The 144,179-nt window shown below is 40.1% G+C and overlaps 5 protein-coding genes and 1 long non-coding RNA gene across 14 annotated transcripts; 2 read left to right on the top strand and 4 right to left on the bottom strand.

Moving 5' to 3' along the window:
• Window positions 1-7,120: 7,120 nt before the first annotated feature.
• anxa14 (annexin A14) lies at window positions 7,121-23,556 on the bottom strand. 6 transcript variants are annotated; one of them, XR_007487769.2, is made up of 15 exons: window positions 23,267-23,556; window positions 22,956-23,194; window positions 22,699-22,795; window positions 22,550-22,638; window positions 22,216-22,329; window positions 22,062-22,152; window positions 21,894-21,973; window positions 21,661-21,699; window positions 21,503-21,593; window positions 21,346-21,441; window positions 21,225-21,280; window positions 21,016-21,123; window positions 13,305-13,429; window positions 12,695-12,806; window positions 7,121-9,330 (listed from the first exon to the last, which is right to left on the bottom strand). XR_007487769.2 is itself a non-coding variant. In XM_049750631.2 (14 exons), exons 3-14 carry the CDS (start codon window positions 22,980-22,982, stop codon window positions 20,688-20,690), a joined length of 948 nt encoding a protein of 315 aa, XP_049606588.1. In that variant the 5' UTR covers window positions 22,983-22,999; window positions 23,042-23,194; window positions 23,267-23,556; the 3' UTR covers window positions 20,670-20,687. The 6 variants fall into 6 exon arrangements, 3 of the variants coding, with proteins under 3 accessions (XP_049606588.1, XP_049606591.1, XP_049606589.1); XR_011085784.1 differs by having other exon boundaries at window positions 12,695-13,429; XR_007487770.2 differs by lacking the exon at window positions 12,695-12,806.
• On the top strand, window positions 14,499-16,942 carry LOC137839701 (uncharacterized). The gene is made up of 3 exons (XR_011085785.1): window positions 14,499-14,682; window positions 15,316-16,205; window positions 16,299-16,942. It is a non-coding gene; the product is annotated as an uncharacterized lncRNA (long non-coding RNA).
• LOC137839700 (uncharacterized) lies at window positions 17,689-19,175 on the top strand. Its single transcript, XM_068648902.1, has 2 exons — window positions 17,689-17,857; window positions 18,301-19,175. The coding sequence occupies exons 1-2, from the start codon at window positions 17,810-17,812 to the stop codon at window positions 19,000-19,002; spliced, it is 750 nt and encodes a 249-aa protein (XP_068505003.1). The 5' UTR covers window positions 17,689-17,809; the 3' UTR covers window positions 19,003-19,175.
• Window positions 23,557-23,706: 150 nt separating the features above from the next.
• Window positions 23,707-41,178, bottom strand: crybg2 (crystallin beta-gamma domain containing 2). The gene is made up of 25 exons (XM_049750630.2): window positions 40,863-41,178; window positions 38,194-38,296; window positions 36,768-36,926; window positions 34,774-36,695; window positions 32,093-32,532; window positions 31,575-31,978; window positions 30,733-31,443; window positions 28,589-28,636; window positions 28,291-28,409; window positions 27,694-27,925; window positions 27,477-27,616; window positions 27,286-27,412; window positions 27,177-27,212; window positions 26,963-27,102; window positions 26,763-26,889; window positions 26,528-26,688; window positions 26,326-26,452; window positions 26,221-26,253; window positions 25,952-26,064; window positions 25,740-25,869; window positions 25,524-25,663; window positions 24,948-25,071; window positions 24,659-24,817; window positions 24,422-24,581; window positions 23,707-24,356 (listed from the first exon to the last, which is right to left on the bottom strand). The coding sequence occupies exons 1-25, from the start codon at window positions 41,045-41,047 to the stop codon at window positions 24,265-24,267; spliced, it is 6,132 nt and encodes a 2,043-aa protein (XP_049606587.1). The 5' UTR covers window positions 41,048-41,178; the 3' UTR covers window positions 23,707-24,264.
• A 2,761-nt stretch (window positions 41,179-43,939) lies between these two features.
• Window positions 43,940-51,758, bottom strand: prdm1b (PR domain containing 1b, with ZNF domain). 2 transcript variants are annotated; one of them, XM_049750340.2, is made up of 7 exons: window positions 51,604-51,758; window positions 50,902-51,184; window positions 48,338-48,457; window positions 47,460-47,700; window positions 45,831-46,720; window positions 45,631-45,759; window positions 43,940-45,363 (listed from the first exon to the last, which is right to left on the bottom strand). In XM_049750340.2, exons 2-7 carry the CDS (start codon window positions 51,067-51,069, stop codon window positions 44,797-44,799), a joined length of 2,115 nt encoding a protein of 704 aa, XP_049606297.1. In that variant the 5' UTR covers window positions 51,070-51,184; window positions 51,604-51,758; the 3' UTR covers window positions 43,940-44,796. The 2 variants fall into 2 exon arrangements, with proteins under 2 accessions (XP_049606297.1, XP_049606298.1); XM_049750341.2 differs by lacking the exons at window positions 48,338-48,457; window positions 50,902-51,184; window positions 51,604-51,758 and adding an exon at window positions 47,802-48,042.
• A 10,283-nt stretch (window positions 51,759-62,041) lies between these two features.
• On the bottom strand, window positions 62,042-140,687 carry LOC125986604 (ephrin type-A receptor 7). Of its 3 annotated transcripts, none has more exons than XM_049750337.1 (19): window positions 140,478-140,687; window positions 121,306-121,370; window positions 119,976-120,648; window positions 91,236-91,391; window positions 87,878-88,207; window positions 81,418-81,542; window positions 79,943-80,225; window positions 79,156-79,264; window positions 76,873-77,001; window positions 74,605-74,660; window positions 71,850-71,975; window positions 71,538-71,723; window positions 68,541-68,602; window positions 67,877-67,993; window positions 67,370-67,456; window positions 66,967-67,119; window positions 65,209-65,399; window positions 64,974-65,138; window positions 62,042-64,195 (listed from the first exon to the last, which is right to left on the bottom strand). In XM_049750337.1, exons 1-19 carry the CDS (start codon window positions 140,554-140,556, stop codon window positions 64,081-64,083), a joined length of 3,207 nt encoding a protein of 1,068 aa, XP_049606294.1. In that variant the 5' UTR covers window positions 140,557-140,687; the 3' UTR covers window positions 62,042-64,080. The 3 variants fall into 3 exon arrangements, with proteins under 3 accessions (XP_049606294.1, XP_049606295.1, XP_049606296.1); XM_049750338.1 differs by having other exon boundaries at window positions 76,873-76,998; XM_049750339.1 differs by lacking the exon at window positions 76,873-77,001.
• Between the last annotated feature and the right edge of the window lie 3,492 nt (window positions 140,688-144,179).

Here is a 144,179-nt window from a genome sequence, read left to right as displayed (position 1 = left end):
GTTTATTGTCTGTTTTCCGTAGTTTGTTTTGTTACCCGTAGTTTATTTTCAGTTTTCCGTAGTTTGTTTTGTGCCTCCCGTAGTTTGTTTTGTCTCCCTGTAGTTTATTTTCTGTTTTCCGTAGTTTGTTTTGTTACCCGTAGTTTATTTTCAGTTTTCCGTAGTTTGTTTTGTGCCTCCCGTAGTTTGTTTTGTCTCCCTGTAGTTTATTTTCTGTTTTCCGTAGTTTGTTTTGTTACCCGTAGTTTATTTTCTGTTTTCCGTAGTTTGTTTTGTGCCTCCCGTAGTTTGTTTTGTCTCCCTGTAGTTTATTTTCAGTTTTCCGTAGTTTGTTTTGTTACCCGTAGTTTATTTTCAGTTTTCCGTAGTTTGTTTTGTGCCTCCCGTAGTTTGTTTTGTTTCCCTGTAGTTTATTTTCTGTTTTCCGTAGTTTGTTTTGTGCTTTCCGTAGTTTATTTTCTGTTTTCCGTAGTTTGTTCTCAAACTACAACTACGGAAAACAGACAATAAACTACAGGGAGTCAAAACAAACTACGGGAGGCACAAAACAAACTACGGAAAACTGAAAATAAACTACAGGGGGACAAAACAAACTACGGGAGGCACAAAACAAACTACGGAAACCAGAAAATAAACTACGGGTAACAAAACAAACTACGGAAAACAGACAATAAACTACAGGGAGACAAAACAAACTACGGGAGGCACAAAACAAACTACGGAAAACTGAAAATAAACTACGGGTAACAAAACAAACTACGGAAAACAGACAATAAACTACAGGGAGACAAAACAAACTACGGGAAGCAAAACAAACTAGCTCTAACCCTAGCTCTAACCCTAGCTCTAACCCTAGCTCTAACCCTAACCCTAACCCTAGCTCTAACCCTAGCTCTAACCCTAACTCTAACCCTAACCCTAGATCTAGCACTAGCTCTAACCCTAACCCTAGCTCTAACCCTAGCTCTAACCCTAACCCTAGCTCTAGCTCTAACCCTAACCCTAACCCTAGCTCTAGCACTAGCTCTAACCCTAACCCTAGCCCTAACCCTAGCTCTAGCTCTAACCCTAGCTCTAGCTCTAACCCTAGCTCTAACCCTAACCCTAGCCCTAGCTCTAACCCTAGCTCTAGCAACAGCTCTAACCCTAACCCTAGCTCTAGCTCTAACCCTAACCCTAGCTCTAACCCTAGCTCTAACCCTAGCTCTAACCCTAGCTCTAACCCTAACCCTAACCCTAGCTCTAACCCTAGCTCTAACCCTAACTCTAACCCTAACCCTAGCTCTAGCACTAGCTCTAACCCTAACCCTAGCTCTAACCCTAGCTCTAACCCTAGCTCTAACCCTAACCCTAGCTCTAGCTCTAGCTCTAACCCTAACCCTAACCCTAGCTCTAGCACTAGCTCTAACCCTAACCCTAGCCCTAACCCTAGCTCTAGCTCTAACCCTAGCTCTAGCTCTAACCCTAGCTCTAACCCTAACCCTAGCCCTAGCTCTAACCCTAGCTCTAGCAACAGCTCTAACCCTAACCCTAGCTCTAGCTCTAACCCTAACCCTAGCTCTAACCCTAGCTCTAGCTCTAACCCTAACCCTACCTCTAACACTAACCCTAGCTCTAGCTCTAACCCTAACCCTAGCTCTAGCTCTAGCTCTAACCCTAACCCTAACAATAGCTCTAGCTCTAGCACTAGCCCTAACCCTAACCCTAGCTCTAACCCTAACCCTAGCTCTAACCCTAGCTCTAGCTCTAACCCTAACCCTAGCCCTAACCCTAACCCTAGCTCTAACCCTAGCTCTAGCTCTAACCCTAGCTCTAGCTCTAGCTCTAACCCTAACCCTAGCTCTAGCACTAGCACTAACCCTAACCCTAGCTCTAACCCTAACCCTAGCTCTAGCTCTAGCTCTAACCCTAACCCTAGCTCTAGCACTACCTCTAACCCTAACCCTAACCCTGGCTCTAGCTCTAACCCTAGCTCTAGCACTACCTCTAACCCTAACCCTGGCTCTAGGTCTAACCCTAGCTCTAACCCTAGCTCTAACCCTAACCCTAGCTCTAACCCTAACCCTAGCTCTAGCTCTAACCCTAACCCTAACCCTAGCTCTAGCTCTAGCACTAGCTCTAACCCTAACCCTAACCCTAGCTCTAACCCTAACCCTACATCTAACCCTAACCCTAGCCCTAGCTCTGACACTAACCCCAACCCTAGGTCTAGCTCTAGCTCTAACCCTAACCCTAACCCTAACCCTAGCCCTAGCTCTAGCTCTAGCTCTAGCTCTAACCCTAACCCTAACCCTAACCCTAACTCTAACCCTAACCCTAGCTCTAGCTCTAGCACTAGCTCTAACCCTAACCCTAGCCCTAGCTCTAGCTCTAACACTAGCTCTAACCCTAGCTCTAGCTCTAACCCTAACCCTAGGTCTAACCCTAACCCTAGCTCTAACCCTAGCTCTAGCTCTAACCCTAACCCTAGCTCTAACCCTAGCTCTAGCTCTAACCCTAACCCTAGCTCTAACACTAACCCTATTTCTAGCTCTAGCTCTAACCCTAACCATAACCCTAGCTCTAGCTCTAGCTCTAACCCTAGCTCTAGCTCTAACCCTAACCCTAGCCCTAACCCTAGCTCTAGCTCTAACCCTAACCCTACCTCTAATCCTAACTCTAGCCCTAGCTCTAACCCTAACCCTAACCCTAGCTCTAGCTCTAACCCTAACCCTAGCTCTAGCTCTAGCACTAGCTCTAACCCTAACCCTAGCTCTAACCCTAACCCTAGCTCTAAACCTAGCTCTAACCCTAACCCTAGCCCTAACCCTAGCCCTAACCCTGGCTCTAGCTCTAACCCTAGCTCTAACCCTAGCTCTAACCCTAACCCTAGCCCTACCTCTAACCCTAGCTCTAGCAACAGCTCTAACCCTAACCCTAACCCTAGCTCTAACCCTAGCTCTAGCTCTAACCCTAACCCTACCTCTGACACTAACCCTAGCTCTAGCTCTAACCCTAACCCTAACCCTAGCTCTAGCTCTAGCTCTAACCCTAACCCTAACACTAGCTCTAGCTCTAGCACTAGCTCTAACCCTAACCCTAGCTCTAACCCTAACCCTAGCTCTAACCCTAGCTCTAGCTCTAACCCTAACCCTAGCCCTAGCTCTAACCCTAACCCTAGCTCTAACCCTAGCTCTAGCTCTAACCCTAGCTCTAGCTCTAACCCTAGCTCTAGTACTAGCACTAACCCTAACCCTAGCTCTAACCCTAACCCTAGCTCTAGCTCTAGCTCTAACCCTAACCCTAGCTCTAGCACTACCTCTAACCCTAGCCCTGGCTCTAGCTCTAACCCTAGCTCTAGCACTACCTCTAACCCTAACCCTGGCTCTAGCTCTAACCCTAGCTCTAACCCTAGCTCTAACCCTAACCCTAGCTCTAACCCTAACCCTAACCCTTGCTCTAGCTCTAACCCTAACCCTAGCTCTAGCACTAGCTCTAACCCTAACCCTAGCCCTAGCTCTGACACTAACCCTAACCCTAGCTCTAACCCTAACCCTACATCTAACCCTAACCCTAGCCCTAGCTCTGACACTAACCCTAACCCTAGGTCTAGCTCTAGCTCTAACCCTAACCCTAACCCTAGCCCTAGCTCTAGCTCTAACCCTAACCCTAACCCTAACTCTAACCCTAACCCTAGCTCTAGCTCTAGCACTAGCTCTAACCCTAACCCTAGCCCTAGCTCGAGCTCTAACACTAGCTCTAACCCTAGCTCTAGCTCTAACCCTAACCCTAGCTCTAACCCTAACCCAAGCTCTAACCCTAGCTCTAGCTCTAACCCTAAACCTAGCTCTAACCCTAGCTCTAGCTCTAACCCTAACCCTGGCTCTAGCTCTAACCCTAGCTCTAACCCTAGCTCTAACCCTAACCCTAACCCTAGCTCTAACCCTAACCCTAACCCTAGCTCTAGCTCTAACCCTAGCTCTAGCTCTAACCCTAGTTCTAACCCTAACCCTAACCCTAGCTGTAACCCTAACCCTACATCTAACCCTAACCCTAGCTCTGACACTAACCCTAACCCTAGCTCTAACCCTAACCCTACATCTAACCCTAACCCTAGCCCTAGCTCTGACACTAACCCTAACCCTAGGTCTAGCTCTAGCTCTAACCCTAACCCTAACCCTAGCCCTAGCTCTAGCTCTAACCCTAACCCTAACCCTAACCCTAACCCTAACTCTAACCCTAACCCTAGCTCTAGCTCTAGCACTAGCTCTAACCCTAACCCTAGCCCTAGCTCTAGCTCTAACACTAGCTCTAACCCTAGCTCTAGCTCTAACCCTAACCCTAGCTCTAACCCTAACCCTAGCTCTAACCCTAGCTCTAGCTCTAACCCTAACCCTAGCTCTAACCCTAGCTCTAGCTCTAACCCTAACCCTAGCTCTAACACTAACCCTAACTCTAGCTCTAGCTCTAACCCTAACCATAACCCTAGCTCTAGCTCTAACCCTAACCCTAACCCTAGCTCTAGCTCTAACCCTAACCCTAACCCTAGCCCTAGCTCTAGCTCTAACCCTAACCCTAACCCTAGCTCTAGCTCTAGCTCTAACCCTAACCCTAGCTCTAGCTCTAGCTCTAGCTCTAGCTCTAACCCTAACCCTAGCTCTAACCCTAACCCTAGCTCTAACCCTAGCACTAACCCTAGCTCTAACAACCCTAACGCTAGCTCTAGCCCTAGCTCTAACCCTAACCCTAGCTCTAACCCTAACCTTAGCTCTAACCCTAACCCCAGTTCTAACCCTAGCTCTAACCCTAACCCTAGCTGTAACAACCCTAGGTCTAGCTCTAGCTCTAACCCTAACCCTAGCCCTAGCTCTAGCTCTAAGCCTAACCCTAACTCTAACCCTAACCCTAACCCTAGCTCTAGCACAAGCTCTAACCCTAAGCCTAGCCCTAGCTTTAGCTCTAGCTCTAACACTAGCTCTAACCCTAGCTCTAGCTCTAACCCTAACCCTAGCTCTAACCCTAGCTCTAACCCTAGCTTTAGCTCTAACCCTAACCCTAGCTCTAACCCTAGCTCTAGCTTTAACCCTAACCCTAGCTCTAACACTAACCCTAGCTCTAGCTCTAACCCTAACCATAACCCTAGCTCTAGCTCTAGCTCTAACCCTAACCCTAGCTCTAGCTCTAGCTCTAGCACTAGCTCTAACACCAACCCTAACCCTAGCTCTAACCCTAGCTCTAGCTCTAACCCTAACCCTAGCCCTAACCCTAGCTCTATCTCTAACCCTAGCTCTAGCACTAGCTCTAACCCTAACCCTAGCTCTAACCCTAGCTCTAGCTCTAACCCTAACCCTAGCTCTAACCCTAGCTCTAACCCTAGCACTAACCCTAGCTCTAACAACCCTAACGCTAGCCCTAGCCCTAGCTCTAACCCTAACCCTAGCTCTAACCCTAACCTTAGCTCTAACCCTAACCCCAGTTCTAACCCTAGCTCTAACCCTAGCTGTAACAACCCTAGCTCTAGCTCTAACCCTAGCACCAACCCTAGCTCTAACAACCCTAACCCTAGCTCTAGCCCTAGCTCTAACCCTAACCCTAGCTCTAACCCTAACCTTAGCTCTAGTCAAGTTTATTTGTATAGCCCTAAATCACAAACAGTCTCAAAGGGCTTCACATAGCCAAAATTGACAATTATTCTCAACGCATCCCCTGATCATAAACTCTAACCCTAACCCTAGCTCTAACCATAACCCTAGCCCTAACCCTAACGCTAGCTCTAACAACCCTAACCCTAGTCTAACCCTAACCTTAGCTCTAACCCTAACAACCTTGCTCTAACTCTAATCCTACTTCTAACCTAACCGTAGCTCTAAACCTACCTAAGGAGGTGTATGGTAACCTTTAGCTCCGTGTTGCAAATTTTCTATGATAAAATTTTTGGGTCCCACTGAGATTCGAACCCGGGTCACTGGGGTGAGAGCCCAGCGCACTAACCGCTACACTATGGAAGCCTCGCCTGTGTTTCATAGAAAATATATGGTCTTGTGGAGTAGCTGACAAGCGAATAGATCCCCCAAAGTTTTTTTGCGCCACGTTTTTTTTAGTTTTTCCTTGCTCTCTTGGGAGCTTAAGATCAGGGGATGCTTTGAGAATAATTGTCAATTATATATATATATATATATATATGCATGTCGATTTAGGATTTACCAAGGAAAGAAAGGAGCAGTCACTGAAACACCACTTCTTTTATCCGCATTTTCTCCAAGCTAACGACTAACTTTAGTGCATGAAGGGATGCGTCATTATGCAAACGGAGATTATGCTTCTCTTTGGGTAATCTTGATGTTATAAATTAAAGTCCCGATGATCGTGAGCAGCAGGGGGGGCCCCATTTCAACCCCTTACACTGAGTGCCAAGCAGGGAAGAAATGGGTACCATTGTTATGATGGTCACTGGTATGACCCGGCTGGGGGTTTGAACCCCCAACCTCCCAAACTCAGGGCGGACACTCTCCTCTTAGGCCACTGAGCTGGTAAACACTTGTATCGTAGTATAACACTTGTAGTCGTTTTTAAATAACGTGTATGCATATATACGCCTAAATATTGTTATCCAATATATCTACTGCAATTTCACATTAGATTGCTGGTTTGAAATGTACTTATATTATTATTATTATTTTAATAAACCTTAAAACCTGTTGAAACTTGTCTGGTGTTTTATTCTCTTGGGCATGAAAACAAAAATCTGACATTTGGTTAACTGCTTTATATGACAATATGTATATGTGTTTTACGTTGTGTAACGTGTTGGTGTCCCCCAAAATAAAGAGCAAGTCGTCAAATACACATTCTTGACACGTACAAAAAATGCATAAAGTTATTAGGTACACTAGGAATAAAATGGTGGTGTACCTAATGGAGTGTCTGAGTGACGTCACAGATCAAACAGCCAATCAGAAAGTGGAGGTGAGGGCGGGTGTGGCTCTTTTCACTTGTGCAATTAACCCTTTATTTATTTATTTATTCATTTTTTTTACCTCGTGGAGTATACCTACACATTTTGTCATATAAAGCAGTTAACCAACTGTCTAATTTTTATGTTTTAATTGGCGAATATAAAAACAAGGAATACAACACCAGACACATTTTAACATAAATGTTTATTAAAAATAATAATATTAAAAGTAAATTTCAAACCAGCAATCCAGTGTGAAATTGCAGTAGATATATTTGATAACAATATTTAGGCATATATATGCATACACGTTATTTAAAAACTACTATAAGGGTTATAAAATCAAGATTACCCAAAGAGAAGCATAACCTCCCCGTTGTTGCATAACGGCGCATGCAATAAAGTTAGCCGTTAGCTTGGAGAAAACGTGCATCAAAGAAGTGGTGTTTCAGTGAGTGCTTCTTTCTTTCCTTAGCAAATCGTAAATCGACATTCTGGCTTACATAGTCCACGCCAGGAGGGAGACGCAACACGTTCAGTGACTGATCCGTTGATGCACGGGAAGAAAGGCAGTTCACCCATTGACTCGTTCGGGAACGGGAAAGTCAGGATTCGATCCGTTCTTGCGATGAACTGGAAATGCAAATCACTGACTCGTTCACTCACAGATTCGTTCAATTGTGAATGGGAAATGCAATTCATGACTCGTTCGTGAACGGGAAGTTGTCATTTTCTTCTTCGTTTTGTTTTACGGCGGGGTGGCACCAGCTTCAATGCGCATTACTGACACCTACTGGTTGAAGTCATATGACCTGAAAAAAGAATGAATCACCTTAGGAAGTGATTCGTTCACTCTCGTTCCATGAAAAGATTTGTTGTTTTGAAGGAATCATTCACTCACGAGCCAACACTAGTTAGCAATTTATCATCATTCATTAAACTTGACCTTTGCTGTCACTGACTTTTTCCTCTCTTTTCATTTTATTTTCACACAATTAAACTGCAGGAGTGAGCTAAAAATTGTAAAAGGGAATATTTTGTTGTTTTGGTGATGAATAACAGCCAATCTGTGTCTCCGCTGGGTAAACATGTCTGACATTCTGCTTTTGACCTTCTCCCACCTTCTCTCTTAGCTGGCTTGTGCTTATGTGACAGAAGAGCACTTATTAGTGTTTAACAGTCCTTGTTAGGTCAAAACAAACTACAATTTGCATGTCTCACGGCCAATTTTGTACTTGAGGTGAAATTGTGATGAACAGGAGTGGCTGTACATTTTTTCTATTCAAACAATATTGTCAGGAAAGAACCCCACTCATTGGTCCAGCTCGCTTGTGACCTTTAACCCGTATAGAAAATTGATGGATCCAATTGATCCTCATTTGCTGGAATTAAAAAAAACACACGATCCTCCTTTCCTACCTCAGCTTTGATTCCAGAGGTGGGAATTAAGCGACATGCATCGCCATGGCGATCCCGTGCATAAATGCATTCTGATGATGAGCAAACATTGGCCTCCTTTGGCCCTCATTATGCAAATGAGGAATTGTCTTTTCAGGAGGGCTGGGGTGATTTGTTTCAAGGGGAATCCGCCGCAGCCTGGCAGTCATATGCTGTTGATTAACACGCTAATGGACAGCCAGCCGAGTGGGGTGAAGTCATTTCATACCAATCACTATTCATTACCTAATGAGAAATGATGACTCGGGGGCGCTCTCCACCACAAAAGGCAAAGTTGATCAATCGTACTATCATTACTTACCTCTTTAAATTCCAAACCTGTAATTAGGAGACGCAGCCAAAAAGGGGTTGTAGCTCTTTATTCGCAGACTGGCCGTCATCTATCAAAAGCTAAGCAGATTTTTATTACGCGGCGATGTGGAATCAAACAAAAAACTTGAAATAAGATATTTTTGTGCACAGGTTGACTTCCAGGTCACACACGTTTGATAAAAAGCTGTTTTACATGCATCAAGAATTTAATAATAAATAAATAGTATCCCCAAAAGAGTCGATTTGACCTCATTTTCCACAGCTGTTAAGCACTGCATTAATTTGAGTAAAAATTAAGAATAAAATTAAATTTAAAAGATCATTCCAAGTTTACTACATCATATGCAATTGATTGTAAACGACTTGAAGCAATTGAAGTAAATGGAGCTGGTTGCAGTAATAAATACATCTTCAAAATGATCATCAAAATTTACATGTAATACTTTGCATGCCATATTATGATTATGAAGTAGATGTTTTTAGCAGACCCCCCCCTCAACAAGCCCCCAATATATCCCACATACGGTCCAGTAACGCCGCTCGAAGGCATCCATCGTGTAAACATCCCGTTTGACATGATCTTGCTTTCCCGTCACGCTGTTGACTCATCACTTACTGAACAGGTGCTGTTTGAATAGAAGGCACACACAAACACACACACACATAGAATTTAGTGGAGGATGCATCCAATGATTAGTAAAACATGCAGGCAAGCTTGCTAAAAAATCTCACGCTGTTTACAGATGACTACAATTAGAGTCCGTGCTGCATTATTAACGCTTCTCATGTCCTTTAAAAAAAAAAAATACTTGGGAAAACAGTCATCCAGTTACTCCATTAATATTCACACCTCCCAGTGTGAAGGTATTTGAAGTATCAGACGCGGAATGCATTTCTACGCCGCCTTCCCGATGAAAAATGCATCAGCTTCGATCGCCCTCGCCGTTGCAAATCTCGCGTAAGGTTAGCCCCGGCGAACAAAACGTTGTCTTTTTATTCCCCTCGCTCTCCTGGCTTTGTCTTACCTGCGTGCCATTAAAAAGCCCAACGCATCAAACACGCCGGCGCCGCTCGGGAGGCTTTTCCTTTCAATTAAAACTGACCCTGACCGTTTCTGTCGGGCCTCCTGCTCTCATCAAGTACAACTGGAAGCTCCAAGTTATTACTTGCTCTCCAATGAGCTTCTAACTCTCGCTTGGCACAACTTTAAGAAGAAAGTGAAATGATAACGAAGGAGTATGACGAACTGGGCCTCCCACAAATAGATTGCAAGGTTGATTCAAAGATTTCATCCCATCAAATCTTTTGTCTTAACTATCTGCAAGAGACAATTCACATCTGCAAGCTATTAAATGGGTCAGTAAGTTAGTAAATTAGCCCCTATGACTTTTTATTAATAGACTTCCCATCGAGAGCGGTGTAGGGGGTTGATATAACTGAAAAGGATGAATAGCCGTCTTCTCGATTCAATTTTGAACTTTAATCAAATTGCCAATTAACTGTATTAACATGGGAGGCTTCATGTTTCGAATTGATGGATCCCAGTTGCTCCTCGCCGCGTCTTAATGAAACCGAACGGGGAGGGAGGAGGAGCCTAGCGAGAACGACCTTCGGCTCTTGATGCGCTAATTAACTCGCTGTTATGCTTTGAGGATCAATTATTCAGCGCAGGTGAGTATTGCGTCATTATTACAACGAAACGTCAGTGCATCCATGCAGCTAGTCGGAATTGAGTGCCGTACCCCCCCCCCCCCCCCCCTTTCCCCGAAAAGCACACCATATGCACTTGTGACTGAGTGGATAATCCCAAATTATACGGGGATCAAGGTTAATCTGTGGTTAAAAAATGAAATGGATTCAGAAGCTATCAAGAATCAAATCTCTCGTCTGGCATGTTTTGCAAGTCCCATTTTAACAATCAGCACCACGGCTAGTTCACCTTTTCTCATGTCGCCTCTCTTTGGTATGATAGAAAGCAGACCTTTGTAAGGATCAACTATCATTACATGGGATGAGCATTTCTTTGCATGCTGGGATCTTTGAGGATTACAGGAGGATTACTTCTTTCATATTTTCAAACCCTCTGTGGGCCAGATCCACTTTATCTTTTACCATCCAGCAGTTATTGCTAAGATAGTGGTTAACCTTCCCCAGACAGTTTGTCCCTCAGAGGATCAGTGCATCCTTTTGTGACGTTATTCTTGCTACTTCTGTATTTTTTTTTATGTGTTTTTTATGTAAATATAAATAATCAAAATATTTTTTTTTAATTTTTAAACTTGGTGTTTTTTATGTAAATATAAATAATCATTTTTTTTTTTAAACTTGTAATGTTTTTATGTAAATATAAATAATCAAAAAATATATATTTTTATTTTAAACTTGTAGTGTTATTAATGTAAATATAAATAATCAAAATATATTTTTAAAAATTTTATACTTGTAGTGTTTTTATGTAAATATAAATAATCAAAATATTTTTTTTAAACTTGTAGTGATTTTTTTGCATTCGGCTTTCTCACTATAATAGTCAAAAGTATCAGAAGAAAAAAACTTTTTAATATTGACTATGCCTTTGAGTCTCAACTTTTATTACATTAAAGTCCAAATCCAAAAGTACCTTAATCATTATTATTTCATATTATTGTTTCTGGCCAGATTAAAGAATTTCTTCCATTTTTGTGAAAGTGCTTTTGAACTAATCCTTTCTCCATGCTTATTACACACAATTATATCCATTTTCTCATCTCACTCTGAGACAGGAAGCAATTAAGTGCATTACCCAAGGCGTTTTACTTTTTTCCACCCCTTTTTTCTTGAACCTGCCTTTGTTCAACATGGCATTTACCATCCATCTCCCTGTCCAGGGCGCTGCCTCTTAGTAAGGCTCCCTCTCGTCTTCTTGACAGGACGTCACCCCCCCTCGCCCCCCCAACAAATGTATCTGCTTTCAGCATCCACTGACCTCTGCAGCCACACGTACGCACAACCTCGGCTGAGAAATGATACGCATGTGACTGCTCAAGTGTGCTCGCCAACAATGCTAACAAAATTGGCAGCTATCGTCCAAATCATTTTTTTTTCCTCGCTTTTATCCAGCGCCAGGGGAAAGAGGGGGGAAAAAAGGCTTGTTCACCTTGAGGGGGGAAAAAGGTGAACGAAAAAGTTCTGAGTGCTCTATTTAAGCAGTTGCAATGATGAATGGATTTGAGGTTTTAGCCTTGTCAATCTTCCCCCACCCAAAAATGTCTTTACAGCAGAGGGAGAATATTTTATGGCCTGCATGGAGTCTCATCACATGAATGCTAAAAGTCGCTCGTCTTCTCATTATTACAAATATGCAAAACGTGCAAGTCTGCTCTCAGAAAGAAATGACACTAGAATGGATTGCTTTTGAATTCCAGATTCTGGGGGTCAACGATGTGATCTTTAAAAAAAAGGCTTTTGTTTACTTTTATTCAATCGCATTATAGTGCAACATCTAACCATAGTTCATCCAAATTTCGCATCACAGCATCATCGGAAATGAAGCCAATTAACATGAGTGTAGCTAATCATTTAAAAGCTAATGTCTGTATAGAGCTGTTAGCAACTTCAAGCTCTGATGCTTTCATGCAGTTGTAATCACTGACTTCCTTTATTAATGACGCACAGCCAAAATACCGCTAAGGGACTTTTTCGTTTCTTTATGACAGCATGAGCGACGCTTTAATCGACAAATGCATTTGATGCCAAGATTTTTTTTCTCCCCCCCCTGTTAGCTCTCACAAACGTGCTGTAAACAAGAACACAGCTCTTATTGGCTTCTTGATGCAAAGTGAAGGTGACCAAGCAATTTCTGCTAACTTGCAACAAATCAAATGCATTACTCCCGTGTAAGTGGCTACTCCCTCATCAGTTTTCCCACAATGGAAGAGGTGTCTTTCTGCTGCGGGGGAAAAAAATGAGCTCTATTGATCCTATGAGGGGGTAAAGGGACTCCAGGCTTACTTGGCTCATGCCTTCCAAATGCAGTGATAGATGGATGAGAGCGAGCGCCCCACAATCAGATTGGCTATGGATTGTTGTGGACTGAATGGATCGCTCTTGGCTTCTCCCCAACCTGGAAGTCATAAATTGGTGCAGTTGAAACGGGGCGCCAACGGGGGGATTGTTGCTCTGATTGGTTTACTGCGCATGTCAAGTCATTGTTGTCCCGCAAGAGAGCTTCTTAATCCAATTGACGGGAGTTAAAGGATGTGACGAATCTAGCCTCCCTGGGCAAAATGGAAACAAGCATGTACTGCACCTGCTGATGTGCAATGTCACATTGTACCACAAGGTGGCCATGTGTGAATCCATCTCACCTGTCACTTTTAATGGCACACAAGGTGAGAACGTGCAAACAGCTGACCTCTTTCAATGTGACAAAAGTGCCAAGTATACTTAACTATAGTTATCTCACTAGATATCTGATATCACACATATCACACACGTCGATCTGTGTGTGATCGCCATGTGATATCACACTGGACCTGTTTCTCAATGACAGTGTTAGCCCAAAATATATTTGACTAATATTTAACAAAATGAGGTGCAATGAGGAGTAAATGTCACCCACTTCTCAGGTTGCCTTGGAGAATAAACCACAAAGCAAAAGTGTTGCAGCATGCGGCTCTGCTCTGGTCCTGGTGAGCATCTTCACCGGTTGCTCTATGTTGCAGGAAACAGGTCCTTTGGCCCCATCTAGTGGACAAAAGCAGGAAGAAATACACATGTTGAAATTTTTTTTTCCAAATATTTGTACGTGTACGCTGTCGCCGTCTTCTGGTCAGTTAGTGAAATGCGTCGGTGACAACTTCTGGGAACCCCAAACAAATACTGAGCCATTTTTTTTCCATTTGTATATTCTATTTTTCTTATGGGAATAAGAATTGAAAATCAAACTTTTGTTACACTTTTCTTAACTTGTTACAGATAAGAAAAATCAAGCTTTATTTCAAGTTTGCCGTATCAATTTTCAGTTTGTCTTTTTCCCCTCTTTGCATTAATAAATAACATGAGCCTGCTCATATTTTGCATGATACCAAAGGTTGATCTTACTGCCACGCTTCAGCAGGTTCTAGGAAGTAAACTCTATTTTTCTATGGGAAAATCCAGCCCTTTGTTGACCTTAAAAATATAATGAGCCTTACAGTTATTTATAGAATAATTTTAATCTGCAACATGTATGTGATTATTTTAGTTTTTTAACTTGATGCACTCTAATTTTGCTGTTTTTTTTGGTGCAAAGTGTGTAAAGTATGCTCCTCACCACTCCCCATAAGAAAGGAAACAAGCAAGCTGTTATGATCACTATTTTATTTTTTTTTTGGTTTTACATTCCTACACACTTGACGATAAAACTCAAACAGCAAAATACTTTTGCGTTGCTGAACCTATGCCAAAAATTCATTGGATTTTTTTTCAGTTGATCTGGTTAATCATATCAGTTTCGCTCTGTCACCGTTTTGTTGAAAGAGTCTGGGGAGAAGTAAACACTTTCAAAACTGTGAGGAATTTGAATCTTATCACTATTCAAATATACAGTACCAGCATGTGATATTTGGCAGCAGTCAAAATATGTTTTTCAACTCTTTTCATGAAAATAAAAACAATTCTAGAATCATAAAAAAAACACTAATTTATATCATCAATTCAACAATTCCATTTATAATATGCAGTGGTCACATAAAAAAACAAAACGACAAATGTTTGATATCTTCTCTATCCATGATGAAAATGTTGGAGAATGCAGAGCAAGATATTTCTCTTGTGGCCTACCCCCTGACAGATATCTCTTATCAGCATCGGCGTACCACAGGGTGGTATAAAAAGACCAGCACAACGTTTGGAAGGGCAGAATTTACAGTACATGAAATATACAGTAAGAGACCACGATGGAGAAAAAAACGATGTTTGTCCTCTGGCTATGCTTCATCTTCATAAGCTCCAGTGAGGTAAGAGCATTTTGCACATTTTTATAGCCAAGCAATTATTCATTATTATTTATTATTATTATTATTATTATTTTTATTAATAATATTTAACATTATATTTGTCATTCCATAAGTATCTGTGTCTGAAAAGCAAAGCGTGTAGAGTCTCTGTCATTTTAATGCAGAGATTTGATCTATCACAAAATGATCCTCAATTTTATTAAGTCAAAAATCATTCAATTCCCTAACAGTATTGAGGATTATATTCCACCTCCAAATTTATGATTTAAACTAGCATATTCCATGTAAAAAAAAAAAATCTGAAAGAATAACGTAACACACAGAGTCTATATCCGTGTGTGTTTTTATCCGCCAAGCAATATGCAAAGTGTGGTTCATGTGTTCATGCCTTTAGCAGCCAGAAGGAAGAGCAGGTGCTTGACCTTTGCATGATATGACCATGAATGATTTGCCTCTGGAACACAGAAACTCATTATTATTCCGCCACCTTTTATCTCATGCCTTCACGCAGACACGAATTGAGTGACACGGAAAGAACAATAACGGGAAATGTCAATCGCTGGCGGGGTATCAGCTGACAATTAGATTTTCTTTTTTTTTTAATGAAAATTTTACCAATGTGTATTTTGGTAGGGGCAAAGCGTGACCGCATGTTCATCATGTACAAGTGAAACAAGCCCGACTGACGGTTCTTCTCAGTCGACGGCGACCATGCCGAGCCGTTCCTCCGCTGGTGACCTCGCGCTTGGTGCATCAACTGCAGCATCGCAACCTCATTTGTTCATCACACCAGAGCAGCCTACAGCCTCCTCCGAAACAACCTCCAGCAGCCAAGTGCCAGCTTCCACCGCAAAACCGTTACAATCTCAGAGTCCGACCACCTCAGCCAGAAAATCGACCACAACAATAAAAGCAGGGACAAATTCTTTGTTTGAATTATCCAGTCCAATGCTATTGTGCATAATGGCCATTTTAATTTGCAATGCATAAAATGCAAGACCACCAGACTCTTGTAGCGGTCTCATATTGCAAAAAATATTTATTGTAATGGAATTTGATATTTTTGGGCGGATTTCTACTCAGCAGGATTAAAATATTGGAGTGGGATATTTTACTTTCTTGAAACAAATAAACATGCCTGTATTAAAACTGGTATTATTATTATGTATAATATTTTGTTTGCATCCAAGCTTCCTGCAAGGGTTGGTGGGAATGAAGTTTTGCATTTGTGGTCCATAACCCGGATGGGAACCAAGAACCGCCTTCCGAAAAGCGGTATCGAGTTCACAATCTTAAAGACTTCAGAAAGGAGAACAAGTGGAATTTCGGGGGGCAGTATTTTTGTCAATATTGCCAAGATGGAGAAAGAAATGGCTGACCTGCCAAAAGGAAGACTTCAAGTGAAGATGTTGAGGATCAGAAAAGATTTTCACAGTCCCTCCAAGAGGAAATCATTTTGCAATATGAAGTATATCGTCCCGGGTTTCTTTTCGCTGGCTCTGCTGGAATTTTTCTTTGTGCAGGTAAAAGTTAATATCTTAAAAGCTTACATTATTTCAATACATTTAAACTAAGATTTTTTTTGTTTCCATTTATGATTTTTTTTTATTACACAGAGCATTCTACAAGCTACAACGCCATTCATGAATGAAACATCTCTTACAACCGGGCCTTTGAATCAAACCATCAACACCACCACCATCTTGGTTTCTAATAGCATGACCGCAACAATCCAACCTGTGACCACCAAGGGTGTCTCCATGACAACCAACGCACAACGTCACCTGTCCGCCTCCTCCGGTTTGCTCATTGGATTGTTTGCCTTCCGGGGATTTTGCCTTTGAGCTTCTTGTTAGTTCAAGGTGTTATTCTGCTGTCTTTATCTTGAATAACTAACCAAAATATCCATCTAACAAATTTAAAAAAAAAGTATTCGCTAGCATATTTGTTTTTTTATTTTGAAAAACTTTTGGCAACTAGAGTGCTACAACGAAGTGACAGTTTTAAAGCCCCTGTTGAGTTCAAATATTAACTTTTTTTTTTTTAAAAATATGTATCCGTCACGACTAGGTAAGCCAATGAGGAAATCTGAAGATAGATATGTCTCAAATCATTATAGATCAATTTCTTCCTGCTCATGCTCCGATGTGTCACCTGATATGAATTCCCAAGATTGTAAAACACAACAGTAATGTTCCTTCAAGGAAGAGGAAAAGAATTGTGTGGAAAAAAAACAACAACAATAAAATGGTTGAATCACGCCATGTTGTTATATCAAATGGTGCCATTTCGACCTGCCATATGTATATTGATCAGGTAATATTTAAACATTTGACACCGCTTCTGTTTTTTCCCCCAAATACAACAAACAAAAGAGGGGATGTTCACGACTAGTTCGTATTTCTTCAGACACAAGCAGAAGCGGTGGAGCAATGTGTGTGTGTGTGGTTTGCACAGTGCCCAGGGGCTACTTCCAACAAAGGGAGGAACAATGCAAGTGTAAAAAACATTCATATGTTGCTTAGTATGAGCCTGTTGATTACAAGAAGAGGAAACTTTTTTGGGAGGAAACAGTAAGATGATTTTCTGTTTGGTACACTTTTTTTTTTTTTTTTTTTCCAAAACCACCAAACCTTAGTACTTTCTGAAAACTGAGCTTGAGGCTATCACTAACTTATATTACGGTGCAGGACAAGGACATTAAAACCAGTCTGTCAATTATACACCATAAGTGGATAAAGTATTTGTAAAAGGAACAACCACCACCCCAAAAAAAAAAAAAAAAAAAAAATCATGCATCACAATTACATTTATCTAGAATGTTTATTGTAATCGTTCTCACGGGTATCAAAAGCGAAAATATGACGGAATTTTTTGTATGGAATGTTCCATCAAATATATTCAAAGGCAATATTTGATCAGCAAAATTCTCTCTCACCCCACACAACTTCCTGGAACCAAGGTCAGAGCATAAAAAGTGAGCCATAAATTGACTCCTACCCAAATAGATGACGCTCTTCTATAAAAGCAAGACCAGACAAGGTCCAGTCAGTGAGCACTGAAGAAGAATTGGACCTTCCTGTGAAGTGATTATTTTGGGGACATCTCTAAACCTCGTCTTGACATCATGAAGAATTTGATTGTGGGATTTTGCATTGTGGCACTCCTGGCAAGGGTACGATTTTTTTTTTTCTATTTATCTACTTCAACGTAACTCTATTGTTTACTGAAGTTTTATTATGACAAAAAAAACGAGAAAAAAATCTAGAAAGTTAGATTTATTGAATAATTTGAATATAGCTACTATATTTAAAATAAAAATACAAGCTAAAAAAAATATAATAATAATTGCTTTCATTGGTACTTACAGAACCCATAAGCCAACTTGAACACATTTAATTTATTATGTCCCACGTTGCTTATAAATTTAAACAATAATTTATTTAAAAAAACATGTTACAGTATTTTGGTGAGAAATTATTATTATTATTATTATTTCTCTTTTTTTTGTTTTTAAACTCTATAAGCTCTGTTTACCATATAGTGTTGGCTTAAGAAACATCCGCAATAACAGGTCATCAAAAACATTTTCTTTCTTTATCTAACATTGTTGAACAGGTTCAAGTCACAATGACTCAGACCACACCCAACGCTAACACGAATACCCCAACGCAAACCCAATCCAGTCCAGCTACAATGTCATCGGCTGTGACAAGCTCCATGACAACCTCCAAGACAAACACTGGATCTTCTGTCACGACCTCCATGGCATACACCGGATCTTCTGTCGCGACCTCCACGGCAACCACCCGACCTCCTGTTGCGACCTCCATGGCAACCACCCGACCTCCTGTCGCGACCTCCACGGCAACCACCCGACCTCCTGTCGCGACCTCCATGGCAACCACCCGACCTCCTGTCGCGACCTCCATGGCAACCACCCGACCTCCTGTCGCGACCTCCATGGCAACCACCCGACCTCCTGTCGCGACCTCCATGGCAACCACCCGACCTCCTGTCGCGACCTCCATGGCAACCACCCGACCTCCTGTCATGACCTCCATGGCAACCACTGGACCTCCTGTCATGACCTCCATGGCAACCACCGGACCTCCTGACATGACCTCCATGGCAACCACCGAATCGACTCCTGACATGACCTCTATGGCAACAACAATGTCTTCTACTGTCACCACCACAACAACGACGACTTCAGCCACAACACCAACCAAAACAACCACGCACAATCGGGGAAGTGGAGTAGTACGTTCGCTGCAGTTGCTCGGGGTCTCACTCTTTCTTAGTGTCGTTTGCACATGAACAATCAAAAAGCAAAATTTGCCAAAATGACTTAATCACATGATTTATTGTTTGGATATAATAGCTGATTTTATTTTTAAACATGTCACACTCGGCCATATTGATTTTTTTGTGTGTCTGCTCTATTTCATTGCACTTGTGGTACAAAGATGATTAAACAATTTAGATTCTGATTACATTTATGTGAGTTTTGATATGATATTAGAAATTATATAAATGCTCTTGTTTATAAATATGTAACATTTGCGCAGTGTTTTCTTTTTGTTTTGGTATAGTTGTGAATTGCAATAACCCCAAACTATTACATACAACATTTAACAAAGTTTTACACTCGATAAAATGCAGTGGTCACATAAACAAACAAAACAACAAATGTTTGATATCTTCTCTATCCATGTTGAAAATGTTGGAGAATGCAGAGCAAGATATTTCTCTTGCGGCCTACCCCCTGATGAATATCTCTTATCAGCATCGGCGTACCACAGGGTGGTATAGAAAGACCAGCGCAACGTTGGAAGGGCAAAATTTACAGTACATGAAATATACAGTAAGAGACCACATTGGAGAAAACAACAATGTCTGTCCTCTGGCTATGCTTCATCTTCATAAGCTCCAGTGAGGTAAGAGCATTTTGCACATTTTTATAGCCAAGCAATTATTCATTATTATTTTTTATTATTATTTTTTATTATTAATAATATTTAACATTATATTTGTCATTCCATAAGTATCTGTGTCTGAAAAGCAAAGCGTGGAGAGTCTGTCATTTTGATCCAGATATTTGATCCATCACAAAATGATCCTCAATTTTATTAAGTCAAAAATCATTCAATTCCCAAACACCACCCGACCTCCTGTCGCGACCTCCATGACAACCACCCGACCTCCTGTCGCGACCTCCATGACAACCACCCGACCTCCTGTCGCGACCTCCATGGCAACCACCCGACCTCCTGTCGTGACCTCCATGGCAACCACCCGACCTCCTGTCATGACCTCCATGGCAACCACCGAATCTCCTCCTGACATGACCTCTATGGCAACCACTGAATCTCCTCCCGAAATGACCTCCACGGCAACAACAATGTCTTCTACTGTCACCACCACAACAACGACGACCTCAACCACAACGCCAACCAAAACAACCACGCACAATCGAAGAAGTGGAGTAGTACGTTCGCTGCAGTTGCTCGGGGTCTCGCTCTTTCTTAGTGTCGTTTGTATTTTTTTGTGTCTCTGCTCTATTTTATTAGACTTGTGGTACAAAGATGATTAAACAATTTAGATTCTGATTACATTTATGTGAGTTTTGATATGATATTAGAAATTATATAAATGCTCCTGTTTATAAATATATAACATTTGCGCAGTGTTTTCTTTTTGTTTTGTTATAGTTGTGAATTGCAAAATCCACAAACTATTACATACAACATTTAACAGTTTTACACACTCGATAAAATGGAATCAAAGCATCACTTGTCTTACCATAGCGGATAAACAATAGAATGGATCAGAAATATGTGGTCAGAAACTTACTTCCTTTACTGGAATTGAAATTAAAACAGAGACACTGCTCCATTGTGTATTTTTTTTTTTAATTGACATCTGCTCTACATAGATTGAATGTTGTTTTAGACTGAAACAAAAATGGAAACAATCACAATCACTTAAGAATCACCAAATATTTAATCTTCAGATCGACAGATGGCCAACAGAGCTTCTAAATGATATCCTTTGAAATGTTTCTGTTGAGACGGAAAATAGAATGCTTGTCAAATATCCATCAAAAATATAAACATGGATTTAATTTAATACATGCCAAACAAAAGTGATTTCAACAAATAATTTGGAAGAGAATTTCATATTCAATTCTGGTCATTTTAGACCCCGCCTCTCTTTTGTGTCAGCCAATCACCTCTCATTCTGCTTCAAGATTATTATAGACTAAGCCTGAGCCTTACCGTAGTGTTTATTGTTACCTAAGTGAGTTTTTGGTGCATACTGGTGACCAACCTGCAGGGTCGTGTAGAGAGAAGTTCCCGTCATTTTAAGAAACGCCACTCTGATACTTAGTAGATCTTCCTCACTGTGGGACACCATTATGCCTTGCACTACTGGTGCCTAGAAGAAAACAGAAATCCTCTTTACATAACACTCAACAATAAACCGAGTCAAATAAGGAAGTGGAAAGTAATTTAATTGAAAACAATAAAAAGCCTTACCTTCATGCCGGTTAATCTTTTGGCAAGGTACATGTCAGGGTTTTGAATGCACTCCACTGTTATGACACAAATAACTCGTCAACATTATATACTGCCGAAACATATCCATGACAACTAATACCTAGAACAGTCAAACCCAGACGAATATCCCCGGAGAATTTTTTCTCCAGAACTGGAATCACCATGTGTCCACTTTCCAGTTCCAGTCCCATCAGAACTGTCAGTAACGCAATGGTAAGTTATCACAAAACAACAAAAAAAATGTTTACATTGCTCACCTTTGTTAAGATGAGTTAAATCTCTCGATGTGAGAATATCAATCCAAGGAGCCGCATCAGCTTTTTTCTCGTTCAGTGATGCCAAAAGAGACTGCCAGAAATTAGTATCGCAAAATCATCTAGATTTATGTAGCTAGGTAACATTTAAATTTTTTTACCTCAATGTCTTTTTGAACAAAACCTGTGGCATCTTCTTTCTAATGGAGTAGGATGAAAAAAAAAATTCTAAATACATAAGTTCCATTTTTTAAGTCTAGTCCAGCTGTGCAACAGTAATACAGTAAATTTCGGACTATAAGCTGCTACTTTTTTCTCAAATTTTGAACCCTGATTCACAAATTTTAGCTGGTGCGGCTTATAGTCTGAAAATTACGGTAAGTAATCGACTTACATTGATCAGAGCTACTATGAGCTTAGCAAAGTCTCCACTGGTTTCTCCTTTTGCTTCCTTCTCCAGGTCCTTTTTATACACTGAAAAATAAATGAAGCAGTAACATAATTTTCATTTTAAAAATATACATTTGATTTAGTGGATATAAAGCAAGACTCGTGTGCTTACTTTCTTTATACGCAGCACTGATGTCCCGAAGCTCTTTGCTTGATCTTGTACACAGAATTTCCAGAAGTGTTTCCTCGTCTGTGCCTAAACCCTGAACATACAATTTATTGTCCTAAGTGTACATATTTGGAAGAGTGGAATAACAAAAACACACCGCCATGGCCTGTTGTAGGCGATAAGCCTCATGCTGCAGGGGAGGCATCATCAATTCCAACATGAGAGCTTCCAGATCTCCAGACAGAACTTTTTTCATGCCAGTTAACAAGTTCTGTATCAAAGAAAGCAAAAAGTAAAAGTCATTATGAGATCTAAACATTAATTAAATAAAATGGGACTTAAACTCGCGCCTTGCGGTACACCACTGGTAATACTGAAACTGAACTGAAACTCCCTCACTAAACAAAGGTGTGTTTGATCAGCAAATATTTACAAATGAGAGATCATCATTTGTATCATTGGAACTAAAACATTTCTAGATGATTCTTTACCTGTTGTGTTGTGTCTTTGTATATTTTGGCAATATGCTGCCTTTGAGCATTATTGCGATTTGTTAGGATTCGGACAAGAGGGGCAGCATCTGCGGAAACAACACATTGGTTGGAATTTTAAAAAAATAGAATACAACGCAACAGCATACCTTTCTTCTCCATTGCTTTTTGGATTTGAATGACATCTCTTTGTGGTTGGAAACCGGAGAAAGGTCGCACAGTTCCAAGGGTACCCCAGGACATTTTCTACATGACAAACAAATTCTGTTTTTTGTTATGAATGTTATATATCCAAAGTTTTAAATAGAAAAGAAAGTCATTCATTGCAATTTAGTGTTTCACATATAATATTCAAACCAAACCAGGAACAACAATAAGCACTAAAGAAAAAAACATGTGTACTTACATGAGACTTGTAGTACTCTCGATCCATCACGTTGTTTCAAATACCTAAAAAGGAAGTAAATAAATAGGATTTATTTTGTTTTTTACCTGTGATAGAATCCTGTGGCCCCGTTTGTTACAGCGCTGTGCAGTAGTGAACTACTTTTTTTTTTTTTTCTTTTCTTCTAACAACCTTAAGTTATCAGCCTCGTCCCACCCTGCCACACCTCCGGCACTCACCTGGGACGATCTACACATTTTCTATGACATTAAATGCATAGTACAGATTAATTTAGCTTAGAACCTGCTCATATCTACAATCAATTTACCTACCTTAGTTATTTTCTTAAAAAAAAAAAAATGTCAGCACAACCTAAAGAAAAAAAAAAGACTGAAAGCATTCTTAAGGAAATTTGATCTTTCTGAACCAGACTCCCTTGTACACCAGCACAAGCAGAAACCTGACACCTTTGTGGATATTAAAAACAAAAGCTGAGTAGCTCCGGAATATTTCCCAAATGCGTCGCAAGTCAATGTATAAAAGAGATTTTTTCAACTTGGTTTTTATTTGTCGTTGTTAGATTCAATAGGTTTGAAAAAATTCAGCATGAGGCACAAAAATGTACTGGATGAAAAGATAAAGCGCAAGGTGGGAAGGATAGCCAAAGTCAATATTTAAACAAGAAAAGCAATAGAGCAGAAGTTTGAGTTTCACATTAACATTTTCTTTACAATGCATTATGAAAGTGTTTTGCAATCCAGTGACAACAACATTTCTTTTTTTTTTTTTGGACAATGTTTATAGTTTATTAGCATTTTAAAACCACACCCTCCTTTATATATTATGACTTTAGCATTAAAGAACAACATGCAGGTACCATATAGGTATTAATTATATCTCATTCTATATTTCTCTCTTTATATATTGCATAGAGATGAGGAATACCATAAAATTTTTGATACAATATAAAAATAGCTTTAAAACATTTTGCAGACCATACATTCTTTGGCTTCATTCATCATCTGTTCATTTTAAGCACTAGTTGACTTTTTATATATATAACAAAAACTTGAGCGGAGTGTACCATTGTAAACTGCAGGCATAAAAAAAAAAAAAAAAAAAAAAAAGTAATATGGTAAAGTCTGATTGGTCAAACTCTTCCCCCACAAGATATGCATGAATACTCCTTCCCGTACTCAATATACTACATAACACAAATATAGTATATTCCTTGGGGAGAAAAAATGATAAATACAACGGATTTGGATTAAATTAATAAGGCAGTATTTCGGGGTAATATTCTGACAATAACCAACATATCTGTGATAGCTTATTTGAGCAGCACAAGTTCCCACTGTTGGCTTAACCTCTCGTCATTCTCTGGCATAATCACCACATGCTCCTTGTCATAGTTTTGACCACCTGAAGAAAAAAAAAAAAAAATTAATACACCTGTTAATATTTACTATAGTATTATCGGTTCATACCTTTGACATCAATGACCATTCCGGGGAACGTAATGCTGCTGAGTCGTCCTCTCATCTGGGCCGTCCATGTCTGAGAAGGTTGCCGGGTCTCGTTCCATAAAATTAATTTGGCTCCGGCCTCAACATTGCCCATCACTTGAAGGCTCATGACTGGGGAAAGCTGCAAAAAATTATTGGTCGATGAAGATTCAGCCAGTAACATAACTGCATCATGTTATTTTTTTTTTAATCATGTACTTTATTCTTGATGAGTCCATCCTGATAGAACCAGATGTCACTCATGGGCTCCACTTCCGGTGCAACCACCACTCGTCCGGACTTCATCTCCTCCACTCCACCCTGGATGGACATGAGGTGATGACTCTCTGCATTTCTGATCTGGAAATAGTGGCGCTTCTGCAAAAATCACACAATTGTACAATAAATACACCAAGAAGACATTTTGTCAATTTAAATATAATTCTGTCAACAACACATGCTCAAATGGAACACCCAAGATGTTATGTGGAACTAGATGTTGAGAGACCTGCTTGACTGGATACATGGAGCCAACAGTCTGCACAGAGCTGAACTTGGGCCAGTTAGTGATTTCGATAGGCTCCAAAAGGAACTGGCGCCCTCTATAGTTGCTAAACTCACATAGCACCCAGCTGGAAAGAAGAAAGACAGCATTGTTAGATTTGGTATTTCCCCATTCCAGGTTCCTTGGTTAAAAAAATTTAAAAGGTATCAGACAATATTTAAATTAGAAAAAAACCTTTTTGCTGTGACAGTAAAACATAACCGAGATGTTTCCCCCCCCATAATTATATTTAACTTCTGCTGATAAAAAAATGCAAATAAATCAGCTATATTTCTTTTTTTCCATCTCCAGTCAATTCAGGTGTGCCGCAGGGCTCTATCCTGAGGCCCATTCACATCATCATCTACCTCAATCTTCTCGGCGCTACTTTCACTAAAGATATTATTCTCTTTCATCGCTTCACGGACGACACCCAACTCCACCTCTCCTGCAACCCCAACATCTCACTTCCACCCGCTTCCCTCATTACCTGATAATCACACCCACCTCAACCTTGATGCAAATCCCACAGGAACTTACCAGCCACTGTTGACTCTGACTGACAGAACATGGTCATTGAAGCCCTCCGCTACCATGTTGACAAGCTCAGAGTCTGTTGCGATCTCCCTTCCCTCTAGACCTTCCAATCCAAACAATGAGATGGATGGAACTGAGAAATTCTGCACAAAAAAAGATGAAGCTTGAAAGCCACGGTAGAAAAATAAATAAAAATAAATGTTTCTAAATTCTTCTAACCATTGGCACAGCCTTGACAGACCGGATGAAGGTGCTTGGTGTGCAGCCCATGCTTATCAACGTGCTGTAGCCTCCTTCTGATAAGACATACATGATCCCCGAAAAGTCTTTATTCTCATAGAGAACCCAGCTAGAAAAAAAAGGATGATTTTAATTTGAGACATGACACATTCCACCAACACATTCTTTGTGATGGATTAAAAATATCTGACCTTCCTCCAACAACTCTGCAGGACTTGATCTGGAATTCTTCAGTTGCAGCTTCCTGTTTATAGTTGAAGATAAGGCACTTGCCTCTGTATTCCGGCTCTGAGTATAATAATATCTGAGAAAGGCAAATTGAGATGCAGGAAACATGATTAAAAGATAAGTGCAATATCAGATATGATGACATTTGCATGCACAAAGTCAGATAATAAGAAAGAGGCAAAGATAAAACCAAATGTAGAAATAATAAAATAAATATGGATAAAATGCTCACCTCGTTTCTGGTCCTGTTACCGTCACTTGGAGCCTAAAAAGCCAAGCATTAAAATTTAAGATCTATCACATACTATATAATAATTTGCAGCTTCTATGGCCTCACCAAACGAATTGGCTGCACGGAGCAGATGCGAGTGTCACGAGAACCCCAGTCGGCACAATTACTGTAGAACCCTTTCTCCAGGATGTATTGATTACCAGAGAAGTCCACGTGGGAGTACGCGACCCACCTGGTAGGAGACAAGTCCACAGTTTACATTTTTACTCGACATCATTAACAAAGTCCGTTTAGTTTTTCGACTTACAGGCCGCTGAATACTTGGAGGGAACGAGTGTTAATTTTGTAGCCAAACAATTCAACATCCGGAATGGCCTCTGTCACTTCGAAGGTGTTCTCCTCTTGCGCAACAACACCCTCCTCCTCTTCCGGCTGCTCGAACAGCACCATTAAGGGGTCGCTCAAATCCTACAGAATGAAGCATTGATTAAACATTTGAACTTATATTTAATATTTTGGGGATTTTAATTTGATATACTTACAGCTTGTAGGAGCCGAACGGAACGCAGCTCCGAGTTGGTGGCTCCCCACACCCTCCAGTCGTGGTATTCACCTTCCTCCAGCAGATACTGGTTGCCTCGATACCCCTCCTTCTCATAGCCCACCCACCTTTATTAACACAGAGCTAGTTAAAATAAACATCTTGATGATGACATCACAAACATTCAAAAGCAGCACTCACATTCCCCCGTGCACTTTCAGGGATCCCACCGAGTACATGAAGGCACCCTGCTGCCTGTCCACTCGTGTCATAAAATCTCTCGTATTACCGGTGAGCATCCTTGATTTGCCGGTGAAATAGGACCTTTCGAAAACCTCAAGCTGCGGACAAATAAAGTCACATTAAATTATATAAAATATAACATAAAATGTATTAAAATGATTTTTTTTTTTACCTTTGGTTCACCAATGTTTTCCACTCTTGGCTCCCCCTATGGGTGGAAAAAAAACCCAGAACCTAAACATCAACATTCAAAGCAATTATTACTTGTGTGTGTCACTTACTATTTTGAGTGGATGCAACGAGCCCACATACGGTTGTTCCACAGCCCAGGAAGCGGGATTAGAATATCCCCCGACCTCCAACACGCGTGGTGAGCCCTCGAAAAAGGGTTTGGAAAATACCAGCCACCTGTGTGACATCATGAATCAAATTAAAACCATCACACACGATTGTCCAAAATAAAATTACTCACAGTCCGGCATTAATGATGATGGAATTAGCCCTGATGGGGAATCCAAAAATTCTTGCATCCTCTGATGTATCTCTGAAGATAACCTTCTTGCCCTCAGCGTTCTCCTCTGGGAATAAACTGATTTCAGGGACGCTGTAGTCCTAGAGGTTGAAGAAATTCATCTTACCACTAGATGTCACCAGTATGACATATATTTTGACGGAAAGTGACTTCTTACCCTCACTACTCTTCGAATAGATCCAATGATGAACCTCTTGGCTTTTGTCTCTCCCTCACTTGGTTCCCCGTTCTGTTCCTCCTCCTTCTTCTTCTCTTCAGTGACTTTTTGGCTATTGGGCTCCTGCTCCCCCTCCTCCTCCGATTGCGGAAAAGGACATGTGATCTCGATATCGCCCTCATCCAGGGCGATCTTCTCTCCTTTGAAGTTGCGTTTTTCATATAGCACCCATCTAGAGAGGAATGAGGACTTGTTAGTTGGTTAGTCATGTGCTAGTTGTGGACCATATAGGTTACTGCGGTTTCTTAAGTGCTAGCAAAACGTCCACATTGTCAGTTTGCGGCTTTGGTTTTCAACGTGGGTGTGTTAACTATCCAAGATATGTGATGAGCTAGTTTGACGAAACGTGAGCACACCTGGAAGAAAAAATAACAACTGAAAATTCTAGAGAAACAAGGTGTGGAGTTCTTTTTAACAATGCAATTTGCATTTATGAAATCTAGAATAGATGACGTGCTAGCTTTTTTAAGAAATGTTTTTCTGTATAATTTTGCATCTGGAAGAATTGTCATTCAAATTGTCTAATTGGTCTCATACCCTCCTCTGACCACCCTGATGGAAATGGTCTCCTGCAGCTCCCAAGACGTGGCGTCGACAACATCACTAATCAACTCGATCCTCTGGCCGCACATCCCGGGCCGGTCAAAAATGTACATCTGTTGAAAAAAGTGCATCGAGGTTAGAATCAAAAGTTTTGGGGTATATTCAGATGGGGCAATAAAAAAGTCACAATGAATTGAACCAAATTTGTAAACAAGGGAACAATTATCTTGTAAATCAAATAAATTGAGCCATCAAAGTATGAAGTCATTCATATGGGACGAGGAAGACTCACTTTCCCAGGACGGGGGTTGAGCTTTCCATGTTCCTTTTCTTTGGTGAGCTATGGACAAAAAACAAATGTTAGCATTGTTTTTATGTACACAAAATGAACACACTATTGAACAAGCTCAAAGGAGTTCTTTTTTCTTTCCTCGACCACATCTCTTTGACAGACGAGTATTCATTAATGTGTACCTGTTGAACCTGATACCTAGCGGCGCTATGTGCAAACTGATAATGAGAGTACAAGTTCACTAAAACAACGATAAGTACACTGTTGACACACTATTACTATTAATAATTATATGAAACGATGAGGAAATCAATGAGTTCGCACAATTAATTTAAAATGGTAGTAAAGATAATGATTCAAATGTGACATTATTTCAAAAAATCTCAGCAAATGATCACATTTTCAAACAACATACCTAGGAAATCCCAATGTCCTATATAGTTTTAGAATATCCCACTCGTGGTTAATAATAATAATAATAATAATTGGCTATGTATTAAAGAATCGAAGGAGACATTTCCTTCCTGTTATAAAATCTCTCGTGTGAATGGAATTTGCCATATCAGCAAAAATTAACGTCAGCATTCGCCTCGTGAACAAACCAAATGAAAAATCGTCAGCCTAAACAGGTGATCGTTTTTGTCAGATGTCAAGTCTACTTCATCATAAATGAACGAGAGCAAGACAAACACAAAAGCTGAGGTGTGGCTTAGTGTCAAAAACATTGACAGATAGCTGAAATGGGTGTGGAGCGTGGAGAAAACATAGCCGAGAAAAAGAAGCCAGAAGTCATGTGGCCTCAAGCTAGCAGTGTCACTTTATATGCATCAAGACGCTGGCAGAATTTAATCGTCTTCATAATTTTGACAGGATGCGATATCAGTCATGAAACAACAAGTAGATTGCGGTTTCCCGGCATCCACCATTTTTCCTTCGCACACAAGGAGGAGGATGAAGCAATAAATCTCATCCTTGTTCACTCCGATTATATTGCAAGAGGAATTGCACAAGGGAGGGCAGCGCTGTAGTGGGAGTGGTCATGGCCGACTTCGATCGCAGCTAATTAACGTGGCTCCTTAAATGCGTTAGTAACACGCTAGAGTTTCGACTCTTTTTGCTATATTAGAAAAAAAATAGCAAAAATGACAACACAGGTCCTAAAGTTAGCATAATTATTATTTCCTGCGCGGTAGAGGGAAGTGGGCCAGGAGGATTTGGCCTACACACAATTTTTACAATTTCATACACTGCATGCAATAATAATAATCATAATTTACGAAATAATTGTAAAGATATAATCTTAACGACCACTTTTTTACAATTTGGATTTCCTAAATATAGCAATAAAACAGAGTCTGGCATCAATCCCTATTTTGTTCCCCAAATTATATTTTGTACGACAGCCACAAAGCATTAGTGTCATGCCTTTTACACAATGTCGCCCTTTCTGAAAAGCAATCAAACACATTTGTGTGTAGACGGTTACCTGTAATCATTCTTCAAGTTAATGGAGGCCATTAAAGTACTTTACCATGTTCGTCTTTGCAACACTGCATTCCTTACACACCTTTGTCCTTCAGTACCTAAAAGTTTCTAATAATTTATTTGATTTAGTAAAGTTCTGCACGTGGAATCAAGCTTATTAGTCTTTTTTTTTTTTTTTTTGTGATGATTCCTCTAGTTTTTTATTTGAGCATAGCAAATTTGTCCTGACTTATCTCCAACTAATCTTCAGGTCTTGGATGCAGATGTTGTTGATTCAACTTGGGCAAACACAGTAAGAAAAACTTACCAGTGGTATCTTATGACACCAAGAAGCTGACACTCCTTTTGTGCAAATTCTGATCAGAGAATCTGGTTTCGCCACTTTGCAACATTAACACTTGCCCATGCATTGGCTTGGGGGGGTTTCTCGCAATTACAATATCACCTGCCTCGCCCATTTTAAAAGTCAAATTTTTTTTTTCCCCTTTGGGACTGCAAAAGCAACACGGTGCACAATAATGATAAGTATGCAGAACACACCTGCTCAAAAGAATAACAAATAAGATTGCCTGCACGTCCCTTTAAGCCTTTGTCCAAATGTTTTTACAAATATCAAGCTAGCGTGAATCAGGTCATGGGGTCAGTGTGTGGATACTCACATAGGCATCAGGAAAGGCTCGGTATTTGACATTCCTCTCTGGTTCAACTTTGGGGACTTGAGCTCCTCTGAGAAGGTTGTTGTTGATCAGTGGATTCTGTTGGCTGCCCACTGACATGGAATCATGAGAGAAGCTCCTTTGCAGAGAAGGTGTATTGAGCGCACTTGAGCCGATTCCCTGGCCCACCGTCTGGCCGAACTTGGAGTAAGAGGATGATTCTGTGGTGGGGAAGAGTCGGTGATTCTCCAAAGAACCGGTGGGACTGAGAAGACGAGCGGTGCTGCTGCTCGAGGTCAACGATGAGATGCTTTGGTGCGAGGGGAGACTTTTGCGAGCGTCATCGGATACGCTGGAGAAGCTGGATGGAGGAGAACTCGTGAGAAGAGATAAGCGTTCAAAGCGAGACGATGAGTCTGTGCTGGTGTTGATTTCGCTGCGCTCCTTCAGAAGATTAGAAGGACCCATATCTGGCAACGAGCCAGTGCGGAGCATCGAGCGATGGAACTTGGTATTCTCCTGCGTTTGATCCACCGAGGTGGGTTTGTAACTTCCAAAGATGTAGCTGTTGTCCAGACGAGAGTTTGAGGATGATTGCTGAGATGAGTTTCCGTTGAGTGATTTGTACTCATCGGAAGTGTCGGAGGATTGCCTCATGAGAATACTTTTGGTGGCGGATGCTCGGACGGGCATGTCTCTCGTTGCAGGAGGTTCCTGTTGGTCAAAACAGAAGAGCATTATTGCTTGTAGTTTTATAAACATTGCTCAGATTGATTTTGCAAGCACATCTAAAACGGGTTCGGCTGTCAGTAATAATGTTTACACCCAATTGAAAAATGTAATACCTTCTTCATTAACTCCAAGGGTGAGCGCGTGTCTCTGGAGGCACTTCTCTTTAGGCCCAGATCAGCAGGTATTTTATAAATCCCATTGAGGGCCTCAGAAGCAGAAGACGGAGACCTCTTTGTAGGACTGGAGATGTCAGAGGTCACGGGGCTGGGGGCGTCTTCCACGATGGGCGGCAAGGCCGAGATGGGGCCGGCGGTCGGCCCGCGTAGACTCGCGCTTCTCTGTCTCAATGAGGGCCCCATGTTCTTCAGGGTATCCACCAGGTTGTCCATTTCAAACTGGCTGGCGTCAGGCGAGGCCGGGGGTGTGGAGGAGGAACCTGCTCGGTCGTCAAGCTCCACCAACGTGGCCGTGAACACGCCGGTAAAACAGGATGCGTCCGTGTCGTCTGTGGAGAAGGCTGAAACAGAAGGTGATCGTGAGTTCTGGGCATGACTTGATTCACTCTGCCTCTCCCTCAGGTGCAGCAGACACCTCCCTCCCTCCAAAAAAAAAAACACTCCTCCCTACTAACCTGGCTGCCTGCCAAGCTCGCTTTGGCTGGTGTAGCTGTATGACGTTGCCTCGGGGAAAACAGCTGAGGAGTAGGTGCTGCTGGAGGAAGTATCAGACAGTCTGTAACTTGGACTACTTGAAAACAATGGCTCCTCTTTTGACGTAAATCTCGAGACACCCTCAAATGTTGTTTTCCAGCCATGTTCTGCACTCAGACTTGTTCCGTTGGACTCCATCCTGCCGTAATCCAACACCTCCTGTTTGGGTTCATTGTCATGCAGCATGGATACTTGACGGAATTGGTATCTGGATTCATCCAGTTTATCTGGAGGAGATTTTTTCGTGGAGAAGTTGCTGCTCAGGCTGCTGTAGCCCGAATTCATTTCGACATCTGGTTCTTGGTCTGCGAGGGTCTTGGGGGTGTCAGCATAAAAGCCTTCAGAAGATGGGGTGGGGGATCTGGAAGAAACGAGTAAACATATTTTGTTTTACGATCGTTTTTTTCTTAACAGTCAATTTTCTTCTTGGTCACAATATTAGGTACACCTACACAATGTAATGCAATCCAAGAGCTTCATCAAAAATTTACAAGCGTGGTAAAATAATGGAACGAGCTCAGAACGCAGCCAGCAGACTGAACATATTTTTTTTTTTTCTAATCTTCGAAATTGATTGCTTTTAATTGTTTTTTCTGAGTGAGAGAAGAAAAATGATACTGGTTGAGCGGGCTCTTTATCATATTCAAGATCAACTTGCAAATTCAAACTCGTTTGCAGGACCAACCAAAACAAGTTGGAAGATTCGCCATGATGGCTGTTGCCAATTAAAGGTGTGGCTTGACACATAACTCGGAATTTGCTGAGAAGTTGGCATTCCATTCGTGTCTAAAGTAGGCTGGTACACAACGTCTCGTTGGGATTAAGTAAAGCGGCAAATACCAATGAGGACCAAAGTAAAAAAAAAAAAAAAAAAAATCAATTTGTGACAGATGACAGAATTCCATCCTTTTTTTTTCTCGGGGTAACAAAAAGTCAGGAGCCAAAATTTAATTCCTCATTTTAACCTTGTGACTTTGCTACAGGTGAAACCTGTATGCTGTCTTGGCTGGGGCAGGGCACTTTTTGTCTTTCTATGACGACTAAATTTAAAGCCCAGATTTCCTAACATTTTTAAAATTCATATTTTTAAACATGCGTTCTCAAACTATCCAATAATGTATATTTTATTGTTAGCTTATGACAAAGCATAACCCTCAGGAATTGCTGATTTAATCTTTGAACGCATTGAAAGTGCAAAGGCAAGTATTTGCTGACATCATGTGGCGTTAAAAAAAATACAATTGCATCGCAACACGAGATTTTGATGGATTATCCGATTGGAATTTTATTTACTTATTTGTCAGAGAAAAAACGAGACTGCTGTGTCATGAAGGAATGTGACCTAAATAGCTTTAGCAATGATTAAAAGAGAGATAAGGCAAATATCTCCTATCCCGTGGCCTAGTTTAAAAAATTGCTTAATATTTAATATAACATTTTCAGATTTTATTTAGTTTTTAAAGCTATTAATATCTTAAAAACCTAATGTGTTGTCTTAAATTTGGATTATGATTGTCAATGTTTTCTTCTTAGTATGAGTTCTTTGCAAGTAAACAAGAGATAAAAACTTTTCCATTATACCCAGTTATCAAAACAAATATTGCATATATCTGAGCACTGTAGATCCCACAACTACTTTAAATGTCAAAACAATGTGTCAGCAATCCCAGAAGAAAAATCTACAAGAAAACGTCATAGTCCATCTTCAACTATTGACACTGCACACATCCAACTGTAAACACAACAGTCTCAAAGATGAACCATGAGCTCAATACTCCAATCATGAAATATCAAGGAAGCATTCACTACATTTCAGAAAGCTCACAATAAGATAATAATATAAAATCATTAAACCTCACATGCTGATTTTAATGTGTTATTATTTGCTGCAAAATTAATAAATTAATAAATTAACTATGCTCTTAAAATCTCAACAGCCGATAAAAAGCAAAAGATTAGCAAACGATTTTACTGTTGAGACATCGATACATAATTTACGTACCTTAATGGTTGCTACACGCCCACTCGAGTCAGAAATAATTGCTCAACTTATAGCTAGCAGACATTACAGCTAGAAATATGTTTTTGGGCATAATGTTGGCTTTAAAAAAAAAAAAAAAAAGTAAATACTGCTCATATTTTTAGAGTTGGCGTTAAAAAAAAAATACTACACATACTTATAAACAAAAAAAAAAAAAATCACGTCAATGGGAATAATTAGACATGACTTAGCATAAATAAAAACATGTGTTTCCGAATTACTGGTGCCTGAGCAATTATAGTGGACCGATGGAGCATCAACAATGTGTCCAAACTCCACATATTTTCTTTTATGAGATGAAAGGTTGAAACATTTATGAGGCTTATCAAGTAGCTTCATTGTCAGCTGAGAAAGTAGGCCACACATGATTCGCCTTGGCGTCTTGGCACTACATGTACAGCGGATCTCTTTACATGCTTTTCGAGTGGAAGACTTTCTCTTGTGCTACACGGAAAACCATCTTAACGTTTACAAAATGGTGGCTATTCACAAAAGTCTGCGAATCACGACCCAAAATTGTTCAAAGTTATCTTGATACAATAAAGTTTTTTAAACACTTACCGCTGTTTAAGGTCAGCTTCTATCAGATGCTCCCGTGTTCCAAAAGGTTCCTCTGTGGTTCCCCTCTGAAGATGTTGTGTGTCTACCTGCAGGTCTGACAGCTCAACTGCCACCTGGTTTCGCTGCACGCCGTTTCCTGCGCTCTCTGAAATTGTATCCACCCACTCACTCTCCTGCGTGACTCTTTTGTGTTCCACCGGAGTGGCGTCTGATTGCAACTCAGCGCTGAGCGTGCTCGAGACGATACAAGAGTTTTCTGTGAATGTATTTTCCTGGCTCTTGTCTTGAATTATATCTGAAGTAGGTATAAGTTGCACCGCCGTGTCTTTAAATTCATAGAAGTCTTCCTGTCTTGTGATATTCGGAAGCAATTGTGGACTTTGCACATTTATGGGCTGGTTTTCTTCATGAAGGCGGTCTACTGTTCGGGTGACATTGATCCAGGGTTCATCGCCCCCCTCCCCCTCCCTGCTACTGTAGGGTGCAGCAACCTCGCATACCATTGGTGTTTTCACTTGCAGAACCGGTGCGGCCGGTAATTCTTCTTCTTCTATCTGCGGCAGTACCTGAGTGACAAACTCCACAATATTTCCATCTTCAACTTGAGGAAACTCAGTCGGCGCCTTCTCAAAGTCGCTGATCTCCGACGGACCTAGAAAACTTTCCTCTTCTTCAATTTGCTCCATAATAAGCGTCGGCTCATCTAAACTTTCCATATTGTCTTCTTCCGCGCTGAAATATAAATCCATGGTGCTCCCGTCATCTGATCCCACACTTAGATAAACCGGACTGCATGGCATCGAATAAGTCTCGATCTGTCCAGGAGGAGGAGATGAAACTAAATCGTTATCTGCATCCATTTTTATCTTAAAATCAATCACTTCATTTAGTTTGGAAGAGGAAAATCCAGAATCAGTACTCGTCTCGTCGGTGATTAGTTCTTTTACCAGGATCGCCCTTCGTTTGGAGTCGGTAACTTGAGTGTCCGTCTCTTGGGATGTCACATATTGAAAGACAGGAGGGGCCGAGTTAAAATCGAGTCTTTCTTCATATCGACTGTTTAATTTGATCGAGTCGAGTTGTTCGGAATAGTAGGTAGTGGAAGGGAGATAGCTGCGGGGGGATTCGGGATTTATTAAATCCTGAGGGGTATCGAAAGAATAAAATGTCTGCTGGGAGGGAGTCTCATAAATATTTGTTTCCTTCTGAAAATATGAAAGAGGTTCTGATTTGGATTCGTGGGAGATATCAACAGGACTTGTTGGTAGCGACGAAAGGATTTCCGAGGTGAAACTGCGGGGGAACAACGATTCGTACAAAGCGCTATAAACGACGTCTTGGTCGGCGGGCGGGCTGATTGTTTTGGTGGAGGTATCAGGAAGGGTTTGCTCGATGTGAGGGAACAAGACGGCTTGTTGGACCGGAGCAGATTCTGAAGAAGGAACAGGCTCGGTGGTATTAGCTTCACCATCTATCATTTCGCGAATGGATGGCTGTTCGATCGAGATGTCGATGTCTGCGTTCGATTGTGTCGGCTCCTCGGCTAGATTTCCGGCGATGACATCATCAGGAGGTTGATATGAAGAAGATTTGCTCGGCTGAGAATCTGATGTATGATTGCTTTCAAATCGATTGTCATCTACTGGAATGTTTTCTTTCTCTTCTGTTTGAACCGGAATGATTTTAGCTTTATCGTGCAAAGAAAGGGGTGAGACGTTTGTTAGATGTTCCTCAAGTCCTGCTTTGGTGGTCTGAGGTGTTTTGTGTGAGAGAGCATAGTATGATTTGATGAGTTTTGAATGGATGGAGGGAGGGGATGGGATGTCAAAGCTATCTTTGGTGTCGAGGGCCGGCTGAGAAAGGCTGAGCATGGCTTTTCTCTTGCCCTGACTATCCACCATTTGACGAAGGTCTGCATTTCTCTGAAAAAACAAAAATGATCACACGATCATCTAATGAATAATCTGCATTTAACTTGGATAAACTTAATTTACCTCGGCGTGCTCATCGATGTCAGGGCTATTGAGACCAGAAGTGCTTTGAGATACATTCCCCTCTTTTTTCTTCTTCCTCTTTTTCAGCAGCCCAAAAGAAAATGTGGAGAATTTGTTGGGCTTATGAAGATCTGTCTCAGAGTAGCTCAATTCTTGGGCCTGGAGAGGAGAAACAAAGAAGCAGACTACAATAATAGGAAACGCCCATAATGTTTCTAAAAAGTTATTTGCAATCTGACAAAACTTTTTTTTTATTAAAGGAATGCCTTAATATAGCAACAAAAGTTAACGCCGAGTTCTTTTAATAGACTTAAGACAGGAAACGAATCTAAAACCCGGTTTTCATTCCAAGCATTACAACTGCTCCACCCTAAAAAACAATTAAAAAATATGATCTGCTCAAACCAAAAGCAATTTCCTAAATATTTTTATCAGGGCTCCAGACCGCCCCTGGCATTCATAACGAGACCTATAAAATAAATGTTTTTTTTTTTTTAATTATCAGTTGAATTGTTTTGGGGAGATTCCGAAACCAAATGACATCATGATTATTAAAATAGTTAATTGTTACTCTAAACCAATCTCCATTATATGCGTGGAACATAATGACCAATCGACATGGATCCAAACTTGGATAAGAGCTACGTAAGACTTATTGACAATTAGTTCAAATTTTGTTGTGGCGCTTAATCCGCTAGAATGTAAACGAGGTGTGCCAACTCAAATTCTTCCTTCTATGACAAATGGAAGAAAATTGATGATCACCGATAAGTCACGATAGCTTGATGAAATTGATTTTTTTTATTAAAAGAACAAGGCTTATTTTATTTGCATGACTGATATGCTCAATTGCATTTCTGACGTCATGTTTGTTCAGGAACTTAAGTAAATAAAAAAAATAGTAACCGGATGAAATAAGAGTCCTGGATCATGATGACTAACTAAAACTGGTTCACAAATTGTCATGGAATAAAACAAACACACCACGTTCCTATTAATACATTATTATGCACCTCAATTGATGTATTAAGACAAAATTAGTCTGAGTTTTTGCCTTTAAGCATGATAGCTTGTAGCGCACTTGCGCCCTCTTTTGGAGAGAACAGTGTAGTGAAGATGTTATTTCATCTATGCTTAACTAGAAGTTCTGGATTCTTGACAGGATTAGTCGTCAGGTTCTATCAAGTTATGCGTATGCAGTGATGTGCAGCTTAATTTGATAGTGCTGAAACACTCCCATCTTTTTTTTTTTTTGACTGATGAAGCCACAAATTTGCGCGGAAATTAATTGGCCAAATAAAAGCGAGCCAGGAAGAACCCGGCTGTGAAAAAGTCAGAATGTCAATCAACCTGTGGTTTGATCCGCAACCAAAAGGTTCCCAGGCCAAGATGCATGAAAGAGTAAATGATGAGGATTGTCACTGACCTTTGACCTGGGTCCAGTGGCATATATAGATGAGCTTGTCTTGTCCAAGACGTTGCCACCCCAGCTGGATCCGTTCACTGGACCAGTAAGGGGTTCAGTAGGACTGAGGATCACACAATTAACAGCAAATTTTGATTATCGCCTGACTTTTTTTTTTTTTTTTAAACACAGCAATGAATCATTGTTTGAAGAATGTTGATCAGAACCGGCTAAACAGAGATTGACGTTGTGTTTCTCGGAACAACATTCCGTATTCTGCAAGTGTAACTTTTTGCAGCAAGTATCAATGTTCCATTAGAGTAATGTTCACAAATAAAAGAAAATCATCAATCGATTGTGTCATCAGAGATAACATGATGCAATCTGCCATCTTTAACTTTTTTTTTTTTTTTTTTATCCAAAGCGGGACTTTAATGAGTCCTCACTCGATACACACATGGGCTCATCTCCTTCGCACAACTGGAAGGTCCAGCCTCATAGCAAAGTGACATCTCAAGTCAAATTTATGGACTTGTGGTTCCAAGTCGTAACAACCTTCAGTTCCTGCAGTTAAGCTTTGAAGATGTGTTTTAGGCACTTTGAAGAGCACAGCGCTGCTTCAGTTTGTTTTTTCAGCCTCGTTGCACTTGCGCAATCCCTCAATATGTTCACAGTATGGCCCCTCCAAACATCAGCACACACATACTTACAGAGCTACCATTGTTTTGCTTCTGACAATCCATCAACATTCATTATTTTCTTTAAATCCTCGTCCATCATTCAGAAGCACGTGGGAAACACACCTGATGTACATGTTTCCTATTTATAATTGTGCAGATTAAATGCAAAACGCTTATTGACAAGACAGACAAAAAAATTGTCTTTTAAGGATGCAATTAAAATCATGAAAAATGTACATTTAAAAAAATAAAATAAAATGTATGTAAAATTAAAAAAAAATCATATGCCAAAAGTGATCACTGATTAAAATACTACATTCTCATACATATTTATTTTATTATTTTGGAATTTTTTGGGTGTTCAACCTTTACCCCAGTCACCAAGCATGCAACTCTTGGCCAAACTTTTATTGCTCTTTCCACTACGCAAACACAAAGTGCCAGTAAGTGTCGTCTGTAAGCACACAATGAACGACACTATGGCATTGTTTTTGTATTTCCACCCTTTTAAAAAATCCATCTGTATCACGCGCACACAAAACAAAACAAAACATTGCATCTTCCCTTAATTGAAATGTACAATAGATAAACAATGTCAGTGTTATTCTTAATATCTAATTAGAACAATTATTACAAAACATTTTTAATAATATAATGATCTTGTTTTCTGCCTAGCACATTAACGCCTAGCAAAAAACAGAACCAGTCAAAACCTGCAAAACATCAGCTGTATATCATGCAAATATTTATATTTTGTATAATTTATTTAAATATCTGTGATGATGTACACAAATATCTTTCCCCCTTCCTCCAGTAAAAACACATCCAACAAAATTGGAGCCACCAGGGAGGATTATGAAATGTTCCACAAAGTCTGCACTGGGAGGAATGTTGACTGGATGTTACTTAAGATATTTATCATTATGGTTGTAATTTGCATTGAAGTGTGGTGACTGGTGACCTTTAACCTGCACAACTCAACTGAAAAAAAGAGAGGAGGAATAAAAATAACTGCCATCATGTGGTTGCACACGTGTGCAAGCTCATCTGAGCACAACGAAGAGGGTGTGCACACTTGTGCAACCAAATTACCTCATTTGTGTCTCTAAAATATTAATTTTTTTCAATTGGGTTGTGCATGTTATGAGTCGCAATAATGGTGGAACAAGTTTTTAAAATTATTCATCTTGGTCTCCATTTTAATATCACAAAAACATCACAGTTGAACAGGGGTGTGCAGACTTTTTATAATCACTGTATGTATTTCACTTCTGACATGATCCAATATAGATATTTTTTTCACTTTTACATAAGTTACTGCTATCCCTGAACAACGTAAAACTACATTTTGAGAGAGAAAGTAAAAGAAAGGAAGAACCTGTAATTGGTTTGCTAGAAAAATGCATGGATGGACAAAGCACAAGGTTTTGGTTTTGTATTTAATATTTTATTTTATATCCATCTACTTGTTCTCACTGACGTCACAGCAGCTGGTTCCTACTTCAGCCTTCAATTAACCAAACACGCATGTTTTTGGAATGCATGGTGAAACATCATGCAAACACGAGAAGCTCATGCAAACATCACCCGAATGAATTTGAGGCCTACCACTACTTCATTCCATGATATATTTTAGACACAGATTGGACCACCACTCAAAATATTAGCTTCATAAGAACCAAATTATTTCTTGGGAAACAAACTTTCTCAAATAGAGAGTCCAAATTAAAAATTAAATAATGGATGGCCCTTGACAGGTGTCCATGTGCTAAGCATGCAAAGTGCATGCACATATGGATAGCTTGAAGACCACAACTTCTCAAATTTGGTGACGGAAGGTCCCACCTTCACACAACTGTTGCGCAATTACGCACAATCAATATTTCCATTGTATGGTGTACTAACGCGACTTTTAGTAAATTAGCCAGGGTTGATTGTGCAGGTAGGAATTCCTAACATGGGTAAAATAGCCGTCTGCAAACAAAATGACGTCACCTGTGCAAACTTTACCTGGATATCTGCTGCTTCTGTGAAGAAGTGCTTCCTTTCGACTTCAGCTTCAATTTAGGCAATTTGAATTTCTTTTTCTCGTCCGTTTTGTTCACCGCGTTGTCCACCGACGACTCCTCCAAATGGGGTTCACTCCTGGAGAAGAAATTTTTGAAGGATTTTTTACTGAGCGTCTTCTTTGCCATCTCCACGTTGAGAATGGAGCGAGCGAGCAGCTCCGTGGATGAGAAACGCGCAGTAACTCCGACTACATAAATTATGCGAGCTCCGGAGACGCCTCAAAGATGATACTTTGTTGTCAGATACTCTCAGCTGACAGTTTGCCTTAATGCAGCCTCTAGTGGAGAACTAAAGGTGGTGTGAAGTGGTTACACTCCCACGAGAAGACACGCCCACATTGGGAAACGCAGAATTAAACAGTTTATATTTTTTTGTGCATTTAAAAAAAAATCCTAACGCTCTTAGGATGGCTCTTATTTATTATGGGGCACTTACTTCTGTCTTGGGCTTGAAGAGAAATAAAATATTAATTTTATTATATCTTGGTGTCAATTACATGAAGATACTACAAACTGTACCTTCACTTTGAGAGTAACTAGAGATCCCGTGGGAAGTAAAATGACTCCTCAAAGTAGGACTTAGAAAATTGTTAATGTACTGTAAATACATTTTTGCAGGTACTTCCATATTTATTTAGCCTACATTCCAAACTGAAACTGCGCTCTTTGTCAAAGAAGGCTCATTGCTGATGTAAATGTAAACATGTCTTGAAAAAAAAAAAAAAAAAATGACAAAGTCAACAATGACTGAGATCTTAATAATCTTATATGGACAAAAAGAGGGAGCAAAATATTGACTGTTATTTTTTTCTTCTTCAAAATCGCCTACTTAAGCAAAAACAACATTTGACTGGCTATATTTTGCAGTTTGCGCCTCTTTGTTATATTCCACCAAGTGCCGAATACCATCGCTCGATGGCGACATCATTCCAAAACAGCTCAAAATAATTATTGGCATGCGAGTGTCCTGTTTTTCCGCTAGATGGCGGTATTATAACGTTATCAAACGGCGCTGGGGTTTAAGCCAACATGTCAGCTACAGTAGTACAACAGAAGACAAGTACAAAACATTTAAATAAATGTGTATTATTGTCCCCAAAAGCACATGATCCACAAGATTGACAATTCAAAATGTGTCAAATTAAAAACAGCAATCTTAATATAATTTTCTAATTGGGAGACTTACTGAGATTTAATGATAAGAAAATCATAAACCATTTAAAAATATATTCTTGGTTGGAGACTTAATTGATTCAACCCAATGTCACAAAACATTACATTCTATTCCTTGTATGTAATTCATAGTCGGTCCTATTTTCCACTTTCATTTTCCTTAGCCCAATCTAGGGTTATTGACCCAATACTGATAAATTCGTGCGAACATTTATACACTTTATCTTAACACTTGTACCTTTAGACCAGGTTGCTCTTGCCAACTCAATGTATTCTAATTAAACAGCCACACCCATGGCTGTACTTTGCATGGCCTTTCACTTCTGACGAACACACAACAGCAAGTGAAAGTGAAGTGTGTATGACTCACACAACACGGACTCTGTACTTACTGGGAAATTAATTTGCCACATGGCACAGGGTATTTTCGTAAATCTCTACAAGATAAAACGATAGCCATCACTGTCACGGCTCATCTGCTTATATATATATATATATATACATTTATATATATTTTTTTTAACTTTACATCCCCTTTAATTATTTTGATTTATTTTTTTGCTCTAATACAAGAAACAATTAATTTATGTATTTATCTAAGCAGGAATAAAATAAAAAATATAGATTTTTTTGTATTGTGAAAACTGACCAACCCTGCTTTCGCTTTTGATGAATGATGATTTTAATTCGCCCAAAAACACAACGTTGCGCCATACAATGGGCTCGAATTGAAAATAAATATATTGCGCTTCAACTTTCGGGTGGAACTGAACACTTGTCTGCTTCTCCAAGGTGTACGTGAACTTCACCAAAATTCATCTGGGACAGTAAAGCTGTGCACGTAATTGAGGAAATGATTGTGAAATTATTAGTACTCAACTATCTTTGCCCTTCTTTCATTTTTGTTCCCCTCCCCAATGTATACTGAATCACCCAAGCCTTGTCATCATTTCTAAGAAGAGATTACTTCCGACAAAGCCAGCACACACACGTGATGTGTTCAAACAGGTCTCGTAAAACTCCTGTCATGTCCATGACTCTCTGAAATGTCCAAAATTGGCCAATTAGCTTTTGTCAAAACTGGTTTCATTCTTAGTGACACTGATGTCATCAGGCATCATAGACAGTGCCCGTAAATGCAAATTTCAAGATGGATTATTACTTGTTAAAATTCATAAAAGCTCTTTTAAAACCATGAGATTTTTGTCTACTCATATGTATTGTTCCTTTTTTTTTTTCTTGTTTATGTTCTTCTGTTGGTGAGGTATTTTTTTATGTACACAGGAAACTTCCTCAAACCATACAGGCCCAAAAAAAAAAAAAAAATAATAATTTAGTGTGATACAGTCCAACACTTGGCATAATATTTTTTTTTTGCACCATTAGAAATAATTCATTCCACAGTATTTCCAAAACATTGGTCATATTAATTTATCCTATTTTAAGTTATATCCACATTTATGGATTGTTTTATCAGTCTCTGACTTTTTTTTTTCCAGCTGTTCATTATTTGTTTAACCACATAATTCACATGACGTATATCACGTCCACATAACTAGTATTTAGGTTTTGACAACTCAGCAAAAAAAAAAGAATGTTGCTGTATGGCAGCACAAATAAGAATTCTTGAGAAAATTTTACTTGGCCTCGTACGTAGGCGTTACTGATGTGGTTTCTCCCACACAGAGGAAATAAGTTTTTTTTTTTTTTTGGTCTAAGACAGGACACCACATGCAAACTGAAACAAAAAACTATAGCAGAGGATTACTGGAAAGAGCAAATTCGTGATTTGTTGATGAAACCTTTGACTCACGGGAAAAAATCTGTTCACACGCTCAATGTACGTAGTGTTGAAACAATCTTTATTACACTACGTCTTATAAAAGTATCATGAAAATAGTCTCTCACGTAAAATTCTTACAATCTCAAACCTGTTAAAAAAATAAACTACAGGGTCAAACCTTGTACAAAAAAAAAAAAAAGAGTATTCTATTTGGATTGAACACCTGTAGTGCAAAACTACAGCGACCGAGTCTTCAATAAGAATTGAAAGTATGGAAATAAAATTAACTTTCACATCTATAATCAAGCAAAAGCAATTTTTGGCTGTATGTATTTCGTTCCGTATGGTGATTAGCTACCGTCTAATATTTTGCATCTTGCAAAACGATTCTAAACAACAATATTTTGGCAAATGCTCATTTAAATGTAAATCAAACATACCAGATTTGACCCTTATTTTTTTATTATAAATAAATAAATTAACAAATTGTAAAATAATTTATGCACACAAAACACAAAATAAAGCAAACAAAAATCAACTAAGAAGACAATTGTTAATATTCCTGAGTCGTTCCAATGTCTACCATCAAATAAACAACAATAAATCTAAATAAATAAGCATCTCTAATTAAAACAGGGTAAAACATAATAAGTTAACACACCAAAATAAAACTACCTGAGTAAAAACAATTGACTTCACAGTTTGTATTATTCATTGGGAGGAAGCACAGTTTGTCTAATCAAACATCACGTCCAGTCTTTGGAATGCTCTTATTTTGGTGCTGCTCACATTTAAAAAAAGAAAAAAAAAAAAAGCTATATTTCATCTCTTCAGTCAAAACAGAGGCTACTTTTGGCGACATTTAATTTTCTATTTAGTCCATCTTGAAATCTCCTTTGCTCCTTTGTTTGGTTGTATCTCACTGACCCTCCACCTTGACCGTCGAACTTTTGTGAAGATGGACGACGCTAGCTCTTTCCTGATAGGCCGCCAGAGAACTGTGCTGGGAAACCGGGGCTGCTGATTGGCCGACAGGTGCGTTAACAGCCAGAGTTAGAGCTTTCAGAAGAAAGGTGGCTTCTTTCTGGTCCTCCTTACCCTCACCTTCCAAGGTACGAGCTAACCATCTCTCCACAGCCTCCTCCACCTGTGACGCCGACGCCGTTTCCGTGAGGGAGTCGGATTCTTGGCTAGCGTCAAAGCGTTCGAGCATTTCTTTCATGTGGACGTTGACGGGTGAACCCGAGTTGGCCGGGCAGCAGCTGCGTTGGTGGATGCGAAGGGAGAAATGGTGGAAGAAGGCCTGGGAACACATCTGGCAGTGGTAAGGTCGATCACGACTGCTGTGGAGACGACGATGGAGCTTGAGGTGGATGTATTGAGTGAATTTGGTGTTGCACAGTTTGCATTGGTAAGGTTTTTCCCCAGAATGAAGTCGAAGGTGAGTTTTCAAGTTGCTGGTGCTACTGAAACGCTTTTGACACACCTGGAAAATATGAAACAAGATTTCTCAAAAGGGATCCGGTGACGCAAACGGTTGCGACAGATTGATGTTGGGATTATTTTGGGCACTGTGGAATTACGTAATGTTGACGTGTTGTTATTCCTGTTCTTTACCGCAGGAATTCTATAACCAGTTTCAACTTTCTAACATATGCCAGGAAAAGTAATTATCGTAAAAGATAACTTCCGGATGACACGTTGCGCAAGAGTTTTATAACCTGTTTTTTTTATGACACTAATTTAAACATACCTGGCACTCATGCGGCTTCTCTCCTGTATGGACGAGATGGTGCTTCTGTAGATGAGCCAGTTGAGTGAAACTCTTTTTACACAAGTTGCACTGGAAAGGTCTCTCGCCGCTGTGTACTCGGAGGTGGACCTACGGTGACAAAAAAATTAAACCACAGCCCTTTCGTACGAGTGCAAAATGGCGGATACCGAAGTCCCTACCTTGAGATTCGACAGCTGTCCGAAAGTCTTTGCGCAGATATTACATTCATACTTGATCTTCCCATTCTGTTTCGTCAGAGGATAGGGCAAGGATTTGTGCCCGGGACGATTGCGTGACCCCGAGTTGCCTTTGGTAATGTCCACCGTTAGGTTCACTGCTTCCTCGTAACTAGAGGAAGTATGTCCAGGTGAGGGAAATTGGCTTGTCGGCTTGGGAACAGGAGAGAGGTCAGGGGTCGCCGGGGCGCCTCTCGGTGGGGAGACGTTAGGGGTTAGCTCTTTCAAACCGCCTTGTGGGGATGAAGAGTATGGCATGGACATTGTGAGAAGATTAGGGGTGCTGAGGGGAGGGTATGGGATACCATCCGTGCCGAGATAGCTACCATACTGGAGGGACCCTCTAGAAGGGAGCATCCCGGGGAACGGAGGGGAGTATGAAGGGAGGAGAAGGCGAGGATAGTGTGAGGTGAAGGGAGGAAGGAGCTGGTAGGGCGGCTGGAGGGGTCTGGATTGAGGGTAAAGAGGGTGAGAAGACACCAGGCCTTCCCTGTGGCCGTAAAGGCCGTGGAGGTGAAGGGGTAAATTTCGTTGGTCAGATGATAGTGCAGAGAGGTGATCGGGTAAGTAAGGAGGATTCACTCTGTGGATTTGTTCAGGCTGAGGGGATGGAATGAACTCCTCCTGGTCCCGGTCCATCTTTTCCTGTTTCTCAATCTTTTTGCTGAAATCCATGATTTGCTCATCAGGAGTATCTGGAGGAGTGTCTCTCCCCAACATCTCCACATCCACTTCTTCATCATGTCTCTCCTCTTTCACTTCTTCCTTTGTCTTCTCCTCGGGCCATATTGGCTGTTTGGTGTTTTCTTGCTCGTCGGCAACATTCATGGTTTCTGCAACAGAGAAATTATTTTGCTAAGTTAATATATACTTGAATTTCATATATGATGACATCACATCCACCCACGGATGCCGCTCCCAGTGATTGTAAACGATTAGGTTTGACTCATAGCGTGTAAAACCATCTAGTTTAGGTTTCTGTTTGTCAATTCAAGTTGTAATAATGTGGGGGAGAATCGCTTGGTGGTCAAATGAATATCCATGTGTCATGTCACGTCTGCACTGTTGAAACAACAATTAGTGAATCAATTACACAATGCGTCAGCGTTTTTTTTTTTTTTTTTAACTTCCACCAGTATTCCGGTTTGCTTCTTGTTGCCTAACAAGTTGGAATGTGCCTTTGCCAGCGTTTGGATTTCACCTTGAAGCTAAAATACTTGATCAAAGTCATGACAAATGTTGCGCAAGAACAGACTTTGGAATGAAACTCGTGAGTGCTTTTAGACTTTTAACAATGTAATTACAGTGCTGTACTATTAGTCACTGTGAGTCATTCAACTTTGGAGCAATGCACAATCACTCGAGATGAGGATATAATGCTGTTGTGTTTGCTTAATAGCTTTTTAAAAATGATTCACTGAAGGACTTTAAACATCCATCATTCTCATTTCACGTCCAAGATCGATATCAGGGCAACACTAAATATGATAGAAGCAAATCCTGATTTGTTGTCTTTTAATGTTTTTTTTTTTAAATATATTTATAGATTATTTTTTTTAATTTTGCACTCACTGTGTTTGTTATTCTCCTGCTGACTGCATAACCTCTGGGCAAACTCTTGGCTGTACCACACGAGCAGCTCCTGTTTAGGTTCCACCGGCCGAATGGTGTAGAAGTAGATGTCTCGACCGTTCTGGCAAGCCACCAGGTTCTGCTCGCTCAGAAATCTTGCCGGGTTGACGTAACGCATCCAGTTGCTCCTGTGGACGTCGTAGCCATCGAGGAAGTTCTGAAGTTGCCCATTGTTATAAATCTGCAACAAAAAGAAAATGCATTTATTTTTATTTTTCAGACTTAATATATATAGCTGAATCGGGGTATAAAGAAATTTATAAAGGGAGAAAAAGTACAAACATTCAAGCCTGCCATGTACGATAAAGTGTCCTCTGTCGTCTTCTGTTCGAACGTGCCGATCGTTCCTCAAGTGCGGGCGGGCCTCAGTGTGTGTTGTGTGTGTTCTGTCAATCCTGTGTATTTGTGCTTGAGCTGTCATTCTATTTGTAGCTTGGAGGCGGGCTCCACTTTGCTGTGTCACGCTCTCTCTCTCTCTCCCTTTCACTCTCGTCATTGACAGTACCGGTAGTCATAAATAGTTCCACTTCTCTTTGCAAGAAAAAAAAAAAAACACAGCCGGCCGGCAGCCAAATTGTACACGTATGTACTTGACTGAACTGTAATTGAGTTCCTGAGCGTGACTTCCCACTTCTGCTCACAAGGTTACAGGAAATAAAGCCGGAAGGGAAATACCAAACACGGGAAAAAGAATGGGAATTCACTCGGGAGAAACTATATTTCCTGAGTGACGCAGCGAGTTCCAGTAAAGATGTGATGACCATTTTGAGTTAAAAAAAAAAAAAAGCCCAAGGAAGGTCAGCTGAATCAAAACTTACCCTCCAGAAGTATTTTCTGTTGGCCTGTTTGGGGACGTTGTCTTTGGTGTAGATGTCTCCTTGCAGAGGACCAAATCGAGTCCCCTGAGGAATGTACTCTTTGCTGAACACACCGCTCACCTTCAAAACAGATCACAAGTACATTTAACAAAATCGTGTATTAAAATGGTATATGTTATTTTATGCGTCTCAATAGAAAACAATAAAAATGATTTTTTGTTCTTAGAGATGCAATGATAAATTATCTTAATTATAAATTGTACGGCGTAATGATGGTGGCTTCTTCACGCTGACCCAGACAGCTCAGAAAGCAAGTTTAAATCTCCAAGGTGGCCTACTTTCCATCACTAATGACTTCACCTACTGACTGGAATTATAGTTTACTTTCTTTCACCGACTGATCCCTGACCTGCTGTCCATTTTTAAACACGGCGAAACTAGCCAAGATGCGGTTTAACCTGTTTCTCTATGAATGTGACTTGCACTTTGTTCGACCTGCAAATATATTTTCACCTGACTCAAAAGAAGAATAAACATCTTTTTTTTTTTTTTAGGGATTCATGTGTGGTGCAATTTTCTTTTTTGAATTCATACAAGATTACTTTTAATTATATCTATTTATTATTATTATTATTTATTTTTTGTTTATTATTATTATTATTATTATTATTATCATTATTTCTATTTTTAATATTTTTAATTTTAGGCTTAGGCTATCTTATATTATATTTATTATATTTTATTTCTGCAACCCACCCCCAATCACACACACCAGGCTACAATCTGGATGTCTTGAGGAGCTTTGTGTTCCATCTTTAAAATGACCCCCACCCCCAAGCCAATCCATTAACCCCGAAAGTAAACACACTCTCCCTCTTTCTGCCATTGAGGAACGACCCCTTCAAAAGGATTACCAAAGCACCTTATGAAAAGGTCAACTATTAAAAACAACATGACCTAAATCTTTGTGTGGTTGTTTATCATGTCATTAAAGAGCAACGCTTCAAAGTGTGTTTTCGTTTTTTATTTTTAATTACGTCAGGAACCAGTCATCGTGGACAAGGGTGTGTGTGTTAGTGCATAATCATGTGAGGTGATTCTTGGATGTGCTGAACTGGTGTGACAGGGCGTATTGTGCTAAGCCGGCGTTGCGTGGATAACCAAGCGCTTTGCCGCCTCTGCTCAACCGCTCAGGTTGTTGCGAGAAAGGCGTGGGGGAAGCGGGTGGGGGGGTCGCGTCGTGTGCAGAAAAACCCAATAATGGAGGCAGATACCCCACGCTATCCCCCCCTCATCTTTTTTTTTGACAGAATTGGAAATTGTATGCCTGCCAGGTTGAGGCCTGATGCCTGGCTGGTCAGCCTGTTCCCAACGAAAGTTAATCATCTGGTTTTAACCTAAATCCCCCCCCCACCCACGCACAGCCACCATGCCCACCCCCTCCGCACGCTCCGCAAAAACCTGCCCCCCCCCCCCTCTAACTGGCACTTACTGCTCATGTGCCATCTGCCACGTGTTTGAAGACACATATCAAACTTTTGTTTGGCAATTTTTATTTGTAAAAATCATATCCTCGATTGCTTAATCTAATCTTAAATAAATTTGCAAGCACTATTTGGGAGAAGCCATTTTTTGTCCCCAGACCTCAATCCCATCAAACACCAAAAAAGCAATTGTGACCATTTCCCCACTAACGCAACTTTAGCTTTCGGATAGTATTTCCAAAGTCCCAATTCCAAATCTGATCAAAAGTTTTAAAAGAGCTAAAATTCTTAGAATCCACTTCCCTTATCCCCTTCCACTTTCAATATGCGTAAGACTGAGATAAGTCTTCAAGGCCTTGACGTGATAATTTCTCCGTAACGTACTCTGAAGTCATCCACATATGGTCAAGACTAATTTATCATCCCGGAAGGAGTCAGTAAAAAAACAGTTTCACCTTGACGACAGCGACGATCAAGAGCTGTATTTTAGGAAAGGGAAACTACCTTGGATTTGAGCCAGTTTGCTTAGAGCACATGACTTCAAGCACGTTTGACTTCTTTCTTATTGTCATTCTTCCTTGGAAAAACAATGATGCGTGTTGGCAAAAGGGAGATTTAAAAATAAGACCAGCGCATATGATGGAAAATACCTATCATGTGATAATCATCTATGTTTGTAGATAAAAGAAGGAAAATGTTGACAAAATTTCAGACCAGGCACAAAAAGGAGGACACAAAGAAAAGTTAGCTAATTATTCATCACGACTGTAGAAAAACTAGTTGCCCTCAATTTTATTTTTTATTTTTTCAGTCAGCTGACTGAAGCGTTATCGCAAATTGCATGAATCACCTGAGTGGAAGAATCTGAGGGAGGTGAAAAAGGGTGTGTTTGATTGTAAAGAAAGCAAACAAGGTGTGATATGATCAACTGGCAGGATTTCTAACGTCATAGTGTCTGGGTTTGTTGGTGTGTGTTTGTTTGTATAAAGGGTGTATTCTGTTTTGAAAGAGAAAGTAAAGCTTTGTATATTTTTTTTGTTCCATCGTACGTTGTTTTGCACAATCCAAAAGTGCTCTTACCTCCTCCTTGTTGTATTCAAACGAAAGGTTGCGAGGAATGGAAGTCATCGCCTTTGGCAGGTTGAAACTTGGGTTCGACACTTGATCCGGTACGATGTAGGTACAATTAAGAGCAAAGTCGATTTCTCTCCAAGTGCTCATATCACTTTGTGTGCTTTCCTCCTTCATTTTGGTGAAATACACTGCAGGTGACGGACCAGCTTCTGTTGGCTTTGGTATCGAGGAAAGTGAAAGCTTTGGTTTGAGTCCTTCAGTCTTAGGTTTGTTGATTAAAGCTTACGATCTGGAAAATGAAAGTTGGATGCAAAAAAACAAAACAAAATGTTAAAATAAAAATCAACAGACTATTCCAATAAATAAAATACATTTAAATAAATACACTTAAATAAATACATTTAAATAAAATAAATAAATGAATCATTTTAAATAAATAAAAACATATAAAATAAATACACTCAAATAAATAAATTTAAATAAATACAATAAATGAATCATTTTAAATAAAAATCAACAGACTATTCCAATAAATAAAATACATTTAAATAAATACACTTAAATAAATACAGTTAAATAAAATAAATAAATGAATCATTTTAAATAAATAAAAACATAAAATAAATACACTCAAATAAATAAATTTAAATAAATACAATAAATGAATCATTTTGAATAAATAAAAACATTTAACTAAATAACACTTACTTGTGCACATTCATTTAGCTGTTGGAGCATCCTTTCTTTGGTTAGGTCATCCCCTCCAATGTTTCCTCTGACCTCAGTTGCTCTTCTGTCTTCCCCTCGCTTATATCCAGTGACCACTCTTCCCACTGTCACACGAAACTCTCGAGCCCCGGGATTGCGCCAAGCGTTTTTAGCCGCACAACCCGGCCAATGGCGAGCGAGCGGCGTCACGTGATTGCAGCACGCAACTGTTGGCTTCGGACAACAACATTGGTGACGTTGTATGTACACTTGGTCAAGCCAAGTGTCTGTTGTGATGTATGCTTACACATACGCACACAAACACAAAGCCGAGATGATAATGAATGAATAAAAGAGGAGCAGATGGTCGGCCTGTTGCCACTGGAAAACACACTTGGAGAATTTTGCTTGGTTTGGCACATAATGAGCAATCTGCTACCACTGTACCTCCTTGACCTATATCTTGCTGAACATCTTTAACATTTTCCTAATCACACATGACTATTTGCATAAATATCCCCTAAGTTTCTAGATTGTTTTTTAAAGTCCGAATCACGTGCTCTGATTTCTGCTTGCGTCCAGTTAAAGATGTAGGCCAGGTCACCTAAGTGCATAAGAGCTGTCTGGTGAGCATCCCGGTTACTTTTAGACTCACGCATACTTACCTGACATTTATAAATAGCTAGGAGAGTTTCAGAAACACCTAAAATAATTTTAATCTTTTTAAATTGGGGAATTTAATGGTACAGTGATTTGATATTGGACTCACACGAATTGAAATTGAAATTCTGCATTGTTATGAAATAATGTTTTTAGTCTAGAGAATCCTCCAGCCTCGTGTCTTAGCTGAGATAGGAAATTGGCTGCCATATGGCGAGATTGCTTATTCGAGGTGTGGCGTGTGGCTTGGGGGTCGGTTGGTGTGTGTGTGTGTGTCTTTCACTGGCTCAAACCCGACTGCGCTAATTTCTCTAATTTGCAGACAGTCTAGGCTCAGGCTCAAGAACTCAAGTCTCCAAACTCCAGGGACGTGGCGAGTTGACTCGTGCCGATCTTATTATGTCTGGCACATTGCGCCGTCCAGACACACTTTTTAAGAGAGGAAAAACTCTTGTTGGGTAACTTGGGTGGGGTGGGGAGGGTGAGATAATGGTCCAGACAAGATGAAAGGATAAAGTGAAGAAAAGACCTTAGGTCAGCTCCACCGAAGCTGTCTGAGACCAGCAAAATGAGACAAAGCGATGAGACTTAAGGATACCTGCTTTTTCTTCGACTGTTGTGGCGTGTAGCGAAAGCTCCTGTCTGGTCTACCTTAGGTTCAAGTAGAAAATCCAGTTCCAGACCGACAACAAATAATGAAAGTGCAATTTATGGAACACATCTGTGCATTTCGAGCAAATTTACGAAAATAATTAGACAATTGACTTCCCTTAATGACAATCTTGTCACATGGTGTACGTTGTTTTTTGAGTCATGGAAAAATTACTCAAGGATGCACAATGTGCAATGTCATGGTGACTATACAATTATCAGATTTAATTTGGTATTTGGGATTTTTTTGTGACTAAGCGTTTAGTCAGGGGACTTAATTGATGTATAAATTGTCTATAATTACAGTGAAGATCGATGGTGCAATTTCCGTCGTGGAAAAGACGCACCTTAAAGAATATATGAATTGCTTCTTATCATCGTGACAGTTCTTGATTTTCAACTCAACAGTGCGCCATTGTTGTTTTGTTTTGATTAAAGTCTTTGTCTTGCTAAACTGTCAAAGCTGGTAGATCTTTAAAAAAAATAAATAAAAGAGGATTATGTAGTGAGGCACAGGAGAGAGAGTCACTTTTCAACTGTCTTGTTGTTTACCGACTAGTCAACGTTGTTTTCTATCAGATCCTTTTAAATGCGGGGATTATCCTCACTGACTGTAAATCTTAAATATGTAAGATGGCATTATTAAATGGGTTGTTTTCCTGGAAGCATCTATCTTTTATATTAGTCCAAATTTTTATGGCGGACTCATTTTTTTAAATAGCCGACATATATGTGAATTAAATTTATGGGCATTTCTTTTTATTAAATTAATATGTTTTCCCACAAACAAAATATTAGCAGAGGTATTCAAATTTGTCAGGTCTGGCTCGTGAAAAACTTATCGAGGGGTGACAGAGGATTTAAGGATTTGGGGGTTGGGCTTTTGAGGTGACGGAGTAGAACAGCGGATTTAAAAAAAAAAAAAGGGTGATGTCAGGGTGTAGCAAAGTCGGCACGCTTCTGGCTTGTGGTTAACAGGTGGGCCTAACCCCCCCACCCCCCCACCAATCTTCCAGACCACCAGCTAGAGAAAGACTTTAGCTCGGATCTGTCTGGCAGACAGCGAAGGGGATTTCAGCACCAAATCCAGTGGATCAATAAAAATGTCTGCTAATTAGGCTCAAGAGAAGGCGGCATGACACCGATAGAGAAGGAAAAACAAGAGCAACGTTCGGACAGGTCAAGACATCCCCGGACGGGCTTGAAGTTCAACCTGTCTCACTCTTCAGATCAATCCAATGAAGTCTTTCCAAGGATCACTCTCTTCCCCAATCAGAGCAAGCTTGCATGCTGGAGTGATCAATTTCTCTGACCCCAATCCTTCCTCCTTTTCTTGGCCGTCCTCACTTAACCCCGCCTTCTTCTGGGCTTCCCCACTTTGACCTAAATCTTCTCATTTAATCTTCTCCTTCTCGTCTTTTGGATAACAATCAACCCCCTAATTGTCTTAATCTCACTCGTCTTTTATTGTCCTCGGTGCGTCATGCGAAAAACAGAAATCTCGGATCGATATTTGGAACCGGTAAGACGGCCTATATTGATTATAATGAAAAACACGCAAGTGCTAAAAAAAAATAAATGGAGTTTTATGTCATCTAGTGGACAAACTTCACTTCAAAAAAGAAGTGTCAGCACTTTTAAGAGGTTTTGAAGAAATATCAACATCTTAAGCGCCGGCTGGATTAAATAAAACCAAAAGAATCAGTTGTAAACACATTTCAAATCTCCCCCGCAAATCCTCTTTTTGTGCTTCCTAAACAAAAACAAATCTTTGCCTTGTTAATTTCTCAAATGTATCAGCTTATGCGGAACTCTCATTGAGTGAACTTTTCAGGCTGTGGGCCAAAGATATTAGCTCGGAAGCATGCAGTAAAACCGGGATCAAGCTCAAGTATGGTTTCGAAACGACAACCGTGACGATAATCAAAAAAATATGCAGAACAATAACGGATTATCTGCTTCAGAAGCGGCTCCATCTGTTCAGAGGTGGTGTGTATGATGTGTGTGTGGCTTTGTGTTTACCAATCAGGCAGTCTATATTAAGTATACATAATACAAGAAATATTTTTCAATCCAGATTAGAGTCTAAAAAAAAAAAAAAATGCATTTTTAAGTGCAAGTCACAATGTTTCCAATCAACAGTTCGGACCCCGCCGACCTCCCCACCCCTCCCATCCCCATCTCTTCTCTCGCAGTGGGCGAGTCTGGGATGACACCGTCTGACGGCGCTCTAGCTGTAATCTGACATGGCTAATCTAATGGCTCAGTCTCCACAGCCTGGTAAACTACCAGGTACTTTCCAGCCAATTAGGGGCCCATATGCACAGCACGCTATGCAGGCCGGGTTAAATCTATACTGGCACCGTCGGGGCCCAGCCAAGCGGTCATCAGCAATGGCTCAGGCTGTCTGAAGCCCCAAAGATCTGCTTCCATAACAGTCCATCTGTTTTCTTTGGCTTGGCCTGGTCCACTTTCTTCGGCAAGTGCTCCTGAGATTAAGTCAACTCCTCAAGATCGGTTGCCAATTAAGCCACTTTTTGTCAAAGAGTCGTCTATAATTGGTTTCAATGAGTTGATTAACTTAATTGTGGATTAAAATAGAATGTAAAAATACCTGCTTCGTTCAGTCAACTGGGACAGTTAACTATAACTCATTCACTGCCAGCCCAGTTAAAAAAAAATTGACGTCTATAGCCGTCATTGGTAGTGAATGGGATAATGAAGACAAGCACTACAGAAAAAAAACATGTAAATCTGGTCGAGATTTTTTTTATCATTTATTTGATCCCAACGCCAGTCTCACTTAATCACCTTAGGCCAAATTAGTTTGAAATTAGCCTTCTTACTAACTCCCCGTCTAATGCCCCCCCCCCTTTTTTTTTCTCCCCAGTCGTTTTCACAGCTTTTTGGATTAGACAGATTACATGTCTGGATCTCAGTTTTTGTTGTGTTTTGCTGGTCTCGCAGTCCTGACATGTTCTCCTCCGTTAGAGTTGTAAAAACACTTTTGTTGCATTGTGGCAAGAATGAGCTCACATGGATTTTTTGTATATAAACTGATGTAATACACGACTCATCAGATTTTGCACAATTTATCAATTGGCAGTTCAGTCAGTGTGGTCTAGTAGTCTACAAATCCCCCTACTGCCAATCTTTTATTTGTTTTTGTACTTTTAAATGCTCACAATATCCCTTTCTAGGTCAAATGTTACTCTTATTATTCTTCCTTTGTTTTGTTTTGTTTAGTAACACTCAATAGCAGTTGGCAAATGGTTGGAACATAATTTTGCGGGGGTGAGCTCGTACGTTTTGTGAGTCAAAATGACTCAACAGTTTCAAATTTTCGCCAGGACATGTTTAAAATCACATCCGACTTCATCGCCAGATAGGTCAGAGGTTATTAGGAATTTTGCTTGTATATGCTCCCGGCACACCTGAGAATCTGGTGACAGAAAGTAGACTTGACTTTAGACAAGCTAACAGTAGGTCTAAGTTGTGGCGCAGGTGCTTATGGCATTTGGGTGATGCTTGACTCACTTTACATCAGCTGCTTGCAGTTATTTATTAAAAGACTTTGTACTTTTCAATCTTCTGAAGACTCCAGTGTCCAGACAGTATGTCTGCTTACACGATATGGGCCTCACCTGTGCTGAACTACTTTTATTGGCCAGGAAGTGAGTCAGCTGTGTTCACACAACGCCACAAACGCAACTTTTGACCTGCGGCCATCTGTAAAAATACCAACTGGAACCAATCTTGCACCGAATGCAATCAAAATGAATTTTCGATGGATTTTTGTCTCAATATAATTCTGCGTCTACATAAGGTATTTTTATTTATTTAAAAAAAATGACAAATCAACTTTAGAATGCATCAATGCAGTATGTACACATCTGATAGCTAAAAAAAATAGATGTTACTGCCCCCTACTGGCAATGGAAACAGCTTTAACAGTATTCACTGTATATTTTATTTTTTTCTACATATTTGCAATAATCATTTGTTAATCATAAAACAATAAAATATTCAATTCAATGTTGAGATGGTTAATTAGAAAAGCCAGCAGATAAACTAGCAGCACATTTCTCATAAGCTTCATTCAATTTTGGGTTCTTGTACACCACTACCACCTGCTGGACAACCTTGTCAAGAAGACCTACACAGGCCATTTGGAGGTTCTGCAGACACCCCCATATTACCTCTCACAAGTAATTAGTGATTCTAGTTATAGATTCTTGGCAGGATATGTGTGTGATTATGGAACTATTATCCTACTATTATTCGAGGATTTTGAAATTGCTCATGTGGAGCCAGACTCATCATTTTAATAGCTTGTATCTGGTATTGGAGGATTTTATCGCATTTTTTTTCTCCTTATTAGATTATTCAGGGTCACCAAGGCCCATCTGAACTCAGCCAAGGAAAAACTTGTGCTCAGCGAACCATTAGAATTGCAATTTAACAATTCTTCATATAATCGCTTTGGTATAATTACTTATGTCGAATTAATCTAACAGCAGTTAGCTGCATTGCTACAATTAATTAGGCTATTAAACAACTCATTAAATTCTACTTATTCACAATGCCTAGCATCCATATGGCGAACCCAAATGTTTTTTTTTTTTTCTTGCAAATTTTATTTGGTTTTATTTGTGGGCCGGTCACACTTGACTCATATATATCAATACTTAATTTGATGTTGTAGTTATTTTAACGTCCACTGAATGGCATTGTGGCACTGCTTAAAACTCCTCGGCCTGTTCGTGTTGCCACTGCCAGTTTAATGCTGCATTGGGAGCAACTTTGTATATAACAAGAGAAACAAAAAAAAAAAATAGTACTTCCATCCAGGTGTTGAGAGGACTTGTGGTCTTGAAGGCAGTAAAGAGGGAAATATCTATGATGGATGGTGCAGAAAAGCCGTGACGGAGGACAGTGATAAATAGCCTGTATAGTAAATGTCGTGACACGGAGAGGTAACATACAGGCTATTAGATCGGCCCGGAAAGTGCTCTCAAGGAGAGTTTCGGGAGGCCGTGAGATAGATGGGTGTTAAAACTGTCCAAAAAGGAAGATAGGAGCCAACTACACAGAGAGAAGTTGTCAGTGCGGTCACTTAGAGTTTAATCTTGGCTCAGTGGGAAGTTCAGATTTTGTCAGACTGAACCCACGCCGTCTCGTATAAGTACATCTCAGTGGAGGGATACGATGGGAAGCAGTGAAGGAGGATTTGCAGACAATGACTTTTTGCCACTCGGGCAAAGTGGCTGAGTGAAGCCCGGGAAAGACAAAGCCAAGCATAAGCTGGACCTAGGCCAGACAGAGCGAGGTGGTTTAAGATCAAGCTGTTAAAAAGCCGCGACGATCTTCTTCCCTGAGGGTTTGCCTCGCATTTTGCTGCTTGGTTTCCTTCGTCAGCCCCCCCCCCCCTTGCCACTTTGTTCCCTTCGTTTTTTCCCAGAGCACATTCACGGAAGCATGCATAACCTTCATCTCTCTGTGGAGAAACAAGCTTTTACCTAGAAAAGCGTTACAATCCCCCCCCCCCTCCCCCCTCCCTTACTTAATAGGTTTGTTTACGCACTCCCACCATAATGCAAGGATTAATTTCCAAAAGCCGATTTGAGCTATGGCACGCTTTGGAAAATAAAAAGGACAGGAGCAACTATTTCCCCTTCAAACTGGTTTAGAGGTGGATGGCGCTTCCCTTTTTTATTGTGATTGCTTTAATCATTAATCACAAGAGCGGAAAAGCTGCATCTCGCCTTTCCCATGGGTCTCTTTAAATCTGTACCTGACATTTCTTCCACTCATATCTAATAGATTTTCATTTGTAAAAAAAATCTGTTGAATGAATTCCCGTTTAAATCGGAACAATTGAGATGAAGCACAAAGGGCAAATGATGCAGATTCAAGGTCGAATAACATCAATATATAAATAAATATCCATTGTAGCAAAAGGGAAAACTGGAAAAATAGTCGCTTGTAATGTTCCGGCCTTGAGCATGTTGACGTCAAGGCGTTAAAATAATAAAATTCATAAATCTCTCGTATCAGCATCAATCGGCACATCACGATGCATAACAAATGAAAATGAGTCTGACACCCTTGCATTAGAGCTTAACTTTTTTTTAAATCACATTAAATCGCTAATATAGAATCTCAGATAAGCCTCAAAGTACCAAAATCAGTTTTTTTTTTTGGCTGCACTCAGAAGTTTCAATGCTGCTTCGTCGAGTCCGCCAAACAGCGAGCGGCGGCGGGAATGTTTGATTGCGTGGGACTTGCCGAAACCCTAACCCTCCAACGCTCGGAGATGAAATTCATTACGTCTCAAACTCCAATCCGCAATGCCAATAAGACGGCAATATAAAAAACTATGGATTGCTGCCACCGCCGCTGTGTTGGATAAATAAATAAAAATAGAATTTCTTTTTCCAAATCCCTTGTCAAAACATATGCACAGGAGGCCTATAATATCATCCACATGCGAGGAGCAGGCTTGAAAGCACACTCATGTCCGTCCACACGCCCACACAAAAGCCCGGAGCAGTCCACCATGATGCTAATTTACATTTGCGATAATTTCCCATACGCTTAGCACTGGCCGAACTGTTGCATAATAAAGTAGTAAGTAATATAACCTCATTCCCAGAGTGAGCGACTTAGTAAGTTCACATGTTAATGCAGCCAGAGTGTGAGAGAGAGCCATGAACTTGGAAAAGTATCCTTGGTGGAGGAAAGAAAAAAAAAAAAGTTGAATTTGAGACTACCGTAATTTCCGGACTATAAGTCGCGGTTTTTTTCATAGTTTGGGTGGGGGGGCGACTTATACTCAGGAGCGACTTATATATGTTTTTTTTTCACAAATTTTTACTTGATCATTAAGACATCACTTACAAGTATAGTTGACCACTTCCCATGTTATTTTTAGTATAGTTGATCACTTCACATGCTTTTATTTCTTTATCTTGAACATATTCAAAACATAAAAAATAGAGAAAACATCAAATAAAGCAATTAACACTTTAAAGCACCATATCCAAGTCCACTGTCTGCTGTATGTACACTTGCTCCATTTTTGCTCCTCTTATATTTATTATTATTATTTATTATTATTTGTTTATTTATCATTTATTCAATACTCTTATTTATTCATTGTTAGTGCCTTCTTGGTTTTTTTTTGTGTTGCTTGTATGCATATGTGTACTATCTCACCGAGGGATAGTGGAAATGTAATTTCAATCTCTTTGTGTGTCTTAGTATATAAAAAAATATATCGATGATAAAGCAGACTTTGACTTTGATAAAACAACCAAAAAAAATTATATTTTCAGACGAAACTGGATGAGGGCGCTCTAAATTTTACCGTTGGCCGTGACTCATCAACTGGGTGGGCTTAAGAAAAATGGCACCAAAAAGAAACTCATATTTTGCAGGTTACAAACTTCAAGTTGTAAAATATGCAGCTGAAAACAGTAATCGAGCAGCAGAAAGAAAGTTTGGAGAACCGTGATGTACCAATGGATTACTATTTCAAGTGACGTCAGTAGCGCGGCGCGCCGGTTGTTTACATACAAACGTGCCCACACAAGGACTACCATCATTAGCGGTGATCATTTCTAAGTGACACGGAGGACAAAGAGTTTGAAGGAATTAAGGATTTGGAGTGACATAGAAGGTTTGAAAAACTATTATGGCTTTTACGCACGCCCGGTCTCTACTGAGTCGGGGGCCGACGCTCGGCCGAGTGGCTGTCCGCGAACGGTGCGCGGGGCTCGGACATGGCCATTACGCACGCCCGGTCTGTCTGGAAGTCCACGCCGCCACACGCTTGGAAGTTTGTTTTGTTTAATAAAGAGCCGTTTACCAAACCTACGTCTATCCTTGTACTTTGTTAACGCTAGAATATAGTTATATAGTAGATCTGTGGAATAAAGACGAGGCTGACGTCAGGGCGCACGCGCGGCGATGTTGACAAAGGACGAGGAATTTGATCGATGGATTTAATGGAATTAAAGTGCACGGATGGTTTGATAATATTATTGGCTTGTATTATAGTTATTTAAAATATAGTTTATCTATCGTTATATGAGCCTGTGGAATATTTTGAAGCGCAAGCGCCCTCAGCCGTGCACACCCATTGTTGACAAAGAACGATCGATGGATTTAATGAATTGGAGTGACACCAATGGTTTTATAAACATGTTATTCATGTAATAGTTGTCCTTAATCACTCTATATGTTACGTCAGGCCCGTTCTCAGCTCTTTGTTTGTGTTTGTCACGTTAGCATACCTATCGTTTAGCCTGTTGTTGCTATTTAATGAATTGGAGTGACACCGATGGTTTTATAAACATGTTATTCATGTATAGTTGTCCTTAATCACTCTATATGTTACGTCAGGCCCGTTCTCAGCTCTTTGTTTGAGTTTGTCACGTTAGCATACCTATCGTTTAGCCTGTTGTTGCTATTTAATGAATTGGAGTGACACTGATGGTTTTATAAACATGTTATTCATGTAATAGTTGTCCTTAATCACTCTATATGTTACGTCAGGCCCGTTCTCAGCTCTTTGTTTGTGTTTGTCACGTTAGCATACCTATCGTTTAGCCTGTTGTTGCTATCGTTTAGCCTGTTGTTGCTCGTTCATGACTGTTTTTAGTGTGGGATTTTGTCGAATAAATTGCCCCCAAAATGCGACTTATACTCCGGAGCGACCTATATATGTTTTTTTTCACTTTTTGGGGCATTTTATGGCTGGTGCGACTTATACTCCGGAGCGACTTATAGTCCGGAAAATACGGTAAATGGATTAAAGGCATTAACCTTGTAACAGATCCAAGCACAAGCAGCTCAGGTAGACTTAATGGGTGAAGAATGAGTTTGTTCTGAAGGCCGTTGGCCCGTTTCTTTGCAGTAAAAATAAGAGCGTGCTTTTAATTGGAGAGGGAGCGAGAGGAAGGCAATGGATTGCTGAAAGATAAATAATCGAGTTTAGTTTGCCAACAACGGACAAACTCCAAGCAAAGTTTGTTCTAGGTCTTTCAATTTGTCTTTCTGGGAAAATGAAGCTTCATAAATGCTTCATGAACCACTTGTTGTATATTATGAATAATACATTGGCTTATATTGTAGATTTTTTAATAACACAGTTTGTAATTGTAACATCCATCAGAATTTCTTCCAATGGGTAAAAATCATCAAAAACTAACAAAAATGTCATATTTTTTGTTTTTTAAATATTCCAAACACCAGAGTTTGTCGGCCTTGGCCCTAAAGTCAAACGAATTACCCCGTACACAGTGAGAAGATATATTCAACACATTGTTCTTCAAACAAATTATAAAAATAGATTTAGCATTTTCAAATACATATTTACAGTATTAAACATATAATGGTAAGAGATGGGGAGATCGGTTTACATTTCATTCATTCTAGCAAGGTCCCAGAATTCTTTTTTGTGCATGAGGATGCTTTTTCTTCGTAAGCTGCTTTCGTCGTATTTAACCGTGACTGTTGAATCGTGAGGCCTCGCAGTCGGCTGACAAATAAAAATTTGTCAGCTGTCCGCCTGAGTTTCTTTATTATGACAATTACTAAGAGAGACAAACAAGCAAAACGACGCAAACTGTATTTTGTAGCAAATACAAACCGGTTTTAACATTAGTCCCATCAAAAAAAAAAAAATGTCGTTTGATTCTGAATCGACTAACGCTCCCTTTCAAATCTGCTTAGAAAAGGTGACGGGGGGCAGATCACTGTACACAAACACCAAACGTGATAGCCAACAGTAATGGGAAAAACTGTAATCGCAAAAAAAAAAATAAGATGACATTCTAATACTGTATTCACACACGCCACAACCAATGAAAACAGACTAAACTGTTCATGAATACACAGATACTGTGTGCAGACAGCTAACATCCTCCATTGGTAGTCTCGTATGCAACATGATCAATATGTCACACTCATATAATTAGCAAACTATTTTTTCCCCCTCATTTACATTAAATATTTTAAATTAACCATCCTAACCTCCTCTTTAAAAACTATTGTTAAAGAAATAAATATGAGATTTGGGTCATCTTCCAGAGTTGACCTGAGTATCACAGAGAGGGAGAAGATTACAAGATCCAGGCGAAAGGGGAAATTAAATATTTCATTTGCACATAGAAGACAGTTTGGAAGAGAAGAAAAAGTACTGGAAGAGACAGTGACATAAATTAAGGGTGATCAAACACACAACTCTTTTACCAGACTCCTGCCAGCTTTTTTTTTTTTTTCTCTCCATGGGTCAAAAAAAAGCAGGCCGATATTCCTGAAAATTAATTCCATCATTCCCCAGGCTATAGCTCCATTTAGGCCTGTCAGCACACTTTACTGTAGTAGTACATCAGCCTCCATTCATTTAAAGTGTTTCTGCAAGCCTCATTTAAATACTAAATCCAAACTTGTTGGAGCTTTTTTTTATTTTATTTTTTTTAGCACGGGACAGCTCAGACTTTATAACTATTGACAGCTGCTGCTTTGAGTCGGCGGATTACAAGGCTGCCATTTTTAATATTCCGAGATATCCCTTTACCATCTGATATGAGATCACTTCTGGCAAAGTGATGCTATTTCACATCCTTAGATTATGTCCCTTCAGATTTCACGTGAAATCAGCCAGTGGAGAAGTGTCTGTCAGTCTTAACTCAAGGCCAGTAAGCAGTACTTTAAAAAAAAAAAAAAAAAAAGAAGAAATAAACTAATAAAAGGAGGGAAAAGTAGTCCTTTTGGAGTCTTTCTCTGCTCAGCAGTCACCATTCTGGACTATATTTCTGTCTTGACTCGCTGATTCCGAACCAGGACGATTTAGCTGACACAGTTTTTGAAGGTCAAAGTGCAGATAGAGGTCACCGAAAAAGTCACATGACATCACTCCTCTGCCATCCCCCCCCCAATCACCGGTGCTTGTCTCGGAGGAGGGGGGGGGTTGATCGTAAAAAGGAAGGAAGGATTGCGGAAGGCATGAGGAAGAATGGGAAAGAGGAGTAAATAGAGGAGCGCAAGGTCTTTTGATCTGTCCGTCATTCGGAAAGACAGTCAGTCTCTCTTGCCTCGTCTCCACCACCCCATCATCCACCGTCTGCACGTACGTGTGAGCGAGCGAGCAGCCGTCTGTTAGACTTGAACACCGCGTCCGTGCATTTGGATGACCTGGGCTCTTAGGGTCTGGATAGCAGCCAAGATCAACTTCTGGTGCTCCAGGGAAGTGATGCCAAGGCTCAGTACATCTCTGCAAATACACAAGTTCAGTTTTGGCAAAAAGATGAATTCACTTAATATATACAAGATAGCGTTTAGTAACTTTGGTGCTTTGCCATGACATTTCTCATGTTGCCTTGATTCAATAAAGATTGGGAGATGAAAAACTGTTCTTAATTTGAAAAGCTAGATGTCCATTACCGTATTTTCCATACTATAAGGCGCACTGGATTATAACGCGCACCTTCAACGAATGGCCCATTTTAAAACTTTGTCCATATATAAGGCGCACTGGATTATAAGGCGCATAGAATAAATAACTCAACGTTGCTCAAACGCAATCACAATATAGTAACACTCGAAATAGTGAAAAAAATGACAATATATCAATAACTCAACGTTGCTCAAACGTTAATATCACACAAGACACAAAATAAACACGTAAAGCTAACTTTAATAAGTTAGTCCTCATCCACAAATCCATATTGGTCCATATATAAGGCACACTGGATTATAAAGCGGCTTTTGAGAAAATTGGAGGTTTTTAGTTGCGCCTTATAGTGCGGAAAATACGCTAATTGTCACAAACGTCCGACATGAAATGCTCAAACCAAATCTATGTAGTACTTTTATGCTAATGTATTTTTACCTTGCTCATACATTAGTCATGGAAATCCATTACTACCTCGGGATGGCCTTTGTTTGAAAACCCTTTCAAAGTAAAATCCGCAACATACAGGCCATAACCTTGGTGCAAGAGAAACTCAAGCTAGAAGGTCACAACGAGAAGGAGACGCAGCTCTACTCACTGTACGGTCATGCGTGCCACCGACTCCAAATAGCAGTATCCCGCGGCAGTGAAGTTGTCCTTGTATCGGCCCATGTCCACCGCATCCAGCCATTCGCCTACTGAGTTAAACGATGGGAAGGTTGGTAGCGGCCTCTCTGCTAATGTTATGGAGGAACTCAAGGTCCTGGAAGAAGAACAAAAAGATCTATGAGTCTATAGGAGATGTTTGCGAAGCTTCTATAACGGGATGCGACCTTCGTGCCAACGTGGAGGAGCCGATGGCGTCAGGCGAGCGAATGCTCTTGCTGAGCGCCGAATGGATCTGACTAAAGGTGGGTCTCTCCGTTCTTTCCTTCTGCCAACAGTCCAGCATCAATTGATGCAAATGCGTTGGACAATTGACCGGCGCCGGCAGCCTGAAGCCATCTTCAATGGCCTTGATCACCTACAGCGCAGGCAATGGGAAATAAAAGTTAGGACCGAATATTAATTTAGGCTCCATCTTTGTAGTCTACTTCAATAACTTGGGACATCCCTCTAGACTTCCTCAATGGTCCTTTCTCCTTCATCGAGCCCATTCAAAAACCATTCACCATAACACCTCACTGGGGATTCCATCTTATCCAACCCTCTCCTGAATCACTAAGAAGTGCTGAAAGGAGGAAATAAAAGTCAGGGTCTAAATTACATATATCAGCTGCATTATTTCCTAAAACACTCCGGCGTCTCTCAATCTTGCCAATCTCCTCCCCCTATTCGGCCTGCTTAAGCTCCCGCCTCTCTAAAGAGCATTCATAAAATGCTTTTCAGCATTTGACATTTTCCATTTAATCAAAGCCAGCCAAGTAAAGGGCACAATGAATTACAGGTGGACAGGCCAAGCAACAATGCCGTTATGATATAATGTATCAATTCAACGCCGATTAATATTCCGGGGCTCTCGACAAGCTTTGTGCCCTTTGCCCTCGCAAATGGAAACTTTGATAATATGCACGCGGCTGGGGAGGAAACTTTGTCGTGCTTTGTGAAAGAGTACAAAAAAAAGATTGCTTGCACCCGCTGATTATCTAATGCATATTAATTTTGGACATTAAAAATTGGAACATAGAAATAATGGGTTGCACCTGCATATTATGCTGACTGCAATTTCTACACACAACAGCGAGATAGATCTTTTAGATTTATTGTCGTCTTTTAATAGTCGGTATTATTGTATCAAATTATCCAAAGAGGACTCGGGTTTGGACGAGAAAGTAAAATGAAAGTATTTTAAAGGGCAAAAAAAAGAGAGGGCTGAACAGAAAAAGTGAGCGAGACTCTCTATTCACTCGGAAATAATAGCAGCGGGGGGAGTCCGATCGACCGCAATCTCTTCAAGCCTCGGAATAGAAAAAAAAACTTTGCATTTTCCGGAAAAAGATGAATGTAAGCGAGGGATTTTTCAACACTTTCTAAGAACATGATGGCAATGGAGGAGGGACAGGCTGAGGCCACTGGAAGGAGGTCAGCGCTTCCTTAGGAGAAAACAGGATTGGTTATGGAGCTGATGCCAGACCTAAAGTGGGGGCTTAGGCCTTGAAAAAACCTTTCAGAGCGGCTGCAGCTTTTTTTTTTTCTTTCTGTTAATAAGATCCTGGATAGCTTATGGACACGGTGTCCGTTCATGCAAATGGAGGTGCAAAATAAAAATAGTGTTCTCAATTTCATCGGAAACGATGAACACAAATTCTCAAAACATTTTTTTGTATTTAAATTAAAAATTAACACATAAAAAATACATTTAATTTAAATTATTTGAATTAATTGAATGACCAGATATTAGAAATATGTATTTTTATTTAATCTGAGTGCACTTACATCTTGGTTCCAAATTATCAAAACATTTTTTTTAATTTTAATTAAAAATTAATACATAAAAAAAATAATACATATTTTTTAATTAAAATTATTTGAATTAATTGAATGACAAGATATTATAAAAATATATATTTATTTAATCTGAGTGCACTTACATCTTGGTTCCCCATATCCCAGTAGGGTCTCTCCCCGTAGGACATGACCTCCCACATGACGATACCAAAGCTCCAAACATCTGAAGCAGACGAGAAGCGATGGTACTGGATGGCTTCTGGAGCGGTCCACAGCACCACGCTCTTCCCTCCATGCTAGTTAATAACAGAGGACAGTATTTCCGTAAAATCAAAACTTCACCTTTGGTTGAACCCCAGTAAAAGCTTATATCTCCTCCCCCTCCCTCACAGTTTTCATTATATCAAAAAAGTGCGACCTCAAAAAAACCTGACAGCTAATGACTTGATCCAAATCTCATTTAAAAAACATAACAGGCGTGCAAGCGTGATCTTCAGGGTGTTTAATGAGTTCCAAATTTAGCATAAAAAGAAACGTTTTTCTTACCAGTGTAGTATAGATTGCTTCGATCTTATCCTCTTGAAGAGGTCTGAAGCCAGACACTTTGCAACCCAGATTTGCATTCACCAAAACCTACACAAACATTCATTTTATTAGGAACCAGGGACAACATTTAAGTCTATGAGATGACACTAAATCAAAATACTAGTGGACAAAACTCTTCCTGCACGAAGGACTGATTGTTTACAAAACAAGTATGCTTGCAGTTTTGACAGCTTGGCTCGTTCTTTTAAAAAAAAAAAAAAAAGCAACAAAGTGACAGAGCAAACCCTCATGCCAAAATGATTTTGACAGCATTGTCTTGTCATTTTCAGCTTCATGTATTCCTCAAATAAGCTACTGACAAATGACTGTCAAACACGGTCCGAGACAAGGACAAATTGTATTCTCCGAGCTTGCCGACGGAAAAAAAAAAAAGAAGCTAACTTGAGACATACATCAAGCTACACACTGTAGTCTATTACCGCCCACCGCCGCCACCTGCTCGCTTACCTTGTGTGCAGCCAGGCGTTTGTGAACAAAGCCCATTTCGGCAAGGTACTTCATCCCTGATGCCACTCCAGTCAACATATCCATCAGTTGCATTACGCTCAACTGACCCTCATGTTTCTGTGATTTTGAGCGTTAAAAGGGAAAAAGAACAATGAATGCAAGAATTGGGAAAAAATGAGGAATGACTTGGCATTTCGGCATTAAGGAGGATAAAAACCGGCCATTAAGTCACATCGGTGGTTCAGAAAAACACAGTAGAAGCATCTTTAAGCAAAAATGTTTAATTTTTGTGCAATCATGAATACTTTCCGAAATACACTAACAAGCATACTGGCCTTGGAATGTCAAAAAACAGATTTAATTATTTTTTTTTAGCAATATTTCTCCTTAACTCAAGGCTCAGCTATTACCGAGATGTTAGGAGATATAAATAAGGTTACGCAATAAATAAATATGCTGGTTGTTGATCACTCAAGAACTGCTTGAGTTGATTAATCACATTTTATTACCAACAAGGTTACATTATAGTATTTTACATTTTGTCACTAGGAAAAATCTGTTAATCACATTTGCTCTAATTATAGCTAGCCTTTTTGTTTTGTTTCCACTCTGCTGCTTTTATGCTCGGGAATGTCTGCCTTGAATATCAAATAGATTGACTTACCCTAAGGAAGGAGTCCAAGGCACCATTAGACATGCTCTCAACTATGATCATCATGGTGTTACCTGAACACAAACAAAACAGGACAAATTAAATTGAGATTGAATATAGAGGAAGGGGGAAAGTACATGCTGTACGGGCATGGAAGGGAAAATAAAGCGAGGCTAGTCCTCTTGGCAGCACTGCGGGATTTGTGGCAAAGCCATTCTTCACTCAGTGAACTGTGGTGAAGCTGGAAGAACTTGTGTGATACCTTGGCTGTCTCAGCAAGTTTAAGCACCCTTAAACACTCACTCCACATCCGCACGTACATGTGTGTGAGGATAAACGCAAGATCCAAGTGATTGTTCCTGTACATTACACAAAACACCCACACACTGTGCAGCGACATACAGGAGGCAGCGATCCAGCAATGTTTTGGAATGCATTGTTAGGAGATTTAAGATTGAAATAGGAACAAGGCAACAAACAAGGAGAAAAATGTGTCAAAATGAACCGATTAATCGACAAAAAATTGATTATTCAACAATAATTAATTGTTTAGAGCCATTTTTTTTACCTTAGATGCTCCATATAATTTTTTGTATTCAGTATATTTAGCAATATTTTTTAATGCAAAATATTTTTTTTCCGATTATTCGATGGAGTAATCGATATAATAATGGATTTTTAAAACACTTGACAGCTCTAGATATTACTAAAATGGTACAATTCAAAAGTATTATTTTACAGACCATGGAGCAAAAGAAAATAAAAGTATTAAAAGGTGATTGTAATCATCGGCAAAGGGACCAAGCACTGCTGCAAATAACAAACAAGGGAGAAATTGACACCTCCCAAAAGCTTTCGAATTGACTCGATTGCAAGTGTTAGGGACTCGGCACAAAGAGGATATTGTTAGTCTTCAAATTAATAATCCATGTGGCTTGATGGTCAAGTGAATTTTTGCATTTAATTGAATTTTCAATTCCCTTGAATAGCTAGAAGTATTGGCAGCTTGGTGCTTTGCCATTCAAATAAAAGTTCCAACAAAGTGGCTGAATTGGCTTTTTTCAGCGAGGGCGATTCGTTTAGGTTTGATCCGTCTTCCTCTCTCTCATCAAATTGTTTCACGATTGTTATTAGTTTCTCGACTTAAATGCCCCACGGTATTCACTGCGGGGACACTATTGTGTACTTTGGCAACTTTTATGACGAGTGAAATAATCTGTCATAAAATTTTAAAGTTCATCATTTAATAAACACAAATGCTGACAATAGACAATAAAAATTTTGCTCCATAAAACCTCCCACGGGATTTCACTAGTTATAAAATAAATTGAGGAGAGTTTAAGGTGGACCTTTCGGATTGTAGCCTCGTTCCAACGTTAAGTATGCAAGGAACGCATTTTCCAAAATATATTTCATTCAAAGTGTGTATACCTTTAACATTTCATCAGATAAAAAATGGCTGAGCTGAGCGACACGTGTAAAAGCCATAATTGGATCATACATCTCAAATCATGCGGCCATTGCGGGCAAGGTCGAAAATAGCTCTTGGCAATCAGCAAATGTATGAGCGCCACTTTTACTGCAACAAGTTCCTCTGCGGTTGCTTTTGAAAAAGGTAAGAAAACAACTCATGGCTATTTCTATAATCCTATTACGTATAATCTTGCCACTGTTTGGAAAACGGTGGAGCGAATGGGTCATGAAAGACACTTGAGAGGAGGGAGCTTTTCCATCTTTAGTAAATGGCTCCATGGGCCTTAAATTCCAGAGAATGGAGTAATGTTTTTGCAATAATAAGTAGAAGGACTAAAATTATTCATTTGACATCTAATTTTCCTTCATTGCCCATTTTACAGGAGTATGTTAAGATTATTGACAAATTATTGACTATTTAATTATATTTTCATAGATTAACAAGGGTCGTGGGTGTGCTAGAGCCTATCCCATAGTTTTATTTTATTATTTTAATATTTTCATTTATTATATTTATATATCTGTTTGGAATTCTATTATTTTTTTCTTATTATTTTATTTCTATTCCAAATCTCTTTTCATAGTTTAACAGGGGTCGTGGGCGTGCTAGAGCCTATCCCACATTTTAATTTTAATTTATTATTTTAATATATTTATTCATTATATTTATATATTTGGTTTTAATTCTATTATATTTTCTTATTATTTTATTTCTATTCCAAATGGGATGTAGTTATTTAATATTGATTTATGACGTAAGGGTGGAGCCGCCACTGTGGAGTAAAAATACTTTGACTGGCAAATACAGACTTGCAAGTATGATCAAGCCAACTTTCAAATAACTAAAATATATTCCTTAATGTATTTCCGATGCTACTAACTTAGACGTTAGCAGTACTTACTCTTGTCACACCAGGCGGCATGTGTGTGTGCTATTCATGCAGGTGTGTTTGCAATGCAATCGAAGCTCACGTTTGGCCACCATGCACATCAATTGTGTGTATGTGTGAGATTGGAACATATCCCAGGGTCCCACTGAGTCTCTCGCACCAATTACTGTACCCCGCACATCTGCTGCCACCCCGCTGAGCACAGTGTATCCGGGCACCCTGCCCATGCCCGCACACACATGGCAGCATCACAGAAACTTTACAAAGTCTTCAAGCGTCGCCTCTCACCTGCCTTTGCCATTAACCTCCACCTCATAGCGGATCATCTCGCATCTCTTTCCTGCCTCAAGTTTTTTTTTCCATCCTGTTTTCACAGCGGGGCGTCAATCGCTATCTGTCTGGGCCCTTATGTCGCTCGGCTGCTAGCGTGGGGCGTCCACTTGCTATATACGCTCTTACACCTATTCCGTCTGGCCTTCCTCGCTGTGAGTGTTGATTCCCTCCGTGCGTGAGATGTTGAAGTGTCTAGAAGCTCTTTGCAATCTTTTTTTTTCTGCCGTCGAGAGCGTTCTTTCGACTTTCATTTCTTTCCTTACATTTTGATCCTTGGATATTAAGCTTCCTTTTATCGTCAGATTTCCCTTACCACTGGTGACGACGCCCTCGAGTCTGATAATATTGGAGTGGTCAAACTGCCCGAGGATAGCAGCCTCGCTGAGGAACGAGCGGCGCTGTTTCTCCGAGCAGCCCGCTCGGAGCGTTTTGATGGCCACCGGCAGCTCTCGCTTGCTGGGGAGCTTGAGACAGCCGCGACACACCTCCCCAAAGTCGCCTTTTAGGGAGAGAAAGATAAGCAGAGGTCAAGCAGTCATAAAGCGGGACAGAAAAAGAGACCTGAAAAACAAATTGGAGCTTTGACATTGGATGACTATCAAAGTGTTTTTTGTTGAGTCATTACCTGTGTGGACAATTCTTTCAATCTTGATGCTGGAGTTGTCCAACTCCTTGGCAAAGGCATGAATAGCCTGGAGCAGGTCCTCACACGTCTCCGGGTCAATGTAAGTCCTCCGTGTGGGAATCTTGACTGAATAGATAAAAAAAAATATGTCATTGCCCATCATTGCACAAATAAACATGACCAACAATTAAAAAAAAATACTTTCCATTTATTTACAATGTTCATTTGTCAATAACATTGTTTTTTTCACTTCTTAAATCTCTTGATTTGACCTTGCCAAACTCTGGAGGTGGCAAGATGAAAGGCTCAGACTGCTTAAGTCTGATTCTGGGTTCCTTCCACAAGGCTTTAGACAAATCACAGACAGGGACTCTCAAGCAGCCTTTTTGTCTTTCCACTCGCCTCAAAATGTTATCTAACCAACACACACGTCATTTGGAAAATGAAACATAATCTTCAATTGAAACGAGGACAAAATGGACGTCAGCAGAAAAATCCTCCAAACAAAACCCTCATAACATTAAGATATTTTAATAAAAAGCCGTGATTATAAGCATCCATGGGCTAAAATCCACCTTCTGTGGAAAATCCAAACAAGTAATCACACGCAATCACCTCGGATAATTTCACTCAAGCACCTCAACAGAGCTGCTGTGAACTTAATGAGACAACGAAACATTTTTGCAGATAATTGAAGCAGTCCTATAGTACCCAAACTCTTTCTCCACCCTAAACAAACCCCCAAACATCAACCTATTTTCACAGCCAGACTCTTGTTTTCCTTTATCAAGTGCCAGTTGTGTTTACCAAGCACTAACAACTAGCAAATCAAGTGGCCAGCACGCAGCCAATAACCATTAACGGGCAGAAAGCGGCTCTCAATTAGATGACCTTTGTTACCGCACGTTAAAGATAATGTTCCAGGAAAAGGCCAGGTAGTTTCCAAAAAAGCTGGACAGGAGCTTTGAAATGTGATTACAGCTTTGGATCGACCTGAGGGATCCTATACCGGTGGCCTCATAACGGCTTATTGATCCAGTCGCCCTGGCATACCTGCTTGTGTGAGCGCTGACAAATCAAGCTTGGTTGCTTATTAGAAAGTAAAGGAAAACCTTTTCAATTTAAAGCAAAAGATGAGATCGAAGGCTCCTCTCTTGTCAAATTGGGTTTTCAAACACAAGGGTAGCTTAAAGGGGATGCCGGCGGTCGTGTGGCCCATAAAACATAAGCCCGGGAATGGCTGGGAACCTTCAGCGACGTAGCCTCGACATGCTTCGTCGCGTCCTTGGCTGATTAGTCTCAGGGTTAACTGTATCACTGCCAGAAGCGACGGCTGTTTAAGTCCGGAATAATCCGCAAATATTTGACGATAACGATTTATTCGGAACCAAAAAATCCAGAGTGAACATGAAACCCAATTAAACCAGCACTTTTTTACGTTACTGGTATTTTTTTCCCACAAGAACAATTTTTGTTGATTAATTTGGTGCATTTACCAAAATGCTCAGATGCTCACTCGCAAATCATTTCAGCCACCACGGGAGCATCCAAGCCCAGCACTGGCAAGAGAACATGAAAGCAATCAGGTGGGGCCGAGCTGCCATTTTTTAGCCCAGGCTCCGTTAGAACCATCTGAACGGGCACATCTGCGGGCACGGTTTGATTCAAATTGTTACAAGTTGGACCTAATTCACATTGCACACAGCGATGGCGCAAGCCAACGGACCACCAGGGGCCAATGGCTGTCCTAGACAAAAAAAAAAAAGAAGCCAAAATCCAATAGGATTATCATATCTTGCTATCTCCATTCTATTTTCCCAATGATTTCCCCTGATGCTTTTCCTTTCTGTTGCTCTTGCATTTTTTTTTCCCATGCAATCACTTTGAACAATATCTAAATCTGGTTTATTAAAGTAGATTGCAGATGAGTACTGATTCCGCACTTGCTTTGTGGGTCACTTACAAAAAAATCCTAGCAATTAACCCCCATTCAAATTGTGTCCCAATACTTTTGTTCGCATAGCTTCCATAAGCGATTAAATGATTATCAAAACTTTCATCTTGTCAGCCTGCTCGGAAATTGCCTCATGGGAATTCAATGTGTGTGTGCTGGCTAAAGGGAACAAAAATACATCTTAAAGCCTTATTTATGTGTGTGTCCATGTTCTCCCTAAAAAAAAAGATTTTTTTTTTGAAAAGCAGGCCAAATGTGTGCATGTGCGTCAGCTTCTGGCGTGTCTTTGTTTGGGCAGATTTAATTCCCAGCCGCATGGCTTTGGCTCATTATTCATCAAGCACAGTTCTCTGAAACCCCTCCTGAGGGCTCGGCATGCTGGGAGATTAAATAACGCAAATGAGCATGCACACACGTACTACATTTACAAAACTGTGCGCACGCAAATGGAAAACTCTAAGCACACAATTACCACTTAAGCAAAGCTTTGCCATGCACACACACACACAAACAGGAAGAGATATGTCAGACTACCCCCATTCAGTCACTGTCCAGAAAAAAAAAAAAAAAAAAAAAAGCCTACTGGGAACTAAGTGAGCAAGGATTTACAAAAAAAAAAATCACAATTTCTCACTTCCCCTTCTTTCTATTTCCCCTTTTTACATTCTGCTGTGCACTTCACGCAATCTGTTCCATCAAAGTTAAACTAAGCATGCAGAGTTAGAATGAAGAATTAATACCATTGCACTCAAGGCCTTCGTGTGGAACACAGAAGAGCGGAAAAGTACAAGCGCCACTTACACTGGAAGTAAAGTTCCTCGTCTCCTTCTTGAGAGGCTTTGCTGTAGCCGCATTGTCTATAAAAAAAAACAAAAAAAAAAACATCAGAGTTCCATCCCAGTCGGGAGACACAAACAAGCACCAGACGCTGTTTATCTTGCGGTCGTTTACATGGAATGTGCAATAACTGTGAGATGAGGGAGAGAAAAGATGAGAGCTTCCACTGCCGTGATGGAAGATACAGAAGAGTCGTTCAGAAAAGCCCCCCCGTGATGCAATGGAACTGATTTGCAAGAGATGGATCTGAGGCTGAATGAGTGGAAATTCTGCTTGATTTGACTGAGCAAGTCACACACCGACCCAAGCGGAATAAATACACTATTGTTGAACACACACTTGAGATTATGCATCCTGCACAACTTCTTCGCCGCTAGCAAAATTTATTTATTCTGACTCGCTGTCCTTTTTTGGCTTGGAGGGAAATTTAAACTTCTCTTAACACAAAAAAAAAACTGATTAAAAAGCGATGAGCAGACATTTTGGTTCTTGGATTACAAAATGGCAGCTAAAAAATGGTAAACCTTGGTGTTGTAAGTAACAACATGCTTAGAAATATATAAGCAGAAATGTATTCCACAAAATTGTCACGCATTTTATAGCACTCAGAGTTTGGGGTTTATATAACAGATCAACAGAGTTTTATAGATGCAATCATTCCATGCATTGACAGGGATCATAATTGTGTCAGGTAACCACATTTCATGGAACAACAAAGTGGAAAGGGAGCATAAATCAATGGAGGGTAAAAATTAAACAGACCCAGCAGAGTTGTTAAAAAGAGGATCCTTGAGGCTAAAAAAAAAAAAAACATGACAAGGATTGTCCCATAAAATGCTTGCCATCATTTTATGTTTAGTAGCGATCGTTTTCTTTAAAAAAAAAAAAAGTGGGAAGAAAAATAAAAGATTCCTCTATTATATAAGTTTAAAAACAAGTTATTATGAAATTAATCAAAGAACTTTGGCAAAGTATGACTTTAAATGATATTGAGAAAATGAGTTTTTTGTGGCTTCAGCAATAAAATATTTCCCAGAATTCATTTCACACTGCATAAAATCATGTTGAGCTGCGGATTTATTATATTTTATTTGTTTGTCAGCCTTTTTTTTTTGTCAAAATATTGCTTCATGTGTAACCAGTCTTTGGTACAAAGGTTAGGGACCGCTGTGCATTTTTAAGAGATGTCAATGTTTCCTTTTTTTTTTTTTTTTTTTTTTTTTGCGTCCCTGTGTGAGTGTTCTCGTGGGGAGACGTGATCGAGGATGAGGCTGACACATCCCTCAGCCTGTGTAACAGCGGGGTCTGAGACAAGGTCAAGGCCCTGTCTGTCAAAACACAAGCAGCAGACACATGCAACAGAGATCCTCGGGGCACAAGCGACCACACAAGGGAGGCTAGACAAGAATTGATAGACAAGGGAGCGCACTAAAGGAGGAACGAGACAGAAGCGAGGATGGAGGGCATAATGGGACGGAGAAAAACAAGATCAGAGAGACGTCGGCGGGTTCGAGGCAGAGGAACATATCGGTGAGTAAAAACTCGGGATGTTCAATGTCGTTTTTTTTTCCCAGTGCGACTTGATTCTTGAGTAAAACGATACCACTAGTATTTTTTGATACGGATAATGTCATTTTAAAGAAAACTATATTGACAAAAGTATTGGGACAGCTGTCCATTATTGCCCCAGGAACTGAAAATACAATAAAATAAATATGAGTTGGGAGCTTTGAGAGTTTTCACTTGATTTTGGAGAATATTGTTGTATTTTTGCGACACAGCCAATGGGGGGAAAAAAAAAGCCTTAAATGTCAAAAAAGATTTTGCTAATTAGCATGGAAAATCAAATACGCTATGTGAGGAGACAAGACAACTGAGCTCGGCAGGAAGGAAAGAGGGAAGAGTGTGTATCATCACAGCTTGAATCCTTTTCCATCAAGTCTTTTCATGATTTAAAAAAAGAAAAGAAGTGCTTCCATTTTGGATATAATTTCAAACAGTCACTTTTTAAGTGCATTTCATAACATGATCCGAGATTATAAAAAAAAAAAAGGATGTGGGCCAAAGAGCTTGACGAAAAGAGGACGATATTTCTTATTTGCATTTTATTTATGTGAGCAAAGCAAAAAAAAGCACTCAGGGATAAATGCAATGGCAGGAGGACTGAAGGGAACTCAAAAAAGGGAAGATTTAGAGGATGGGGGGGTAGTGGGGGATGCATGCCAAGTGTACCTGGGCATCAGCTGTGTGAAGGGAGGAAGAGGAGAAAGAAGAGGAGGAGGAGGAGGAAGAGTGGAGAAGGATGTCGAGAGCAGCACCACGCTAGCAGGAGTTACATTGGAGGAGCTTGAGCAGACGCTGCTGGGAAGAAGACAAGGGGATGAGGCAGGGGAGGGGAGGGGAGGCAGGGAGGGAGGGGCTCTTTTCAGTACTTTGAAAGGCTGGCAAAGCAAAACATTTGGACTCATTAATTCCGCTTCATATTTAAATATTGTCACTGCTGGCAAGAATATAAAATTGTCATTGATCCTTATTTTGATGACAACATCTTTTTATCTAATGGGGGGGGGGGGGAGAAAAAAAATGCTCCCAGGTGAATGGGAGATAAATATGCTTTCCAACTCAGTTAATTACTTTGCCAACTCTGTCGCCGTTATCTCAGCAAACTAATAAGAATAAATACCTGATATATTTAACGACGACTTGTGCAATGCAAAATTATAATGTATTGAGTTGATAAATATGATTTGAGTAGTTGCATTGTCTTTTTCGGTGCCTGACCAATCAGAAGTAGTCAGGATCTTACAGCAAAAAGATTTGGGAAAATCATCAAGAGTACTACAGGAAATATTTGCACTGCCAGAATTGAAACCCTGCAAAATGAAAGAGTGCCACCAAAATGTCCGCCATTTTTTTTTTTTTGCACAGCTGTGGACCCAGATGAAAACAAGTCACGCTTTCCAATTTCTGTTGGTATCTCTTGATACCTTGACCCAGCAGAGATCCACCCACTCAATCACAATCATACACTGCCGCGTGACCACTGAAGGGGAAGCCATCCCTTTCAATGCCCAGTCAAGGCTGAGCTTCCTGGAGAATGTCCGGTCAATGCCCTCCAACATTGGCTCTATCAAACTTTGTCAGGCACCAGCATGTGTGTGATTGCATGTGTGTGACCAAGATGTATTGTCAGAGAAGAAACTACAAAATATCCTGTCGCATAACCAAGACGAAGCAAACATCCTTTAAGGTTTTCAAGGTGAGACGTTTTTTTTTGCCTCTGATGTAGCTTTGATGGGCGCCGCGACACCATTATCATCATCATCATCTGGCGTCCGAGCTTTTTTCGTGCGAGCGCGGCGACTCATTTGCATGTTTGCCAGTCAGCAAGCAGATCGCTACATCAGAGACCCTCCAGCCGTGTCTTCAAACCAGCTTTCTTTGCAAACACAAGAGCCTGATAATTGAGGCATCAAGCCATTCCCGCTCCTTGTCTTCACACAAAACCCAAGGAGCAAGATAATGGTGCTGCTGTGATGAACAATGGAGAGCTCTTCTTCATGCAATGTGGTGGAAAAGAAATGGAGGAGGGAGGGGGGGGGTAAGCATTATTACTCAATAAACGGAATATTCTGCCAGTCCTCAAAGCAACAACCTGTAAATGGCAGATTGTCATCTATTTTGTCCATTGGTGCTCAAGCATTCACGTGAGGCTTTGCATGGTTTTTGCACACGTCTGTCAAGCCCGTCCAGTGAATTCCTTTGTCTGTGTGCGTGTGTGTGTGTGTGTGTGTGTGTGTGTGAGAGAGAGAGAGAGAGATACACAGAGTAAGAGATATCGACAGCACCAGTCTGTTGGTTGTCGCGACTGACTAGAGCTCATTTCAACACCCGCTTGACCTCATCATTGTGCCTTCAACATTTGTCTCAAGTCGGGTCCGGTGCGAGCAATATCATTTTTTTTTTTTGATGGCATATTTGACACTTGCCAACTCTCACCGGCATCAGTCACATGGGCAATATCTAATATGATCTGATGGTATAGTGCCCGAGATTGAAATTTTCATTAAAGGTTTTCAGTTTTTCTGTAAAATATCAGCGTGAACCTACAATAAATAAAAAATATAATTAAAACTAAATATAATTAAGAATAAAGAATTATAATTAAAAATAAATAAAACAGCCTTTCTGTGACTCTAACAGTCCCTCTGTATCTCTTTCACATTTCTACTTCCATCCCGAAAATATGTATATAAAAAACAAAAATACTCATCATATGGTTCTATTGCATCATTTTGAATGTGCTATTTACAGATGCTTCAATAGAAGGAATCCTTTTATTTTCGGATTAGCGTAATCTGGATTACACACACTGAGTCGATGAGCCATTGTTTGTTGATGTCAAATGCAGGTTTGTGTGTCGGTTTTTTTTTTTTTTTTTCCAGAGTGACAGAACACAAGGATATGCTGTGTATGGAGAATTAATAATCCTGTGTACTCTCTAAGGCGATTTACCTCCTCCAGATGTGCAGTCCGACTCCCATCGAGAGAAGCATGACAAGTGCCGCCACGGAAACGACGGCGATAATCACCACGGGACTTTGTTCACTGGATGCCAGCGCCACTGGAAATAAATTGTTGATAAAAAACAAAAAATCATTTGCCGTGTAGTATGTACAAATCTTTCTGCCTTGAAAAACTTTCTGAAGTCATCACTTGTTTGACACTTCTCAGCTCGCCCACGGCATCATCCAGAAAGTTACTGTGAAGACCTCTCTTGCGAAACGCAAAACAAAGGTCAACTCCTTTTTCTTCCGAACAGTCTGTTTGGCCCAAAATAAAAGAACAAATGAGCCATGCTCGATTTGGTCTTTGGACCTCACGTAGGAGATGCCGGATGCTCGGAGCGGCTTTTAGCTAAATTTGCCCTTGCGTATAAAGTGACGCGGCGCAGCACTAAAAATCCCATAGCTGAATATAAAAACTCTTGTTTCCATTAGAAGTTAAAGGCAGAAAGCACACACGCAGAGTCCAAACGACACTCTGAGGTGTTATCAAAGACAAACTGTTTCACAGCTCACCGATAAAATGTGGAATCTTCACACATTATCGCAAACACTGTCACATTGCTGACTCTCTCTAACTCAAGCTGCACGCCTCATTGTTTAGGCTGGCCGCGTGCCCGCATCCCCCTCCCGGGCCGCATCTTAAGTCACCGGCAGCCTGGAGGTGCTCGCTTGAGAAGCGTGAGCGAGGAGAAAGAGAACAGGACAAGGCCGACCGGTGTTAAAAGACTACTCACACTCTCCCAACGTCTGCAGTTCCAGGGGAGCGCTGTAGGCTCCGTAGTCGATGGGAGAAGGTGAGGATGAGGATGAGGAAGAAGATGAGGAGGAGGAGGGGTAAGCGGAGGAGGAAGATGAGGAGACGGAGGATGAGAGAGGGGAGGAGGACAGTGAGGAGGAGGGCGGCGGTGTGGTGAAGGGACGAATGAGGAAGACATAGGTGGTGCCGGCTTTCAGGTTGTTGACGCTGATCCGGGTGGCGGATGTCTTCACAGTAGAATAACTTTGATCCTTTTGCTCCTGTGGAGACAGAACATGCAATTAGAGAGGGCAAAAAATAGATTGGAGTCGTCACACGGCACTTTTTGTCAGACTTTTGAAAAGTTGCAAAAGTGACGAAAATCCAGGTACGATTTATTTACTTTGTGTCAACAGTATTGTCACTCCAAATGTAATGCATCTGAAAAATAAAATAAAAAAAAGAAATAGAAAAATAAAATAAAATATAGCACCAAAAAGAAATAATTTAATTTATTTGATTCAAAAAGTGGAATTTATATTATAAAAAAATGTGCATGATTTTTATGCTTTTTTTATAATATAAATTAATCACTAGGCTAGAATAATGAAAACTATTTATGAAGCAAAAGCGCACTAATTAAGATCATTCCGAGAAGCATCGTCAACAAAATATTCCAAACTACAAAAACAAACTATGCTCTCATTAGATTTTCCAGGTGCAACTAATGCGTCCTCCGAGTCCATGTTGTTGACGCGTCTCACGTCACGCAAACAACCATTACCGTAATTGCTTTATTACGACTTCCCCGTTTTTTATCCCGAACAGAAAACTAAATGAGAAAGAAAACTGAAGCATTCATAAATTCTTCATACGGGAAAAAAAATACCACTCACCGCTTCACGTAATTTATTATGTTGAAACATAAGTGGGAGCAAATGTTTAGCAGTATTTTTGGCCTCCGGTGTAACGCAACGCCTTAATAAGAGAAGAAAAATGATATCACATCTTCTAAGCGATGGCATTTTTAAAAACCACTCCTACAGGCTTTGTCACTGTGTAATTGTATTGCCTTTTCATTTCATGGCTTTGCAACAATGTTGCTGCCTGACTCAGTTATTTTCCAGCCACTCTTGCGTTTATCTCCACCACCCCCCCCCCCCCCCCCCCCTTCTAGTAAGCCATGTCATCTTCTCCTAATCTGTTCCCCGTGTTTTCTAACTTGTCCTCGACTTCTGGCATCTCAATCTTAACAAATCCTCAGTCTTATATTGTCTTTTCTTTTTTTTTTTTTGACTGTCTGACCCTCACCCACACACGAGGAAACATATTTTGAAACATATGGCAAATCATACAGAAGAGGAGGAGGTGTGAAAAGGGTTGTGCAAGCGTGACAGACCAAACTAAAAACGGAGTGTTGCGGAATGAAAACGATGGTTGTGCTGCAGTTTTTTTTTTTTTTACTGTATTTACCTTCTCATAATATTTGACTTCATACTCGGTCCTGCTTCGATTTGGAGATAAAGGTTGCCTCCACACCAACGTGATACTTTTTTCCTCAATCTTCTCAGCTCGGAGATCACCGATCAGAGATGAAGCTACACAAAGAGAGAGAAGAATAGAAATTCAGTTTTGAATTGGAGAACTCCGGTCGCTATCTTCACATACAAAACTTTGAAACGCTTTATATTTGTCAAGGACATTAGAAAGATTTTTTTTTTTTTTTTGCTTCTGCAGTTACAGCATGACAGCGGAACAAAGATCTTTTTTTTTTTACCACCAGCTCCTTTCAAAAAACGGCTATTGATTTATTCAGCAGCCCCGACAGTATTTTCAGTTCATTTTTGAAAAGAAGAAAAAAAAACGTTTTATATTTAAGGACAGATGGGAGAGTCCAGCAATATTCGACTTTAGGGAGAAGGAAGAAAAGGAAAGAAGCAGGACAGCAGTAATGGATTAGTCATTCAGGAGACCTTGTAACCATGTGTGTGTGTGTGTGTGTTGGGGGACAGAGCCACGTTGAGACTGACAATAGATCAATGGCGGTATGGATTGACTGACAAGTTGGCATCGACATAAGACTAAAGGATGGAGAGTCTCCCAAATTCAAACAGCCATTTTTTTTTCCCTCTCTGAGTCTCTCAATCAATCTAACCACAATAACTTTTTCTGACTCAAGCCATGACGGGCAAGAAATTTATCCAGAGTTGGTTTCCAAATTTCAAAAAAAGCTCTTAAAATTGTCTTTGGAATTAAATTGACTTTTTGTTGTATTTGTTGCTTTTTTTTTCTTTCCTCCACTGTCCTTTCCAGTTCTCCAATGCAGTAACCTTAAAAGTAAACTGGCCTTCTTTCTTGCTGCTGTCCTTTTTTTCCGCCACTCATTTTTTTCACCTGACCTTTAACCGGCATTTCATCTATTTTGTTGATGGCAACCGCCGCACTTCAATATGTTGGAGCTGTCACTCACTCAAGAGACAAATGCTTCACATCCGCAACCAGAAATCATCCGAAGATGAATTATCCTCCCCTTTATATGATTCGAGATAAGAGGCAACAAATAGAGAAAAAAAAATCTCTTTATTTATTTTTTTTTAAATAAAAAAATCTTACAGGAAGAATTATTGCAATTATATTCGATAATCTGGATAAATTCATACAACCCATGTCCAAAAAAGATTTTCACGATAAAACCAGTGGACAAAGACGAACAAAACTCTCGAGACTGACCAGCGAGCAAAACCTCATCTTAATACACTAAATCAAAACGGTGGAGTAAATCTACACCTCACCTTTAACTGCAGACTGTTGTTTGCACTTCTTTGCTTGCTTTGTGCTGAATTATGCATAAGACTGGTGCTTGCCCCCAAACCCCAGAACACATTAGAACTCAATCTCAGCACCAGAGAACACATTTGGATGATTTTGCTATAGATGTGCACCCACAATCACCTGCCTGCTCAAAATATGGAGTCAGTGTGGACAAAAGCCTTGCAGGGTTTGCTCGCCATTTCTGACACAAGGTAAATGCAAATTGGGTCATTAAAGCTGTTTTACTTCCTTTAATTATGAACCCTAGTTACGCAACACGCTTGCACAGGAATGCAGCTGGTTTTAACTTTGCCTTCCGTAGAGTGTGACTGAAAAGCTTGTTTCCTGAAAGACTCTTATGAATTTCAATTCAAAGCTGCTTCATGATGCACAGGCCTCTCATTATGCAGACACTGGGGGGGCTCCAGCTCGGGACTCGATGGCAGGTAGAGCCACGAATTGGCACAAAATGGCAGCTGCTGCTTTCGGCTTTTGCAGCCGGGGCGAACAAAGGCGAGAGGTTGCACAACTGGCATTGGATGTTTTATTATCAAAGGAGGCAGACGGCGAAATCTTCCCGACAGCGCCCAGACTTTGCAGATTTCTGAATCCACCTTTACCTTGCATATCATTTAATCTTCTCATTTACCGCACATATATGCATCAATTCATCGAAGGGATTTTCACTGTTTGGGCTGAGATAGATCTTGTCAGGAACGGATTTCATTTCACCACCTATACAGCAAGTGCAACTTTACATTCGACGATGCGCAATGAGCCACTGGATGCATATTGAAGAGACAAAATGGACGCAGTAGTCCAGATAGATTGAGGTAATAAAGACAGGGCCTATCTGGAAGGGATGTTTTATGTTGAGGGTTAACTGAAAAGCAGGAAAGTCATTCCCACTGGGTGAAAGCCCCACTGGCTCCTACCTTAGTTAAACGGATGGCCCAACAATTTATGTGAGTGACAGTGGAGAAGTGGGAACATTTAGTTCTTTAGATTTGGCACTCCCTGGAGAGTTTCGCTTGGACGAGCATTTCTAGCCAGTCCGAAATTCAAGTTGATTGTGCGTTTGGGATGCACGATTTGTTTATTTCGCAATAAACTTTTAAGGAGACATCACTGGCTTAATAGCTTTGACATCATCGACGGTAAATGCGGATCAAAAAAAAGTTACGACTGATGGTTCAATTAATTTTTTAATTCATTATCCATTTGAAGCCATTTTTTTTTACGACCTCATTATTTCTCGTAAAAAAGAAAATCAGGCTTATCAAAATTCAACAACCTCCATGTTTTAAATATACACCTTTATTCTATTCTTGAAATAATAATACAAGAATGTTCCGTAGCAGAGAAGGAGGGCACAGAGGCGAGCTGATAGAAATCTTCAGTGGTTATTATTGTTCATATCAGTATCTCCAAAAAAAAAAAAAAGAAGGGAGGGAGGATATTAAAAACACACACACGCTTGCACACACCTACACTTATTTTGGATGAGTCTATCAGTGAAAGGGAGAGCCAGGAAAGAAGAAACGTCTGGCGGTTTTTGGTCTAAATTACAGGATTTCGTTTTAGATCTGCACGAGGTGTCGCTGATTGGCTTTGTGTGTGTGTAAAGGAAAGAGGGTGTCTATTAGTGCGACAAGGAAAAAGTGAGTCTCGGTGACGGCCTAATTAAAAGTGTCAGTCAGTGGGCGGGTGGCCGGGAGCAGGACGACAAACGAGCGAGTAAGACAAAGAGTCACTTGCCAGATGATCATGATGATGACAAAGATCGATTTTAATTTGTAATGACAGCTTCAAAAAAAAAAAAAAAAAAAGATTCATTTTGAGGCTGTTTGGCTAAGTATTGTTGTCATGGCAACTCATAATAAATAACCATTCTAAATATTATGGGCAGCGTTAAAGTGCTACGTTTATACAAGGGCTCTTCACACATTATTCAAATTCAGATATTTGGTTTGTGTACTTCAAAAACTTTTTTTTTTTTTTGCTGTGAATAGTTATGCCCTTGTCTGTCGCCTTTCCGTGCAGCTTCCTTTCTGATCATTAGTCTCACCATCACCTTGTCAGACTTGGCCTTTCCCCAAGTGTCTGTCAATCATTTCCTTGCCTCCGACCTCTTTTAATGATCACTGATGATGCATATTGTGGTTTTCAATGAAGCCCTCTGAGCATTTATCTTTAATGTAGTCTAGGTCATATTTTTACAATGAAAAATCTTTGTAAAAATTCCATAAGTATTGGGACAGTCTGTATTATTCATCCGTGTATTATATTCATGTATTATTTTCAAGTACGTATTATTTATTTATGTATATTTTCATTTTAGATCACCAGCTTATATTGAAATATTAATATCCAAAGTGCACATGGCTTAAGATCCAATGTCTCTTCATAGACTCCAATTATAGGCCAAGAGGTAGGCAATTAAAATTCCCATCACAGAGTGACAAAGCATCTTAAGTGGCTGTGCTATAGTCCTGAAAAGTAGCTTGATGACTCTATTCATTTAGTGCCTGCTGAAGCCTCACCTTCCCATCACTTCTAATTAAGGAGGCAAAAAAGGATTCAAATGCCTCCATGCAGAATGCTCAAGGCGGGGGATGAGTGGAGAAAAGGTAGAGAGGTGTGAAAGTGGATGCTGTGGGGGGGCTATTGGGAACTTGCTACAGAAAAGCAAAGTTGTGTTTATTGACAGGAGAGTAGCTGTCATTCAAAGAAAGAAGCAAATATTCCAAAAATCTAAAAACCAGGGAATACAGACATATTATTACATGCAAACTCATAAATATTCATTTGGACTCACACATCAATTGCTGTTTGGAGGGGGGGGTAAAAAAATGTTGAGTTGGAGTCACAATCAACTCCTATCAGAGGCTAAATTCAAAAATTCACTGTAGCCTCATTGGATGAAGTTCCCTTTTGTCTCGACTCTCCTCAAGCACCACCACCAGCACGACACGTAATCAGACAAAGCTCACTATTGTCCGCACGGCCATCCCGGGGCCTCAGCGCTAACTCCTTCTCCTTGAGTCCATTTCCTTCTGCACCTCGAAGGCATTCTGCTCACATTGCTCTACCACTCACCTTCTCCTCATCCCTTCAACTTCTACATTCAAGCGCTCCCTCTTCCCCTCCGCCTTTATTCCTTCGTCTTTCGGGCCCGTGTAACTCCGCGGGGACCAGCCATCTAAGCAGAGCCGGTAATCCTCTCAGGATATTGAAATGCCAATCCTTCCTCCTCCCTGACCCACCCCATCACTACAGCCATCCTGCATCCCTCTCTACTTCTCTGCCTCAGCTAAAGGGCTTTGGAAGTACCACCAGGGGCCGAGACATTCAACCCGCGTGTGTTTTCCATCACACATACACACACATAAAAAAGCTGGACAAGCCAGGGGAAGATACCGTAGCGTCCTATCGCGCTTGCACATACAGAGATGGTGCAGGAACCCATGCACAGAGTTCATGGCATGCAAGATGGGAGCGGCAAACACATGAAAAATGCTGTCACGCACAAATGGAGACTGCAGATGCACGTACACGGCTACACACAAAATCCAAAGCGAGATAAGGAGCCGTGGGTAATTCTGATCCCCCCCCACTATTTATCCACCCCATGCTCCATCTACTCACGCAACCCCTGCTATGTTTCTATCCCCAACCTCCAATTTATCCATCCATCCAAATATGCAGAACTCCCTCCCCGTGCCCCCAATGGCTTGGGGGTAGGGGGTGTGTGTGTAAAAAATAAAATCCATCTGTTTGGGAGCAATCCACTGCTCCTTGACAAATGTGCAAACATTATTTTCATATTGCCGTCATTGCGTCTTTAAAAAAAAAAATTCAAGGGAAGCCATCTAGCTCAAGGTACAAAACCTGTTTTTATAAATATTTCAAAATTATATAAAATATTATATATATATATTATTAAATAAATACTAATTAAAAAATATTTTCGCACCATTGTGTATCCATTTTCCAAGCCCAAGTCAATCAATGTAAATATTTAAAAATGATATAAAATATATTATATATATTATTAAATAAATACTAATTTAAAAATATTTGATTTACGCACAATTGTGTATCCATTTTCCAAGCCCAAGTCAGTCTCTAAATTCTTTGGCCTCTCTTAAATGTTCCCCAGCAAGCAGATATAAAGTATACACTCCAGGCTAATAAACTTATCGTGTCCAGACAACCAGACAAGCCACATGTGGTGAAGATAGCGAGATACAAAAGATTGAGGGTAGAAAATATTGAATTGAACGGTAATAGCATGAGTCACGTTGAATGTACTCGCAAAACAAAAGCGACTTTTAAGTGGGCACATTTTTCCATCTTTGAGATTGAATACACAAGTCAAAGTTAGTTAATAAATAATAAATAAATAGGATGGATAGGAGATTGTGAAATGTGAATTCTAATGACATTTGGTATTTAAAAATGTGCTTTTATTTAATGGTGAAAAGGGAGCAGTCAGAAATAAAAGTGGAACGCTTTTCAAGGTTGTAGAGAAGGATGAAAATTTTTGTTTGTAAATCCTTATTCAACTGGTATTGTCTTTTATTGTAGGAGGATTTCTTTTTTTATGACAGAAGAAATATCTGAAGCTTGATGATAAGCGGGGATAATTTCCGATGTGATCTCCCATTGATGTATCTGCCAAGTTTAACATGACATTTGACACATAGGGAATAAAATGTGAGCCGGGTTTAGTCGGCAGAACTGGCTGCTTTCATCTCATCATCCAATTTGACCAACATGTCACCCTTCTTATGAAGCCCATTGCTTTTCGCTAAATTCAAATTAAAGCACTAAACAAACAAAAACAAGTCATTTCTCATTGTTTTTCTATCATCCTCTCCCTCGCGGTGCATCAAGCGCTCGCAATTTTCTAATTAGATTGCCAATCTTCGAAGAATTTCGATTTTGTTTGCGTGATGGATTTGCATATAAATCAGAATTTCCGAAAACAAAAAAAGGAGACCTTCACGTTTGATGGGAAAATACATATGTGCGTTTGCGGACTTCTCAAAGGCCTACCTTGTTTTCATCTATCCATCATTTAAATCAAAATGTATTTTTAATAATAACCATGACTCACCAGGCAAGTTCGTTGACACGTTGATCTGCGCGTAGAACCTTTTGTTCGGTAGAAGCTCTGACACTCCGTTCAAAGCCTCCACAGTGAAGGTGTAGTTAGTGTTGGGAAGGAGATTGACCACAGTCACCGTTCTCTCCGTTAGTCCGACCTGCTGAGGCACAAAACCAATGCTGCCCCCGCAGGGCTCGCATTGCCTGCCGCCGCAGTGTCGGCAACCCAAGTTGTAGGTCAGATCCACCCTGCCACCTGTGTCGGATGGCGCGGCCCAATCTATGATGAGAGTGGACTGCTTCATGGTGTAGACCAAGTCTCTCGGAGGTGAGGGGGGTCCTAAAAGACAAGGAAATGCATTTTAGTTTATTTTATCATACTGGACCATCTCTAAAGAAATATATACCGTATTTTCTGCACTATAAGGCACACCTTCAATGAATGGCCCATTTTAAAACTTTGTCCATATATAAGGTGCATAGAATAAATAACTCAACGTTGTGCAAACGTTAATGCAATCACAATATAGTAACACTCGAAATATTGAAAACAATCACAATATATCAATAACTCAACGTTGCTCAAACGTTAATATCACACAACACACAAAATATACACGTAAAGGTTACTTTAATAAGTTAGTCCTCATCCACGAATCCATATTTGTCCATATATAAGGCGCACTGGATTATAAGGCGCACTGTCGGCGTTTGAGGTTTTTAGGTGCGCCTTATAGTGCGGAAAATACGGTATATATAAAAATCTATTTTATTTCATTTTTATTTTTTTTATTTTTTAATAATTTAATTTAATTAATATATCCCATTCCGGCAATACAATTTTAGCTTACATTTTTATCCTTGGCGCTATCCTGTCCATTAAGACTTCAACGTGTACGTGCAGGGCTTTTGCACGTCATTTTAAACCCCGGAGTACTTATAAATACAATAAAGTGCAGGTCATCTGACTGAATTTAATCCTCATAGTGTCTTGACTGACCTGCGCATGTATTTTCTGGCCGTCCTGGCAGACAAAGAGCTCAAGAGAGACGATGTCCATTAAAGCCTATGCATTTTAAATGTCAATGTGTGTGTGTGTGTGTGTGTCCTGCGTAATGAATAAGTAAAGTGCGTGAGAAAACATCACAAGCCGCAGCTGTCCCCTCAACTCCACTGGACCGGCGGTGCTGAGAACAAAATTACGTAAGATCAGAAGAGCATTAATGTGCGTCCACGTGCATTTGGTGTAATCTCAGCTGGGACTGAAGAACTTTCCTCGTCTCTGCTTTGCACTTCAAAACCGGAGCGCTCACGCCTAAAAAACATAACCCGCTCCGTGTCCTGCGTTTGTTCACTCTCCATCTGAAGCAAACTTTCTTTTAATGTAGAATTTTTTCTTTTAATCATTCCGCATTGTTGGATCACTCCAAGTCAAAACAGTTCTGTCGGCATCAAACAACCAATTTGCAGAGGAATAAGTCGTCAAATATTATTCAAGGATTTGTCTTCAAATATTTTGCATTTCTTTCAAGGACTTATCAGAGCGCTTCACTTATAAATTTAAAGCAACACGTACAAAATGTTTCCAACAATTATTCCCTCCTATTATTTATTTCATTCCAGATTCATAAAAAACACTCCTCCTCCTCTTCCTCTCGTTTTTTCTCCACCCATGTGGAGGATTAGCCAAATCTTGGGGATGATCATAATTACCGAATCAATTGTGTAATTAATGTGGTCATTAGGCTGCTATAAACATTATCGCACGCGGATCGGAGAGCTCAGCAATCAATATTGTAATTAAAGCACACCATAAAAGCCAGTATGACCACACGCTCGTGAATCTACGTGCACACACGAGTGATTGTGAATACCTAACATGTACACACAGACCTAGTGACCTGGTGGTTTTAGTGCCCTGAGTACTCCCAAGATATACAACCTATTATTTTGCCATCTAATTACTAAGCTGTTCTCTATGCGCTAATCAATACGGCTCCCCTGTATGGTCTTTGTACTATTGGCCCTGTAATGCATCTTTATTGAAGAGTTGTGATATTTGGCATGCAGGAAGAGGTGTGGGTGAGGGAGGGGGGGGAGGATGAGGGATGAATTGATAATTCGCAGACAGTGGGGATGAGATTGTAGAGCGGCGGCGCTTGTTGCTCGAGGACAGAGGGGAAGAAATTTCGGTTTGACAGAAGGATGAAGAATAGGGTGGCAATATGTGCCGGTGTGAAATGGATGAGGCGACGGAGGGAAGAGGAAATGAGAAGCGACAAAGAAGAGCAGTGACTGGTGGCGATGAGTTAAAGGGGACCTATTATGCTCATTTCAAGCGCTCGCTCTCCCTGGTTTTTATTTCTCTCTTTTTTTTTTTTATTCAGACTATAATTATTTGGAGGTCAAAGCTGCAAGGAGCAGACCTCTGTCAAGGCCTGCAACACAATATTATCAGTATAAACAAAAGTAAAATTAAAAATAAAGATTAAAATTAAATAAAATTACATTTTAAAATTGAAATTAAAATTAAATATATTTTACACACAATTAAAATATGATCAGACCATGTTGCAATAAAATCAGACTCTCTAATATCAGATATACATTTTTAAAAACAATAAAAGGTGGAGCCTGCTCAATTTTGCTGTACTTTGTAGCCACTTAAACTCACCGACAGCACTGAAGCAGAAAAAGACCCAAAGCAGTTTCTTTTACTCAGATTGAGCTCATTATTTGAAGATGTTCAATGAGGGGAAAAAAACATAATGGCCTTTCCTTTAAGAAGTTAGCCTGCATTGAGGTGCTCCTTCGAAATGACTTTGACATCATGCTAATATCAGCAAATGGATGTGGAGAGGATGTAATGGATCAAAATATAGAAAATGTCTAATGGGTTTATTTTACATGTCACGTGAACTTAATTTCAAAAGACATAAAATGAGCGAGGAATATCAGTGAGCGGAAAGAATAAAATGTTAAATATAGACAAAAGTGGTCACGCTGGAGAGAGCGAGAGAGAGAAGATGGGGTTGGGAGGTTCAAATTTGTTACAGTTGACCTTGAAACACAAAATCTGTTTTTTCTCTCTCCGGGGGAGCATCAACAACTAAATCATATTAAATGAGGAATGGCTTTAGCTGTTCTCTCCATATCCTTGATATCATTGTATGGTTAAATCTGCACAAAATGAAACCAGCCTGAAAAAAAAATGTAATAAAGAAATAAGATGTATGTTGGGGTCACTGGGGGCCAAACATTTCACATTAGTTTTATGGAAAAAAAGAAGACGAGTGCAGAAGGTGAAGGTTGAGGATGAAAAAGGAAGAGTGGGAGGAATGATCAGAAGATGATGATGATGTCATTACGTGTGCATGGTGAGGAGGGGGAATCCAACGGAGTTCTGAAGTGGTCCTCTTTGCACACGCACGCCACTGAGCCGTCATCCTCCGAAACACTGTTTGCAGGGCATGGGAAGCACTCCTGCTGTCTGGAGGACATCTTGTATGAGCCAGGGGGACATGCTGGAAGATACACAACAACAACAGATAAGGCCAGGGAATTTTATTTTATTTTATTTATTTTTGCTTGACAGCTGAGTCTTTCAAAAGTGCCTTTTAAGACAATTATATTGATTTGAGAAATGATTACACTGATGAAATTTGACAGAAACAATTTGCACATCAGGTTTGATCAGTGGTTGTCACATCAAAGAGCACTTGGAATAAATAAAATAAAATAAATAAAAATAAAAACAATAAATAAAAAAATGTAAGAGAATAAAAATTGAAAGAAAAAAAGGAACAAAGAAACAGAGAAATAAAGAGAGCAACATGCAGAGCCCCCAATTTTCAAAAGCCTCCAACTCCATTTTTGGGTGTTGTTTGCAGCCGCCCGACTCCATTTGCAAGACGTTTGAAGTATCTGCAACATTCCCAAGTGCAAGTACTGCACTTGAGGGAGCCACTACAAAAAAGGTGGGAATATGTTTGAGGGCGATAAGCACTTCTGACCTTACATGCGAGTACACTACACGCCATGCAAGAAGAAGCTTAATGAAGCTCAATGCACGCGTGACAAGACGGCCTTCACATAAACACACGGCGAATAAAAAAAAATTGGCTATTTGGCACTCGGGGCTATACGCTTTCATTTTCCACTTGCCATGCCTTTGGAGCAGGTGATAATGGGTGTGAAATCAGGATGCCAGCTCCTGTTCAATACTCTGATCTCTCTTCTGAGACTTTATTATAAACAATGTGGAATGCATTAGCAGCTTCTTCTCCACTCTGCTTTGCATTCCAGCTCTCTTCACATTCCATTGTCTCCCATCAAAAACACATTAGGTGTACTTCTTCCAGGGTTAACACTTTAGACTTGAACCAAGTTTAATATTCAAGCTGTCAACGAGAGCAAATGTTTCGAAAGAAGAAATCACGACACCAAGCCCAAAAAATAGTTCTCACTTATTTCCAGAAAAATAAAATCTGGAAGTAAGTGAGAAAATAGTTCTCACTTATTTTCAGAAAATTAAATCTGGAAATAAGTGTGAAAATAGTTCTCACTTATTTTTACAGATAAATAAAATCTGGAAATAAGTGAGAAAATAGTTCTAATATTTAAAATCTGGAAATAGTTCTAATTTTTTTCCAGAAAAATAAAATCTAGAAATAAGTGAGAAAATAGTTCTTTTTTTTTTTCCAGAAAAATAAAATCTGGAAATAAGAGAAAATAGTTCTCACTTTTTCCAGATTTTTTTTAATATTTATTTTTTTAACCAGACAAACATATCGTATAGAATCCTGTCTTATGGGATGTTGTTTGTTTTTCCTCTCCCAACTATAACTTTCTTCACAGCCGCCAAAGTGAACACTGTGTAAATTAAGTCGAACCTGTCCAAAGCTATCCCGCAGGCTATGTTCTCTTATGAGCGCTACATAAATATGTCGGGGCTCCTGGGATCATCACAAATCCTGCTGTTACGCTCAAAATTACTCCCGGAATGCTAGAGAAAAGCTTCGGCGTCGAACGAGTGCAAAAAGGCATGGCTCAGGTGGCGGAGTTGCTGTCCAACAATTGGAAATTTGACTCCCGCAGCAGTTTCAATCCTGCTGAAGGATTACTTTGTAAAAAATAGCTCGAGGAACCGTCAAGGTCAAACAAGGTTACAAGCACATGGATGTTAATAAATAATTGAACAGGATATGAAATTCATAATTAGGATCTATGACGCTATAAAATATGGCGCCGATCCATTATAAATCTGAAATATACGTTACAGGCTGCAATAAAAAAGAAAACAAGTCAAGGCGAGAGCTTTTGCGATTCCAAGGTTGTTTGTGATTTATTTACAGTGAACACACAGCGCTACAATAAAAGTCTTTTTTTGCACAACGAGAAAAAAGAGGCTTGAACAAAAGCCCGTGATTGATTCGATATTCATCCGCCGATGTGAGATTGGTAATCGTGTTTTTCTTTACTCCATATAAGAACCTTGTAATTGACTTTTTAATGTTTGTCATTACACAGCAGTGAAAAGCTTTCAGCTAAACAATACAGAGAGACGATTGGGATCTACTCTACATTCTTCCTTCGCCACCAATATCAAGAGAGTAAACAGCAAGTCAGAATTAACCACAACATTTTTTTTTTTTTTTGCCATATGTCAGCAAGATGGCTGCATTTACAACTTATCTCCGCAATTCAATGGACAAGCTGTAAATTTCACCGTGCCACACAGAAGATGGGTTTTAATAATAGAAAGGGGAAGGGGGGGGCGAGCAATATGAGCAGTTTGGATAACAAAGGAGGCTGCTTCTATACGCTGCCAATCATCTCCCGCACTGACGGGGGTCATTGGCACGGTCAATGTCCGTGTCAGTCAAAATGGGCCTTTATGGAATCTCAAAAACCGCTCGCATCATTACAAGACCTACTGTTAATCCTTTATTTACCTTTCATAGTCTTAAATAATGTCCCTATTAAATGGAAATGGGATTTTAGAGGGGGGTGGGGGAGACAGAAGGAAAGATATGCCAGGACATCTGGCAAACCGACTGATCAATTTGTCTAATGTGTCGACTGGGAGACTCGATTAAATGGAACATGGCGGTACATGTACATATTCAGATCTCTTCGGCTAAAGATTCCAAAGTGGGGGCGACGTGGCTGGAGACCAACTGCTGCGAGGGAGAAACACAGACGCAGCGACAGATGCACGCGTCTGAGACGCTGGGCTACGTACTGTGCAAAGAGAGGACAATAAACAGCGAGGGGAAAATGGACTCCTTCAGTTTGACAGATAGACAGAGTCAGACTACTGATAAGTAAACACGCGGCGCATACAGATGAGAGCCACTGAAAGAAACGACCGTTTGAGCTGACAGCCAGCGAGACTGAGGTCTTCTATAGTGGGAATATAAGAGACTGTGGCATGGCCTGTCATGTAGAAATGCTTTAAAGCCAGAGGGAAGTGAGGATGTGTTCACATTTTTAATTTCATTCTCTGGAGCTTCGTTAAAGCTCATTTTGCATTTTAGATTGCTTGCACGTAGTTGACTATATTGATGCAATCGCCAAGTCCTCAAGCGGAGATTTTTTTTAATTTAATTTATTATAATTTATTTATTAATTTATTCATTTTTATTTATTATAATGTATTTATTTTTATTGTATTATTTTAAACATAAATATAAATATAAATATAATTGCAAATAAATAAATACATAAATAAATACATGAATGAATACATGAATTATAATTTATTTATTAATTTATTCATTTTTTTCGCGTAGTTGACTTTGTTGATGCAATCGCCAAGTCCTCAAGCGGAGATTTTTTTAAATTTAATTTATTATAATTTATTTATGAATTTATTCATTTTTATTTATTATAATTTATTTTTATTTTATTATTTTAAATATAAATATAAATATAATTACAAATAAATAAATAAATACATGAATGAATACATGAATTATAATTTATGTATTAATTTATTCATTTTTATTTTATTATTTTAAATATAAATATAATTACAAATAAATAAATACATAAATAAATACATGAATGAATACATGAATAAATAAACACATTTTTAGACTGTCACTTATTATTTTTCTGACCCAAAAACTGGAAACCCGACAAGATGGCAGTTCATAAAACCACATTACATACCACGACTTTAAAAGTCTAAGGTCACGGGACACCGTTTTCCTGAGCCCACAAAATACTTTTTGCCTTTGAGAAAAAAATCAATTTCCCTTTCTATTTCCCCCCGCTGCAATTAACCTTAAACATGAACATGAATAAATCACAAAGCACTTAACACAATAAATGTGAGCCCCGCTGATTGCCCACAATAATTAATATTAATCACAATGAAAGAGGTCTGCGTCACAAACTCTCCGAGAGACGCAAACATCTTTTCAGGTCTTGTAGGGCACATCAAAAACAATACAAATTAAATCACACTGTCATCGTATCACTTAACATTGATTTGAAATGTCAGGCTGTTTGGTTTTATGATGATAAAAAGGCAGAGGTGTGAGAGAGCTAATGGCGTGAAGGGGAGATACAAGCGAGGCAGGATATGATTCCAGCAGGTGGAAATTAATAATTCACAACGCTTTAATTCACATCAATGCCCTCCGTGAGCCTGATGCTGATTCCGATGCTAATTCTTTCAGCAGGTAGGCAGCTCTAAATTGTGCAAAATGAATACTCATTACGGTGAAGGTCTCTTTTGCATTGACACTGACACACACACACATGCATACACACACACAGGTCCTCTGTGTCAGACAAGCAGGAGGTTCGGGAAGGAATGACTGATCCATTTAAGTCTTGCACGCAAGGGCAGATTATGATTAAAGATGTGAAATGATGGGGTTGTTATTATGCCTGCTTTGGGATTCTGCTCTGATTTTCACCAAGAATAAAAAAGGTCAATCTTTTAGTCCCAACTTTATGGAACACACTTTATCGTATAAGGATAAATCTATATATCCAACGTGGAAATGAAGTCAACAAGACATTTCTGATAATAAAACAGCAATCCTGCTCAATAAATAACCTGATCCCAAAAAGTTTTAGTAGTCTGAGATTAAGTGCTGTTAAAAAATATTTAATAAAAACAAAAATATATAATATATATAATATCCCGTATTTTCCGGACTATAAGGCGCACCTTCAATGAATGGCCCATTTTAAAACTTAAACCACCACCATTAATGCACCATTAATGAATCATATCAGATTTTTAATCCAAATCGAATCATTCTCCATTTTATCTTTTTTATTTCAACTTCAGATGCAACAAATTACTTTATAATCACAAAATAATGATCCATAGTCTTTTTGATTCATGATTCATAGTCTTCAGCGGGCCACTTATGATTGATTTCATGACACAATGCTTCGGGCCAGTTTAAATTTAGGAATTTGGTCCATATATAAAGTGCACCGGATTATAAGGCGCACTGTCGGCTTTTGAGAAAATGTTAGGTTTTTCGGTGCGCCTTATAGTCCGGAAAATACGGTAATTAAAAAAAATGAAAATCACCCTCTCGGTGTGCCTTTTCAAGACGTCAATTGTGATCATGTGTCTCGCCGCATGTGACCAAGTCTGAATTTGGGGATAAATCCCAACTATTAACTGGGAAGTAAAAAGCTCATTGGCAACGACGTCCACTCAACGCCTTACAATGTAATCAGGGAGCTCAAGCTTCGAGCTGTGCGCCATTCAGCTCAAAGCTTTGCTTTATCATTTCATTCTGCTCTGGTTACGGCAGACTGACATCACACGGAGAGAGCACGGGAGGATAACCGGGGAGTATTAATGTCAGCAGTGCTGTGTTTGAGTTTTACACTGGAGACACTTCTAATTGGGCTGACGCATAGAATGGAACACGTAACACATTACAACATGACATTACCGGCGGAGTGATATCACAAAATTGATAACTTCTGTTACATCATTGTGCTAAACTGCCATGACTCTTCAATCCATCAAGCATAATGGAAAAGTGTAAAATGGAACCAATCTAAACAATAAATAAAACATCCATATATAAATTTGAACTACAATTTGTTCCTATTCGCAAATTGATATCACAATAAACCCTAATTATAAACAGAGTTGAATTCATTACTAAAGACAACATGAAAACATAATTGCTTCATAAACAGCAGTTTTTAAAAACAGCTTCTTAATTGGATCTCATTAAATTGCCCAGGTGCTAATGTTGCAGCCAATGAGAACTTCTTTTGGCAAATCACCAAGACGATAACACAATCACAACATCTGCACTTTATGAAAAAGACTCGCGTCTGTCGCTTGGGACAGGAAGTGCTGCATATACAAAAGACACCAAACACACAAAAGTCAATCAGGGACTGTTGACAGAGCTTTGTCTTCTATTTGTCCTACGTTGTCATCTTCCCCTCCATTGCTCCACTCCATCTAATCTTTACCTTCCTTCCTTTTTATTTTTTTTTAATAACACTTGACTGCTAATAGTTTTGTGCACAGACAAACATGCCCTACCCTGACCCATTCACTTGCCATCTCACCCCCCCATAAACCAAATACATATGCTTTCTCTCCAACTATGAACCACCTCCAAGTTCTGACACGCCATATTACGTACTGTCATTATTTATTGCATTCACTCTAGGTTTCCATACCGTGACAATCCCAGCATATTTTCTGACACCCCAAGCGACAATGCAAATCATGGCCTTGTCTGCATTCAGCGACAGCAATTCTATATCACAAAACATGAATTCAGAAATAACTGTAGTTTATGCATATGGATTTTTATTTATTTATTTATTTATTTATTTATTTATTTATTTATTTATTTATTTATTTACCGTATTTTCCAGACTATAAGGCGCACCGGACTATAAGGCGCACTGTCGGCTTTTGAGAAAATTTTAGGTATTTAGGTGCGCCTTATAGTCCGGAAAATACGGTATTTATGTATTTTTTTTTTATATTTATTTCATGTTGTGCAAAATACAATATGTTCAATATGTTAGCACGATTCTTAACCATTGACAATTACCATCACAATAATAGTGAGGATTGATATCTACATACAGGCATATATTATAGTGTCTTAAATTTTTTTTAAAAAAATGCTGCTTAGTGTACATAACAGTACGACATTAAATACTGAATCTTAAATCCGGGCTGAGCTGACAAGTGCATTCTCCATCATGATGGGTGGGGAGGGGGGGGGGGGGGGATTTCACAAGCTACTGATGCCGCCAGTGACAATATAATTAGTTCACTTGAAGATTCACTGATTGGTTGTGATATGTGCTGAAGAATCCCCTCTTTCAAATCCATTTAGAAGACACTAAGGAGCTATAATCAGACTGTAAAGTGGACTGACAGGATGTGTTTCAAGTGGCTTGTAGGAAAAGAGGAAAACAAGATTTTTGTCAGAGATAGTGGAGTGGAAATTATCGAAGAGGCTTTTTGGAAATCTTTGCATCCAAACAACTTGCAGGGGAAAACTTTTAGTACTTGCATTTGTGTGAAATCCTCATCAATGACATTACGAGCGTAGCGGCGGGCATCAGCAAATATGTTTGCATGAGAATGTCAGGCAATTTCGGGTCGAGCGCTTTGAGAAATGAGATTCAATGTTCTGCTTCTTTTTTTGACAGTGAGCACGCATGCATGCCTTGCCTGCTTGTCACATTTCACTAACACACAATTTCTCCTTCACAACCAAGATAGCTTAGGTAAGAGAAGTAATATTGATTTGTAATGCTGCTGAAGGTTAGGCATGCTCGCAGCTTTTTCTTTTTTTTTTTTTCCAAAGCACTCCCGCTTTGCAAAGGCATTGTGTAATGTCACCCTTTACTACTTCCAATTTTCCGTGCATAAAAATGTAACACGACTGCAGAATATTTGTTCTGCCAAACTATTTAATATTCCACAACGGGAGTCATAAAAAAAAAAGGTGAAATAACACTCATTTATATGCTTTTGTAGAGCGCTAGACAGATTTAGAAAATTTAACAGGAATGTGTTTTTTTTTTTCCTCCTCCGTCGACAAAAATGTCTTAATTTGGTTCATAATTCACCGTGACACTATTGATTAGATCGGGTTATTCCAACAACCTTTTATAACCTATGCAGTGGGAGGCTAATCAGATTTTCCGAGCAGGCATTTGAGTAAATAGGAAGTGAACGGGATGTTTTGTTGTGTGTGTCTGTCATTTGCATATAGGCGTGGAATATGGCCTGCTCGTGGAAATTAACAAGCATTATCTTCAGCCTGCAGTCGGTTGTGACACGGCCATTTTATTTGATTCCTTTTGAATCAGCCAATTCAACTGTGGGATGTAAAGTTGAATGAGGCTCGCCTGCTAATGGCTCCCCCTCTCCCGTTTTCAGGGCTTGCTCCAAATCAGCCTTTTTCCTATTAAGGCCGTGACCCAGATATGGAAACATTTTGACCAGATGTCATCGACTAATGCTGTAAAATGATTTGGAGGGAAAATAAGAAAAAGAAACTGGTGGACACATATTTTTATATTTATTTATTTTATTTGTATATATTTTATTTGTATAGTAATATACATGATGTAAATTAAATTAAATCAAATATATTATATATTATTATAGGATTTAATCAATTAAATAAATGATATTATATAAATTAATTATAATATAAATTAAAATTTATATTATAGGGTTTTTTAAACTACTCCTCACCCCTTGAGGACATCTATTTTTAGAGTCACAAGAAAAAATGCTTGAGATTATGTATTTGAGTGGCTGTATGCATTAACGGCTCATATAAGAGGCATCTATTAGAGCATATTAGCAGATGATTTATGAGAATGGCACAAGTATGATTATGCACATGCAGGCTTTCTCACTGGCAAAAAAGATGATCATTCATCTCTATCAAGGATGGGACCAGAATGAGAAACGGGGGTGGGCGGGGTTACTTTCTGAGTGGGGGGAAATGAAAAAGATGGATAAAAAGTGAAGACGGGGCTTTTATGATGTCAATGAGACATTGTTAAAGGCTCCAAGATGATCTTTTATCATCCAGTAAGTTCAGGATTCTGGATGTTCAGGATGTTCAGGATGTTCTCCACTCAAGGTCAAGCTTTTTCGATAAACTGCAATTGAGGCAATACAAAAAAAAAACTTTGGATGAATTCGAAATGCTTTTAAAATCACTTGTCCCCAACATCTTATATTTGAAAGTTTTTCCAATTTAAAGTCCTGGTTTGGGCCCAAACTGTACAAATTGTGTACCAACCAGAAACAATGGAATGCGAATCCACGAGATGACCATCGGTATTGGTGTTAGAAGGTGAAATTACACCGTGATGAAGCCTTTATAGTTTCACGCAATTTATTTCAAAGTACACCGTAACCTTGAAAATGCAACATTTCAAGTACCTGTCGGAATGCTGGTTCTTCCACATTTATTCACTTTGGCCCCCAAAGTTATTAAAAAGCAAACCAGTAGATGGATGGCTTTGGTGGTACGGGGTCACCAGGACCATACGGCTGATTAAGTGTTTTCGCTTCACGTAAGGAACCATGTCAAATGTTTTAGGAGGGGGTTTTGCACCACGCGTGAACAAGAATTGTGTAATTAAGAACAGTTGGTCCATCAAGGAGATGGATGAGGTGGGCCGACGTTCCCATCCACCCCAAAAAGCCCCCCAACTGGGTTTAATGGCCGGGCTCCATGTCAAGGATCAATTAAAAATACAAAAATATGAAACCCACAAAGTATTTAGTCTGCTTAAAAATTGTTTTCCAAATCCTATTGCACCGGAAATTACCATATTTCATAATAGCAGCCGCTTGAATTAAAAAATGACGACCATAAGGCGTCATTAAGCTTCCAAGGTAAAGCGGCCTTGACCCGGTTGTGTAATTAACACTTTTTTTTTTTTTTAATTCCGATCAGCACATTCATTTCTACCGTGCCGTCCTCCATCAAAGCAGCCATTTAATTAAGACATGCAAGATGGCGTCATGAGGTGTCAAGGGAGAAAAGTCAAGCAATTAAGAGATTGAGCAAACAAACCAATAGGATGGAGGTGATTGGAGTGTGTCCACCAAAAGAAAAAAACTGACAAGAGGTGAGGAAAGTAATATTTGTTTTGGTCCAGCAATTAGTCTTCTTTCTTTTAATATCCTTTTAATAACTTAATAGGTATTCAAATCACGGCTCTGTTCTTCCTGATGACTTTCATAACCCGGAAAATAACTAGCAGGAATTAGAATTATGAAGCTTTTTTTTTTTTTTTTTTTCAATATCAGCGATGACTTAAAACACTTGTAGGATCTGTATAATGACGACGTCTCGACAGCTAACATGAACAAGCAGTGACAGTTCGGGCCGGCCGGCAATGTTAACTAACAGCCTGCAGTGAAACAAACAATCATTCACTTGATGTGTTTTCATGACTAAGCGACCCAGAGCAAATAACTGCAAGCTAATGCCCATTTCCCTTCTTTACAAATTGATGCGTGCAAATGCCCCATTAAAGCTGGATGGATTGTGGCGGAGATTTTTTGGACTCATCAATGGCGTCCTTCAAATATGCACGAAACAAGATTTTGGATGACATTGCTGTCATTCTGTGAATTTTAAGTTGAGTAAGACACAAATGTAGAGCTGAATTAAAAATGCATACAATCAATTTAAATAATTTAAAGCAAAAATTTGATTAGTACTATACATATAATAATTAAAAAATAATAATTAAAACATTTAGTTGTATTTTTTTATCTGATACATGTATATTGTTTCTTTAATCATTTAGATTTAATAAAAAAATAATAATTAAAAAATTATTTAGTTGTATTTTTTTATCTGATGTGTATATTGTTTCTTTAATCATCTAGATTTAATTAAAAAAATAACAATTAAAAAAAATGATTTAGTTGTATTTTTTTTAAATATGATATATGTATAAAATTCTGATAAATAGTGTGCAAATATAAGGTGATAAGGCTATAAAACTTGGCATGTTATTTAGCTGCTGCGTGGGAGTGTTACTGTGCACGTGCGTGCCTGTGTCGGCTGTATCGATCCATCCCTCCCCTCCAGCAGTACAGCCGCATCCCCTCCTCCCTTACTGTTGCAAGCACGAGAGAGCCAAGGCAAAAGTGGACTTTTTCAACGTAGGCGTGTCTGCGTGTAAGCACCGAATCAATACAACTTTCTTTTCTGTATTTTTAACTTTGCCTCACGGCGAGAGCGCAGCTGTTAAACGCTCATTGTCTCCCCGAGCATGCAGAATGAATACCACGCTTGGTAATGATTGTATTTTTTTTTGCTAGTACAGTATTTTGACTCTCAATATATTGCAAATAGACACAATGAGGAAAAAAAAAAAAGTAGGTCACACTTTCTAACAGGTTATTGACATCCTGTAGCATTAATTTCCTGCCTATAAAATAAATCCTTCATGTCGACAGACACGATCAATGCAAGATTTATCTGATGGATGACTATTTGAATTATTATTTAAAAGTCGAGTTTAGAAGTAGCAATCGTTGATGAATCGTGGCGTGACTATCTTTGGGATGTATTCGTTTGATAAATGGCAGTATGTGTCTTCCTGAGAGCCAATGGGAGAAATATGTTTCAATTTATTTATTTATTTATTCATGTATTTATTTATTTAATTTAAGCATAGTCCATGGTCTTGTGTCTAAAAAAAAAAAATCATGATTACATATGTTATCATTGCTCCCTCTCATTGCTTAAATTGACTATAATTGACAAATACATCAACATTATGAGGCATTTAATGTGTTTTGAAGGTCCCATTTCTTCAAAATCCAAAATTTGGAGCGTTCAACATTTGCAGGTTAAGAATTCAAGCGCAAACCATCTGCATAAGCGTACATTCCAAGCTTCCACTCGCTGTCTGGTACTCTTTCTCTGAAGCAATATCCTGATTATGCAAAAGGCTCTGTATGCTTGACTGAGCAATATAAAAAAAAAAAATGTCTTATCCATCTGAGTTTGTCCCTGCAAACTCACACACTGGCTCAATTTAAACACACAATGTGCCATGTCCTTGTTACAATGCTGCCTTCAGCGAGTCGTCCTCACACACAGGGTCAATTTAGCTACAAGTGAAGTCTCGCTCGATGCCCTGACACGATTCGATCAACGTTCCCGAGAAGGTCGTTCCATCAGGATATTTGTATTTTAAGCGATTTTGCAATTCATTATTCGTAAATGACTCCAATTTGCTGCTACTTTGCGGAGAAGAAATGAAAAGAAATTGACAACAAAAAAAAAAGGCTTGAGCTGTTTGAATAAAAAACATTTTGTTGGCTCACTGCCATCAACTTCCACTTTACTTGCCAAAAACTTTCCCATCTGCAAGCAAGCCGTGCTCATCCTCTCTCCGACTCATCTCCGCTTGCTCTTGTCTGCTGTTGACCTCTCTCCCCTGACCTCACCCGCCCACTCTTCTCCATCCATCCATCTTCACATCTCACAAGCCCACCTCGGTCCATCCACGTTCCCTCTCATTCAACCGTGTTCACCTCCTCCCCGTTCATCTGCAGTTTCTCCTTCCTCCCACTACTCTTGCCATTAATATCTCTCAGTATCTCCATGCCCGGAGGGAAGAACGGCGGGAATGCGGAGATTCTGTGAGGAATGGCCACGATTGGAATCCAAAATGAAACGATCCCAAGCGTGGTGTCAGGACCCGGTGCAAACCCAGAAGCAGAAACACCCACCATCTCCCGCATACGACAAACACGCCTGGAGCTGTCTCGATTCCGACTTTGCACAGAGTTTGCAGATTTACACTAATTCTCTTCTTCTAACTCCATTCGGTTGGAATCAGTATTCATGACATGGTTGTTTGTGGTGGAAATGATTGCCTTTAATGATTACAAGCAAAATTGGAAGCTTACACGTTCTCCTAAATTGCACTGATTCCTGCATGCACAACCTTCAGGGAATGTAAAGCGTTGCCATGGAAATCAAGTTAGTGGAGTGTGAGTTCAAGATGAAATTATCAATATATGATGAGTTCGACACTGAGATTTGAAGCCAAAATGATGCAGATAAGCAGTTCTTTACCTTTGAACAAGTTTCTAGTTATGCATACATAAATAATGTAGGTCGTCAAAAATCAACAATTTTCTCAAGATGCTTTATGAAGAAATACGGAGACTTCAGAATACCTCAATCCTCAATTATTATCTGGTAGTGTTTTATTCTTCTTATACTAACTGAATTAATTTTATATTAAAATGACGTTTAAAAATAATGTGAGTTAAATAACCTATTTTTATTTACCTAAATATTTCTGAATGAATTAATTTTACATTACACTAAAAAAAAAATTATTTACCTAAATATTTCCCAAAAATTGGCTTAAAATTATTATAACATCAGAAATTAATATCGCCTAATATGGATAGATATTTGCATAGACTACATTTATTGATCTTTACATGGCAACATAAAACTGGTGCATTATTGAATCCACAGATTTATTCTGAAAATCATTTAGGGGAAAAAAAAACTGTCTGGAGCATCAAGGGCATATGGAGAACTACAAGCACAGCAAACCCACACAGATATCAGTAGCGAGTGACTAAATAGCGGAGTAGGGAGTGGGAGGGGGCGATGGAAGCTGCTGACACAAAAATTGTTGGCGCTTAATGTGACATGACCACAACATGACCAAAGGGAATCGAGCCCAAGTGGACTAGAACCCCCAACAGAGCTTAGCTGCTTGTAGACATGATAGCAGGATGAGTTTATGAGAGACAGTAAAATGTGCAGTGAGCATATTGAAGGGACTGAAGCTGGACAGCATTTAATGTTCTCATTTACAAGCTGCTAGTCTCATCCTTTTCTCTTCAGAGGAGACAGAAATGCAGACACAATTATATATCAAGCAAGGACAACACCAGCTGTCACGTGAAGGTCAACAGCAAAGAAAAAACAAAAAAAAATCAAGAGTGTGAGAGGGGAAACAAAGGCTGACCATGAGAATGTTGAGACTCTCATATAGACGTTAAGTGCACGCGAGCTCAGTGGCATTTGTTTTATTTTCGCCTGCTCTCTCCCCCATTTTACGCCACTTCACTGTTTGTTAAACATGAATGCGTGCAAGTGAAAGGGCAAAAAGAGCAGCGAGCACAATATTGGCTACTAAAAAGGTTATGAAATGCCATCAGACACAAGGTATGCTTTGGAGTCTGGCATCAAAACAAACCGCCGAGATGTTAGACATGAATGTATGAATTTTGATGACTTTATCAAAGCTGTGGGAGGGAAACAAAAGAGCGAGAAATAAAAGCAACACAGAAGAAATAAAACCAAAAAAGAAGATTGTTATCGAATAGTAGCTAGCTGTTTAGTCATCTTGTAAACCAGACACAAGACCTCGCTCCGTTCTAACCAGCTGGACAGAGGCGACTACGTGACAGTTTATTAGAAAGAAAGTGGCACGAGTAAGCGAGGAGACGGCTCCGACAGCGCAAACAGCCAAGTCCTCTTATGCTCAACAAACTGACACAATACACGCATACCCGACTCACACTGAAGCCTTCAAAACATCTCCAAACACATTCCAAACGTTCCTTCCAGACAAGCCAGTCAAAACCTGACAAATAAATTTCAAGTCAAGCAGCAAGTATTGATGCTGTAAGTGGAAGAAGGGGAAAGGTCAATGTAAATTTGAGAAAACATGAGGTTCAAGCTGAGACATGAAGGCAACCAGATGGACGGAGGGAAAGTGAAAAGGACGCAAGAGAGGAAATATTCTTCCACGTTCACACCTAGTCCGTCTAAATTTAGGGTAATTTTCATTTTGAATGTGGGAGGAAGCCTGACGCTGTGGCGAAAACCCACGCAGGCACGTCGAGAACATGCCGGGAAGGCCCAAGCTCAACTGTGAGGCAGACTTGCTAATCACTACTCAATCTAAATATAACATTCAAATTTTTCATCTTGAATCTTTTCTTGATGATGACTTCAATGGATCTTCATAGTTACAAAAAGGCCATAAAGCCTTCTGGCGAATTCCAACAAGTCATGCCTCTCTCAGCTTGGAAAAACAAACCTTTATTGAAATTTCTTTTTTACCCCCCTGTTTTAAGCTGACACAGCTGAGCCTGTCTTAATGCTCTTCGTTCACACAAACAAACAAGCCCTGTTAGAAAGAAGTGAGCACACACAAACAATGAAAATGGAAGTCGCACGTATCCTATGCACCACCTGGTGTAGCCAAATAACGCATGACCTTAAACAATAACACACACGACGGTAAAAAAAAAATACGGTGCGACAAACACACATGCCGAGGGCGGACACGTCGTGGTCGATAAATGACACAAGCTATTGCTTGCAACATCCATCCTTCTTTTTATTAGTAGCAGTCTCACGTTTATTGAGCGTGATTGGTTGTTGGTGTTGGGTTCGGAGGGGGCGACGGACAGAGTCTGCCAATTACATTGACTTTGGAATGGCCATGTAAACAAGTGCAGTTGCTCCAGGGGATTTACACCAGTTGAAACGTAATGAAAAAAAAAAAATAGTTACGACTGAATCCTTCCTGATTAATGACATGCAAATCAAATCATGCAACTGCATTTTATTTATTAGCTGAACAGGCGCTGTCGTCTGAGCATGTTTGTTTATTTGAAGAGGCTTCGTGGCCATTGATTCCTAACGCACACTAATGTACACAATGGCGGCAGTGCATGTCGTTGATATCCAATCTGGTGAGTTCACATCTAATTCTGTTTGATCAGGAGGCGCGGCAGACGTTGGGCCACTTCGGTTTATCTAATAGACGTTCATTTTGTTCCAAATGGTAATGAATGAGAGCTATAAGAAAGGAATGATTCTAATTTGTTTGCTGAAAAAAAAAGAAAATAAAATATATTATTTTATTTATTTATATAATATTTAATATAATATTTCCACATTTTATTTGCAGGTATTTTTGTGTAATATTATTGATCAAATTATTATTTATTATTCTCAACCCTTAAAGAATTCCAGACAAGCATCAGTTTATATTCCAGACGTGATGTCGTGCAAGTATAACAATACTGATGGCGTCACAATGATCCGCTCTGACATTTCTGTCCTTTCCTATCTGCCGGCTTTCACAAAAAAAAATTGACCCATAAAATAAAGGAGAGACAGAGCATGCAAAAATTCCAGACTGCATTTAGCTCATAGCGTGCTGCGCATGGAGACCGGCAATCACGCTTAAGTGTGTTAAGGCATGCTGACATGGCGTGAGACCTACTGTCGGTTAGCACCTAGAAGCGGGGTCATACAAGGAGATAGCGAGTGAACACATGGGAACTGCACAATCTAGGGTGGGGGGGTGATTTAGAAGTGGGGGCGAGCGAGGTTGCCATTGCATGGAAAGAGTCAAATGAGAGAAAGCACGAGTAAAGGGAGAAGGAATAAACATGCTTCATGAATAATTCAATGTAGGCCATAGCCCGAGAGACATGAACACACAGGCACATGAAAACACACACACATAAGTAGAGGAACGCACACACACACACATACAGGTCACTTTGTAATGGAGGGATTACGGCGCTTTCGTGACAAGTCATGTCTGATCCAGAGGAAGCACCTCAGGCAGAGCAGAAGAGACAGAATGGGGGAGGCGAGGAGAAATGGAAGGCGAGCGTGGAAAAGCCCATCAGGAGGGCAAGTGAGTGGAGGCGTTACATCTGGCTTCTTTATTTTCATTCTTTGTGCGACTTTTTTTTTTGATAGTGTTGATTTATCGTCTTCTTTCCCAATCGTGGTGGATGTCAAGAGGTTTTTCTTTGCGGCTTTAAACTCGATGGGAAAAAAAAAGCATCATGGGAGGCCACCACTTCCATAACATTAAATACGCTTAGGATGTAAGTCAATAGATTTAAGTATCTACTCTTAAATAAACTGAATTTAAAAAAAAAAATGTTAGAAATTGCACTTGGAGTAACAAAAACGATCTTAAATGGTCAGTGAATCAATTTCACCGAGTGCAACACTGTAGTGCTTAACACCACTTTTATGAGGTAGCTTCACATTCAGTCACAAATAAAAAAAAAAACAGAAAAGCCCATTTCAGGGGAATGTGGCAAACAGACCATTTCGTCGAGTAAAAAAAAAAAAAAGCCAAACGAGAGAAATCTCAGTTCTACGCAAAATTGCTTTTGCTGCTTTCCAAATTAAAAATGTCTCCAATTATTCCTGTTCCTAAACACCCTGAACGTTCCCGGCCTATAAATTGCGTTAAATTTACTTCAACTGCTTCCTGTCTGTGCAGCAATGAACACCGAGAGCTTTAATGTAGTCCAGAAAGACAGAAAGGTGCATGAATAAAAACAAAAGTGCTCCAGCCAAGAATGATAATAGAGGCTGCCTCGGAGGGAACCAGCGGGTTTCTGCTTTCTCTGTAGGAGACGCCGCACTTCCATCAAATTGGCAGCTTTCACACAATAACTCACACATGAACAAATCAATTTGTCAATATTTCCCCAAAAGCCAAACGGGTATGAGTGGATTGCTCACACGTGCACGTACACACTGGTCGGTTTGAGCTAACCCTGACCTCTGACCTGCAAATGGAAATTCTCTTTATGGATCAATATGATATGACATTATTAGGCCCACAGGAAAGTGAAACCACCGTGGAATCGATAAGTACAAATGCGAGGCACATGTGCGGTATGTGGGCATTGAGACAATGCATTATATATATATGAAAAAAAAGAAATTAATAATAAAATACATTTTAAAAAATTAAAATAAATTAAAAAAATTAAATATAATAATAAAATAAATAAAAAGATAAGAGTTTAATACCATGGTTTTTTCAGCATATACATAGTTATGAGGGATAATTAGTAAACAACCAAATGAGAACCAGAGATTTAATTAAGTACCGTATTTTTCGCACTATAAGGCGCACCTAAAAACCTCCAATTTTCTCAAAAGCCGCCTTATAATCAGGTGCGCCTTATATATGGACCAATATTGAGCCACTACAGCAGGCGTGTCCAAAGTCCGGCCCGTGGGCCAAATGTATCTTATATATGGACAAAGTTTTAAAATGGGCCATTCATTGAAGGTGCACCTTATAACCCGGTGCGCCTTATAGTGCGGAAAATACGGTAATCGCTTTAATCTAAGGGCAAGCCGTTGGTTATAATCGACCTGAGCGAGAGATAAATAAGCAAAAAAAAACCTGACAAAGAAAGCGGATGGGGGGGGTAAAAATGACAATGTGAGTACAGAAGGAAAGTGATGGGTGCGGCGAGATGAGGGATGCGGCGCGAGGACGATAGCAATCTATACAGGAGGAGGAAGACAGAGAGACAGATGAGTGCGCCCTTGACTAGTGCCACTGTTATCTTCACGCTTTCATGCTGCTGTGCCGCACCAGACAGACAGACAGACAGACAGACAGAAAAAGCGAGGCCATAAGACATGGCTCACATGCCAGGGACATTTAACATGGTCTATAAACCTTGCGCTCACAATCACACCTAGCCGAGTTTATTCATATCGAGCTACTCGGCTTAATGGCTTCTCTGTCGCCGCAACACAATCGCCGCTCACCATCTCTTGGTTACTGATTAAATGCAAAAAGCCAATCACTGGAGTTAAATAAATCACAAAGACGACGGCCTCTCTTTTGTTGTGCTTAAAAAATAAAGCCTCTGAGGGAAATCACGATCACGCCGCCCCGCTAATGAAGAATGGAGGCCCGGAGTCATGAGTCGGGTCTTGATGGCTCTTTGATTCATCAGATGAAGTGGAATAGGAATTGTGTATCATCGGCCATCAAATAAATGTTCACACGTTATTGTTTTTCCCTTACGCGAGGCTCTCCAGGGAAGCGCTAATGATGGCGATCTGCCTCGGAATATACCGGCGGCGCCGTAAAGGGATCACGACAGTTGTGAGGTTGTGAATACACAAAGGCCGTCGTGGGAAAAGATATGCAAAACGGAGATGTACGTTCATTTATTTCATGGACGAGTATTACTGTACATCTGGATGATTGGATATGAAAGCTGAGTTCTGCAATTCCCGAGCCGTGCCTGCGTGCATGCTAATCGTTAGCATGTGCCACATGGCGGTTTGCGTGCAACATGCCTTTCGTGTGTGTGTACAGTTTGGCTTAACCGATCTGCCTCGGGGTAATTTCATAGCACAGAACGAGATATAGAAGAACATCAAACATTTGTTTGTCCATTCGGAATACTATTCTTTCAACCCCGGTCTCTTTCCATCCTTTTTTTTTTGGACAATTCCCTGATTCCCTGTTCGAGTTACGTTGGCCCGGGGCATGCTACATACACAACCTCATCTTAATGCTAATGCAAAAAATGCTACATAAGCGCACGCATGTCAATGTTCTATAATGAATTAAAAATGAGTTTCACTCTGGTGAAGCTAAAGAAGGTACGACAGAATCTATTGATGGATGTTTTTATTTTGTAGAATATCATCAAATAATCATACATTATTTTTATATTTTTGTATTTATAAAATTATTATATATTTATTAATTATATTTATTAATATTATATATTATTAATAAATTATTTTATAAAAATTATATATATATATTTTTTTAAATATTTTCCAGCTCTACAGCAAAAGACCATTTCATATCACCGCAAGCCAAGAAAAGGACAAGACGCAATTAGCGTGCAAGTCAGGAAGAAAAAGCATCCCGAGAAGAGTAGCCTAACGCCAAGAAGTCAGAGGAGAGCGACGAGAGGAGGAAAGGGAGAGTGCGATTATGTGAGGAGACAAGAGGGGTGAAGTGTGAAGTAATGAGGCCAGAATGAGGGTTGCAGCTGTGTTGTGTCCAGCCAAACACATACACACGCACGAAAAAGCCAGCCAGCCGTGATGAGTGGAGAATGACAAATGACAAAGTGACAAATGTGTCATTGGGGAGCTGGTCGGCAAGAATCCAGCCTTGAGGAAACACAAATCCAACAACAAAACACTTTTTCGCTAAACTGAACTAGGAATAGTGCTGGGCGCCAACCAAGAGTGGCCTATATAAAAAAATATATATATTCCCCTTTCCTGTTTGTTTACTTTGGCAGACTCGTTATCATAAGGGCGAGTAATGGGCTGGTGTGTTTGCGGGTTGGGGTTGCCAGGGTCAAAAACACATATGAGCCAGAAGCAAACAGAGAGAGACAGATAAAGAGAGGGAGGGGGAGAGATTTGAGATAAGAGCTTTGCCATGGGGGTTATTGCCTTTCTCACACTGTGTATCGACTCCATCAGGGGGTGGGCTTTTCCACCCGCAAACACACACCGAGCAACTTTAGCTGCAGAATCGTACTTGGCTGTTTACAACGGAGTAAGTCGAAAGGAAAAAACAAACAAAGTGGAGTCGCAAGTATCAGAACCGGCGGTCCATCCCCAGTGGCTTTGCAGAACGGACAGCTTCCAAACACACAAGTGAAGGACACGCAGAGAGATGCTGCGACAAGCTGGGAGAAAAGTAGCCAGCGAGCAAAAAGGTATCGATCAAAAAGAAAAAAAAGGATCACACGAGAGATTCCCGGGCTATCAGAGCTTGAGGGAACAATGGGGAAGCAGGAGAAGTCAAGTCAAGGAGAACGGCATGAGGAGCAAGAAGTAATCCTCCCACATGTGGCGTTTAATGGTTTAGCCCAGCAGTTTGGGACGCTGGCGGGATGGATCGATCCGATCCCTCCGACAAGAGAGGGAAACTTCTCTTTTGTCTTTGAGAAAGAAAGAAGAGGAGTCAATGAAAGAAGAAAACAGTCAAGACACCTTCAACAAATTCTTTCCAACATATATGTTGATTTTTTTCAGAGGAAATCGGGAAAACTGCTTTCATTAACGAGCCGACGTGGCGCTTAATCACTTGTGCATGGAAGTCCAGAGTATTTTGAAGGCACACTTAAACAGGAACAGAAATGCACAGCCATGAAGTATCGCTACCCGGGGGGATTTGTGCAACCCCCATGATCATTCATTTGCGCTGCCTTTTTATGTCCGCCACCTTTGCAAAGATGGATAACGTTTCCCAGCGTCCTATCCATCTCCCATCATTCACTTTTACCACCCCTTCATCCCTCCATCCAGATTTTTTGCCACCCCCCCCTACCTGGAGTAAATCACATCAGAGAAGGGGCAGTGCAGAAAAATTCTGCTGGAGGAGATTAGGCACGAGTACAGACAACTTGATTTAAATAAAGATCATCTTCTCCACGGGGTTCATCCACCAAATCGGACTTTACGGTGGTGGCAGGAGAGCTTTTGTATGTTTGTGTGAACCGAACCTGACCTTGGACCTGACAAAATCTATTCACTGTAAAAATGCTTTGTGTGTGAATAAATCTTAATATTCAATACAATGTCCCATAAAACGTGATAAACGCCCAATTGTTTTTGCACAAATGAATCTATAATTATCATCCCTATTGAAACAAAATGTTTTGCGTGCCGGATGAAAGACTAGCGTTCCATTATCTTGCCATAAAATCGCTAACGATCGAATCCGATGCTGACGAAACGATACGCGGATGCTAAAAATACAAACTACTGAGAGTGAATGCAAAAATTAATTCTTGTTCCGAGTAAACCAAAGCTTTCGCTTTACTGCACAGTTATTCTGAGATTTATTCTAATTTGTTTCTGTCAAATTATCTTTTTTTAAATTAGATAGTGATGGAATTTCTGTCAAATATTCTGACTTTTAAATAATATATTATAATGTCAAAAATAATATGATAAGATAGATGGTAATAAAATAAATGTTATATTTTTATTAATATTATTAAAAAATAAAAAAATAACATTATATCTTTCAAATATTCTGTAAAAAAAAAAAAAAATCTGACATTTTCTGCTTTGTATTGCTCCAAATGTTCCAAACAACAGCTACATTTGTTCGACAGCCTAAAAAATAAAACGAAAAAATAAAGAATTCCAACAGGGGTGTTAAGACTTTTTATAAGCACCGTATAAGCTCCGAGTGTTCTCCTCAAGCATTTGACCAGGGGTGTTAAGACTTTTCATAAGCACCGTATAAGAGGCGAAAGCTATGAGTGTTTTCGTCACGGCTCAGCGGGAGGAATGAACCGCAGTAACAAGAAGTGGGAGTAAAGCGCAGGAAGAATGAGAGAAAAAAAAAAACGAGAGGAAGGGAAAAAAGTGGACAGATCGCAGGCGAAGTGTTGTTTTGCTCGCCTGCCCGGCCTCCTCTGGCCCATGATTCATTGCAAATGAAATGTCACCCTGGCAGGCAGTAATGCAGGCCGGCCTGCTCGCCTGCAGCCTAATTGAATTTTACAGCCATATAAACAACGGTCAGTCGGCGAGCGAGAGAGAGAACGAGAGAGAAAGAGACCTAGAGAGAGAGAGTAGTTATTGATGCCAGTGTTTATAGGTGAAGCTTTCTCATGTGCCATCAGTGAGGGCCTCAAGGGAAGCGTTGCACAAACGCCACGCCGAGCGCAAAGTCTGTCGAGACGCACATGCGAGTACAACCATCGAAAAACAATCAGTTGTAGGAACGCGGCAATCGGCAATGATTAAAGGAATGAGACGAGTCCTTTACGCGGAAAAACGACGGTATAGGAAGAGTCGGCCGTGTCCCTTCAGGCCGCCCCAGGGGTCGAGTCAATTTGTCGGATAGAGGACATCACTGGCCTGGCAGGTTGGCAGACTGAAAGACATCCACCATATCTATTTGCAATGATACCCGAGGAAAATAAAATAAAATAAAATAAAATAAAATAAAATAAAATAAAATAAAATAAAATAAAATATATGCACTTCGCCATTCATTCATTGCATGCATACCTCATAAAAAGCTACTTCAAAACCAAACAATGTCCCCAATCGCTTAACTCCAACATCACTCTGCTTCCATTCTGTATTGTCATGCAAAAGGCCTCCTCTCTTATCTACAGACTATTAAACATGTCCCTTTCTATCTTGCAGCGCTAAGCAGTAATCTGCCGTCCTGCTGTCCATCCATCTTTCCATCACGTAGTTCCCGGCCGATCTCCCACTGTCTGCTTTACTATTGCTGCCACATAAACTTGCGCGAGATTTACGCAAGTGCTAAATGAGAATAATGACGGCATAGTGGGGGGAGGAGCGATAAAAACCCGGCTTGCATTTGAATGTGACTTCACTATCACATTGAAAATGTTTGCGTGTGCTTATGTGGCGCTTCCCGCTGACTCTGACCTTCGCCTCCAAGCAGGCAGCCCTGTTTTTCTCTTCCCAACCCTTGACTTCCTCCCCTAAATCCCTGCGTGTCATCCTTCCCTCGAGTCATCCATCATTCCCGGCCAGGCTCCCTTCTTCTATCTGTCCTCTATTTAATCCAGCGGTTCTTCTCTTTGTCTAACTGGATGATACTTGCACTCCTTAATCACAGACAGGGGCTTCATAAATACGTCATCCATCACAGTCGGCCGGGGCCCGCTAACACCAAACAAACCCGATTGATCGGTGGTGGATGTCATGTGGCTGAATTCTCAGCGCAAAAAAAAAAAAAAGAGAATCATATGAAACACTAAGGACATGCAAGCAAACTGTATAAACAAGAAAATCATTCTTTACATTTTACGCATTTTCTGTTTGCACTTTCTTGTCGGGCCTAAGCAAGACAACTCGTAATTTCCCGTACACGACGAGGTGTACATTTGCACAAGCTGTTGTCGAGCAAAAATACACACAAACTAGCATATGTGTGCTTTAAAGACTGAAACTCTCCAAATACACAAAGTCTCATGCAAAAAAAAATTCCAATCTGTGTCTGCTTTGAATGCACTTTACTGATGTGCTTAAGGTGCTAATAAATCTGTCCATCTAAACGGATTATGGGATGTTTCATCCGCTCGATGTTTGCAGAGCTCGTCGTGATTGTACATCACAACATGTCTGAGCTGAGGCGGAAGAAACAGATGGATGGGTAATGGCCAAGTAATGCACATGAGCCCCGGTTTCATCACACATCCTGAACGGTGTACGCTTTGATACGGATCCATGAATTTCAAAATGCATATGTGGAACACATGAATGTAAATTTGCTTGCAACATTGAGGGCAGGTGTCCCTGGAAATGTCATTGGTGTACAGTAGCGTGGATGTTTGAAGGAGGGTGCGATAAATGATAACAAAATGAGGGAGGCCGGCTTGGAGAGGCGAGCTGGCACAGGCTTGCGTGCTGCAGCCAGAGGGACAAGCATGCCGTCCTCGTGACAGGCGCCCTCAGCCAAGCTGGGAGTACAGAGACAGCCGGCACACGCAAAGGCACACACGCACGCACGCTACAAATCACAAAGGTAAATAGAGAGTTTGTGTTTAGCCTCAAATGGGCACGGAGTGGATTTATTCTCTCGGGAGTTCAGAATGAGCAGAAGTTCAGCACTAGCTGACAAACATGGAAAAGTGTTTTTTTATTTTATTTTATTTTATTTATTTTTATTTTTATTTTTATTTTTATTTTTATTTTTATTTTTATTTTTATTTTTATTTTTATTTTTATTTTTATAGCCACACCTTTATCGACCTCAGATTATTTTTTTGCTTCAAACAAATTAATACTGAAAATAAACGGCTGATTGTGACACATTTACAATTTCATTTCAATCCGGCAAATAAAAAAATTAAAAATAATAGCGCCATTATTTTTAATGGCCTTAAGTGTGTTTGTTCGTCGACGGCCGGTCACCATCTTTTTCATTTTCTCCACTGTTCTACAGGAAGAAGTACATTTCTCCAAGGTTAAGTGGGGGCAGATAGCGCTATACACAGATCCCACATCAATTTTGAACAGATGGAAAGTTATTAGTGAAGGTTGAATGGGGGGGGGGGGGGGGGGGGGGAGTGATTGTGGGACAGCAGGCCAATTGCTACACCCTGGCCTCTCACCTAAAATGGATAAAAAAAAAAATTACCCAATTGTAGACTAAAGGCAGTCAGGAATGTGCGGCTTACTCATCCTTAACTCAAATAATTACCCAAACTCGAACAGAACTAAACGTTTGCAATTTTATTCCTATAACCAACCTTTCCATCAAAATCTATATTTCCCTTCCGCTTAAATATTTTACACAGCTAGCTAAGCGAAATGAAGACGTCATATCAAGCGAGGATGTAAAGTGATTAAAGCCGCAGAGCTAAGATGTCGACCGTATTTAATGCATGAGTTTGGCACGGAGGATTCAAAGCGCTCTCATTTGCATGTCGGCCTCGTCGTGTTACCGCTTTGCGACGAATCCTCTCATCCCTCCCCTCCTCCTAGTTTGTTTCCGATAACTTCTCCACGTTGACCTTTCTTTTAACTTTTCAATTTAAGTGCCGTGAAGCTTCTAATTCCTCTCATCTCATTTGATTGTTGGGCTTCTTTTCACTTTTGGCTCCCTGCCGCCTCCTCCTCTTCCCGCACCGGCATTGTGTATGCATTTGAATTTGTCCGCCGCTTTTACAACTCATATATTATGCATTCAGCTCTCTTGCAAAGCGACTAACAAACAACACAAAAATTCCCTGACAGCGTTGTCGTCTCCCCAACGTTCATCTCATCCCCTCTCATAATGACCTCTTTGTCTCTCGCTTCCATTCTTTCCTCCAAAAAAAAACGCTTCCGTGTAAATAAAAGCGGGAGACGAATCAACGGTGACAACTTGACCTCCGCCCGGTTCGCATATTTCCAAAATGTGACAATCGGTCTCCAATTACCCGAGAGTGACGGAGAGTTTGCCACATGTTGCACGGTAGGCTAGCCAAACAAATATATCAGACGCCCTTCCCAAAAGAGCAAATTTTTTTCTTCCCCCCACCCCCCCAGGAGACCGTGAATTATTTAAAGTGAGGGCAGGTGGGAGAGATGACTAACAGAAGTCGGGGACGCTACTAGGGAAGAGATGGATGGAGGGAAGCAGGAGGACCAGATGGGCAAAGCGGGCACCAAGCCAAGGAGATCTGGTATATAGCGAAAGGGTGAAAAATGTGCTGGGTGGGAGCCTCGTGCAGATTTTTTGAATCACGAGGGGAATTATTAATGGATTTTTAAATCGCTGTTAAAATCAACGATTCCTTCATTGTTATATAATCCCGAATTGACTTAACGTGACAAAATCAAGAGAGAACTTTGAAAGTAACAATTGAGAACACACAAGGACCTTCTCGTTCGTGACCTAGAAGAAGCTGAGAGCTGACGAGGTCATGACGGGGGGAAGATAAGTGGAACAAAGAGTACAACTTGAGAAAGATGATTGCGCGCTGGTGCGGAATTTTAATCACATCCACACATGAGTTCCCCTCATACACAAACAGAGCCAAATAAATCTCCAGCAGATTTCAGCCGGTTAACCTGCCTCTCCACCCACCTCACCCTGCCACATGGTCCCAACAGGGGGGGAGGGGGGGGGAGAGGTAATAACAGCTTGATGGATAGCCGCACTGAAAAAGTAGAGAGTGTGAAAAAAGCCGAAAGACGGTACGGCGCCTTGAAATCAAACATCCCGGTTAACTTGGGACTAAAATTAAGCGGTGGCGTGAGTGCATGTAAAATAGGTCAGTGAAGTGGGTGTTAAAAATGGAAGAAAAAAAGAGCGACAGGGAGGAACAGCAGGATGGTGAAGGTGCCAGGAGCATGATTGTTGAGCAGCAAACAACAGATAATAAGTGAATGTGCTGAAGGCATGTTCCGCACTCCACAGTAATTACATAGCAAAAGAGCGGGCGGCCTTAATTAGAAAAAGGAAGAAAGTTGAGAGTGTGACAGAAACACATGAAGAGAACACACAGCGTTTGCGAGGTGAATTATTACATAATTTATTTGGCTTCAGACTGCAGCGGCTGCTGGCGGTTCATCATTTCATAATGAGACTGGAGAACATGTGTGCAGCCATCAGCCGGAGAGATATGATAAAGAGAGAACACGCAAGGGTTTGCTGACAGCCAGTAAAACAAAGAATAGCTCAAATTCAACTTTTCTCTTTTACATGAAGAAGCTGAGCGGGTTAATATGTAAATATATATATATTGCAAGACAGCCTAAATATAATACATTCATTTATAGTCATTAATTTGAAGTGAATTTTTGATTTAAATGTTTAAATTTTAATTCGTTTTATTATACTTATTATTTTAATTTTTAATATTTTAAAAAATCTTTTAAATTTTAATATTTAAAAAATATATTTTTTAATTTTAATGCAGCGTACATTTCCTACAACACTCATTGAAGCAGGAAAGTTAAAACCCAGAACTTGAAAGTTTGAATTTTTCTCCGGAGATTTGAGTCCAAGGCCTCTCGAACCAGTCGAGTATAAAATTAATAATCACATCTGCAGTAGAATAAAAAAAATATCCAACGAGTGATGTAACAAACTGCAGCAATTGGCGAGGACTAGCATGACTAGCATGGCATGTGCTAATAATGCACAACACAGCTCACGCCATTATCAGTAGCTACTCACAAGCTATTCAATAATATTGATCTGCGTTGAGACACTTTAGTGCATTTGCGCTTGCTTCGTTACACACCCGAATAAGACGTGTTGACACTTTTGCGGGGATGTGGAAAAACTCAGGTGACAGGGATTGACCTAAACTATATCCCAAACTCTTTTTGTTAATGTGCTTTTAGTTTGTTTGCTCATTGTCAGCCCAATTCTTCATCTTAGGACAAATCAATAAATCTTGCGCAATGGGATTTGTCTGAATATTCATACTAGAAATGAAACTAATGATCTTGTGTCAGATTACTCAAAAAGGTCCTCACTTTAATATAGATTAATGATTGTTAGATGTTTGGAGAATAACAAGTTCAATTAGATTTTGGTACCTTTAGAGATTTGAAGGTTATTGTAATTTGTGCTCGTACTGATGATGCAATAACTATTTCGAGAAATATTTTTGATACAGTTCAGGCTCTGATTGACGGTGAGTCTGAGGAGTGTAAAAATGCACTTCATGTTTCCATGACAACAAAATGAACAGAATGATTTCGAGTGAGCATTTTCCACTTTTAAAGTTTCCTCAGCTCTTTCTTTTGTTCTGATGTTTGGAAACATTTTGGATCCTGGTACGGATATGCCTCGGCATTTTGGATCTATATCTGCTTGAAATATGAAAAGGGATACATGGATTTTTATCGCTTGTTAAGTAGCACCTGCTCACTGACTACAACGCCCACGATGCATTGCAAATAAAGCAAGGCAAGCTGCGAAAGCGTTTAACTTTAGCTCGCCTATATTGTCTGAATCTTTTTACATCAATGTATCGCCATGATGTGTGTGTGTGTGCGTCATTTTGGCTGGATGTAAATGGCAAAAGCGAAGCTGTGGTTTTCAACAGAATCAGGCCGCAGTACATTAGTCACCATGTTCACAAACACATTCCCATTGTGACGCCTCGCATCTTGTGAGATGTGCAACAATAGCTTTGGGGGTCTTTTTTTTGGGAAGTCGCTATGACTACAGCTTTTATTTTTTTAAATCATTCTGTTTTTCGTAAGAGTTTAACATCATCCTTTAGTTATAAGGATGTTTTTCAATTTTTATCTTACAGTCCAAAATTAAATCCGTATCTAACACATCAAATGGGATTACCCCACCCAAAAAAATAAAAAATAAATCAGTGCGATCCTCTCGTTCCCAGGAGACGCTCTCCATTCTCACATCTATGTGTAATTATGTTATTTCTGCATCATCACGTGTGTCATCAAAGCTGGAGCATGGAAATTTATCCTATAGCAATATTGTACCTATGTGATAATAAAAGGTTTTTTTCTTTATGGAGCTTTATTCGCGCCTTTTACCGAGCCACCAAATTTCCTATTTTTCGAAAATAACCGTAATTGTTACTTTCATGAAAAATCAGCACTATTGTATTCAAGAGGATGTCTTTGTTCTGCTGTTGTTTCTTTAGTCTTTCTCACATTGTTGTCATGTAAAAGAACATTACGACATCAAGAGACTCTTTGGTATCTTTGATGGTTCGTAGTTAGCTTTTTTGTGTGTGTGTGTGTGTGTCCCGACTCAAAGATTACACATTGTTTGTGCTTTCTTACCTTCACAGCTGCTGTGTCCCTCCTCGTAACCCGCGCTGCAGGTGCATTTCCCAATGGGGACCAACCATTCCCCTTCGGCGCTGCAATGCATCCTGGGCGGGCTGTCGGCGTCCACCTCGGAGTTGTTGACGCAGCTCCCGCGCACCTCCACCAGGGTGGAAAAAGCCGCCTCGGCTACCGTGTCGGGAAAGATGGCCAGGTTCTGGACGGTGGCGAGGCAGCGCTTGTAATACACCCGCACCGCCACTAGGGCGACGCAGGCCCCGACATCCTGGAACGCCAGGTGGAAGCCCCTCCGGTTCAGATGACCAATTTCCCGCACCTCAGTGTTCAGCTTCATCTTCCTTTCACCCAAATCACCCTGCGTGAAACTCTCATCAGCAGCGATGGTGTCAATCTTTGTGTAGCGGTCCTCTCGGGTCACGCCGCCGAGATCCCGATCCGATTCGACGTATAGGAGGTTGAACGTCTCCTTGCAAGTGCCCGCCACGCCGGGAATGCTGTTGCAGTCACGAAGCGTGAACTGAAGCTCCACAAAGATACGCTGGCCGCCTCGACGGGCCACCCAGCCCGTCTGCAGCCAATTGTTCTGTTGGGTCGGCTCCATCACGTTGCACACCTGGTAGGTCCGGATGGGCTTGTACTTTTCATCTACACCGCTTATCTCCTCCCACTAGAAAAGAAAAGATAAAGAATCAAGATGTAGGTTCAACCCAATCCATATCAAAGTTCTTTTCAAAGCAGGCATTTCAAAATGGCTCGTTAGTCCTGTTCTTGTCCTAAACAACACCGCTGCCATGGTGACAAAAGGGAGGGGGGGTGATTGATGTATCAATTGATTCTTTCATCGAGCGGCCAATCTGACAGGCAGCACGACAAGTGGATGCAATCTCGTCAAACTGTTGTGTTTGTTCTCGGCTCTCGTTCGCTCGCACGCACGCCGACCTGCCAACAAAGTGTTTTCTACCAGAATCAAAGTGCAAATCAGCGGACGAGTGGATGAGAAACCTCATCGGATTCCAGAATATAAGCTGTTAAGGACCTTGTTGTTGGTATATACAAGAATAAAGTGCTGCATATATCCATTTAATAAGGATTGATTTTTATTTTGTTACAGCAATGTTATGCTTTGCTAGCATAAGCGATAATCCGATAACGTGTGAACCACAGCGTGCACAAATAGAAACATTGTTAGGCTTCATCTGATATTCTCCATGCCCTCTTGATAAATGATTTTGTTAGTAAGCAGGAATTGGGATCAGCTAGATATGACCCAGCAACTAAATGTCAACAAAAATAGTTAAAGGGAAACAAAAAGATGCCAACTCACCCCATTGGGGGGATACGAGGTCCAGCCCAGCTCTGCCTGAGTCTCTTTAGAATTCAGCAGCACCACTGCAGGAAGAAAACACGTTGATTAGATAAATATGTTTGTTGATGGTGCGTGACAACCACGAAAAAAAAAACCTTCCGCTCCCAACTTTTTAAAAGTGTAATCATGAAAGTGCATTATGACAAGCTACATCTGGTATAATGAAATAAGGATCATTGACTCCGAAGCAGCCTTGTCAAAACATGGAGCCTATTGTGTTATTTTATTGTTACCTTTTAATAGTGTCTCTTGAAGACCTTGTCATCATTATTCTGTGCCCAATAAAATTAAGTTTCAGCAGCCAGAAGAATTACAATAAAAAAAAAATCCCACTTTTCAGCACCACGGACAGCTCACAACAGAATGGGAAGCAGCAGGCCTCTCATCAGAATTAGTTGTGATGGAAATGTACTAAAATAATGAAAGAAATCTAACGTTTCAGCACCATGGACAGCTCACCGGGCAGTAGAATGGGAATGAGCAGGCTTTCATCAGAATCACTCAGTCATGTTTTAAAATAATGAAAGTTTGACATCCTCTGAGAGGAGCCACACAAGAACACAGAAATCTAACATTTCAGCACCACGGATAGCTCACAAGACAGTAGAACGGAAAGCAGCGGGCTACTCATCAGAATTACTCAATGAAAGTTTGACATCCTCTTCGAGGAGTCCCACAAGAAAACCAAAAATCTAACTTTTCAGCACCACGGACAGCGCACAAGACTGTACAATGGGAAGCAGCGGGCTACTCATCCAAATGACTCGGTTATGATGAAAATATACGAAAGTAATGAAAGTCTGACATCCTTTTAGAGGGGAACCAATATTTGAACAGCCACCAGAACAATGAGAAGTCTCTTAAAATGTGTTAATTCCTTTTTATGACATGATTTTTTATTACAACCAGCATGTTGTCATCTTAAATTGGAACAGAAACTATTCTGAGGTTTGTTGCTCATACGCCAATGAGGTCATGACGATAATGAATATTTTAAAAGGTGTAAAAGTTTTTTTAAATCACTTTTTTTGCTCTCCAACCTATGCTACACACTGTAATACTTTCAATCGTGACAAAAAAAAAAGGCTCACTTTATAGGGACAGCAATTTACTTTTATGAGGACAAATTGCTTAGAGGCCATTAGGAGAAGAGTTTTGTACTTTTTTAAATGTGCCCCTACAGCCAACCACGGTGCTTTGGCTGAAATGCAGAAAGTGAAGCCTTGACGTGCCATGAGAGATCATTTACTAAACACTTAACTTTATTGTTTTTGGGTTAACACCAGCGGCTACCCAAAGCATGCTTCTGTGCTTAGCAGATAACATGGAGGCTTTTGGAGAAGATTAGAGCGTCAGAGGGCAAGGTTGTGGGAGAACTGCTGAGGGAAGGCTGAGGCCAGACACTTGGAGAGGAACTAATCAGCAAAGGAGGGTGAAAAGGGAAGAAAAAAAAAGGAATGAAATGGAGGAAAGCTGGCAAACAGAGATGAGGGAAGGGAGGGCGGCTGAACACGAGCGCAAATGAATGAACACGTTGGTTAAACGCCAAGGGATAAATGTTCCTTAGTGAGACGTCATGTCAGCGACTCCGAGGAAATAGTTGGCGCTATGATCACACAATGAATACAGAAGTCATGTAATCACAGCCTAGTTAGAGACACTAATGGCTCTTTGGGGGAAACATAGAACAAAGACGAGAGGCAGTCAAAAAAAAAGAGGGAGAATGGGAAACCGAAACAGGACTCACTTAGGGAGCATAGGACACTATTAGCTATGACACAATAACAGCCATGACTAATTCAAAGGTTGTTTCATAAATAATTGCTCATCATTATCAGGGATGATTTGGATATGAAAGACATTTATGTTTTGGTCTTTCAGCCTCTGAATCAAAAAAAAAAAAAAAAAAAACTGGGACTAATCACAAAAAGAGATGATTAGGTGCGTTTATCTAGAGCATAGGTGTCAAACAAAAAGCCCGGGGGCCAGATAGGGCCCGCCAAATCATTTTATGTGGCCTGTGAATACAAATTGTGTATCGACTAAAATTGCAAATTGTCTTTATTATTAAAAAAATAGAAAAGTTGCTTTATTTGCATTCATCTTTTGAAAAAAATTTTTTACAAGTCTCTGATTCAAAACTATTCATCCCCTGATCTAAATATACACAACATGGACTTGAGCAAAAGTAATTTCAGACAGAGAAAAAGAACTCTGTTTTATATATCATATATATCATAAAATATTGCCATAGCGCTCAGGCTTAGCTTGAATCCAACTTTACATTGCAGATGCACTAAAACAATATATCCCATGAGGACACGCTGCTACGGCGTAAGACTGCTCACAACCCTCGGGACCTTCCGGGATACGGTGACTTCAACATCAGCTAAAAAGTTACTGGATGTTTGTGTCAGCAGTTTGCAGTGCAGTTATCATTGTACAAGGTGAGGTCTGCGTATGTATTATTTGTCTTCCGGAAGGTATTCTCGGGAGGATTTAGCAGCAAACGAAACGTTAAACACTTTATTACGTTGAAAAGGAAAACACTCCAAAAAGCATGTCAGGCTAAAAGGTTGTTTGTTTTTGTTTTCAAAAATAACACAAAGCTTCAAAAAAATTAATATGATCGTGAACGTTTCATTTAAATTAGTAAAAGCAGCTCAGTAACGACACTGACAAGTAAAATTGAGATGTAGCCGACAGCAAAGTGCTCAAATAAATCAAAGCGCGACTTCTTTTTATGTGACAAAAGCTTCCTTTTTGTTCAGTTGAAGGCAGCTTTGTCTCAAGGGGGTCATTTCAAAGACTAAAGGGGCCCTTACTTCCACTTTTTTACCAACATAAAGAGGCTTTTTTTCTTTTTTTACCTCACATTTATCCACAGCGAACGATAGCTCTCTCTCTCTCTCAGTAACACAATGATGCCGATGCTAACAAAGGCAGACAGCTTTAATCCATCCCCCTGAAAGGGGCTCATTTTTATAATTCGCCTCTGTAATATTCTATAGTTTCATGGTGGGATTAGCGCCCGGCATTGGCTGTCCTCTCCGTGACCCACCGGCTACTTATCAGTCAGTCGACACTGAGCCAACTGCAGAGCTCAGAAAAGCTGAGAAGAGAGCACCGAGACCTGGATAAGCACAGTCCGCTGATGCTTACTTGGGCCAGCTATTGTCCAGGTATTATCCTTTCCCTACAAGAGAAAAGTGGAAGAGGGCATGGAGACTTTGAAGAGACTGGCTATAATATGGGAGAAGGAAGCTGAATAGTGAATCGTGTGTGATAACCCTCACTCCGCATTTTGCTGCAACATATCCCCTAGGATAATAATAATAATAATAATAATAATAATAATAATAATAATAATAATAATAATAATAATAATAATAATAATAATAATAATAATAATAATAATAAATTATCAACCACATTAAAAACCCCTATAAGGCAAAAATAAATCCATCCAGCCAATGTCTTAAAAAAATTGAAAGAAAAACCAAAAATCAAGCAGTTGTCACCGCTCTCAAATACTCTGAAATACCACTACTGTGACCATCCACAATAAAAAGAGTCTCAAACCCTGGTTAAAAAAAAAAAAAAAAAGGCATTTTAAAAACATGCATCACGCATACAAGATGAATAATTGAGCCATTTTCAGCAGGATACTGTTGATGCCCGAGGACACTACTTATTCACTTGCCCCCTAAATATTGAAGACAAATCAGCCTTGAGCTTGCTGTGAATTTACCGTCTTTTCTACAGAAGCCGGCTGGGGAGCACGGGACACACGAAATCTCCCCACTTCACATGAGAAATTATCTAGCTGTTTACTACACCGCCCCAACTGCTTAAAAACACAGAAGGGGGAGATAAGATGGAAGTGAACAAAAGCAATACAGTAATACAGTCGTGTCGTAGAACAGATAAAAAGGATAAATGGATGAGGATATGAAGTGTCACATAAAAACACAAACAGGCACATAAAAGATAAATGCTCGGTATAAATGGACACCGGCGCAAATCAAGAGCGTGCACGCGCATACACGCATCCAAAAGTCTTAGATAAATGGTGACAAGAAAAGCCACTTTGTCACGGACACACACACGCACGCACAGCAGGACCATAATAGCAGCTGTAACAGCAGAGCACATTAACTTCAAACTGGGCTCTCCCGTTAAAAGAGTCATTAAACTTTCAACTTGTGTAATGTGACATACTGTAAAGAGACTGGGGTTGTCCTCTCTCTGAAGTCCGGCATGCAATTAACTTCAAGATGAATGGCCGCTTCCACGCTCGGCGCATGTGTCTCTTTATCTATATAATGCGCCACGCAAAATATAATTCAGAGGTGAACAAAGCGCCGTTTCGTTCCAATTATGTTTACAATAGTGTACACAAGTCAATGAGCAATTACCGGCAATCATGTAGCTTGTTAATTGTGGTTTAGCGACGTAAGCTACTCTTCATTTTAAATTATTTATAATTTTATTAAGGAAAATCTCCAGGAAGTAATGCAAGGGAATAACAATGCGTTAAAACCAAAAGAGTAAATATCATGAACTGCAATATACCGTATTTTCTGTACTATAAGGGGCACTGGATTATAAGGCGCACCTTCAATGAATGGCCCATTTTAAAACTTTGTCCATATATAAGATATATACATTTGGCCCGCGGGCCGGACTTTGGACACACCTGCTATAGTGGCTCAATATTGGTCCATATATAAGGCGCACCTGATTATAAGGCGGCTTTTGAGAAAATTGGAGTATTTTAGGTGCGCCTTATAGTGCGGAAAATACGGTAACTTGTACACTCATATAATATCAGGGAAAGTTGTTAAGTGCCTTTTAGCGCTTGTTGAGTCAGCGGAAAAAATGCTAGCCATAAATTCACCTTAGGTTTGATGGATGTGATGACTATTGAGAAATGTTAGTTTTCTAATTTCATTTTTTTTGGCTAGCAAACCCCGTCGAAATGCCAAGTAGAAACATGCCTGAAGAGACAGGCAAGCTTTCACATAGGCGCTAACATCTACAGGCAATTTAGTCTCTAATTAACCCAATTAGTGTGTTTTAGTGCACGGGAGGAAGCGGCAGCAGCCGGAGAGAACCAAGCACAGGCCTAGGGGGAGAACATGAAAACTCAGCAGCAGGTTAGATGGAGGATGAACTTGCTTGCTTGGCGGCGCTAATCCGACTGCCTTGATTTTTACATGTCAAAATACACAAAATGTTTTTTTTTTATCATCCTCCAGATAATCTGGACATTATCGTTACGTGTGCGCGCAGGTTGCCGGGGAAGGAAACGAGTCATTGAGTGATTCAGAGTATGGTGGAAGGAGGAAAGTAGGAGTGGAGAGAAATATGAGTCAAAGCATCATCATGTGTGACATTACGCAAGACGTTACATCAAGTTCCAGGCATCGAAAAATTGACACTAGTGGCGGAATCAGTCATGCCGAGGCAAGAAAGTGTCAATTGGATCTTTTTTTGCCGATATAAAGTGAGAGTCGTGTGTTTCCCGTGACTCAATTGAACAGAATGGTGACGCTATCGAGGTCATTAGAAAACCAGGGAGAACTTGTAAAACTGTGCCTAGTCGTGCCCGGGAAAAAAGAAAAAAAATTCCTTCAGTTGATGTCAAGCTCATATGACCAAGTACTCAAATATAACAAAAAGCGAATACTGACTATGATTTAGCTCTCCATTTTAAGTGGAGAGTTCATGGACGAGCTAGCAACACTGTCACAGACCATTTACGCAGATTTCTATTCCCGCAGCAATGAATCAACACAGATGGATGACACCAAATATATTTCAGCTATGAAAGAATATGCCTGAGAAACCTTTTTGAAGGAGCCTATTCAAATAGATAAAAGCAAAATAAACCACAAGGGCTCTTTAATATTTGCATAGCAGCACTCTGTGACACAAATATTGACCTCCAAAATAATATTTTTTATTGAGTGAGCAAATTAAAGTAAACATTTCAAACTATTTATTGTGCAAGCTAGTATGGGAAATCAAATGAAGCTTCAAATTTGCTTCGTGAAGCAATTGAGGGATTGTTTGACTCGCATAAAAGCAAAAAAAAAAAAACACAAGGGCTATTTAATATTTGCATAACGGCATTCTGTGACACAAATATTGACCTCCAAAATAATAATTTTTATTGAGTGAGCAAATTAAAGTAAACAATTCAAACTATTTATTTTGCTAGCTAGTATGGGAAATTAAATGAAGCTTCAAATTTGCTTCATGAAGCAATTGAGGGATTGTTTGACTCGCATAAAAGCAAAAAAAAACCACAAGGGCTATTTAATATTTGCATAACGGCATTCTGTGACACAAATATTGACCTCCAAAATAATTTTTATTGAGTGAACAAATTAAAGTAAACATTTCCAACTATTTTGCTAGCTAGTATGGGAAATCAAATGAAGCTTCAAATTTGCTTCGTGAAGCAATTGTGGGATTGTTTGACTCGCAATCCCAAATAGATTACAGTAAGGTGGCCTTTACTCCACAACCTTTACGAGGAAGTGTTAAATAAAACAACTTCCTCCCAATACGCTGGACTTTCAGCCTAGCCTGCCTTCCGGACCGCACAGGTAGCAAACTACATTATTTAACAAGACACTCATTCAAGCTACTATCTTGACAGAAGCCTGCTGAGACCCAAAGACAACATAGTGACAGATGCATCATCATCTCACGTTATCATTTACAACACCTTCATCCACTTCCTCCTCGACGTCTTCATTTATCGCACACTGGCCTCCTATACAATGTCCCAATTGTTACTATCGGGCTTTTACAATCTGTCCGCCTGTCCCCTCCAATCCATTTCCTTCACCAATCTCCCTTAACACTTTCTTAGCCCTCTCGTGTTCACAGAAAAGCTCAAAAGTTTTCCGCTGAAAAAGTTACTGCGCGACTTTAAATCTAAAAAAGAAGGATCACCTGAACCACCTTCAAACTTTTTTTTTTATTTGATCAATTTTCTCCCCATGTTTATTCACTAAGAGATAAATGATTGAGGAATGCCTGCAGCGGGTTGATGGAGGTCAAATGTGAATATAAACACAAAGACACAGCGGAATTTGAATGGACGAATATATTTTAGACAAAGTCACTACCCGAGGGTGTCCAAACCGAAAAGCGTTCCCTCGCTTCCTCGCCGGCTCTACAACGACTTTGCGACTCTACTGGAGCATTGGCAATAACGACGCAATGTTTCCCCCTGAGGGAGAAATAAATGTGTATATAATATTTGCATGCATGCATCATTACTTGCTTTTCATTACTTGCTTCTTCCTGGCCCGGAATGTAAAATACATTTTGGCGGCGACTGCTGGGCTGCAGTCCATCGGCTAACAGTCCAATAACCTCCATCTTGAAGCTATAATAGTCATATAATGTTTAAGGAAAAAAAAGCTAATGTCAAACTAGGTTAATACATAAGCATTAGCCATCTGGTGTGCATGTCAGTGAGAGTGGATTATTATTAGCGACTGACCTCATCTTTAAAGCGACTTGACTTTTTGGGCTAAGCTTATATTTTAAGCCTATATTTTGGTGTGCCGCAGTTATGTTGTGTTTATGAACAAAATTACAGCCAAATCCTTTAATACGACTCTGAGCGTCAGCACAGAAGTCTGGATTTAAGTTTCTAGACGTTGCACAGAAAAGAAAAATAATGTAGACTAGTATAGTGAATAAATTATGGGATGTTTGACTCTATTTTTGTCTCGCCATCGATTAAAGTGACAGTGGCTCTTCACCTGGGTACCTATCAATCATTTCTACTTTTTCTTCTTCTTCTCATCCGAGTCGGGTCAGAGCTACAATGTCTACGCCGACTCCCCCAGAGGGCCGAGCCGCTATTATCTGCCTCTTCGATCCGGGCAGCATCGATGAACAATTGAGGAGAAGAAAGAAGGTGGGATAAGAACGGAGAGGAAGATCGTATTAAAGGTGAAATTAGTGATATTGTAGAAAGTTGGCAGAGAGGGCCAGGAAATGGAAAGATTTGAAAATGGGAGGGAGAGAATAATGGGGAGGGGGGGGGGGCTGAGCGGGACCATTTGTCAATAGCCAGTAGTGTGACCTTGGAGATCGATCGGACTGTCAGACAATCACTCAATAGTGTCTATAACTAGCTGTGCTAGGCAGAGGAAGAGAAAAGAGAGGGAGATGGAAAGATGGCTTGCTCGCTCGTAGCAGTCAATAGGACAAAGAACTTGAGAGCCAAGTGAAGTTAGGAACTACACAAAAAAAAGTATGTTGCGATTGTAAAGTCAACAATACGCTTTAAGAATAACACTCGCGAGCAAGTCAGATTTGTTTTTTCGAAAGGCTTTGAGATTTGCTCATCGGGATCACAAATTAAATTAAATTAAATTAAATTAAATTAAATTAAATTAAATTAAATTAAATTAAATTAAATTAAATTAAATTAAATTAAATTAAATTGTCTAGGTGTTGCAGGAAATAAAAATATATCCAGATCCAGATGATTTTATTTCATACTTTGCAAAAATTGGGACCAAATAATTTATGTTTTTAGCCTCGCCAGAAATCATATTCTTAATCAACACTACATGTACACAAACACACTCCTTGGGTAATCGTGGTTATTAATAACCAAGCCAAATAAATAATGCAGAGTACAACAGAGGTAGTAAAATGTGAGTAGTTGGAATGCCAAATTGTGCCAAAGCACAGCGGTGGCAGCAGTAGGTCAGTAATTAATGAAATCAAAGAGGCTCTTTAATGAGAAGCATAAAGTGCATCCCTAACTGATGAGTTCCCCGTTCGAGTAAGCAACAAATACAAAAGCAGGTAAGGCAAACAAATCTTCACAGTACGCTCCCAAATATAACTTATCTGCTAACGCAGGGTTATGCAAATGCGCCGGGCGGGGAAGAAAAAAAACTAACGACGGCAAATAAAAAGAGACAAACACACTTTAGTCAAAACACACACGATTTAACAAAGTCTTTGCGACCCCGTGGGAGCACGCAGCCGGATTATGGCCCTCATTGTTCCACGAGTTGTTTAGCGCCAAAACTCCCCCCCGCCCCCCTCCCCATCTCTCGCCAGCCATTTTTCCACGTCAGTTCTCCACAGCCAACTGTTAATTTGCTTATCGCCCGGCAGATAATAGAACAGAATTAATCAGCTAATACCTCATTTTTTTTTAACAGAGCAATTCTACTGTTTATGTAAATTGAGCAAAAACAGCAAGTGCGGTTTCTACGGCGCTGACTGGAGGATTTAATTATCAGGACTAATTACTTGTTTGGCTTTAACTGTTAACCACAGGTCTGCCACCGTTTTCTGCCGCTCTCCTTCCCCGGGTGGCGATGTCGGAAACTGCCGCCGGCTCTCCTGGAGGAACGAGGTGGTGAGATAACACCACGGGAAACAAGCATGTCTCTGTTTTGCTTGACATTCCCAATCACCGCTTTGGTTGTCAGTCAGCGAGAGTGGCGGAGTGTGCTTTGGCAAAAATGGCGTTAAAGAAGGATGATTAGAGATTTGTCACGTTTATGACGTGGTTGTACGTGAGCAGCAATGAGTGGTTGGAGCTTGGAGGAGATCATTACAAACCAGGAGGTCTTTATGAGTGCAGTAAAGATAAGCAAGTGAATGTTTGTTTTAGCTATTCGAGTTTTCTGGCACTGAATAGAATTTTTGTTTTCCGATTCAGGGCTGTGTTTTCCATTTGGAGGACGTGAAAGCGTCAAGGCTGGAATGAAAAAGAAATGTTAAAAGAATTTCAATAGTCAAGCAATTAAGGCTATTTAACCTTTTTTTTTTTTTTAAATATTACACTTTTGTTCGCTTTGTTGTCATTTTTCTGGTGGTATTCATGTGCTGCCACAAAGTTTGTGGATATCCATCAAACAAATGGCGACAGGTGTCAATGTTGCACCAAAAAAAAATAAATGGAAGGAAACAAATAGAACGTGTGAGGACATTTCTCAAACCAAAAACTTTTCCGAGCCAAAATAATGACAAGTTGCTCCAAAACAATACTTGGTCTACAGTTTAATATGCTGCCGTTGACTCGCTGATCCCTTAGGGTTAAAGTCAGACGAGCCGCTGACTTGACCTCGAAAAAAAAACGTCTTGACACCAAGCAACCATAACACACTGCATGGAAATTAAAGGTCAACCCTACTGGGTCATCAAGAGTTCTCGCGGTGGCATAGCTGTACAGGAACCAAGCCTCCAGTTATTATTCTACACCCTTGTTTGCAAATCATAAATGACGGAATGACCAAGCCATTTGTCATAAAGTGCTTTCGGCATCCAAGTGCAGATGGTGATAAACACCCAGACGCTGTCAAATGTTAAGGACCAGCTTCTAAGAAAGCCTCACCATGGTTGACATTATATTTTTTGCATAACTACAAAAACGGAATTTTAAACAGCTTCGCTGGTTTTTCCAAACGCATTGGCCGATAAAATGTCATTAATTAAGTTTATATTTAGCATGTTTTGTTTTAGGTGGCAAAGTGGGGCAAGTAGTTAGAAGCTCTAGATTCTCATTTGGAAAATTTAGGCCAGTCTGTGTCTTGTTTACAGTTCCCCGTGCTCATGTGATTTTTACATAAGAATGGGAGGGGGCGGTCCCTGCGCCCCCCCCTCCCCTCACTCTAGTGCCGCCAATGCACAGCAAAGAAGAGAATTATAGTTCTTCAAAAGAAAGTATGGAACAGACCAAATGAGTCCAACCTTCCCTGGTGGAACAGTTTGCTGCAAGAAATAAGTCCTCTGTCTGTCACAGACAATTTCAGTCCGTATTTTAGAAGGCTGGAGGGAATTGGGTAGAGTGTTTGGTTTTTATAAAAAAAAAAAAAGGGGATGGATGTTTGTAAAGAGGGATGGCATGACAGAGGGTTAAGTTGATGAAGAGAGTCTGGGGTCATAATTCCATGAGTGCCTGAACTCTTTGGAGCAGACTCCCCAGCATGGCATGGCATCACTAATGAAATCTGTGCATTTGCTGTCCTGGAGATGAGAAGTGTGTGTGGTGGGATAGGTTCGGAAATGAAGAGAGTGATAAAAAAGGGAAGGGGGGGGGGGGGGGGGGAGAATTGAAGGTTATAGTAAATAAGCAAGGAATAAAATTGCAGAGCTGTGGTAGAAAACAGAGAGTGACAGTGATGCAGAATGAGTGACAAAGGAGAAATTGAGCAGACGAAAAGGGAAAAAAAAAAAAAGCCTCATCTCCAGATTTGAATTTGGTGGCCATTCCACACCAGGCAATTCCGCTGCAACACCAAACACAATGCCTGATTGAGGGCAAATTAAAATGCAAATGCAACTCTTCCACTTTTCCCCGATTCCACCTGCAAGATAAGCAAAGGACCTCTGTTCATTTCATAAAGTGTGTGAGAATGTGAGTGTGTTTATGCATTAATGTGTATATTTGTTTGTCTACTTTGGAATTAGAGGGGACAGGAGGGAGGCTGGAGGTGAGGTTGTATAAACAGATTAGATTCAGTATTGTCCTCCCCCGGACTGCATTTCAATCGCCGTCCTCCCTGCCATTTCTTCTGCCCTTGTCAGTCGAGCTTGGACAGGCATCAACGCAAGAAAAGGAAGTCATAAAATGATCTAATGTTATTTATTTCATCTACGCAAACCTTTCCAAGTCACAGGTTAGTAAAAATATTCAACAGCTGAAGTCATGTGACCTCACCGAACCAGCGTGTCAATAATAAAGTGCCGAAAAAGGAAAAAAAAACAACTGGTAGGCGATTCGGACTCATGTAAATCTACCTGCCAATGAATCGGATTCACTGAGTGCTTTGGCGCCATTTAGTGATTTAACGGTAGACTCCTTGAAATGACCTTCCAGCAAAGTCCATTACTTTAACTCCTCGGAACACATACAACTACCAACTTGACTGGGTATTAATTCTATCCACTAACACTACCCGGATTAATTGTGACGGGGTTAAGAGAAGAAGAGAGTGGAACAGATGGAAAGAACACTTGAGATCGAGTCTACCTCCTCCTCTGCTAAACCATTTCAATCCGACCTTGAGAGAACATCGGGTCGAACCGTTACATCATCAGCAAAAATAAATGAACAACAATGAAGAACTTTTTATACAACATCCTGCCGCCACAAAAAAAAAGAGGTGGCACACCTCCATCAACCTCATAATAACCCTCAGGAACCCCGTTAAAATCAATTTACCCGTGAAAAGGTGGACTTAATACTCCAGCACACATCCAAACACAAAAAGGCAGCTCGGACCCGCTAAACAAACGGCAAATGTATTCAATGTGAGGCCAAATCAATTACAGCATATTTCAACCAATTCTTGGCAGAATGAACAGCGTACGCACGTGGCTGTAATAACCGTAGATATTGTTTGGATATATGCTGAACCGTGCGCAGTTACTGGGAAAAAATGGCTGAACAGAAAAAGTATTTGCGATAATTGGAAAAAAATAAAATACAAGCGGGTGGAAGAGAATGAATGGAATGTTTTGAAAAATACAACATTGTTGCTTTTTTTAATGGCGACGTTGTCCGGCAACATGGAAAAAAAACGTGTATTTATCTACAAAAATAAAATAAAATAAATGTAATAAATAAAAAATATATATTTTAAAAAAATCAGTTTCTTCTCAAATTTATGACGTGTATTTCTCTACAAAAATAAAATAAATATAATAAATAAAAAATATATATAATAAATATATAGTAAAAAAATATATAATAAATAAAAATGTTGTTTATCTGACTTATTTCACGCCATTATTGCATCAATATTTGAAAAGTTCTTTAACTTCTTCCTACTCCTTTTCGAGCTGTCCTAATTGTTGTTGTTTAAGTTATTTACGACTTGCTTGGGATATTTTATTGTCCTGTTTTCTTTTTCCTTTTATATTTTACTGATATCTTTTTCTCTTTTTAAGCTCAAAATAAAATTGATCAATCAATCCAAAAAAATATGTGTACATATAAATAGAGAATACATCTATAGATGATGTCATGACTTCAACTTTAACTCCACTGGTACCATTGAATACTTGTTTTGCTGCATCTCGATGTTGCCATAGGAATGATTCCCCCCCCCCCCCCCCCCCCCCCCCCGCCCCTTGCAGAATAATAATGATGAACAGAGGTAAACACAGTTCAGTAAGCTCTCAATGCATTTAGCAATTAGCAACACAGCGGGCACTGGGAAGGAATGTCTTTCATGCTCTCACTGTTGTGTTGACAATGACTGCCTTTCTCTCCGCCGCTCCAAATCCTCATCATCTTTGATTTAGCCAAATAGCGTTATAATTGCCCCGCCTTCCTAAATAGCCTCTTGACCAGCTGTCGTAGAGGTGACTTAGTCACCTGACATCCAGCCAGCTGGTTATCTGGCCGACTAACTGATTGACTGGCAGACTAATTGCCTTGCAAACAGGAAAGCAACATTTACGGATGAGAGGATGAGACGCGGGAGGGGCGGACCTCACCGACCGCTCCGCATTGATGACACTGATTGCAATCACTGCCGAGTATGCATACAAAGCGCAGGAGCGCACACAAATATTCACACCCGAGGTCTCGATGCCAGGAGCAATCAGAACTAGCATGAAAAGATACATCTAAACAAGACTTTCCCTCAGCTATCTATAAAATATCTTTTTTTACAGAGCACTGGAACATCCAGGTACTATAAAAGCGTCTTGTAAGGACAATAATCAATAGCGTCACTTTTTTTTATACTCAACAAATTCACCCAATGTCAAATATACAGACATAATAGATTCGGATAAACGTTTACAGCTTTGCTCAAGGGCACTCGGAAACATCTCCATTTTCAGATTTATCGCTTGCTTCCATACGTGCATACAAAGTCTCCCCTGCACTTTTTTACTAACCCTCCACCCCTTCCCCTCTTTAATCCAAAAGGCCATTACAGAATTCTAATAAACTAGGTGGAACACTGCTCAGTTACATCTTCTCCCACCTACTGCGCTCTCAGCCTTCTGCCCTCGCCTACTGATAAAGTGAGAAGAGTCGCTCCCCACGCTGGTGTCTTCACCCGCCTCGCCCAGTCGGGCTTATTACATTTGCTTGTTTGCTCCTCACATGCACACTCTCTGGCCACTCACACCCTTTCATTATGGATACTCATCGCCACGGGGTGGGCTAGGGCTTCAAAGACACCCTGCTTTCCTCCTCCGTGCCCATGTTGGAAGAAGGTGCAGGTCGAGGTGTACGGGTGGGAAAACCGCAGGGGGTAGGGGGGGGTGTCGACTATCGCAAAATAAACGGCTGAGCCGCAGCCGCGCGATTTATGTATTTATTCATCACCGGGGAAGATGTGTATTAAAAGGTCGAACAATTTTCCAGGTCGCTGACCAAGCCGACGCGGTGAGGATGAAGTGGAGAGTGATGGGGAGGAGAACCACCATGCTAACACTCAGATAAACATCAACGCCTTTCACCTGTGAGTCTGCGATTGTATAAGATTGACTAAGTACGCTAGCTCATGCATACGTTGGCATCCGTCTGCTCCGCCCCGCTGCTGGTTAATGAGTTTGAAAGGTCAAACACCCCTCAGGAAGATTAATGGGCTTTTTGAGACATGAGGGTAATGGTTTATGAGGCCCTGCCGGACACATTTCCAACATGACAGTCATTACCACTACTCAGTGGAGATGGGAGGAGCGACTGGGGGGGGTTACAAGCAAAAACAAAGACCACGCCAAACTCCAGGGCAGCAGCAACACTTGACGAGTGTCAATCAAAATTACCGTATTTTTCAAACTATAAGGCGCACTTAAAATCCAGAAAAAAATATATATAGACCGACAAAACACATACTCTCTTTTACCAAAGTCGAGGAAAAAACATCAGACAGAAAGACTTAAATTATAGATTAAATTGGGAAGCAGAATAAGAAAATATGTAGCACGCTTGACATCTTCTTCCTCCCGTCTGTTCGGGACTTACTCAAGCATAGCTCGCAAGTTCTGCTAACATGTGTCAGGAGTTCAGAAATGGTAAAAGAGAATCAGTGGACATGAAAAGTACATTATGAGGTCGCTGTCATGGGTCGGACGGTCTCTGCCGGAGTAACTAAGGCATGGGAGATGAGTGACTGGTGTTTTATTGAGAAGGTGTGGAACCTCATCAGACTTTGGTACACAAGAAAAAAAAAATGTTCGTGCATTACATTGGAAGAAAAATCTGCTCGCATGATTGTTGCATAACGGCTGGCTGCAGGCAGAAAGCTTTTAAAACATGATGGATGACCTTGACGACTTCAGCGAGACTATACTCCAAAAGAAAATGCTCACTTTGTAAAAAATATAAATATGGAATCAGGCGTGTGTTTGTTTTACAAGCGCGTTTGTCAAACAGCCATAAAGGGAAAATGTACAACTTTTTTTTTTGTACTGTTTTCATCTGCAGAAAAGACACCTTTTACAATTGGCCTTTAAAACTCATCCTGATTCTAAAGAATGTGACAAAGCGTGATATGTCTTAATAGCTCGTACGTAAGCAAGTTAAAGTTCATTTAACAAGGTCACTCAGCAAATGAATCTTTTGAAATAGGATGAAGGGCGCTACAAATGGCTGCTTCAGCAGAACTCAATCTATTTTAGAGTTTGGGGTTTTTTTTTCCACCGTATCTGCTCTGTAATTAATGTTTAGAGACCTTAAGCCCTGTTATGCTCGTAGTTAATATATATATTTTTTTTTTACTGAACTTTCTTCCAACAGCAGAATTGTAGTTGCAATTTATCAACTTTAGACAATCTGGACTGAAATAATTCATCCATCCATTTTTTTGAACAGCTCATCCTCAAAAAAACTCAAATGAACGCAAAAACAAGCTTTTTCAAAACAAAAAAAACGAGTGCAACTTTTACACTCGAGAGCCACTTCATTAAATCTACTTGTCGAAAGTGATCCTATGGATTCTGTCTTTTAATGTTCAGGTTTGAGTGACAACTAGGGAGAGAAGGTGGGGGCGGGGTCCGCTCCTCGAAAAACAATAATTGGAAAATAATAATTATCCCTAATTATAACAATAGCTGCAATAAATAGACTCACACGCACAGCTACACAAAAACACACACTTGTTGGCCCTCATCTGCGCTTGATTGGTTCTTGCCAATCCAAGCATAAGTGCCTGCTGATGCTCTCGTCTTTACCAAGAACAAAAGACCCGAGCGTCAGCCTATCGGGTTCCAATAGTCACACAGTTTCTCCTTTACACGCATGCAATTTGTCAGTCTATCGGTCTCAGTCGATGTCTTCGGCGTGGACTGGGAAGTAAATAAGGATCTTGCTGACCGGCTTACTTCGAGGAACACCCGGACTGTTTGATTAAGCCTACAATTCCCACATTCCCTTATATTTGACTCGATGTCCTCTTCCCTGTCCCTAATTTATTGACAAGACCGTGTCGTCCTGTTATGCCTGTCATGGGCGCAAATCGCTTTGACCTTTCATACTCGCCGAGGTCAGAGTTATCAGAGCGAGCAGCCCCACACATAAACGTTGTCCTTAACATCCAATCCGTCCGACCCTGGTGAGTGAAAATAACCTTGCATGTATCACAATCAGTCGGCGGTGATATGGAAAGTGCAAGTCTCAGCATTTGTCACGAAAGATATGTCACAAATGTATTTTTAAAAATAACCTTTACAAGATTTAATTTTTGCCACTTGGGGGCAGAAGAAACAAATTGGCAACATAAAATGCAAATGAGCTTATTTTTGGCATATTATTAACAAATGTATTTATTTTCTTGGTGTGCACAACGATTTAAGAGGAATGGGTAAAAAAAAAAGAAAATGATTCAATCCCAACCTCAGATTGGGTTCTCCTGTTTCTCCCCCTCTTATTGTATGTGCACCATGAATGTTACAGAAGATCGAAATGCATATATTCCGTGGCTAAAAATATTCCCACAGTGGGATCATTTCTGTCAGATGAGAGCAGATAGCGAGGCTTATGGAAATATGCTGCAGCAAAGATGTCCCCATTGTGAGAGTGAAAGATGGCTGAGCTACAGGCTCACCTAAGCACCAACATTCTCCAGTGAAAACATTGCAAAGGCTAAACCAATTACAACATGTTCCTCTTATGCCATCCAAGTCGAGTCAAATTCGCCTAAAACTTTTCAGAAAACATGCATATATGGATGCAATATGGCCAAACAGTGGGAATTCATGTCTCATTGTGCATCCTGGTAAAAATGATCATCCAAAGTCACATGACAGAAAAGGATTGGGGCGCATAACAAGACTGCCTGTGCATGCAAAGCCCAGTAAAATCCCTCAAATTACTCCGACATGACAAGTGAGGCATCATGGAAAACCGGCCACACTAACAGCAAGGGCCTCAATTTCGCTGTGTGCTTATTGTTCTGCAACCCGCTCGCCTTGTGCGGAATGGATGGATGGACGAGGGAGGGAGGGAGGGGGAGGGCTAGGCAAGGAGGCATGTGGAAGTAAATGAGAACCCGATGAGATGCCAAGGTGTGTTAGTGGTGAGGTGTGGGGGAATGAGAAAAGCGGTAAGGGAGGGGAGTGGCTGGATTGACTCTGCTGGGGGGGTGATGCTTGCCACCCGGCCTTTTTTACTCCTCAATAATATTGCGCAAGTGCGTGGAAAAGTGCTCTTCCCGACATGTGTAGCTCCCACATGTGCGTGCCCAAGCGACGTCTTCAGCAGCCGGTCGGAAATTGTTAGGGTGAGTGTTTGGTGAGCAAGCTCAGCATGTGGAATTATATGTCAAGTGCGTGCACGTATTAAATCCCGAGTCGCTTGCGGATGTGTTTGAGTAGTCCTTGACGTTGGGGAAGTGTGTCATGTGAGTTGAGACATATGGTTGCATGGCCACTACATGAGGCAGATCTGAGGAGCTCTAATATAAATTCAAATTTCTATGGATGTGTTTTTTTTAAAACGGGGTCAAAGTGCATCTTGAGGTGTAGCCACCTAACATGAAGGAAAAGTAGCCAACATAGTTTGATGATGATGGAATGCTGGCCTAGATGTTTGCAAACAGAAGCCAGAACAATAAACATATTGTTGAGTTAATAAGTAGTGGCATCTCTAATCAATTCTTCAGTTATTGAATTTGTTAAGTCATTTTGGTGCAGCTCTGCACTTGTATTGGATCTTGATCGATGGGTTTAGACTTTGACTTTGTCAGTCAGGCATGCAGACGAGTATACCGAATAAAAGGTCTTAAAATCTGGCTCGATGCAGCGGAATGTAATTTTTTTACAAATATATTAAAATTCCATGTGCTTAATGATGGGATGTATTTTGCAATTAATAACCCATTTTACCAAAGTACCCCCCCCCCCCTTTTAATCTTCCAACTGGTTAGCATCATAAGTCTCAAACTGCAGCTTTTGCATACTTTGTGCAAACCTGAGCAGTTTTCTGCAAACATCTTTTTTTTCTCTCTCTCTCTCCATCACATACTGTATGTGAGCAATAAAGAAACCACAGCCAAATCTCACATCAGCAGTAAGTGAATCATAATTGTCTCATCATAGTGAATTGCTCAAATGCAGCATATTGGAACCACCGCAGTTTTATGGCAACCACAACAACACACTAGGGGAAAAAAAGTGCTCTAAAGTATTTAAATGGGGAATAAATATGGACAAACAAGACTAAACAAGAGCAGTGCATCGGCCAGTGAGAAGACAAAGAAACCAGTTGCACAAAAAAATCGGACTAAATCTGACTTTGCATTCGAATCAATTCAAATATTTAAAAAAAATGCAGATTTTTTTTTTATTAAAATGAGTTAACGCACTTAATATATCCAATTGTCATTCTTGAGCAGCTGTGCCAATGTTAAACTGTCAGCAACAAACTCATTGGGAGGTTTAAATGCCTTGAGCGCACGCGACACAAATGCGTAAAACCCGCGTTCACATTCGCGTCAAATCCATCTCCAAAGTATTTTTTATTTAAAAATAATAATCCCGTCATTCTGATCGGAACGCTAAACATTTGGTGCACCTGCCTTTCCTCCAAACAAGCATCTGTCTGTTGCTCGCCACACTGCAAACGACGGTCCAAAAATGAGTAAACAAAGTCCATTTCTACCAACCTTCCTCCGCGTGAGACTCTTCCAAATTATTCAGCAATAATATCCAAAGCACCGAAATCATCATTTTACGCAGATCCATGTTTGTCTGGCCAGTTCCGCGGGGCTCTTGTCATCTCTCTCCAGTCTGCCCGCGCGTAAAGCTCCGCAGCAGAGGCGCACTCGCGGTGGGGGGAATCGGAGCAGAAGCCGGCTGGGCAAATAGTGCTCCAATGTGGCAAGTACACGGCCTATTTCATACCTCGGGGGAGGGACTACATGAGAAGACTGACGGATAAAAGGCACAATAATGAGGAGACTGAAGATGAGCGTGGAGGAGCTTGGACCAATCGGAATGCAACATAGGGAAACGCTTGCGCCAGGTGTTCCCACTATAGTCGGTCGAGTGAAGTCCTCCATTGCAAATGAAATGCGCTCGTCAGGGAAATTTAGAAGCTATAGAAAGCTGATGAAGTATTTAAATGAAGAGAAACACACCCTCTGGAATGATGAGATCATTTAAAGTTGCAGCTCTATACTTAGCGTCGCTTTATTTATGCAGGATTTCATCAATTCATTTATTCTGTAACATCCAAGCAGTAAAAAGTTTGACGACTAGCAAAGTATATTTCATATTTTGGGTGATTTTACATTTTTTTTTTCTTGTTTACTTGTATTTTTGTGTTCTGCACTTCACAGCCACTACATATATAATACAATTTATACAGCAGATAATTTAATTTAATTTAATTTAATTTAATTTAATTTAATTTAATTTAATTTAATTTAATTTAATTTAATTTAATTTAATGTACAACCCAGACCAATTAAATATTAAAATCAAATTAACTCCTGGAGTCCATTTTTGTTTTAGGATTTTTGATATTAGCTTAAACAAATAGGTGTATTTTAATTCTGTTGAGTCCCTTAAAATATTAGTTTTTTTTATTGCTAACTGAGAATGGAAATAATGGATGACGCACGAATAATTCTGGACTGTATTCCACCTGACTGGGCGAAAGGCAGACTACATCCTGGGCAAGCTGTCATTAAATCACAGGTTACATAAAGAGACAGACATCATTATTTATCTACTCACACTGCCACAGAGTAGGAAGTGAATTCATGCTGCCGGCAAAAGGAGAACTACAGTGTCGGTGATGCACATAAGGTTTCCCACAATCTATATATAAAATATATATATGTTAAGAAAGTTTTTTTTTTGTACTCTGAAATTGTTCCTCCACAATTTATTTGTGCAATATTTTTTTTTTAATTAATCTGACAACAACAACTAAGACTATGTTATGGGACTCGGCTTCCTCAAGAGATATCGACTGAAAGTTTGAAAGTGAGAAGTTTGGCATATTCCCCTACCGAGCAAATATTATCGAACATCCCCTTTCGCCTTTGCTTGTTCCTCTTTCGAATCAAGAGAACAAGGCAGTTAAAGAGATCGAGATTGCTGTTTCAAGGGTTTGCATCATATGGCTTCGCTTTCAGGTCGGCCACTCCGTCTCTCGCTGTCAAAGCTGCCGGCCCCGACTCGGAAAAACACGCACAACTTTGCCCCGAATTGATTACTCGCACAACCCATCCTCAAAACTTGTACTATTGACCAACATCTAGAATAAATTGTTTTTGCAAAGACAAATCTAGCAAAATCTGCACACACCAATACAAGACAAAAAACAAATGGGTCAAAGATAATTGGCTAAATCGGCCATTGCAAAATGCTAAAACTAGCATCATTTCTTCAGCAGGCCGATCAAGACGCAAACAATGTCACAAGGAACCAAAACAACCTGACAGCGTGCAGAGGTGAAGCAGTAATAGATGTCAATTTCAGGTCACACTCTCAGCACTTATGCAGTACATGCAGCTCAGTCTCAGGGTTCATTACGTGACAATTTCATGCTTATGCACTCCGTCGGCCTATCCTGCTGTAACCCCCCACCCTCCCTCACATGTTCTCTCCAGGCCACTCCCTCTAATTTCAACCCATGGACTGCCGACATGTCATTTATTTATACAGTGTGTGCCAAGGAAACATGGATTTCCATTTTCCATGCATGAGATTGACCGTAACAAAAAAAAAAAAAGAATATCTACCTTTTTTTTTTCACCCTGGGTCACTCAGAATAAAAATGGTAAAAAAAAATCTACATTTTGTACGGTGAACTTAATGATCTACTTAACCCAAACCAAGAAATATAAATAATAATACAAAAAAATAATGATAATAATAATGTGTCACTGCTGCAACAATGGTAATTCCAATTTTTTTTTTGTGCCATGATCCGAAGCTTTATTTGTTTACATTCATCACATTTGAGAAACGGGCAAGAGAGAAGACCGCAGCAGCGTCTCTTGATGAACCGGTAAAGAGCCAATAGGGAAATTACTGCTAATGAGTCCTTGTGATGAAATTAGTTGTGGGTTACAAGAGTGTCATCAAGGTCATATAAATTCCTCCAATCACTTTCACAAACTGCATGCTCTTAATGTCAGCACGGAAAAGTGCTAAGAGATGTCAAATATTCCGTGTAGTCCCTTTTTTTGTTCACTTATATTTTGCATCCTCACCTTTCTCATCTTTTCTGAGCTGTTATTTTCAGAGACCATGGCATTCTTGACATTTCAAGGACCTATCTGACATTGCCATGAACAACGGCAACCACTTAAATGCTCGAGGCAAATAACTTTCATCTGAGGTTATTGCGTTTGACCTCAGCCATCAAAATTAACCGTATTGACCAACATACAGTCCTAAGCCAAAACAAAAAAATGCCTATCTGCATGTACACTAAAAATTAAATTATATTTGATTTAATTTAATTGACACTACCCAAAAAAATATTTTGACTTTCCAGCAGAGGCCTGTTGTCCTCTGAGACACTGACGGGAATTCATAATGTTGCAGTCTTTGTTTTTTTGAGTGACATTGTGACACCTTGTCATTGCCTGGCCTCGACATAAAAACAATATCATGATCACAATGTGAGACGTGTTCTGCGCACTTTGTAATTAAGCAGCTCCCCAACACAGGGCACATGGTGCTTTGATTAGATTAGGGATGCTTAAATCAAAGTAAGTTTAATAATATCTCTTGTGTTGCAATTATGCCGTATAATTCTCTGTTCGCCGTCGTCATAGAGACATTCGCGTTAATCCATTCTCCGACCTCTCCGTAACGCTCCACGTAATGAACCTCAGCAGATATGAATCGTTCTTTCTCCCACTCTTGATAAGTCTGCAAAACATCATTATGGGAAATCTGGAGTCGAAGCAATAAGCATCAGAAAGGCATTGAAACAAAAGTAGTAGGAAGGGATTCGACTTGAGGGTCTTGAGAATCGCATATTGTTTGGATCATCTCAAATTCCTCCATTGGCGAGAAGTAGCTTAATTGTTGGTAGATATTAGGTTACTGTGAGGCCAACTGGAACTATAAATAGAACCAATTAGAGTGGGGAAAAAAAGAATAGCCATCCAGTTTACCCAGCAGTTTTATTATTATTATTATTATTACCGTATTTTCCGCACTATAAGGTTTATAAGGCGCACCTTCAATGAATGGCCCATGTTAAAACTTTGTCCATGTATAAGGCGCACTGGATTATAAGGCGCACCTTCAATGAATGGCCCATTTTGAAACTTTGTCCATGTATAAATCCATATATTTGGACTGCCGTAGTGGCTCGATATTGGTCCATATATAAGGCG

This window comes from Syngnathus scovelli, chromosome 19, assembly GCF_024217435.2.
Source record: "Syngnathus scovelli strain Florida chromosome 19, RoL_Ssco_1.2, whole genome shotgun sequence".
Classification (NCBI taxonomy): domain Eukaryota; kingdom Metazoa; phylum Chordata; class Actinopteri; order Syngnathiformes; family Syngnathidae; genus Syngnathus; species Syngnathus scovelli.
The sequence above is the reverse complement of the archived record's forward strand: the minus strand, read 5'-3'. Positions and strand labels throughout refer to the sequence as shown.

Excerpts from the sequence above, each read along its gene's own strand:
- crybg2 (XM_049750630.2), bottom strand. The coding sequence starts at position 41,047 with ATGGCAAAGAAGACGCTCAGTAAAAAATCCTTCAAAAATTTCTTCTCC. Across the intron at positions 32,533-34,773 it reads GAAGCTGACCTTAAACAGCG|ATCCCCCACCCCATCTTCTG; the intron begins GTAAGTGTTTAA and ends CGTTTCTTCCAG. Across the intron at positions 25,664-25,739 it reads CTGTCAAGGCTGTGCCAATG|AATTTCTCAGTTCCATCCAT; the intron begins GTTAGAAGAATT and ends TTTTTTGTGCAG.
- LOC125986604 (XM_049750337.1), bottom strand. The coding sequence starts at position 140,556 with ATGGATCTGCGTAAAATGATGATTTCGGTGCTTTGGATATTATTGCTG. Across the intron at positions 120,649-121,305 it reads CCTCGTATCCCCCCAATGGG|TGGGAGGAGATAAGCGGTGT; the intron begins GTGAGTTGGCAT and ends TTTCTTTTCTAG. Across the intron at positions 80,226-81,417 it reads AAGTCAAATATTATGAGAAG|GAGCAAAAGGATCAAAGTTA; the intron begins GTAAATACAGTA and ends CTGTCTCCACAG.
- prdm1b (XM_049750340.2), bottom strand. The coding sequence starts at position 51,069 with ATGAAGGAGGAAAGCACACAAAGTGATATGAGCACTTGGAGAGAAATC. Across the intron at positions 46,721-47,459 it reads GCAGGAGAATAACAAACACA|AAACCATGAATGTTGCCGAC; the intron begins GTGAGTGCAAAA and ends TCTCTGTTGCAG. Across the intron at positions 45,760-45,830 it reads GACAGCTGTCGAATCTCAAG|GTCCACCTCCGAGTACACAG; the intron begins GTAGGGACTTCG and ends TTGTCACCGTAG.
- LOC137839700 (XM_068648902.1), top strand. The coding sequence starts at position 17,810 with ATGAAGAATTTGATTGTGGGATTTTGCATTGTGGCACTCCTGGCAAGG. Across the intron at positions 17,858-18,300 it reads TTGTGGCACTCCTGGCAAGG|GTTCAAGTCACAATGACTCA; the intron begins GTACGATTTTTT and ends ATTGTTGAACAG.
- anxa14 (XM_049750631.2), bottom strand. The coding sequence starts at position 22,982 with ATGGATCGAGAGTACTACAAGTCTCAT. Across the intron at positions 22,796-22,955 it reads GAGAGTACTACAAGTCTCAT|AAAATGTCCTGGGGTACCCT; the intron begins GTAAGTACACAT and ends TTTGTCATGTAG. Across the intron at positions 21,700-21,893 it reads TCATAGTAGCTCTGATCAAT|AAAGAAGATGCCACAGGTTT; the intron begins GTAAGTCGATTA and ends CTACTCCATTAG.